The sequence below is a fragment of the Aquarana catesbeiana genome, linkage group LG05, assembly GCF_042186555.1.
Source record: "Aquarana catesbeiana isolate 2022-GZ linkage group LG05, ASM4218655v1, whole genome shotgun sequence".
In the NCBI taxonomy this organism is placed as follows: Eukaryota; Metazoa; Chordata; class Amphibia; order Anura; family Ranidae; genus Aquarana; species Aquarana catesbeiana.
In genome coordinates, this window is record NC_133328.1 from 314,747,899 (window position 1) to 314,892,077 (window position 144,179).

General features: G+C 41.1%; 1 protein-coding gene across 3 annotated transcripts; it reads right to left on the reverse strand.

The window, feature by feature from the left end:
- Window positions 1-2,426: 2,426 nt before the first annotated feature.
- Window positions 2,427-118,293, reverse strand: BASP1 (brain abundant membrane attached signal protein 1). Of its 3 annotated transcripts, XM_073630848.1 has the most exons (3): window positions 117,910-118,118; window positions 55,262-55,298; window positions 2,427-4,021 (listed from the first exon to the last, which is right to left on the reverse strand). In XM_073630848.1, the coding sequence occupies exon 3, from the start codon at window positions 4,009-4,011 to the stop codon at window positions 3,307-3,309; it is 705 nt and encodes a 234-aa protein (XP_073486949.1). In that variant the 5' UTR covers window positions 4,012-4,021; window positions 55,262-55,298; window positions 117,910-118,118; the 3' UTR covers window positions 2,427-3,306. The 3 variants fall into 3 exon arrangements, with proteins under 3 accessions (XP_073486949.1, XP_073486950.1, XP_073486948.1); XM_073630849.1 differs by lacking the exons at window positions 55,262-55,298; window positions 117,910-118,118 and adding an exon at window positions 118,269-118,293; XM_073630847.1 differs by lacking the exon at window positions 55,262-55,298 and having other exon boundaries at window positions 117,910-118,114.
- Window positions 118,294-144,179: the final 25,886 nt, after the last annotated feature.

A 144,179-nucleotide genomic window follows, 5' to 3' on the forward strand; every position in this document is an offset into this window, starting at 1 on the left:
CCATCCCCAAATTGTTCCCCTAAAATGTTTTGGTATGCTGACGCCTTAAGAGTTCCCTTCACTGGAACTAAGGGGCAAAGCTCAACCCCTGAAAAAACAACCCCACACCATTATCCCCCCCACCACCAACTTATTTGGAGCAGTGCACAAAGCACAAAGAGTCCTGGCCTCAACCCGATAGAACACCTTTGGGATGAATTGGAGTGGAGACTGCGAACCAGGCCTTCTCGGCCATCAGTGCCTGACCTCACAAATACGCTTCTGGAAGAATGGTCAAACATTCCCATAGACACACCCCTAAACCTTGTGGGCAGCTTTCCCAGAAGAGTTTTAAGTTGATATAGCAGCAAAGATTGGGCCAACTTAATATTGAACCCTACAGACTAAGACTGGGATGCCATTAAAGTTCGTGTGTGTGTGTAAAGGCAGGTGTCACAATATTTTTGACAATATAGTGTGTGTGTGTGTGTGTGTGTGTGTGTGTGTGTGCACACTTCCAAATACTTTGAATTAGATTAGTTGATATGGCCATTAATAAAACATTTTTTAAAAAGTTAACAGCTTTCAGATGACAGATACTATATGGTATCATTTAAACGTAAAACATGTTTGTGCCATGATTAGTGTGCTTCAGCACATTCTAATTTACATATTTAGCAAGTCAATGATTTTAAATGTTACTTTAAACTGCAAAATTAGGTAATCCTCTGCTACACTGAAATCCCAAGCATTGTTTTCAGTCATGCCCAGTTCTTCACTGCTGGGCTATATCCGCCGCACACCTCCTTCTCTACAACAGAAGGATAAATATTGTGTGCAGTTCAGGAGAGGTATACTCAGGAAAGGCTAACACCACTTTAGATTTAATTGCAGCAGAGGCACAGTTGCCAGCTCAAATGACAAATTAGGATCTCATTTGATTTCGAGCAAGATCAAGGGGATTTTTTTCTGTACTTGTAGCCCATTAAAAAAAAAGAGGCAAAACATGAGGAAATGTGAATGTATTGCAGAGAAGTACTAAATAGGTTTTTTTAATTTCGCCCAGACATGCACCTTAACCACCCTACGTGCAGCTGTTATTAATTAAATAATAAAAATAATTAAATGGCTGGATATCGTCCTTACGAGGGCATGTGGACATACTTGTGAGTTATTTTCTATTAGTGTTTTTGTTCTTAGTATGCATGCACACAAAGTTGCGGCTCCTACTGTTAGGGAGAGGAGAGCATCAGCTAAAAAAGGTACAGAAGCCCATTGGAGCGACTCTGTGCCACGTGACCTCTGTGATGAACAATCACAGCAATCAACAATGCAAACAGTGAAGTACTGTTTACATTGGTGAACCATCCCCTTCCCCTCACAAATGAGATGGGGAGAACCTATAATTTAACAAATGAATCCATTCATTAAATCCTTCAGGCGGGGGGGTTAAAGGGTCACTAACCACCAGTGTTGAGGTATTTTTATGGGGTGGATTTAAATTCGACCCCAGGAAAATCCCAAAGTGTTTACTAGTCCTAAACAGGTCAAATGGGAACATTTACATGTTGCTGCTAGCTATTTTAATAAAGGAAGAATATTATATTACATCTCGGTGTCTGTAATTCTTGTTGTTGATAGAATTGGTTGCTTCAGTGGAAACGAGACGAGCCAGCACCTGAGAGGAGATTGTGGAGTGTGGAGCCTGATCTCACCTAAAAAAGGCATGTGAAATATATGACCACCACTATCTTAAAAAAAAAAAAAAAAAAAAAAAAGGAAAAACATTTATTTGGGTTAAGTGTTAAAGGACAGAATAGCTTTCAGTCGAACTATCACAGCACTGAAAGCTGAAAATGGCCAGGACATAAAGGGTATGTAACATGCTAGTCCTTCTTAAAGTAACACTAATATCCATTTGTTTGGGTTATGTTAGTCTTTGATTTTTTTTTTTTTTTTTAAATGAAATAGATTTTTGCTTGGGAGGGGATATGATTTAATTTTACAAATACCATACTGGGGACCCCACAATAGGGGTAAAACTTTTCGCAGAAGAGAGTTTAACAAGACACATGGCCACTCACTAAAATTAGAAGAAAAGAGGTTTAACCGTAAAGTATGTAGAGGGTTCTTTACTGCAAGAGCGGCCAAGATATGGAATTCCCTTCCACAGGCGGTGGTCTCACTGATTTCCCTTCCACAAGGGGGGGGGGACTGATAGTTTCAAAAAACTATTAGATGAGTACCTGAATGACCGCAACATACAGGGATATACAATGTAACACTGACATATAATCACACACATAGGTTGGACTTGATGGACTTGTGTCTTTTTGCAACCTCATCTACTATGCAACTATATTGTACCAAATGAAACCCACCAATATGGTTATGCATGCTCTGGTAAAAATTGAAATAAAGGATGATAAACAAACAACAACTAAGAATGTGTTTCTTAATTATTTAACTTTTATTACTGTTGCACCATTTATACAATTACATATAATTTTCAATGCATCCATTTTACATCTTCCGTATTTTTTTTTCCTTTTGTTTCGGTTTTGCTTTTTTTTTTTGTTATTTTTAAATAGTTACTTGCTTTCCAATGAGTTTTGTGTTGGTGTCTGTGACATAGAATGGAAGAAAAACTGGAACTGCAAATCAACGCAGACTTTTTTTTTTTTTTAATTATTATTATTTCCACTGACCAATAAACAGAACTACAGGTGCACCCAACCACAGACATGCATTATTTCATCATGAGAAATCTAGGTAGACTAAGTAGGATGAGGATGTTGTTACTCCCAAAATATCTGGAGAGGAATAAGACAGCTAAAGTGGGATTTTGTTGGAAAAGTTTGGCCTTTATTCACTGCATTAAAAAAAAAAGTAGACTGCAAATGAAAAAGAAAAAAAAATAAATCTCTGAAAAAGATTTGATTGCCTTGGCACAAGCCCTATGGGCAAATTCAGAGAAAATCTCTCCTGCAATCTCATTGCAGGAGGGAAAACAAATATCACTGTACGTTGACCTTCCATTTTAAAGCTGCTGCTCAGATTTACAAAAAAAAAAAAATGCTCACATACATCTATATAGCTAAACTTTTTTTTTTCTTTAATTTACTTGACAGATTTGGTGGAATGTTTATTTTGTACATTTTGTCCCCCACAAAAATACTATTTGGATTTTTATATTGTTTCTGGGCATTACATGTATTTAATTCAAATCTAAATCAAGTTTGTTAGTATAGCTGAAAAAATAATCAAAAACAAAGAAAAACATAACTGAAGGTTGTTTTAAGTGGTATTTCAAACAGGCTGTCCATCTTACTCTTGAACTGCTACGGTTTGATCAGAATTAGCTGCTGGGGTTTCAGTAGCTTTAACTTCTTCAGCTTGTCCTGCAGGTTCAGAGGCCTTAGTAGAAGAACTAGGTGCTTCAGGTTCTGGAGACTTCACGGAAGATGGAGCAGGCTCAGCGTCTGCAGCTGGAGCAGACTCAGTTTTGGGCTCTGGAGCGGAGGGAGCCTCAGTCTTTTTGGCTTCCCCATCCTCCTTGCTCTTCTCCTCTACTTTACTTGGTGCTGGTGCTTCTGAAGGCTGGGAAACCTTAGCCTCAGTGGTAGGTTCAGAGACTTTAGAGGCTTCACTACTGGCAGGTGCAGCAGAAATTGCAGCTGCTGGTTCCTCTTGCTTAGATGCAGGGGGTTCCGCACTCTGAGGTTCTGCCTTGGCTTCAGAAGGAGCCTCTGTCTTCTCAGAGTCTGTTTTTTGTACAGCCTCCTTGTTATCTGCCTCTTTGTCGCCTTCCTTGACCTCGGTCTTGTTCTCTGCCACTTGGGAATCCTTATCATTCTTCTCATCCTTATTTTCCTTTGCATCTGCATTTTCTACAACAGGCTGAGATTCCTCATTAGCTTTAGTTGCCCCCTCTTCTTCCGTATTTGCTTCATCAGCCTTTTTGTCCTTGTCTTTTGATTTGTCATCATTTACATTGTATCCCTTCTTCTTCTTGCTCAGCTTTCCTCCCATGTTTAAAGCCCTGGAATAGAAAAACAATGTGTCACTGGTCCATCCAAAAGACTTTATTTCACAGACTGATAAAGTTATGAAATCATGTTATTAAAGTTTAGGTATGATCACATACTCTGCAATACCTTTAGGAACATTACACATGTTGCCAATACTGCAACAGAACTTTAAAACATCCATTTGAAATAATGTTGCAATAAACAAATCCTGGACATGCTATAGGTGAATCAAAGATTAGCAACTTCCCAGTCATCAGTCCATACTATCCTGTGAATAATTAAAGAGGCGGATTTAATGGACTCTCTGCCTGTTCACCCATACTAATTTCTAAGGTGAATTAAAGTGTTGCTCGGCACCCCTTCCGAGTTATGAGATTAGTAGATATTTACTGCCTGGGCTGCAAAAGAATTTGTATCAAAAGTCTATAATTACAGTCTTTTTTTTCAGGTTTTAGCCCTAAAACATTTTTTTTATTAATTTTTTTTCACGTTACACAAAAAAAAAAAAAAAAAAAAAAAAAAAAAGGAAGAAGAAGAAGAAGGAACATTGGTACCAATTACATCTCATTACCCCACCCAACGTCGTGTATACAGGCAAAAGAGAAAGCAAACTATTTTAAAATGTCTATGGCTATGAAAGCAAAGCCAAAGAGCAACACACAAAATGTATGTATGAAAGCAAAGTCAGAGAGCAACCTACCAAATCCAAAATTCTGATAAACTTTTAAATGCTGAAATATGGTTAACTGCTATCATTATTTGCACTCAGACATAATAAAGGTCTACTATACTGTCCGCTATAGCATCCAGGAGCTATCTACTGCAAATTCATTTTTCACATCCCATCTTTTATGTCACCTAAAATAAAAACTGCAAACTAAAATATATCATACAGTAGCTATAGAGGGATGCATCAAAAGTCATCTAACTAAATATGTAAAAGTGTCCTCATTCTGCCACACAAAAACACTAAAGCAATCTTCTATAAAATCTTGAGCTGAGTAACTGTCACATGAAATAAGCAACAAAGCACAATTTTTTAATGTCAAGTGACAGGTAGGTTCAAGCATTATAAACTGGATTTCACTACTTTAAGGGTTACTCTTGCATAACAGCCAAATCTAACTAAATTAAAGAATATGTACATACTTCACCATCAGTACATCTTACATTTCTTTCACTTTTAACAGTATCAGCTCCCAGTAGAGCTTAAAATTATTTTAAAAAGTTATGGTTTCCAAACCAGAAAGCATAGTAGGCAAGCTTTGAACAACGTGCTCTTTAGCATTTGTCTTGTAGATGGTAAATGCACCATGAACACCTTGCTTTTATGTAATGTTTTTGACAAATTTTGAAGGGGTTTAGACTGTTTTAAAGGACATAAATTTAATCTTCTAAATGCAAACTCACTTCTGACAACTTACATGAATATGCATCTCAAACAAATCGATAAAAAAAAAAAAAAAAAAAAAAAGTGTGCATTTTTTTTCAAAAGCCAATTTCTCTTTGCACAAGACTAGTTATACTATTGCATTGTAAACTCAAGTGAAAACCAAATCCTAAAGATTTTAAAGGAACAAAGACTGTAGGTTATGGGTAGAAAACGGACCCCATGGTTCAGTTTTGTATAAAAATTCTGCCCATCCAAACCTGTAATGGATCTCAGCCACAGTTGTATCCTCTAGTACAGGTGGTCCCCTACTTACAAACATCCGACTTACAAACAACTCCTACTTACAAACGGAGGGAGACAACAGGAAGTGAGAGGAGATCTAGCCCTAGGAAGGGAAATTCACTCCTGTAAGAGTTAATATGGGAAAAAGGTGTCTGCACTCATGCTTTATCACCAGTCCATGTTTTCCTAACAACCCAAAATTTTCAAAATCCAATTGTCATGGGGACAGAAAGCGAGGTGAAATCTTCTGAACAGGGGCACAGACAGCAAAACAAATGTTACAGGGGTGATAACCATTCCCTATGCTATCCAAAAGCTTAAAAATAGAATTTTTGGCTGGAGCTACACTTAGAAAATGTACCTGTTCCGACTTACAGATTCAACTTAAGAAAAAACCTACAGTCCCTTTCTTGTTTGTAACCCGAGGACTGCCTGTAGTGGATTGTCTGGATAATTGTGTCACACAATGCATTTAAAACTCTTGGCCTGTTTTGTCAAATCACATTAGAATTACTCTTAAAAGCAAGCCCGAGTATTGCCAAAAGCAGAACAAACCAACTGGTTCACCTAAATGGCAGCTCCACCAGCATTATGTGCCTACCTTTCCATGGTTTACACACTGGCTCACTCAGCCCCCAGGTGTGTAGAAAAATACCTGGTACAGCTAGCTATGGGGAGCATGCAACTTATTCCCAATCACGATGGTGCAGTCACAGCATGAAGCTTACACAGGCTTTTTCCTTTGGTCCCAACAGCCAGAGGGATCGGGGAGCAAAGGAAAGGTACGTGTGTACAACTAGTATGGCCACAGCTAAAAGTAAATGAAAAAAATAAACAAATAATCTTCTAGCTTAAAAGTGTAATGCTAAGTGCAACTAAATAACACAGAAATTAGTTACAAACCCAATACACTACAAGCATGAATCAGTTTAAAAACAAAAAAAATAAATAAAAACATGCTAAAATGTGAAAAAAAATACTCTGTCTAAAACTACAAAAGTAAGTAGATAAAATAAAAAAATGTGAATGAAAAAATATCCACATCAGTTCTTCTAATAATCAAATGTTACTCAGCAGGAAAAAAAAAAAAATATATCGGTCTAACAGCTATAATACAAGTTTATTAATACTTTTGCACACAGAAGACACGGTTCAGCTGCATGCACACAGCCTCTGTCTGCATGAACGACTCATAAAGAGACACGGGGCCAAGAGATAAGAGACTGAGTGCTCTTTTAGGCTACTTTCACACTGGGACGCCCCGGCGTTCAGCACTAAAGCCATGCTCGTTTTTGCTGTGCTTTTGCTGCTAGTGGGGTGCTTTTCACCCAAAATAAAGGGTAAAAAGTCCTGTTTTGCGGCGCTTTCAAATTGCTTTTAAAGGCGCTTTGGAAGTGCTGCCCATTCACTGCAATGGGCAGGGCATTTTGGGAGCACTAAATACAGAGATCCCACACGCCCCAAAGATGCTGCTTGCAGGACTTTTCAGAACGTCCCGCAAGCGCACCGTCCCAGTGTGAAAAGATATACTGGAATGAATGGGAGGCGATTTTCAGAGGACATTTCTAGCGATGAAGCGCCTGAAAACCGACTCAGTGCGAAAGTACTCGTATCGGCAAGTCTCAGACACCATGCACAACTATATAAAAGCAATAAAAAACAGCAGGCATTCTGACACATTTTATCATCTTGATATTTTTTAAGGGACGATCCCTACAAGCACTGTGCCAGTGTTATGAGCAAACTTGGATTCTGGCTCTTAGACCAGTGTTTCTCAACTCCAGTCCTCAAGGCACCCCAACAGGTCATGTTTTCAGGCCTTCCATTATTTTGCACAGGTGATTTGATCAGTTTCACTGCCTTAATAATTACCCCAGCCGTTTCATCTGAGGGAAATCCTGAAAACATGACCTGTTGGGGTGCCTTAAGGACTGGAGTTAAGAAACGCCGTCTTAGACCATGTGTGCTCAACCTGTGGCCCCCCAGCTGTTGCAGAACTACAAATCCCATTAAGCATTGCAAAGCTGACCACTACAAGCATGACTCCCAAAGGAAGAGGCGTGATGGGACTTGTAGTTCCACGACAGCTGGTAGGCCACAGGTTGAGCACCCATATCTGAGCCTAGGTTCACACTGACAGCAGGATTGAAATCGTGCAAGTTCAGCTGAACTTGCACAATTTCTTACCCGCATGTCATTCCGATTTTGGGAGCAATTTCAGAGACATCTGTGTGGGTTCCTGCACAGATGTCTATACAAATTGCACCCTGAAGTCGCCAAAAGTAGTACAGAAATGACTTTTGGGAATTGGTGCAGCGCCGCAAAGTTGGCGTTGCACAGATTTGCACAGTGCCATTGCCGGCAGAAGCCGCCGTTTTGCATCAATGTGAACCTACGGTCAGACCTATGTTTTGGTCCAATAGTGGAGGTGATTTACCTTTTACGTTTCATCTTTCTCTGAGCAACTTTTGTAGTTTACTAAGAAGTAGCGATGTTGTGGAAGTTCTCAATCAAATTTTTTCGGACACTAATTTTACACATTGTTTTTTGTATCTCTTCACATTCAAGGAAGTGTTTTTAGACACTTCTTTGGACTTTGGTTTATGCACAGGGTGTGATTTCTGTATTGGAGAGCACTAACTGTGTTACTGAAACCCTCCTACTGTTAGCTGCAATGTCTAGGAGGGGAGTTATGCGAGACACAAATGGAGGATTTCCCTCAGTCAGGAAAGATGAAGGACGATTGTGACACTTTCTAACTTTCTATTAGATGATTTTTTTAAAGGGCGAGCTCACCTTAACAAAAAAAAAAAAACAACAACTATCTATGCAAGTAAACAGTGTTTGAAGATACAAACAAACTATACAGCTCTGACTAAAGGTAAATAATGCCCTTAGCTTTAGGCCATTTACATACCTCTTGAAGCCTGACTGGAATATGCCCGGGACACTGCTAATCGAGGCCCACTCATTACTGCTCACCTTCACCAGAACGGGAGTGAGCTTTTTCTCCAATTCAAACCCCCTTACTTGCGCTCTCTCGCCCTCGATTTCATAGCTCTGAGCTCAGCTTTTGAGAGATCAATCCTGTAATGGTGGTGGTAAGCAGTAATGAGTAGGCCTCACTTAGCAACATCCTGGGAGCGTTCCAATAGGGCTTCATGAGGTATGTAAACGGCCTACACTTATAGCAAGGGCATTATTTACCTTTAGTAAAAGCTGCACAGTTTGTTTTTATTTACAGACAGCTTATCTGCGTAGGCAGTTTTTGGTAAAGGTGAACTAACCCTTTAATTGAAGAGCATCAATAAATATTCCTAGCACTGTACCAATTAAAAAAAGAACCTGTTGCTTTGCTCTTTGTGTACAGGCAAAGCAGGGATCCAGTCAGATATTCCAACAAGGTTATGTTATTGAAAGCAAGAAATGCTCCCTCACTTTTTTCGATTATGGGACCGTTTTGCAGTGTAAGGTTCTGTTTACATGGGCATTAGAAACAGGCATTTGGGGGGTGTTTTTGCTGCTCCCCAAACTCTTAGCAAAAGCAGCAACAAATCGATAATATGGAGAGCAGACAGAGCTGTTCACATTTGAAAAACAATTAGGCTGGGTTCACACCTCTGACGGATGCAGCTTGCAGCAGGGGTCCAGTGCCTCCCTGCTCTCCATTTCAGGGATGAATCTTTGCCTGAATTCGGCCCTGAAACGGAGCCAAAGACGCACAGCGTTTATGTGCAAGCCGCTCCGCAGCCACAACGGAGATATAGATCCAGTCACATTCTCCTGTCATGCGAATTGGATGCAAGGAAACCGGCATCCAATTTGCATTGGTGTGTGAACCCAGCCTGAGTGTTTGCGTTGCTTCGAGGGCTTTCACACTGGAGTGGTGCGCTAGCAGGACGGGAAAAAAAGTCCTGCTAGCAGCATCTTTGGAGCGGTGAAGGAGCGGAGTGTATACCTCTCCTTCACCGCTCCTGCCCATTGAAATCAATGGAACAGCACGGCTATACCGCCGGCAAAGCGCCTCCGCAGAGGCACTTTGCGGTGGTTTTAACCCTTTCTCGGCCGCTAGCAGGGGGGTGAAACTGTCCCGCTAGCGGCCGCATACCGACGGTAAAGCGCCGCTTACAATAGCGGTGCTTTACCGCCGACGCCGCCCCCGCCCCAGTGTGAAAGGGCCCTTCGTGAGGTGGAAAAAAAAAAAATCCTTCCCCATATAATTATATATATTATATACATATACACACACACACACACACACACACACACACTGTATCCATATATCACTTGGAGGGTCAGAAAATGCATCATGCATTATGATAGAAGTGTGTTGGTTCGTGTCAGCGTTAGAATTTTTTGCAAGTGTAAACTTAGCCTAAAAACGCAGTCACAGCTCATATGGGGTGGCCAGCCATTCCCAGGTTCTATGGACAGGCCCTGCTTTCAAAATGCTGTCCTGTATCAAAGTGTCCCCAGAAGCTGTGTGGTAATCATACCTAGTCCAGAATGCTGTATAGTGAGCAGTGATCAGCGCTGCCTGAGTACACAGCTGTGTCTGCTGTGGAGTTTCCACGGCAACCACTTCTGGCTCCAAAGGAACTTTACTCCCCTGGAACTGTTCTAATCTTGGTTTCCTGTATGGGAAGGAAATGATTTACTGCTGGACCAATGTGAAACTGGAGAGTAAATAGAATAGGGGTTTACATAGCTAGTGCTGGCAGGGGGTACCAGGTGGAAAACTGTCCTGTTGCACACTAAGAATGGGAAAAAGGATGCTCAATTCATTTGGGCCCACTTTTCATGGGCTTGCGGCTGCTTTCCTATTGCTTAAAACGGCAACAGCATTTTGCCTAGGGTTGCCACCTGTCTAGGGATTCATGCGGACAGGCCGGGTTTTGAATCGTGTGTCCGGGTTTCAGACTGCCTGAAACCTAGACACAATATTCATAATGAACTGTGGCTTCCCAAGTAACCGAGCACCACAACCGCCAAGTGCATAGGGGTGCGCACAAGCCCCATCCCCATACACCGAGAGGAGAGAGCGCTTGACCTGCTGCTCCTCTTCCCACCCTACCTCTGTCTGGCCACCCACACTCCAATCCCTTGCATTCTGTGCCTCAGGAAAGGGATGTGTGGGCAGGAAATTTGAAGCTCAGCAACTGGACTGGCAGATACCCGAGCCTCCATCCTCGGGTGAGTGGGCTCACCATCCAATGTCTGTGACTGAAGTCTCCCCCTTCCCTTCATTCTCTCTCATGCCTCTAAGCGAGTGAGTACACTAAGGTAAGAGAGACTCAGATGTAAGGGGTGCCCTGTGGATTCTGATGTAAGGGGGCTTTGGGAACTCTAATTTAAGGGGGGATGCTGGAAACTCTAATGTAAGTGGGGGGATTGATAAGCAGAAACCCCCTTACATCACAGCGTTCCCCCCTTTAAAAAAAAAAAAAAAAAAAACAATTCCGTGCACCGCTAAGGTGTTTGGGTTTGGCTTGAAGAAAAGGAGGTAACCCCGATTTTGCCTCAGCATAAATGTATTTTATATTGCCCCTTTAAGTATGCTTTCCAAATGCTTAAAGTGATTGTAAACACTTACAGACCACTTTTTGCTACAGGTAAGCCTATAATAAGGCTTACTTGTAGATACCCCGGATATCTCATAAACCTGCACGGTTTAGGAGGTATCCCCTGTATTTGCATGTGCCGACGTCATCGGCACAGGCAAACTGAAGCAATGGCACGTGCGTGCCGTTTGCTTCAGTGAGTACGCAGTTACCGGTGGCTCCCATGCGTGAGTGATGTCAATGTGGCTCCGTCCACAGCGCCGGAGCCGCGATACCTGGAAGTAACCCCCGGGAATGATGTCGCCGGCCGGTGCTGTATACAGGCACCGCAGCGAGGGCTTCAATCTCAGGTGAGTATTACATAATGAGCTAGTATGCTATGCATACTAGCTCATTATGCCTTTGTCTTGCAGGTGTTAGTTTTTGTTTTGTTTTTTTAAAGTGGGTTTACAACCACTTTAAGGCAGCAACAGCTTCTGCCTCAGTTGTACTATATTTATATTGCCCTTTTAAAAAAGCTGCTAGTTTTTTCAAGGACTTTCCGGAATCTTGGAATTATAAAATGTATTTTTATTTTATTTATTTAAGGTACTTATATAGCGCCGTCAATTTACGCAGCGCTTTACATATACATTATACATTCACATCAGTCCCTACACCCTCAAGGAGCTTACAATCTAAGGTCCCTAACTCACATTCATACATACTAGGGACAATTTAGACAGGATCCAATTAACCTACCAGCATGTCTTTGGAGTTTGGGAGGAAACCGGAGTACCCGGAGGAAACCCACGTGGGCCCAGGGAGAACATGCAAACTCCAGGCAGGTAGTGTCGTGGTTGGGATTCGAACCAGCGACCCTTCTTACTGCTAGGCGAGAGTGCTACCCACTACACCACTGTGCTGCCCAATAAATTAATTTTGTTAATTATTTAAACCAATAAAGTGCCGCGGCCATGTTTACGCCATTCTTTTGGTGTGTTTGTTTTTTGTTTGGAATATTGCAGCCTGCAATCCCATGTGCTTCTCTAGTTCCATTATATCCAAATGACATAATTTTCAGAAACGGAAAGAAGTTGGAAAGAGATGTTGTCATCAGTGAGCCTTCTGTGCATAACGGTTTTGAATTTGATGTCCTCCAAAAATTTTCTTGGTTTCTTTTCATTTCTTCTGGTGGGTGGCATTTCTCCAGAGGCTGTGGCTCCCAGATAATGGGAAAGCACCATCTTTATACTACTAGGTTAGTTTGAAGAAGACAGTAACATCACTGCTGTAATTGGCATAATAGAACATAGGTACTCTCCAGGGAAGATTGTACTATACAAAACTATTATTAGAACAAATAAATAAAGCTGTCATTTCACAATTGTGAAGTTTTTTGTTCTTTCCAAATGAGCAAAGTTCTTCACTCCAGAAGATAAACAAGAGTAAATACAATCCACGCTTCGGATTGAAAATCCTGGTAGGCAACGTCAAAATTTACTTAGCAGAGGACTTTTTTTTAACCACTTGACTCCCAGGCCACTTCCGACACTTCTCATATACTGTAATGTAAAAAATTTGCATTTTTTTTTTACTAGCTAATTACTTAGGACCCCAAACATTATATATTTTCTGAAAGCAAAAGGCTCTGGAGTGAAAAGAAAAAAGAGTTGATTGCCTCAACTTATGTCACATAATATTTGCACAGCAGCATTTCAAGCACAATAAAAAAAAATAAATAAATAAAATAATATATATATTTATATATATATATATATTTATATATATATATATATTATTTTTTTTTTACACTGTATCTTTACATTTTTTGAACATCTTTAGTGCCAAGGGATAAACAACATTCTTTGTAATAGCAGAGCAGTAACAGGTATTAGACTTCAGATCTTTCCTCTACCCTGAAAGCAGCTGAATAGATCGATCAGATGCTTGTAAACAACAAACTGAAATCGGAAGTGACAAAGTCCTTGTTGCATCCAGTGTCATAGACCATAAAGTTGATTGGGGAATGGAAGTGCCGCCCGGACTGCCAGGTTCAGTCCTAGGCTCCCAGGCCAGCTGCTTAAATCACTTTTACACTATAGAGCATTGCCAGCCCTTAAAATAAATACAGTTATGATACCAGGGTCATAACTGCAGCTATGACCCTGGTAGAAACACAGAAACCTGAGGCTGCATGGGTACGTCCATTGGGGGGGAGTAGTTAATGCGCTACGATTGTAACCAATACAAGACATTGCCTAATACAAAATAGCCATGTAACCCGGATTTCCTCTCCTGTTTTTGCCAGTTGTATTTATGAGGCAACAATAGTACATAGGAAGAATACACTATGCTCTTTAACTCATCAAAAACGCTGTTAAAAGTTAAATATGCTGTGCAAAATATAGGCAATAGGATAACAAAAGCACTGGGCTTGAATAGATGATCAATATAGCAATAAGAAAAAACTTTTTTTTTTTTTTTTTTTTTTTTTTTAAAGGAACAAAAAGGCCATTTTAACACATTCAAAAGTAATTCCTTCAAGTGATTTCTTAATAAGAGTCACTAGGAGATAAGCAAAGCTGATTTTTTTTTAGAATACCTATTGTTATTATGCACATAAAATGCACAATTTGTGTTGCTTTAAAACTGCCCTTGATATTTCTCTTTCAAATTGTATTTTCCTTGCTGTACTACTCCCTTCTATACAAGGCACTTGCACACCACTGTTTGGGTTTTTAAAGAATATGTGGGGGGGTTGGGGGGGAATGTCTGAATGGACACACAGAGCAACGGCTCTGCTCAGGTGCCCCCATAGCAAGCTGCTTTATTAAAGTAATGCAGTCAGGCTCCTATACTCGGGTCCCTAGTTGGCGCTCCAGGCCCCTCCCTTCTGCCAATTGCCCCCACAGCAAGCAGCTTGCTATGGGGGCACCTGAGCAGAGCCATTGCTCTGTGTGTCCATTCAGACACAGAACTGCGGCTTGGCCCTGCCTCTTCTCATTGGCTCACTGACTTTGATTGACAGCAGCAGGAGCCAAAAGGCACCATGCTGCTGTCTCAGCCAATGAGGAGAGAGAGTACTGGACAGCTGAGACTCTTGTGCAACATGGCTGGATTGAGATGGGGCTCAGGTAAGTATTAGGGGGGCTGCTGCAGACTGAAGGTTTTTTATCTTAATGCATATGCATCAAGATAAAAAAACCTTCTGACTTTAGAACCACTTTAAAGCGGGGTTCCACCCAAATTTTAAACAATATCTGTATATGTATTCTCTTCCTTGCCTAGATGCTGACATGCCATTTAAAAAAATTTAAATCGCCGTAATTACCTTTTATTTTTCTATTCTTCTTTGCACTTCCTGGTTCTCCTCCCATGGGAGTAGGCGTGTCTCTAGCCTCTTGCAGACTCCACACAGTCTCCTGGGAGCTAGTCTCAGGCTTCCAAGGATGCCACTGAGCATGTGCGGGAACGAGCAGTGAATGCTGGGAGCACAGCATTCACCGCATCCAGGAAATAAATGCATGTGGGCTTCAAATGCCCACAATGAAGATGGAAACCGCCTGCAGTGAATAATATAAGTTATTCTTTCCGACGAAATCTGACACAGGCGGACATATTACACACAATATGTGAGTATGTAATGCTGAGAAGAAAAGTTTGTGAATGAACTAAAAAAAAAAAAAAAAAAAAAAAAAAAAAACGATAGATAGGTGGACCCCCGCTTTAAGTCAATCACAACACCACAAAACATTTCCATACTTACCAACATGTTCTCCCTAGTCCAAGACACTGACTACCCTGTAAACAGACCACACTTTACAGGCAGCCACTCCAAAATCATGCCCCCTTTCTGGACAGTCTTGCATAGATCAGGCCCACTTTGTGGGTGGCCCCACCCCTAATTATGCAGGAACCACTCACTCTCTGCAGCAATCTCCTTGGTTAATATTCTTTGGGTTACTGCACAGGCCCAGTAACTCAGATCAGGGTGATGCTATGATCTTGGGACACTACATCACTGAGATAAGAGAGTCTATAAGCGGGATAGTCCCAACAAATCCAGGATTTTTTATTTATTTTTTGCCTCATTGGAATGCAGGTTTAAGTTATATCTAAATCCACATAACCAGAAAATAAATATCAACCAGATGTTTCATACAAACACAAAGCATACAGCAATGAAAATCTCGTATTGCGAACCTGACATAAGCAAAGCACTGGTTTCTTTTGACTGTACTTTGAACATCATTTATACAGTGTATTATGAAATTTTACAGATAAGAATAGAATGGGTAGGCCACTTTTAGAATTCTTTTTAATTTAAATTATACCAAGTTGTGAAATTGTTTATTGTAAAAATAGCCATATCAGATATATAGCCAGAAGCATTCTTCCTTTTTTCAGTGCCCTTGATAAAGAAATAAGAGAACAGAAAAAGCGAAGAGACTACAGGACCTTTAAAAAAAAAAAAAAAATGTTTTATTGATTGGTCCCCACAGAAAGTAAAACGTTAGAGCTGGAATTTAGATAAAAATGCAGTTGAAATAGATACATGGCAAAGGTTTTCTTGCCAAATGGTTTTTTGTTTTGTGCAGCTAGTTTTATTATCTAGGCACCCCTGCCAGATAGCTCAGCCGTGTCCCAGCAGCAGCACAGCTTAGTTTTCAACACTAGGTCAAAGCACACTCCAGCTTGCCGATTGAGAAATATAGCGGGTACTGCAAACTTATGAGGTCATTGCTTTGCTCTATTCTCTTGTCACCTATGTTTATGCAGCAGTCTTGTAGTCCACTTGCACTGGAACTACATTTCCCAAGCAAGCCGTAATGGTTGTTAAAGGAGGCTGATAGTAAGAGGCTTTTGGTAAATACACCATTTGAGTTTCATATTCCAGATTTTCTAAGAAATATAAAACCGCATACTTTTTTTTTTTTTTTTTTTTTACACCTGCCAAGTGGCCCTGGTCACAATAAATGCTGCTCTTGCATTACTTTTAAATGCTCATATGTATAGTAAATATTTTGCAACTGATGAGCGAGCCCCAGAAATTGATCCCAAGTATGGTTCACCCAATGCCCTACTCAGGTAAATAAAATGATCATTTCAAACAGTGAGGAGACCTCACATTTTAAACCTGAAAACACTTGTGCCACAAAATGCGTACAATAAGCCCTGGTTCACATTAATGTGACTGAAATCGTGCCACTTCACTTGAAGTAGCACGATTTCAAAGTAGCAGGTCAGCGCAAATTTAGGTGCTACTTGAAAGACATCTGTGCGGCTTCATGCACAGATGTCTATTGAAGTTGCAGCCAAAATCGCTAAAAGTAGTACAGTAACTACGTTTGCAAATCGGTGCAACGCCGCAAAGCCGGCGTTGGAACCTATTGGAGCGGAGTATCTCCCCACTCTTTTAAACAGACCGATGCCTTTATTTAGGGTATGGTGTGCATGTCCACCACTTGCTGACCAGCCCATTTTCTGACATTCTTTGTAGAAAAGTAAAAATCTGTATTTTTTTTGCTAGAAAATTCCTTAGATTTCTTCTTTAGCAAAGGCCCTAGAGAATAAAATGGCGGTCGTTGCGATTTTTGTATGTCACACGTTTTTTGCGCAACGGTTTTTCAAACACGATTTTTTGGGAAAAAACAATTCCATGGAAAAAAAACAAAAAGAAAACAAAAAAACAAAAAAAAAAACAGAATATACAGTGCCTGGAAAAAGTATTGATACCATTTGAAATTTTGTCATGTTACAACCAAAAACGTAAATGTATTTTTATTGGGATTTTATGTGATAGACAACACAAAGTGGCACATAATTGTGAAGTGGAAGGAAAATGATAAATGGTTTTCCAAATTTTTGACAATTATCTGAAAAGTGTTGTGTGCATTTGTATTCAGCCCCCTTTACTTTGATACCCCTAACTAAAATCTAGTGGAACCAATTGCCTTCAGAAGTTACCCAATTAGTAAATAGAGTCCACCTTAGGGCAGGGAAAAAAATCGATTTAAATCTTGAATCGAGTTGAGAGGTCAAATCGATTCAAAATTTAAGCAAATCGATTTTTTTAGATTTTTTTTTTTCACCGCGCCGGTCCCGAGGCGCCGCGGGCATGAGTTTTTAGGCGAGGCCGCGGCTTCGGCCTAGTCCGCGGCTACAGCCGGACGCCGCGGACTCGCCTAAAAACTCATGCCCGCAGCGCCTCCGGACCGGCGCGGACACCGCGCCGGGCCTGAAGAGCTGCGGGCAAGGAGTTTTTAGGTGAGGCCGCGGCTTCGGCCTAGTCCGCTAGGCCGGACGCCGCGGACTAGGCCGAAGCCGCGGCCTCGCCTAAAAGCTCATGCCCGCAGCGCCTCGGGACCGGCGCGGTTTCCAAAAAAAAAAAACTCGATTCGAATCGTGAATCGAGTTTTTTTTTAAAGAGAATCGAAGATTTTTTTTTTTTTAAGAAAATCTCCCAGCCCTAGTCCACTTGTGTGTAATTTAATCTCAGTATAGATACAGCTATTCTGTGCAGTCCTCAGAGGTTTGTTAGAGAACCTTAGTGAACAAATAACATCATAGGTGGCCAATGAACACACCAGATAGGTCAGGGATAAAGTTGTGGAGAAGTTTAAAAGCAGGGTTAGGTTATAAAAAAAATATCCCAAGCTTTGGACATCTCATGGAGCACTGTTCAATTCATCATCCGAAAATGGAAAGAGTGGCACAACTGCAAACCTACCAAGACATGACCATCCACCTAAACTGACAGGCCAGGCAAAGAGAACATTAATCAGAGAAACAGCCTAGAGGCCCATGTTAACTCTGGAGGAGCTGCAGAGATCCACAGCTCAGGTGGGAGAATCTGTCCACAGGACAAATATTAGTCGTACACTCCACAAATCTGGCCTTTATGGAAGAGTGGCAAGAGGAAAGCTATTGTTGAAGGAAAGCCAAAAAGGAAGGTGCTCTGGCCAGATGAGACCAAACACTGCATTTCACCCTTCAGTAGGGACGGGGAAGATGATCAGAGTTGATGGGAAGATGGATGAAGCCAAATACAGGGCAGTCATAGTGGACAACCTGTTAGAGTCTGCAAAGGACCTGAGACTGGGGCAGAGGTTCATCTTCCAGCAGGTAAAAAGACTTGCAGCTGTAATTGCAGTGAAATGTGGTTCTATAAAAGTATTAAGGGGGCTGCATACAAAATCACGCCACACTTTTCACACATTTATTTGTAAAAACATTGGAGAATCATTTATCATTTTCCTTCCACTTCACAATTATGTGCCACTGTGTTGGTCTATCACATAAAATCCCAATAAAATACATTTAGGTTTTTGGTTGCAACATGACAAAATGTGGAAAATTACAAGGGGTATAAATACTTTTTCAAGGCACTGTATACCCCAATTTTTATTGTCAATGTCAAAGATTATGTTACGCTGAGTAAATAGATAGCCAACATGTTATGCTTTAAAATTGTGCATGCTCATGGAATGGCAGGCTTATGGGCTACGATACTTAATCTCCATAGGCGACCCTTTAAACATTTCTACAGGTTACCATTTTAGAGTTAGAGGCAGCCTAGTGCTAGAATTTTATGCTCTCGCTCTGACATACATGCCGACATTCTTTGCAATAAAAAAAGCATTACAGGTCCTCTTTATGGAGAGATCTGGGGTCAAAAGACCCAAAATCTCTCCTCTACCCTTAAAAGCAAAACATTAAATAAAAAAAGGATGTGTGTACATGGGACCCGAATCAAAAGTGGCGCCATAACGTCAACAGTCCTCCTAGGCCATAGGTATGAGTGGGGGCCATCTTTACTTCGCCCATCTCTGTGCGCTGCTTGGACCCCTTTTTTTTTTACAAATTTTTTATTTATTTAATCAAAGGGAAGGATCCACAGACCCTTGATACAATACAGAGATATGTTCAACATGAACCGAACAATGAAGGATATAACAATCTTAATCCATGGATTAATATGTAGTACTGTAAATACATTGTCTGGTTTGGATAGCCTAGTAGTCTTCCCTTATCATTTTCTTGAATAAAAATAAAAATAAAGCAAACCTGTCTTTGTGTAAAACACAAAGCAGGGTCAGAAAGAACAGACAGAAAGGAAATTAGAAAGTTGAAATATAGAATAGGAGAAGAAGCAAGAAAGGCTAGGGGAGGGGGAAGTGGGGGGGGGGGGGGGGAGGTAGGAATGGAGGATAATATGACGTCCCGAGATTATGTCTATGTTTCATAGCGAGAAATATAAATGTGACTTATTCAATCCCAAGGGGCCTCTGTAGTTGTCCTAGGAGTCTAATTTCTTATTTCTTGAACCTAGTCTCCCTCTGTGTCTGGGGTATAAAAAAAAGATCTTGCCCTCGTCCGAGTAGACAAACTTGTTCCATAGCGACCATGTTTTTGAGTATTTCTCCTGTTGGTTGCGAGCTGACAGGATAAGATCTTCAAATTTATTGATTTCCTGAACCTTTCTGAGCCACATTCTAAGTGTCGGAGGTTGTGAGGATTTCCACTTAAGCGGAATGCAAGATTTGGCGGCATCAAGAAAATGACGGATAATTCATTTTTTATAATTTTTTGCCGACACTTCTGACACATGAAGGAGATAAAAGGCAGGATCATCTGGTATCTGCCGGTCTGTAAATTTCTGCATAATGTTTTTGACTCCCAACCAAAATTGTTTTATATCGGGGCAGTCCCAAAACACATGTAGTAGTGTACCTCTTTCCTCCTGGCATCTCCAGCATCTATCCGAGGACATCGGGAATACTCTGCTTAATTTCTCAGGGGTTCTGTACCACCTGGTCAGGATTTTGTAATTAGTTTCTTGTGTTTTCGTACATATGGAAGATTTGTATGTAAATTGAATAATACGTTGCTTCTGTTGTGAGCTGAAGGTATAGTTTAAGTCTCGTTCCCAATCTGCGAAATGTTTTAGTGAATAGGTGTCAGGAGGAGTGATCAGAATGTTGTACATGCACGACAGTGTATGTGGCAGAGTCCCTTCTGTTGAACAGATTTCTTCCAATGTTGTACGGGGTTGATCAAAATTTTGTGGTGGAGGGAGGGATCTGAAAAAATGAGTGATTTGGAAGGCGTTTAAAAATTTTAGTTGAAATGTACCCGAGGGGTGCGTGAGTTCTTGCAAGCTGGGCCATTTTTTTTGTTTTAGGAAATGGGAAGCCTGAGTATAGCCTGACATCATTAATTGTTTGAATTGATCCTCCTGGTATCCCGGAGTAAAAGCTGGGTTCCCTAAAATCGGGAAGAGTGGAGAGTTTGGGGATGAAATAGATCCCTTTTTAAACAGGAGGGAACATACTTTCATCGTGTGTCCAATGACAGGGTGGGATTTTAAATCTTTAGATAGGGTGTCATAACACCAAGAAGCTCTATTCAGAGGAATTGAGCTCTGACTCTGTTCAATCTGAGTCCATAATTTGAGGGGGCTGTGTCTGTTCCAGTCTACCAGTCTGCCGAGATGAACTGCCTGGTAGTATTTGCGTACATCTGGCACTGCTAGACCTCCATACTGCTTTGGTTAAGTAAGTTGTGACCTTTTCAAGCGGGGGAATTTGTTGGCCCATATAAATTCAAAGAACAGTTGTTTTATATGTCGGAAGTAGGTGGCTGGGACTTGTATGGGTAGGGCCTGTAGAAGATATATGAATTTTGGCAGAATGCTCATTTTTATTATGTTGCAGCGGCCAAACCAGGAATGTAAACCTGACGACCATTTTTTTAATAGGGCACGTACTCTAGAGAGAAGGGGTGGGAAATTTAGTTCAAATGTTTTTGATATGTGTGTTGGGATGGCAGTACCTAAATACGTCAAAGCCTTGTCATTCCATTTCAATTTAAAATTTGTCTGGACTTGTGTCTTGAGAGCCTGTGAGAGATTAATGCCCATCGCCTCTGATTTTTGAAGATTAATTTTGAGGTTGGAAATGGCACCATATATTTTGATTTCTCTAAAGAGGTTTGGGATGGATATCACTGGGTTGGTAAGGGAGAATAACATGTCGTCCGCGTATGCCGAGATTTTATGTTGAGAATTCCCAACTGTTATACCACTAATGTCTGGGTTTCTGCGCACGGTACAGAGAAAGGGCTCCAGTGACAGGGCGAAGAGGAGGGGGGAAAGCGGGCACCCCTGTCTTGTCCCATTTGAAATGTGAAAGGGATCTGATAGGACACCATTCGCTCGGACCTGGGCTGAGGGCTTACAGTATATTGATGAGATCCGTTGAATCATTTGATCTCCAAATCCGGCGTACTGGAGTACTGCAAACATAAATTTCCAATTCACCCTGTCAAAGGCTTTCTCCGCGTCCGTGCCCAGGAATACACATGGGGTTTGGGATTTATTTATTATAATGTAATAAATTGAGCACCTTCGTGGTGTTGTCCCTAGCTTCTCTACTGGGAACAAATCCTACTTGATCTAGGTGGATCAAATGTGGTAAGTGTTGTTGGATTCTGTTTGCAAGGATTTTTGTGAACAGCTTGAGATCGGTATTGAGCAATGATATTGGTCTATAGTTCCCGCAAGAGGAAGGGTCTTTCCCTTCCTTTGGGATCACTGCAATGTGGGCTTGCAGCGACCCCATAGCAAAGGGAGATGTGTGGCCTACCGCATTAAATAATTTCACCATATATGGGCTTAGCGATGCTAAAAAAGTTTTATAGTATACTATGGTAAGTCCATCTGGGCCCGGGGCTTTTCCTGGTTTGGCTGAAGCTATCGCCCCTTGTATTTCTTCACTTGTAATCGGGTCTTCTAACGCTTCCCTAGCTGATTCGGATAATTTGGGCATCTGAGAGGAAGTCAGGTAGTCTTGCATGACTTCTTGCTTTGGGGGAGCCCCAGGTATATTATATAAAGATAAGTAAAATTTTTGGAATTCACGAGCAATGTCATGGGGTTTGGAAATTTTAGTTCCTTGCGGAGAAGATATGTGAGGTATGTAAGTCATCAGTCTTTGGTCTCTTAGGGATCTTGCTAATAATTTGCCGCACTTATTACCCGATTCATATGACATCTTCCTACATATCTGTATCGATGCTTTGGCTTTAAATTGTAACAGGTCGTTAATTTGCGATCTGCAAGTAAGTAATTCTGTCTCTATGGGCGTAGATGGAAATTGTTTATGAGTCCTTTCCAATCGTCTGAGGACTTCTATCAGTGTGTCAAGTTGTTGGGTACGTTGTTTTTTAATTCTTGAGCCATGTTTGATAAGTATTCCCCTCATGACTGCTTTATGAGCTTCCCATACAATACCGGGGGAGCAGTCTATTGTGTCATTTGTATGGAAATAGTGCTGAAGCTCTCTGGTTATCTCTGCTATTACTTCGGGATCGTGTAAAAGGCTTTCGTTCAGCCTCCAATATCTTGTTTTGGAAGTAAGAGAGTCAGTTAGAGCATAGGAGAGGAAGATTGGCGCGTGGTCTGACCATGTGATAGAACCTATTGTGGAAGTCCTGACAGAGTGAAGCTGTGAGTGTGGTATAAGAAAGTAGTCGATTCGAGAGTACACCTTGTGTGGAGTTGAGTAGAATGTGTAGTCTCTTTCTGTAGGGTTCAGAATACGCCAGACGTCTACAATTTGCGCTTTATGTAGGGCCTGAACGATGCGTTTACGGGAGCCAGGAGGAACTGTCGAAAGTTTCGAGGACGAGTCTTCCGCAGGAATCATGGGAATGTTTAAATCACCCCCTAATATCATCTGGCCTTCAGAGAAGTTCAGTAAAGTTTCGATAGTCTTCTCAATAAAGACATCTTGGTTAGAGTTAGGGGTATATAGGTTAGCCAGGGTCACTTTGATCTCCCCAATTTTGCCTTTTAAGAATAGGAAACGACCTGCTGGGTCTGCTTGGACCACTTTTATCTAAAAGACTGGCACCTGAGGGAAAAATTATACTGGTGTTATGGCATCTTGCTGCAGCCATAATCCTGGTATTTAACGTCAAAGTTATGACGTATTTTCCCAGTTAAGCAGTCGTCAAGTGGAAAGAGACCCGGTCACCAAAACTGCAGGTAAAAACAGAAAAATCAAGTATCTGAAATGCTTTTTACTTCCCAATGATTTTTATGCACTCCCAAAATGTCTCTGAATCGATTAGAAAATATGTGACTACTCACGGAGAGTCAAATACCTAGTACAGCTCCCTCCCTCCTATGTGATGCCCAAGGGAATAGTTAGATCCCTCTTCATTTAGGTCTCACATGCTCTCTCCCTCCCAGACACTGCAGTTCACAGTGGGAGGGTTTCAGCAACAGCAGAAGTGCTGCCAAATCCAAAATGCAGAGGGCAGGCTAGGTGTGGCCAGATGCTGATTGACAATCTACAAGCTTGTGAACATTGACAATAGTCATACCACCTGCAATATTTTCTCATTCCAATGTAGTACAGGCATGAAGATCCTCCATGAAAGTAGCAACTGCTATGAATTCAGGAGCAGTGCAGTATTGCTGCCACACCATTACAGGAAGCTGAATTGGATGGACTTCACCGGAGGCTCAACAGGTTTTTGTGGGACTTTGGGGGGCCAGGAGAAAACTGCACACAAATAATTTATGCACTTTAATTTAAGACCAATGTTCTGCTTTAGTTGTTCATTCTTTTTGAAGTCATTTTGAATTGTATCCAATATGTTTTTCTGTAAAAAATAAATTGGGATTCAATGGCTGTGTTTCCGGAAAATTGAATGAGGTGCAGGTTATTACATTTCACAGCAGACAGAGTCATTCATATTATTGACATGATCAGGTGATCATCAGACTGGGAGCCCTTTCCATGCGATTCTGACCTTATGACCACCAATGCTAGTTAATTAGTAACTACCTTTGAATCAACTACATTGTACGATTTAGAAAATCTGAAATGCACGTAGTCAAGTTTTAAATGATTACTCCAATAATCAGAGGCACTGTGAGACATGTGATTCATGTGATGGATTAGGCCGGGGAAGTTCAGCAAAGCACACAACTACTAGTTGGCATTATGAACACACAATCAGCATTTGTACAGGCAGCTGGCTACAAACGTAGAGAAGCTTGGATTGTTGCAGAACCACTGAAAAGATCATAATCCTCCGTGACACATGATTGAATAATCTGCTCTGGTAGAGGAATTACAATTAAAAACCAGAATAGTTTTGTCGTAGCCTTACTTTGAACAGTCAGGTTTATCAAGAAAAAAAATAAATAAATAAATAGTTAGATTTTTATTAGTAATAATATTCATACTTTGCATTTTCCCTTAATCAGATTTATTCAGTAAAACAATGCAGAGGGCAAGTAACCTATACCAGCCACAATCCTTTTATTGATCTAACCACTGTAAATGGAAGTAGCTGCTATTGGCATACTTTGTACCGCTTAAAAATTTAAATGTGCACAAATTGCATTTTTGACTAAAAATAAATATAGCACAGCTATTCCATTGGTTATACACATGCTATCAAAAATGACCCCACTCATAACACCGTTTAGGCAATTCTAATCACAGGCCTATTTTAAGTGCATCTAAACCTTAAAGCGGAGCTCCAACCAAAAGAGGAAGCTCCACCTATTTGCTCCCCCCCCCTCCATTGCCACATTTGGCACCTTTTGGGGGGAGCGGGTACCTGGTTTTGACAGGTACCCGCTCCCACTTCTGGCTGACTTTGCTGTGGAAAACTCATCTGGAGGTTTGGCCCCCTCTTCCTTCCCCTGCCGCCGGGCCCTTCACAGAGCGCAGCGTGCTTCGTGCATGCGCAGTGGGGAACCGGTTTTCCTTACCCGAGATGGCGGTGGCAGCACCCGAGAGCTCATTGAAAAATCAGCTCAAATCCAGACACTGCTGAATTTGTGGACAAGTAGGTGTCCTAATATTTTTTTTTTTCTGAAGGAGCCTAGAGCTCCTCTAACAATAAACTTCTTAGTTTATACATTTTTGGACTGGTAAAGTGGTTCTAAAGTCAGAAGGTTCTGTATGCAGCAGCCCCCCTCATACTTACCTGAGCCACATCTCAATCTGCTCTCCGGGACTCTCCCTCCTCATTGGCTCCCACTGCTGTCAAAGTCAGTGAGCCAATTAGGAGAGAGAGAGAGAGAGAGAGAGAGAGAGAGAGAGAGAGAGAGAGAGAGAGAGAGAGAGAGAGAGAGAGAGAGAGAGAGAGAGAGAGAGAGAGAGAGAGAGAGAGAGAGAGAGAGAGAGAGAGAGAGGGGGCAAGGCCGAGCTGCGGCTCAGTGAATGGACACACACAGCAGCAGCTCAGCTCGGGTGCCCCCATAGCAAGCTGCTTGCTGTGGGGGCAGGGGGGAGGAGCCAGGAGCACCAGCAAGGGATCTGAGAATAGGTGGATCTGGGGTGCTCTGTGCAAAACCGCTGCACAGAGCAGGCACGAATAACATGTTTGTTATGTTTAAACAAAAAAAAAAAAAAAAAAAACACAAACAAGACTTTAGTATCACTTTAAGTATATTACTAAAAAAAGCTTGCGTTATATCCCTTTCATAAAATACCTGTTGATTCTGTCAAAAAGCCAGTGCTGTCTTGTGTAGTTCTATCTTGAGCACTGCTATTAGCTCTGCAGAATTAATCTCTGTGGACTACAGAATACCTTGCCCCATGTAATGGGAATTTGGGCAAAGAGGAAAGGGCAAGGTGCTCTGTAGTGCTGTCCTAGGGTGACAATGCAGCTACTCCATATTTACAGTAGGGTGAGTGTTAGTGTGTGAGACAGGATGTGATTTACTGGCAGAATCATTATGTGCAAATAGAAAAAACAAAAAGAACACATATCTAAGGACTTGCAAGCTGCAATATATTTTATATATGTTTGCTACTGGGTTAATGCACTTTAAATCCCAAATCCATGCAGTACTTTTTTATATTTGTTTTTTTAATCTAGAACTCTCACATTAACACTGTCATTGTCCCACCTGCTTTAGGGAGGTTGGAGACATTTTGAAAAATTACTTTCGCTAAACAGATGGCATTTGCTGACACCTTGGCTGTTCACTACCTGCCACTAATGTAAAATGTGTCAGGTCTAAAAGGTGAAAAGAAAACAAAAAAAAAAAAAAAAAAAAAAAAAACCCACACCATAGGCTTGATATGTGATGGATTTTTTTTTTTGCCACAACTGTTGACAGGGAAGATTGATTGTGGCAATATACAGACCACCTCTAGGAGGGTCTACGAATTTGTACATTTACTACTATAATCATATTGTAGTACAACAAGCATGCAAAAATGTTACATAAAAAAAGGTCATCAATACCTCAAAATATGTGCACACTTAAAATTCTCTGAAAGTGAGCCACAAGCAGAAGAAAGACTAAACCACCTAATAAAACTACATATCAAACATTTAAGCTATCTTTAAACAGTATATACTAAAATATATATTTAAAAAATGGGAACTTTACCTACACAGCCACTCCAAAAACCTTGATAGGGTAAATATTAGTTCAGCATGTTTGTCCATTCCCTGAAATGAAGTTGTTTTGCAGTTTCTGATTAAACTGCAGATACTAGCCTTATGCCAATCTATTGCATTTTCTTCCTCAAGCATATTAACCTTAACAATATGAGCCATTGTTTTAGGCCATGGCAGGAATGGGATTGAAGGAGCTTACAACAGCTAAACTAAAAAAAAAAAAAAAAAAAAGGAGGAAAAAAAAAAAAAAATATAAAAATCCCTATAATGAATAATTAAATCTGGGTAAAGCAGTTGAAGGGATATAAACATTTGAACAAACTGTATTCAGTCATTGGTACAAAATAAATAAATAATAAAAAAATGAGATGGAGGCATTGTTTTGAAAGTTGAAACTTGCATATATCATCCTAAATTTTAAATCTTTGCACTTTTTTGTAGTTGCTCATTATGTGCATTTGTCAATATTTAACCGCTTAAGGACCGGCCCACATGTACTGCAGCAAGGCGACCCTTAAGTGCAAAATCACGTACTTGTACGTGATCATCTTCTTCGGCTCTGGGGCGCGCGCCACGGGAGCCCCGCTCCCACTGTGATTGGACACAGCAGGAGTCAATCAGCAGGTCCAGGGGGAACCCGGCGATCGTTCATAGAAAGGCAGAACGGCGGTCTGCTAGAGAGGAAAATGGAGATCTTGTGTTTCTTCTAAGCAGAAACACGGATCTTGGTTTTTCTTTAGTCAAAGCACTCCCCCTACAGTTAGAAAGCATCCCCTAGGGAACACATTTAACCCTTTGGGTTGCTCCTGTTAACACCTTCCCTGCCAGTGTCATTTATACAGTGACAGTGCATTTTTTTTATCACTGGTCTCCAAAAAGTGTCACTTTGTGTCAGATTTGTCTTGCGCAATGTCACAGTCCCGCTAAAAATTGCTGATCACAGCCATTACTAGTTAAAAAAAAAAAAAAAAAAAAAAAAAAAAAGTCCTTAAATCTATCCCATAGTTAGTAGAAGCAATAACCTTTGCGCAAATCAATATACACTTATTGGGATTTTTTTTACCAAAAATATGTAGCAGAATGCATATTGGCCTAAATCTATGAAGAAATTTGATTATTATTTTTTTTTTTTTTTAATCGGATATATGTTTTATAGCAGTAAGTAAAAAAAAAAAATTTTTATTTTTTTTAAAAAACGGTCAGTTTTTTTTTGTTTATAGTGCAAAAAATAAAAATCGCAGAGATGATCAAATACCACCAAAAGAAAGCTCTATTTGTGCGAAAAAAAAGGACATCAATATTATTTTGATACAGTGTCGCACGACCGCGCAATTGTCAGTTAAAGCAACACAGTGCTGTATCGCAAAAAATGGCTTGGTCAGGAAGGGGGTAAAACCTTCCGGAGCTGAAGTGGTTAAAAGGCAGAAATGATTTAAGACTGCTTTGGATACTAAAACCCTGTGTGTACCATTGGTGACCGAACTATAGGGGGCACATTTAAGAATGTCAACAATCAGCATGGTTGCTATGTGCAACACAACTTATTCATCTTTAGGCCCGGTTCACAAACATGCAAATTGGATGCGTTTTAAACTGCATCCAATTCGCATAACATGTGAATCTGACAGGTGCGGTTTTAAAAAGGGTCCTGTGCGATTTTGGGTCAGGTTCAGGTGCGATTTCAGGTAAAAATTTGCACCTGAACCAGTGAGCAGAACCGTACCGGACTCCTGCACTGAAACCATGGCGTCATATGTGTGAACCCAGCCTTATAATTTTGTCTTTACTTTCAGGTAGGGCTTATTACCAGAGAGATCTGTAATGTTTAAATAAAAGGTGAGAGTACCAGAGAGAGTTGAAAGATACACGAGAGAACCATGTTTTACAACAGAGCTGAGTGGTGCCTGAGAGTTATGCAAACTCTCAACAGACACATATGTAAACTATGTATACTACGTACTATATACTATGTATACTACAAGAGATGTATTTCCCAGAGAAAGATAGATACATTTAAGAATCTATAATTCACCTCACATATGGAATAGTGAAATGGGATTACTGCTGCTCCATGCAGTAATGTCTGTATCAATATACAATAAGCAAAGAATCTCCCTTTTTTAACTGCAAGACCCTTAGAGTGCACTGTACAGGGTAGGAACATTAGCAGTAACCACTGATGGGATGGAACTGGGGAGGGAGCTCGTCCAGGGTCTTGGCCTGTAAGTTAGTAGAGGACATTACCTACCATATTCTGAGTTGTTGGCGTTAACAAGGTTTGATAACCTCCCATGGCTTCCAATACCACCTCTATGCTGACAACACCCAGATCTATCTCTCGACTCCTCAACTCACCCCTCAATCTCCTCACATATCATAAACTTACTGAGCGTCATATCAATATGGATGTCACACCACTTCCTCAAACTCAATCTTTCTAAAATGGAGCATGTTATATTTTCTCCCCCCCATCCCCTCTCCACTAGTTGAGATCAACAGTACAACCATTGGCCCCACCACACATGGTAGGGTGCTAGGTGTAATCCTAGACTCTGACCTCTCCTTCAGTCCCCACATCCAATCACTGGCTAAATCTTGCCGCCTTAACCTCCAAAACCTTTCCAGAATTCATCCCTTCCTAACTAATGACACCACAAAACAACTTATTTACTTCTTGGTTATTTCCCGCATTGACTACTGCAACTCCCACCTCACTGGCCTACCTTTAAACCAGGCTACCCCCCCTTCAGTCTATTATGAACACTGCTGCTAGACTAATACACCTTACTAACTAATCCGTGACTGCTGCCGCTCTGTCAATCTCTTCACTGGCTTCCCCTCCCCCATCATATAACATTCAACAATCATTTCCCCCAGCTATATCACCAACCTCATCAGCAGATATTGCCCAAGTTGTCCTATCCGCTCCTCCCAGGACCTCCTGCTCTCTAGCTCCCTTGTTACCTCCTCCAATGCTCGCCTGCAGGACTTCTCCAGAGCCTCTCCCATCCTCTGAAACTCCCTGCCCCTGTATGTCCAGTCAGCTCCTACCCTGTTCGCCTTTAGGCCATCCTTGAAAACTCACTTATTTTAGGGAAGCCCCGCCTCCACTTAAGAACTATACACTAGTCACCTCCACCAGATCATCCCATGAAGCTATACCTTTGGTACCACCTCCCTCTCCTTTTAGACTGTAAGCTCCAAGAGCAGGGGCCCTCCTACTCCTTCTGCATTGAACTGTATTGTAATTGTACTGTCCCCCTTTATATTGTAAATCCTGTATAATAATAGTTCAACAGTGATGAATTACAGGCTTGGTTTTAGTGTTAGTTTTCAAAGTACTTTCTGTATCCCTATAGAGCCCCTTAGGCAGAAGTTATGGCTCATATACAGCCTGATTCTTGGATCTAAGTAGAGACTATGCCCCACCCTCTCCCGGCACAAAGCCCTGTAAGATGTCATTAAGTTTTTTAATGTCAGAGACTTTAAGGTCTATTAAAACTGGGCTAAAGCCCATTCAATCTTTTGTTGGTCAGCGATTGTTTGGGCCTTTAGGTCTGTAGTCTGTTCTTTCACAGTGGATGCTAAGGGGACAGCACCAATTGTCCTTTGAATGAAACAGTGTCAGTGTTGTCATCCCATAGAAGGAAGTAGACGGGGCAGATTATATGACAGGATCAACAGGTAAATTCAACTATACAAAAGCAGTTACACAGACCTACACAGTTTTTATTTTCCCCCACACAAACTTTACAGGAATGTCAGTAATAAGAAATTTGTTCCTAAGCAGTCATGTCTGCACGCAGTCACTAAGGATGGTACCCTTCCAGCTGGATTTCTTCCCAATCTATAGTGTTATATAATAAAACGTGTACGTACACTTAAAAGCTAACATTGTAGGAAAAAATCATACAAAATGATATTTATAGGCGATAATATACAAAGGATAAAAAACTAAAATGATGTGGTTGCATAAGTGTGCACACCCTTTTATAACTGGGGCTGTAGCTGTGTTTAGAACTAAGCAATCACATTCAAACTCATGTTAAATAGGAGTCAGTACACAGCTGCCATCATTTAAAGTGCCTCTGATTAACCCCAAATAAAAGTTCAGCTGTTCTAGTAGGTCTTTCCTGACATTTTTTTAGGCTGCTTTCACACTGGGGCATCGGCGGTTTACCGTCGTTTTTGCGGAGGCTAGTGGGGCGCTTTTAACCCCCGCTAGAGGTCGAAAAAGGGTTAAAACGACCTGCAATGCGCAGCTGCGGTTCGGAGGCACTGTGGTTAACATCCTGCCAACGCATCACCTTAGGGTGAAAGCACTCGGGCTTTCACACAGACTGCAGGGGAGCAGTTTTTCAGGCACTTTACAGGTGCTATTTTTAGCCCAAAAGCCCTTGAAAACGCCTCAGTGTGAAAGGGGTCTTAGTCACATCCTACAGCAAAAGCCATGGTCTGCAGAGAGCTTCCAAAGCATTAGAGGGATCTCAGTGTTTAAAGGTATTAGAAGGGTACAAAAGAATTTCCAAGGCATAGATATACAATGGAACACAGGGAAGACAGTCATCAAGTGGAGAAAATTTGGCACAACAGTAACATTACCAAGAACTGGATGTCCCTTCAAAATTGATGAAAATACAAGAAGAAAACTGGTCAGGGAAGCTGCCAAGAGGCCCACAGCAACATTAAAGGAGCTGTAGAAATATCTGGCAAGTACTGGCTGTGTGGTACATGTGACAACAGTCTGCCGTATTCTTCATATGTCTGGGCTATGGGGTAGGAGTGACAAGACGGAAGACTTTTATTACCAAGAAAAACATCCAAGCCCGGCTAAATTTTGCAAAAAACACATCTTAGGTTTCCCAAAGGCATGTGGAAAAATGTGGCTTGATAAAAACCAAGGTTAAACTATTTGGGCATAATTCCAAAAGATATGTTTGGTGCAAAAAAAACACTGCACATCACCAAAAGAACACCATACCCACTGTGAAGCCTGACAGTGGCAACATCATGCTGTGGGGCTCTTTGTCTTCAGCTGGAACAGGGGCCTTAGTCAAGGTAGAGGGACTTATAAACAGTTCCAAATATCAGTCAATATATTGGCACAAAACCTTCATACTTCTGCTAGAAAGCTGAACATGAAGAGGAACTTAATCTTTCAGCATAACAACGACCCAAAGAATACATCCAAAGTAACAAAGGAATGGCTTCAGCGGAAGAAGATTAAAGTTTTGGAATGGCCCAGCCAGAGCCCAGACCTGAATTTGATTGAAAATCTGTGGAGTGATCTGAAGAGGGCTGTGCACAGGAGATGTCCTCGCAATCTGACAGATTTGGAATGTTTTTGCAAAGAAGAGTGGGCAAATATCGCCACATCAAGATGTGCCATGCTGATAGTCTTTTTGGGTATGAGTCTGAGTGCTGTAATAAAATCAAAAGGTGCTTCAACAAAGTATAAGTTTAAGGGTGTGCATAATTATGCAACCATATTATTATTTTTTTTTTTTCTTCCCTACACCTAAAAGGTTTCAGGTTTGTTGCTCAACTGAGTTGTTGATATATATATATATATATATATATCTCCTCTTAGGATTGTAAGCTCTAAAGGAGCAGGGCCCTCTGATTATTATTGTATTAAAGTGTATTTGTACAGCGCCGCGTAAACTGTTGGCGCTATATATATATATTATATATATATATATATATATATATATATATATATATATATATATATATATATATATATATATATATATATATATATATATATATATTTATTATAAATAATTATTCTTAAATTGACATGACTGGCTCATTTTAAGGATTTCAGTGCTCACCCCTTACACTGCAGCATTATCACTTGCTGAGCCGTTTCTGGATGCCATGCAATTGAATGTCATGCCTGCTAATAAAATGAGAAAGCAAGGAGTCAAACTCCGGAGCACTCGCAAAAAGTCTCACCAGCTCACGTTCCAGCCAGTGCAGCTAGAGGAGTGGTCATGTGACTGAACATATTTTCATTTAAATGTTTATGAAAAAAACAAAACAAATAAAAAAAAAAAAAAAAACGGTTTTGATTTTGTGTCATTTATTATATGCATATATTTTAACGTTTATTTACTGATTTGATATAACAGGGATATATTCTTTAATAAGTGAAGTAGAAGGACTAATTTTGCAACTAGACATGTGAGAATATGATAGGTAGTTGAGAATAGAACACTGAAACCTATTATACAAATCTCGTCACTTATTCTTCCAAGTGATAAAAGAAACAAACCGGTAAATTCACTCACCAATGCTTAAACAAAATAATTTTACATTGGACTGACCCTGTTGAAATGACCAAATATTTATTTATGGTAGGATAAATTAAATGTGACATTTATGCACAATCAGAATTGTTAGCAGGCTGATAAGAAATGCAATCAAAACAAATCCTAGCCAGCAATTACAGGTAAAACATTTTTCTTTTTTCTTTCTAGAGTAATCTGTAGCAGGATGTGAATTTATGCAAGTATAGTTTTTATAATTTAAAGCTTTGCAAAAATCTAATAACACAGGAGTGCAAAACATTTTCTGTTGTAAATTGCTACTAAAAACAATGAGCAATTCATATATTCTTGCAGTTTTGGCAAACTAACCTTGTTGGCTAGGCTTCTACTGGACAAGCAAATTTAATTAGTACTTTGAACATATGAAAAGGCTATGGCACAGCCTCCTGTATTTAGCATCTCAGAGATTCAGAAGCACACAGGTGAAGAGTTCACAAGCCAAGTTCAATGGCCAGAAGGTTATCAGCGAAGACAGAAAATAGTGCATGTCAGCTACTATATAAAGACTAGACAAGATAGTATGCATGAACATGCCAGCATTTGTTGCCCTGAAACATGGCTGCAAGGGGCCCTTCAGCTGACCCATATATTACTACCCAACAAGCAGCATAGGAGTTATTTGTACTTGGGCAGCAAAAGCAAGGCAAATGCAACATGCATTCTGGCACCTACTCCGGTATCTCTACAATCTGCACTGCAATAGATAAATGCTCATTTGTCTAGGGGATAAGGAACATAGTGAAATACTTCAACACCTCCCTTATTCTTAACTCCTGCAGACTTCTTCTCCATATGTCCCTTGTAATCATTCCTCTTCTTTTGAACTGGTCCAGCACTGTACATGAGGATGCCTGCCCATAGGAGCATTGAGAGCAGAGCACTTGCTGCTGGGAGATCGATGAATAGGTGTTATGCTTACTTTATCTTTCCAAGACAAAATGAGAATGTACCCTTGCAGGGGGGGTGGCCGGCGGCGAGTGGGGCTGTTAGGTGATCTTTAAAAAAAGAAGAGTTCAGCTTTAAAAAAATGTATGCATCCCTTCTCTGTACCAAGCAAGATACTTGCTACGCAGCTTGCCTACTGAGAAAAGAGTGAACTCGCCATTGGTTTAATTGGAGAGTACCTGCAGGGCCCAACCAGGAAGATTTCAGCAAGTGGTTACCCATACAATCAATTTAAATCAAAAAGTTATTAGAAGTTCACGGAACAAACACTGCACAATAATGAAAAACTATAACGTTATTAAGGACATCCTTCCTAGACTATATGAATACTCATTGCGGATACAAAAAACTACTGAAATTGCTTAGTAAACCATTTAAAAGATGAATTTAAAAATTATGTACGAATGACGTGTTAATTCCCTATTGGTTTCTTTTTTTGTCAAGTCTAATGATGCCCATAAATGAAAAAAACTGTCTTTGGACAGTTCGTTCATTTTTTTCCCCCAGTTAATGGGCACAAATCAAAAAACGGTTGTGATGTTTTAGAGTTAAAAAAATGCAGGAAAAAATGGTTTGGAAAAAGTCTGCAGAACAGACGATAAATTGAAAGGTTAATGTGTTTCTCGCCCGTTACAAATTGTACTTTTGGTACTGCGCATATGTGACCCAGAAGCAAAAAAACATGAAACTGATTCATTCAGGTCTAATGAACGATTAAAAATTTCGGTCATTACATGATAGCAATATGGTTTGCTCTCATGACCATGTGTTCGTTTTTCGAAAATGCATTTAAACGATTTTTCAACTGGTGTATGGCTTGCATACAGTAAGTAAGGGGGTCACAGACCTCAAAAATCAGATATCACATCAGGCAACTGCACATGTTTATGCTTATGAATTGGTTGGCTGAAGGTTCGTGCAAACACTACTGGCACCAGCTAAGCAAAATGATGATCAGATAGGGTTTTCTAACCTATAGGACGTTGCTACTACCAACTACACAAATAGCACATAACTTAGAATATGAGGTTTTCAAAAACTATTGTGACTGATTACTAAAATCAAATTATTTACAAAATCAACAAATACTAGAAGGATCTTAATCAGAAACCGTAAGAAACGAAAGAATATCTATTCAGCGAAAAACTCTAATAAAGATAAATACATGAGAATATATCTACATAGTTAGGTCTGAAAAATCCAAGCCCATAAAATGTTTACATTCAAGTACTGTAGCCAAGTGTAAAAGTGCTATTCAAAGTGGGTAATGCATAAGGCCAAATATCCAATAAGGTGATTATTTAATATCTAAATACAACCAAAAAATATAACTAAATTCACTCATTCTAAATATATTTGTGGAAAGTCTAAAATTATACCAAAAGTAAGCAGAATAATAATCTGAAATAAGAGAACTATCAGGTTTGAAAATGAAAAAAGCGGATTTTGTTTGAGGACTATGGTGAACAAGATTTTTTCCTATAGTATTCTTTCTACATCAGCTTCATGCTGCTGCCTTACTGGGATCTTCACTTTACAATGGTTTACGAGTGCTTGATGGCAAATACAACACTTGGGGGGTTATTTACAAAAGGCAAATCCACTTTGCACTACAAGTGCAAACTACAAGTGCAAAGTGCACTTGAAATTGCACTGAAAGTGCACTTGGAAGTGCAGTCGCTGTAAATCTGAGGGGTAGATCTCAAATGAGGGGAAGCCCTGCTGATATTATCATCCAATCATGTGCAAGCTAAAATGCTGTTTTTTTATGTTCCTTGCAAGTCCCCCTCGGATCTACCACGACTGCACTTCCAAGTGCACTTTCAGTGCAATTTCAAGTGCACTTTGCAATGGTAGTGCAAAGTGGATTTGCCTTTCATAAATAACCCCCTTGGCATAAATCTCTCCCTCTCTTTATAGACAGCATCTGCAACAAGTGTAATGTCAGCAATTTGAACCCTGCCCTCCAGGCTCAATATATAGCAAAATGGTTTGCAGCATATATGTTATGTATTCAAACCTCCAACACAAAATGCCAGTAAGGTTATGATATGATTTTTTGAGCTGGGTACACATGGCTAGTTTTTTCAGCAAGTTGAATGAAAAAAAAAAAAAAATAAATAAAAAGCCCTGCATGAACGCAATGGGGGTTATTTACTAAAGGAAAATACACTTTGCACTGCAAGTGCACTTGGAAGTGCAGTCGCTGTAGATCTGAGGGGGACATGCAAGGAAAATAAAAAACAGCATTTTAGCTTGTACATGATTGGATGATAAAATCAGCAGAGCTTCCACTCATTTCACATCTACCACTCAGATTTACAGCGACTGCACTTCCAAGTGCACTTTCAGTTCACTTTCAAGTGCACTTGCAGTGCAAAGTGAATTTGCATTTCGTAAATAACCCCCAATGTGTGAAATTCTAAAAGTAGTCAGTTTTGGGTATGTGTGCACCAGGCTTCAGATTATTAAAATATATTTTTCATACAGGGTCTAGCAAGAAAAGGAAGCACTTGCCTTAAAATTAGAGATGAGCAAACTGGGCAAATTTTAGTTTTTAGGAGATTCCAGCAGAAGGTCTGCAAACCACCAACGCCAAGCCCTATCAAAGTCAGAGGTTTTTATTTCTGGCCTTTTTCAAGGCTAGTTTGCAGGCTATTTTTAAACCAAAAGAAAAGAATCAAAAAAAAAAAAAAAAAAAAAAGAAGAGATAAAAAAAAGAAGAAGGAAGAAGAGGGAATGGCTAGCTGGGCACTAAATAAATGTTTTCAACCCACCCCCGCTCTGCAATCTTAAAAGCCAATTTTTTTTTTTTTTTTTTAACCTTGTATTTTCTTTTTTGGTCCAACCCACCCCCTTTTCCTACATTCTTGCTGAGACAAGAATGACATTTACTTTGCCCCAACAGCTTCCCAAGATATCAATGTCGGGTATCTCAGGAGGAATTGGTTTCAGAGAGTTGCTGGAGGAAGGCAGACATTGTGCCAACACTACTGTGGAACAGCTGCTAGAACCCAGGGGAGACATAAATGAAAGAAGACAACTGTGTGTGCCATCCCAGTATGAGGCAATGGAATGCCAGATCAGAGCAAGACAACCAAGGGTTTCCCTGGACGTTTGCCTATGCTATTTGAGCACAACCCAGTTGACAAGGTAAGTAGGTATCAAAAGCAGAATTAAACCCACAAGGTTTTCCCGCTATACAATGGGGTTGCCCACCACTATACCCTTTGCAAATGACAAAATCCCCAGCATTTCTAGAATGAGTGAAAGTGAAATCCTTGACTATAAAATGATCATGAGTGCTTTCGGTCAATTATCTTGTTCAGAATCTCTAGCTGGTTTGTGTATATTTCAGCAGCAAGGATTAGGATAGGCAAACTGGTCAGACTATGGTCAATCTGTTCAGCGGTTCATCATATCACAAACAGGCTGGGCTTAGGCCGAACTCCTAGCTCATTCCTTCTTCAAATAGCTCTTTAGTTGAAATATTTGTATTAAAATAGAATTTGAAACTGTTGTTTATGATACTGACCAAAGAAAGCTGATAGGAGGTAAATTAGACAGCCTAGATTACAATGTACATGTAGTGCTACCCCCCGCAGGACCTGCTTAAGTAAGTTTGCTGCGTACTCTGCCTCTCAACCCCAATAACAGTCTCAGCCCCTCTGGAGAGCAATAACTGAAATTAAGACCATTATAGTTCAATACTATATTCAGGCTGCTTTTAGGGGATTCCAAAACGTGAGAATGTCCCCAAAAGCAGAGGCACACTTAAATGGCAAATAAATCACAATATGACACTTTATAATGGGATTGGTTACCTATATTCAAATTTGGCTCTATGCGTTCAGGCAGGAGGAGAGCAGAAGACTCACCCTCTGTGTCAGATCCCTCTCTTCTGTCTGCTGACACCACAGGCCCAACTACAAACACTGTATTCAAATCAATATTCAATGGCTTAGCTTCCTAGATAAACTGTCCTGCACACCTCCTGCATATACAGAGCCCTGAGTATGTGTGTGCGGGCCTGTATGGCACCAGTAACTTCAGTCCCTTTGAAGAAAGATGAGGCTTTGTATCTTCAGCTAGCCATTCTCGTTGGTGCACTTAAACTCCTGAATAGCAGGGCCAAACACCACAACTGGTCCAGATTATCAAAGAATACAGGATCTTCCTCAGCAAGGTGAAAGGACAATAGTGTCTTTATACAGTGTCTCTGTATCTGAACGGCTTTGTGTCCTGCGGCAGGTTACAGGTATCAGCAAGGTGAATAGGAGCGATGATGTCTGTATACAGTTTCCATACAACTCTGTGTGCAGTGTCCTTGCTTCCTACAAATGGGCAAAAGCCCTCTCATGCAATCCTGCAGTCAAGGCCCAAACGAACGTCCTGGAACAGGCAGGATATTCTAGTGACCCGACTGGTCACCTCACACTGGAACGCTTCACACCATTGGTGCAAGTGCGTATGGATATGCACCTGGGATCCCCTCTCTCAGGCTGGATGTCACGACCAGCTGTGGATGCCTGAAATCATGCGGTGGACTTATCTGGGAGGCAGCACCTCTCCCCTGAGTCTAATCTCTTCCTCTGCCTTGTGTAGTCTGAGAAATCTCCACAGATAAGCAAGATGGAGTCTCTAGTTCCGTTGCCCCCAGAGCAGACTGGCCATTGTAGTTCTGTATCCATAGAAAGCTATGGGGTCATTTTAGATGAGGACTACACATCCCAGAATCCTTTGTAGATGCTGCGTGTTAAAGTCCTTCTGATTTGCTCCTGTGATTGTCTTTCCTCCTCCTTCCAATAGGGACACAGGGGAGGGTGCAGTGCGAGTAGCTTGTGTGTGTGTCAGTGAAGAGAAAAAAAAAGGGGAGGGGGGAATTCCACCTGCAGAAACTGACAGGCACTTTCTCCCTCACAGAAGAATCTCAGCCAGCTTGGCAAGGCCGCAGGATATTGCGGGGCACCCGCTACACACAAAAATTACTTCTGGCCATGTACCATGGGAAATACAAATAACCGTATGCAAAAAAAATAATGGCTTCTGAGCAATGCCAATTTGCATGTCAGGCCTGTAAAGGAATATTCCAATGTTTAAAGTGAATATATATATCCTTTGCTTAAAGAGAAACTGTCACCTTGATGACACACAGCAAGATCTTTGTCACTGGACCAAAGAGTGAAAGATCCAAAATTTTGAATAATATATGTCTAAGAGATGATTTCTCTTCCTTTTGACAGATCAACTCCTTCCGGTCATGTCTCCAAACAACAAATAAGCAAAAATTTCCACAAAAGGAACACGGCAGAAAAAAACCCTCAAAAAAACAAAAAAAAACGACAGGAGTAAAAAGTTTTAACGAGTCTCTACTCTATGCAAACTAAACAAAAAAGTTTTGACTTTAAATATACCTAAGCCACAGCACCAAACTGTAGACAGTAATGTTCTGGCCTAATGTACTGTTGTTAGAAGTGTCAGGCATGGTAACTGTGCCGTGACAATATTCTCCAATTTAAAATACAAACAGTGCTTAAAAAGGAAATTATGCTGACTTTTTGCATATTTTATGTTTTTATGACCAGGACTAGAATTTTTATTGTTTTTTTTTTTTTTTTTTTTTTTTTAGGTTGACAATTCTTGCCTTCTATCTGGCCAGCAGTTGGAGCTCTAGGCTTCTTTTCACAGTATCGCTATCAGCTGTTCTGACAGAGGCCCATTTACTTTAATGCATGATCATGGTAGTGTCTGATCTCTTATCAAACAGCTTAGCCCCTAAGTGTTACTCAAAGCAGTCTTTACTCACGGTGTTGTGTTTTTAGCTTTTTGCCATGTAAAGGTTTTTGTGTCAATCAGATATTTAGCCATCACATAACGGTTTAAAAGCATATAAACAAAATAAAAGTATTAAAACCATTATCATTTGCCTTTAAGCCCCATTCACATCCCTATTGTGGATTTTCGTGCAGTTAAATGCATATGCTGCATAAAAAATGCACAATATGGCTTTGTTTTCAACTTTGCATTTTCTATTTGCAGCCCCAATGCCATTTTTAAAAAGCAAAAACACCTCACTCTAAAGGCTGGGTTCAAACTATTGCAAATTGCTTGCGGTATCAAAACACATCCAGTTCGCAATAGCAGGAGATTTTGACCGGCTCTCTATGGAGCTGGTTCACATATCTCCACTGTGGCTCCGATGCGAATTTGCACAGGGGTCTCATGCCTCTTTTGGTCCCTTTCAGGTCTGAATTCAGCCAAAAATGTGAAATCATACCTGAAAGCGGTGAACGGGGACGCACCGGACCCCTGATGTGAGCCGCATGTGAAGATAGTGTGAACCCAGCCTAAAAAGCTGGTACACACTAATGCATTTCTAAATACATGCATGTTGTACATGTTTTTTTTCAATAACTTAGTAGTAAATTCAGTGGCGGCAGGTGCTCAAAATTGGGGGGGGGGGTTGGGGGGCACAAAATTAAAAAAAAAAAATCATCATCAATTGCTGCCACTGTGCCCATCAATGCTGCCAGTGTCCCTCCCGGGATTCCCCGCTCACACCCATCCTCCCCATGGATGGACTGCGGGACACCCCGCTCACAGCCACGCCCCCACCCCCCCATGCGGATAGAACACAGGACACTCCACTCACACCCCCCCTGCGGATGGATCGCGGGACACCCCGCTCACAGCCATGCCCCCACCCCCGATGAGGATAGAACGCAGGACACTCCACTCACACCCCCCCCGTGGATGGATCGTGGGACACCCCGCTCACACGCCCCCCCTTGAGGATAGATCGCGGGATGCCCCGCTCATATCCCCCCCCACGGACGGATTGCGGGACACTGTACTCATAAACCCCCCGCAGATGGATCGCGGGACACCCCGTGGAGGACGACCAGTGCTTACCGGGTGTTCTCTTCTCCGGCGTCTCCTCTCCAGTCAGCTTCCTATGCTCTGTCCCACTTCCGTCAAAGCGCTGAGCATCCCATAGGGACACCTGGTGCTTTGGCCAATCAGGAAACAGGTCTCACTGACCTGCCTCCAGATTGGCGGGGAGGAAATGCGGTGTGAAATTAGCGAATAGTCATTCGCTATGGTCAAACAATTGGGTGGAATCAGGGCGCACGCTCTTCCCCCTGAGCCCATCCTTTTTTGAAGCCTATTAGAGCCTCTGGCTCTAATAAGGTGCTTCAGAAATATACACCCCCTCCTGCCCCCGCCATAGGAGTCCATGCGTCCGGAGTCCTGAAAGGGGCTTGGCACATGGATAGGGAGGCGGCGCCCGTGCGCCCACAATGCACGGGCCGCCACTGAGTAAATTTATAAAGACCTAGGGCTCCGTAATCAGGATGAATTTATGCAAATGTTTTTTGTTTTTTTTCTTATGTTCTCAGAAGTAGGCATTCTGCAAATATGAACATAAGAGGATGCCATACAATCTGCACACAGGTCTCAAAAAGCCTTAAGCTGGCCATACATTGTATAATTTTCTTTCCTTCAATCACTGTGTGAAGAAAAGAAAATCGCTTCATTTCATCAACACAGTCAGCTGCTCTATTGTATTCTAACAGTAGGAGATTTCCCCATGGCCAGAATATGATGATCACTGCTGCTAGCTATAGCCAGCCACATTGATCTTACGAAAAAACGCAGCAGGCTGGTTATATTGAAGTTGATCGATAGATTGACTTCACTACAACCAGACTGCCCATAGATGGATCGAAATTTTGATCAGTCTATGGCCAGCTTTAAAATGACAAAAGGAAACCAATATTGTTCAAAAATGTTACTGCATACAAACTGCAAAAAACGCATCTTGACTACAACGTATGGTGGAGGGTTAATCTGCTGCCTTAGAACAAGTTGTTTTAGAACATTTAAATTACCAATTGTCAGAAGTCTGATCTACAACTTGAAAAAAAGGTGGCTTATTCAACATCACAATGATATAAAAGTACATAAGAGAATCAAAAAAGCAGCGGAACAGAAATAAGCCTGTCTTTTAGAATGGCCAAGTCAAGATTCTGATTGCAAGCCCACTGAAATGCTGTAGTTTGATCTAAAGCAGACCATTTATGCAAGATACCCCAAAAAGACACACCAACTAAAGAAGTTTTATATACAAGAATAGTTCAAAATGTCTTAACAGCTGCACAGCTCAAGTGTTGGTTAGTGGTTCTGACAATTAAAGTGTTACTAAAACCAGGACCCTGCAATCGCTATATTTGGTTTTCCACAGTACAGAGAACATGGACATGCAATTATTTTAGTAAATATAAACTGCTAAATACCTTTCTCATCCGCAGTATATATAGAGGTCTTGTGACTTCTATCAGTGTCTGGTTAAAGCTTGTAGGAGGTGTTTTCATTCACCCCTTATTGTCCTATAAGGCTGCAGGACCCCTGACCCTCTGTCTGGACAGTGCTGATTGGCCCTATGCTGATCACATGCACTCTCCCAAGAAAAAAAAAAGAAAAAAAATTATATATATATATATATATATATATATATATATATATATATATATATATATATATATATATATATATATATATATATATATATATAATTATCATCTCTAGCAATACAAATCAAACTGAGTGTGTGCAGCTTGTCCCCTAGCCTCTGTACTATCCGGCGATGGATTGGGAACAGTGGAAGAAGAAGAGGTTCTGAGTAGACGGACTCAAACAGCCTTTTTTACACAATGCAGAGGATTAACCCCTAACCCCCGGTTCACACAGGGGCGACTTGTCAGGCGACTTAGCCGCCTGACAAGTCGTGTCCTGTTCTGTACTACGGAACCGTTCTAATAGGAGTGATGCAAGTCGCTCCGACTTAGAAAAAGGTTCCTGTACTATTTTGGGGCGACTTCAGGCGACTTGCATTGACTTCTATACAGAAGTCGTTTTGCAAGTCGCCGCTGAAGTCGTGTGCAGGTCGCCTCGGTGAGTCGACCTGCAAATCGTGTTGCCCCATGTGAACCAGCAGTTAGGTTTCACAGCGAGTATAACAAGCATGCTTTACTGCACATACAGACTGTTTTTTACTGTTGAGCGAGGTTAAGCATCAAATATAAGCTTTTGTAAAAATAATTAAAATTACCCCATATGTTAAAAAAAAAAAAAAAAAAAACACCACGTCTTTATCTAAGATATAGCAGTGTAATATATTGCTGTAAAAAAAAAAAAAAAAAAAAAAAAAAAAAAACCAAAGATGAAAAGCAGATCTCAATTTAGGAGCTATTTATGCAGCAATCCAAAAATAGGGTCTACAAACGTTATTACACTTATTTGCAATGTTTTCCTCTCACTAATCCAGTATTGACTATATCATTAAAATCTTTTATGTGCTTTATTATGTGTTTGTTTTATCATGCTTTGTGTATAGTTATTCTAGGGAAACCAGTGCACAACAGAAACCACTAAGGCATTGTCTGTTTTCACTTGTTACCTGTGGGAAGCACATAAAGCAACTTGTTATATTTGCAGACATCATTACAGTGTAAACACACCACCAACAAAAAAGCAAAAGGATTTTTAGAGTTTTAAAATGTTGTTATAGAATAACCCCCATAATTGGTACAGCCTTTTGGATCACTAGGATCAGATGCTGACGGCTTGATAAAAAAAAATAAACTAAAATTAAAAACAATGTTGTTTAAAGTGTATGTTACCCCAAATAATTTTCTCTCTATGCGTAGTCACATACATGTTCTGTATTTTATAACTCATCGTCTATTATTTTCATGTACTTATTCCATCAGAAGTATCAGGCTAATCCTGTCAGTCATCTTTCCTCCTTGTTCTAAACATACCACACAAAGCACAGAAGCCAAACTGTTAGCATGGTCAGGTTGAATCCTATGGCTGGCCTTTCTGAGATGCAGGACACTGTGCAGACACACAGCATGACTGTATTGGGTAGTTTGTTTTGCAACCACACTCTCCAACCAATCAAAGCCTGCCTCTGGAATACACCCCCTCCCAATCACAGCCTGTCTCAAACACTCCCGCTGCTCAAGCACAGCCTACATCTTGCCTTAGGCTCAGACTATGGAATAAGTACAGCCTACATCTCACCTTAGGCTGATCATACTATGGAATAAGCACAGCCGCCATCTCGCCTTAGGCTGATCATACTATGGAATAAGCACAGCCGCCATCTCGCCTTAGGCTGATCATACTATGGAATAAGCACAGCCGCCATCTCGCCTTAGGCTGATCATACTATGGAATAAGCACCACCTACATCTCGCCTTAGGCTGATCATACTATGGAATAAGCACCACCTACATCTCGCCTTAGGCTGATCATACTATGGAATAAGCACAGCCGCCATCTCGCCTTAGGCTGATCATACTATGGAATAAGCACAGCCGCCATCTCGCCTTAGGCTGATCATACTATGGAATAAGCACCACCTACATCTCGCCTTAGGCTGATCATACTATGGAATAAGCTCCGCCTACATCTCACCTTAGGCTGATCATACTATGGAATAAGCACTGCATACATCTTGCCTTAGCATTTACTTTTAACTAGCACGTTCAAGCACTATATGAATTTTCATAGTGAGGAACAGAGTTCCAGTAAGCCTTCGATTTGGGCACTGGTGTAGCAGCACGGAGTGCGCTCTTTTCACGTGGAGCTTTTTTTTTTTTTTTTTTTTTTTTTTTTTTTTTATCTTTAATGAATAGTGGACTTTTTTTTTGCTTGCACTGACATTCTATTATAGAAAACACACTTTGGACTATTATCAGTCCAGTCAGTTTTTATTTTAGAAATGCTGCACTTTAGTTTAGGATTATTTTCAATAAATGAACCGGAAAAAAAAAAAAAAAAAATAATCACATCTCTCTTACTTGACAACATGACAAGAGAATTCCTTCATAGAGGAAATCTACCACAGGGCCGTCCAACCTGTGTCCCACGGGCCGCATGAGGCCCAAAACGGTTATTAACCACTTCAGCCCCGGAAGGTTTTACACCCTTCCTGACCAGAGCACTTTTTACAATCTGGCACTGCGTCGCTTTAACTAATTGCACGGTCATGCAATGCTATACCCAAACGAAATTTGCATCCCCCCCTCCCCCACAAATAGAGCTTTCTTTTGGTGCTATTTGATCACTTCTGAGGTTTTTATTTTTTGCGCTATGCCCAAAAAAAAAAAAAAAAAAAAAAAGCAACAAATTTGAAAAAAAAAAATTAAAAAAATACTTTTTTACTTTTTGCTATGCTAAATATCCCCCAAATATAAAAAAATATATATTCTTCTACATATTTTTGGTTAAAAAAATAAATAAATAAATAAATCGCAATAAGCGTATATTGATTGGGTTGCACAAAAGTTATAGCGTCTACAAACTATGGGAAAGATTTATGGCATTTTTATAAAAAATCTATTTTTTTTTTTAACTAGTAATGGCGGTGATAAGCGATTTTTAGCAATATTGCGCCATTACGGTGGACAGATCGGACACTTGACACACTTTTGGGAACATTGACGTTTATAAAGTGATCAGTGCTATAAAAATGCACCGATTACTGTGTAAATGACACTGGTAGGGAAGGGGTAGGAAGCTATCAAGGGGTTAAATGTGTTCTAATTGTATGGGGATAGGACTGAGTAGTAGGAGACATTTCGCTGTTCCTACATAATAAGAACAAACATGTCTCCTCTCCTCTGATAGCACAGGGATTTGTGTATTTACACACAAATATACCTGTGCTGGTGCTCGTGTACGCGACCGCCGGCTACACGCATCAGGTCCCCCACCGTGCAGTGGGCGCATGCCCTATAGCGGCTCTTAAAAGAGCCCTGTACCTGTATGGGGTTTCGCGCAGGGGAGCCATTCTGCCCCAGTACATGTACGCGAGCCAGTCGGGAGCCGGTTAATGAGGCCCAACATAAAATTTTAAATTTTTTTGGAAGTTTTTGTAAAAACGCATTTACACTCAGCAAACACATGCAGCTGAAGAAAAACTTGACAGTATCTCTTTGCTGGACTTTTAGAAGTTTTATCTTCCCAAAGAAAAATATCCTACTCTTCACAATCATGCCTTAGATTAGAACCAAATTATCTAATGGGCATTTGAGACTATATTGAGAATTGCTTCTACATCCATCGAACCAGATATTGATGCGTTAGTTTATCAAAAATTGCACTAGTTTGGCTGCCCTCTTATTTTTATACTAAAAAACATTACAAAAAAAAAAAAAATGAAGTTTCATTACTCAGATAGGTACTGTATATTATCTACATCGGTAATAGCTAACTTGTGATCTGCCCAACTTTTTCTGCTCATCAGCTATCCTTATTGTTAGTGTATTTTATGCATGGCCTAAGACAGTTCCTCTTCTTCCAATGTTGCCCAAGAAGGTCAAAAGGTTGGACACCCCTGATTTACCAGATTCTCTGTATCCTAGTCACATAAATTTGCTGGCTGCCTTATGTCAGAAGTCCAAGATAAAATTACATGAAATATGATGTTCCCCACAAAGAAGCCTTCAGTGGGTTTGTTTGGGAATTCCTCTCCGGCATCACCAACAGGGGTTCTCCACTGGATGCTCGCACGGCAAGGACTGGTGTACTATTAATATCCAGCTGAAAATGCACTGAGCAAGCAGGCTGTGCTCCCTTTACGCATCTAAATTGTAACTTTCATGGCATGCCAGAATGCGCATTGAAAGGTTTTCACATTAAAAAAAATAAAATCAAGTTAAAAAAAAAAATTGTATTAAGCATTTCAGGGTAGAGAAATATGAGGCTTTCATTGCCGATATCCATTTCTAGCCTTGCAGTCACATTTCCCTCCAGTTACTGAATACCTGACACTTGGTAGATAAAAAAAAAAAATCCAACTCCCCTCCAATAGTTTTTATTAAAGCTTTTTTGCATTTATAAAACAAAAACAAAGAAAAGGAAGGAAATACGTTCACATGCAGTTTCAATATACATGTAAGCTTCCAACCATGTGACAGCTATGTCTTAGTGAGTCAGACAAGTACAGTATACAAACCAAAGAGATGGCATGTGTGGTCTCAAATTAGCATTATTCATATACTACCACTACATATTAATACCACAGACTTCGTATAGCAGGGGTCTTCAAACTATGGCCCCTCCAGTTGTTCAGGAACTACAATTCCCATCATGCCTAGTCATGTCTGTGAATGTCAGAGTTTTACAATGCCTCATGGGATGTGTAGTTCCTTAACAGCTGGAGGGCCGTAGTTTGAGGATCCCTGTCGTATAGTATCAAGACATGTTGAAGCACCAGTTCTACTAAAAATATACACAAAACACAACACTATCTGCATTCACACCAGCATTACTATTTTGAATTCTTTCGATCACCGCTTAGAACAGTGATGGCGAACCTTGGTACCCCAGACCACATTTCCCATGATGCTCACCTACACTGCAGAGTGCAAGAGCATCATGCGAAATGTAGTTCCAAAACACCTGGGGTGCCAAGGATCGCCATCACTGGCTTAGTACAATATGCATTGCTATAGAGACTGATTTATCAATTTGCACAGACCAGGTATTACCCAACAAGTACCCACAACTTTGTACACGGGGGACTTCATGCTCTATATTGAATTTAATAACGTATTAGTAATCTGAAAAAGAGACCAGCGAAAAGGGAGCTAGGCCTGATACTGCTAGCCATGTCTCCCAAAGTTTATCAAATTTGTTAGGTGTACCCCTATTGCGGTAGACCCACCACTCCTCAAGTGTGGGGGGCCTGGGAGACAGCCAATTTAAGGCAATCACCTTTCGTGTTACATTCAGTAATCTCCTAAGTGGTGTTAAGACCTCAGGTGGATAAATCTCATCTAGGTTGCTTAATCGGTTCCTGCCCGGCCTATAGCAGGACGACACCGGCGGGAACCGCTCGTTGATCCGGGTGAACATTATAGGATATCATCCCAGATCGCGGGGCCACGCGGTCTGTCACCGGCTGCGTTCACCAGACACAGCCCATGACTGATCACTGTACCGGCCCGCTCTAGGTACTACGTGACCACTAACTAAATCACAGCAGGTCACGTGACAGTTGTACACAATGGATGGCTTCCTTTCAAGCCGTCCATTGCATACACTTGTGTTGCTAGCTGTGATTGGGCAGTGTGATCACATGGTACAGACTGGGCCAATAACAGCTCATCTGTACCATGTGATTAGTTCTGGCTAATTACAGCTAATCACAACAAAAATAGATCACAACAAAACAGACAGTAAAATCCTTGCATATAGCAATGAAATGAATTGCTCTATTTAAATAATGTGTCAAGAAAATAATATAAAATACTGATCACTTCCCCAGAGTAGTAAAATGTGACTATGATAACATTATATTGCTCTGGTCAAAGTGTGTTAAACACACACACACACACACACAATATTAAAAAAAAAACACCCCACAAAAACACAAAACATTACAGTGCCTTGAAAAAAATATTCATACCCCTTGAAATTTTCCAGATTTTCTAACGTTACAACCAAAGACTTAAATGTATTTCATTGGGATTTTATGTGATAGACCAACACAAAGTGTCACAATTGTAAAGCGGAAGGAAAATGATAAATGGTTTTCAACATTTTTTACAAATATCTAAAAAGTGTGGCGTACATTTGTATTCAGTCCCCTTTACTCTGATACCCCCCCAACTAAAATCTAGTGGAACCAATTGCCTTCAGAAGTCACCTAATTAGTAAATAGAGTCCACCTGTGTGTAATTTAAGCTCAGTATAAATACAGCTGTTCTGTGAAGCCCTCAGAGGTTTGTTAGAGAACCTTAATGAAGACACGGCATCATGAAGGCCAAGGAACACACCAGACAGGTCAGGGATAAAGTAGTGGAGAAGTTTAAATTAGGGTTATGTTATAAAATAATATCCCAATCTTTAAAACATTTCACTGAGCACTGTTCAATCCATCGTCCGAAAAAAAAAAAAAAAAAAAAAGTAGTATGGCACAACTGCAAACCTATCAAGACATGGCCGTCCATCTAAACTGACAAGCTGGGCAAGGAGAGCATTAATCAGAGAAGCAGTTAAGAGGTTCATGGTAACTTTGGAGGAGCTGCAGAGATCCACAGCTCAGGTGGGAGAATCTGTCCACAGGACAACTATTAGTCGTGCACTCCACAAATCTGGCCTTTATGGAAGAGTGGCAAGAAGAAAGCAATTGTTAAAAGAAAGTTATAAGAAGTCCCGTTTGCAGTTTGCAAGAACTATGTGGGGGACACAGCAAAACGTGGAAGAAGGTGTTCTGGTCAAATGAGACCAAAATGGAACTTTTTGGCCTAAAAACAAAACGCTATGTGTGGCGGAAAACTAACACTGCACATCATCCTAAACACATCATCTCCACCGTGAAACATGGTGGTGGCAGCATAATGTTGTGGAGATGCTTTTTTTCAGCAGGGACAGGGAAGATGGTCAGAGTTAATGGGAAGATGGATGGAGTCAAATACAGGGCAATCTTAGAAGAAAACCTGTTAGAGTCTGCAAAAGACTTGCGACTGGGGCGGAGGTTTACCTTCCAGCAGGACAATGACTCTAAACATATAACCAGAGCTACAATAGAATGGTTTAGATCAAAGCCTATTCATGTGTTAGAATGGCCCAGTCAAAGTCCAGACCTAAATCCAATTGAGAATCTGTGGAACGACTTAAAAATTGCTGTTCACAGAAGCTCTCCATCCATTCTGACAGAGCTTGAGCTATTTTGCAAAGAAGAATGGGCAAAAATGTCACTCTCTAGATGTGAAAAGCTGGTAGAGACATCCTCAAAAAGACTTGCAGCTGTAATTGCAGTAAAAGGTGGTTCTACAAAGTATTGACTGGGCTAAATAAAAATACATGCCACACTTTTCACATATTTGTAAAAACAATTTGAAAACCATTTATCATTTTCCTTCCACTTCACAATTATGTGCCACTTTGTGCTGGCCTATCACATAAAATAAATTTACGTTTTTGGTTGTAATATGACAAAATGTGGAAAATGTCAAGGGGTATGAATACTTTTTCAAGGCACTGTACATTTTTTTTTTTCCTTGTGCAGTCACCAGTTAGTGTCCCTGATCACCACTACACCAGTTATATGACGACGCTGTACTGCACTGGTGACAGTAGATTAAGAAATGTTTTTTCCTACCATTCTCCCAATTGCAAACTGAATATGCACTACCTGCATCTGAACATTTTACTTATCTTCGTATACAGCACTGCCTCAAAACTGTCCCCCTTCCTCTGTACAACATCCATCCCAAGTCTTGGGACTACCTCACTAACCCTGACACAAAACTCAAGGGTATCTCCTATTTTTACAACTCCCTCCACCAAAAACATACCTTCACCAAACTAAAACCACATCGGAAATGGGAACTTGATCTGAACCACGAATTCACAGACAATCAATGGCAACAAGCCTTTAAGTCAATCTATAAAGCCACAAAATGCGCGGCCCTGGCGCAGAAAATCTCTCTGCGTTGGTATATGACCCCAGCCAGAATCACATCCATTAATCCTCAAATTCCCAACACTTGCTGGAGATGTAACTCATCCCCAAGTGATCTACTCCATATTTTCTGGACATGCCCTCATCTACAAACATACTGGGATAGTATTTTCCATTTAGTCTCGAACATCACTCACATCAAAACTCCCCCCTCACCAGCACTTGCGATCCTGAACCTAACTATTGAAGAAATTCCCCACCCTTTTAGACTGGTAACCACCCACGTCCTGATGGCAGCTAGACTTAATATAACTAGACACTGGAAGTCCTTCACACCTTTAACTCTAACCCAAGTCGTCGACTTGGTATCATTACATTACAGCTATGAGAATTCATCTGCTACTAGCACGAAACATTATACAAAAGTATACACCAGCTGGCAACCATGGACCACATGGACTAGACACTGCGCATCTCACATCTAAATATACTGCAATACAGCCCCTTTCTCTTGGCCGAGCAATACCAAGAATAGCACAGTATTACATGCATATGTTTCATTTGGTAACCTTTCAAACTAAACTCCCATTTCGTAGTATTACAAGATAAGATGGTCCACTTCGCTCCTGTGGCTCTAGAGATCCCACATGGGGTGTCACACTAGTGAAGTGGACCAGCCACAACTCTAGAAATATTAGAAATTTTATAGACACTGGTTTATTACTTACTTATTGCAATAGATTCCTGTTTACGGATAAAAGTTGTACTCTAAATCATAATAGATTTATCTTTCTTGAATTGTTTACTCAAACGTCGTTGCACGACGTACAATGTTCAATTGTACACTGTATTTCTTTTGAAAATGAATTAAAAAAAAAAAAAATATTGATTAAAAAGAAATGTTTTTTCCTCATTCAAAAACACGTCAAGCCTCTTACTAAATACTTTGAACTGTCTACTTTCCAAAAAGGGATCGCTTGGCGAATTTCTGTACAAGAAATGAAATGGCTGTCAGTACATCAAGAGTAATAATATACACATATACCATAGTTTGTGGACTCTAACTTTCCTACAGACTAAATAATATACACTGATTTTGGTTGTTTTCACCAAAGAAAAATAGCAGAATACATTTTGGTCTAAATTCATGAAGATTATTTAGTGGCAAAATTTTATAACAAAAAATGTTTAATTTTCGGTCTTTTTTCATTTATTTAGCAAAAAAATTGAAAACCCAGTGGTGATTAAATACCACTAAAAGAAAGCTTAATTTGTGTGAACAAAATGATAAAAATTCAGTTTGGGTACAGTGTCGCATGACCGTGCAATTGTCATTCAAAGTATGATAGCACCGAAAACTGAAAATTGGCCTTGGCAGGAAGGGGGTAAAAGTAACCCAGTATTAAAGTGGTTAATAAGCATATCTTGGGATCTAGGTCAATAAGAGTATGATAAGTGCAACTGATTGTGTCCACCAAAGCACAGCAGTATCTAACCAGTTTGGGGAACTTCCACAACATATGAAGTAAATCCACAGGAAATTGTGGACCACTCGGGCACTCTGGGGTATCCCACCTGCCCCTACCTAAATAGTTTAAGCTGGCTCCTATCTGCCCTATGTATTATGAACAACTGAGACAGGCGTTGTGTGGATGATAAAGATACGGAAGGTACCCTGTCTAAAATGATTTGCCATACATCAGCTGAAATGCACTTTTTTTAATTGCATATTTGTTCAAGGATAGAGACTTAGCACAACAGGCAGACAAGTAACATCCAAAAGGAAGTCTGCAATGGCAGTTCATCACAGGGTCACTCTAAAAGACTATGGGTCTTTTAAATGTAAATGCTAATCAAACACACACACACACACACCCACACACCTTCACCTGTACTTCCTACTCAAAGCTTGATTCCCTAGGCCTTGACTAACAATTACTCATTAGCGTTTTACTTATTTACAGCTGAAAAAGCTTGCTATATGTGCAGGGGAATATGTACCGCCTTGCAAAAAGAGCATTTATAGTTTGGGATTAGAACATCTAATTAACTAATAGTGAAAACATCAGTTGCACATTATGTGGGTTATTGTCAACGGCAAACATGCGCAGGTGACACTATAAATCACCAAAAGTGGTCCTCAAAGCACATTTCCCTTGTGCAAAACTGCAGCCCATCTGGCAAGACATGCCTGGTTGAGGAGCTCTCAATCCCTGCAACTTTTCAGAAAACCATTTGGAACTCATTAAATGACTTGAACTGTGTCTGAAAATGGCTGCATCCAACCTATTTGGCAGCTAGCAAATTCAAATATGCCAAACTAGTTCATCTTTTCTTGTGACAGACAAATATCGCCTCAGTGAGTTTCCACAATGCATTATCCGTAGGATCTGGCACAGTAACAATATGTAGACATTGAAAGGCTATATTTAACCTTTTGTGTACTCCAATACAAACGGCATTCTGGAAACCAAAGCGTCCCTTTCCCCACAGAAGTAACTTTCATTTCGCAGAACAAAGACTCAGCACGTCTTCCACAAGAGCATGTTGGTATTGAACCTTCAGGGGCTTTATAGAGCGGGTAAAAGAAGTATTGAACATGTCACTATTTTTCTAGGTAAATAGATTTCTAAAAGGTGCGACTGATATGATATTTTTCAACACATGTCGGTAACAACCCATGCAATCCATACATACAAAGAAACCAAAACAAGTTCAGAAATGAAGTTGTGTACTAAAATGGAGTGACACAGAGAAAAAGTATAGAACACATGAAGAAAGGGAGGTGCAAAAAACATGGAAAGCCAAGACGCCAACTGAAATCTAACAATTAGCAAGCGATCCTGCCCCTTGTCAGTGCAAATTAATATTAGCTGGTTCAGTCTCAACTAATGGCCTATAAAAAGGTTTCTCATTACCAAGGTGTCACTTGAGAAACATCTCATGATGTGTAAAAGCAAAGAGCTCTCTCAAGACCATTGCAACCTTTTTGTTGCAAAATATACTGAGGGCATTGGTTAAAGAAGGATTTCTAAACTTCTAAGTGTTCCAGTGAGCACTGTTGGGGCCATAATCCGGAAGTGGAAGGAACATAATTTCACCATAAACCGGCCACGACCAGGTGCTCTTCAGGAGATTTTTGACACAGGAATGAACAGAATTAGAAGAGTTGTTCAAGAGCCACCTTTGGAGAGCTTAAGAAAGATCTGAAGTTAGTAGGTACAATTGTTTCAAGGAAAACAATAAGTAATGCACGCTCAGCACACAAGACTCCATTGCTGAAGAAAAAGCACAACATTTAGACAAGCCTGTGAAATACTGGGAGAATATACTAGTCTGGTCAGATGAGACCAAAATTGAACTCTTTGGATGCCATAATACACACCATATTTAGAGGTCAAATGGCACTGCACATCACCCCAAAAAACACCATACCAACAGTGAACTTTGGAGGTGGGAACATCATGGTGTGGGGCCGTTTTTCAGTAAATGGTACTGTCAAATTTCATGTCATTGAAGGAAGGATGTATGGGAAAAAATGGACCAAGACATTCTTGATAAAAAACTGCTGACATCTACCAGGACGATGAAGATGAAACAAGGGTGGCCATGTCAGGAAGACAATGATCCCAAACACAAAGCCAAGGAAACTCTCAATTGGTTTCAAAGAAAGAAAAAGCTGCTAGAATGGCCCAACCAATTACCTGACTTGAATCCAACAGAAAATCTATGGAAAGAACTAAAGATCAGACTTCATAGAAGAGGCCCACGGAACCTTCAGGATTTGACTGTTTGTGTGGAAGAATGGGCCAAAATCACACCTGAGCAATGCATGTGACTAGTTTCTCCATAAAGGAGGCCTCTTAAAGTGGTCATTATCAACAAAGTATATTGTACAAAAGTATTAAATAAACTTCAGTTAATGTGTTCAATACTTTTTTTCCCTGTGTCATTCCTCTTTTTTTTTTTTTTACACAACTTCATTTGTGAACTTGTTTGTATTGGTTTCTTTGTACGTGTGGATTCCATGGGTTGTTACCGACATGTGGTGAAATTTTCATATCAATAGCACCTTTAGAAATAAATTTACCTAGAAAAATGGTGATGTGTTCAATACTTATTTTACCCACTATATATGTGACATGTACAGACATGAACAACCACTGATTGAAGCGCTGATAGGTGTCAAAACAGCATTATGGTTTGATAAAGGATATCGGTTACCTAAGAGCTTGTGAACACTAAAATCAATACATATGTATTTTAAACTTATTTGGATAGTGTGGTCAGGGGCTAGAATTTCTATCTTGTTATTATTGCTGGTTGTGTCCCCATAAGGAAGATTCATACTCTGACTGTTCGGAGAGTGAAAGCGAGGATAGATCAAACATTTTGAGTTGTCACCAGAACAATATAGGGAAAAATCTTCCCACGGGAATACTTGTTCCAATGAAAAACAGTCTAAAAATGAGTTATTTCCCCTCACATTGTGAAAATACGCTCTCACTTCCTATTGAAAAAAAAAAAATAGTTACATGGCAGCCACAACTGAGTTCATCAATATACGTGTCCAAACACTGTGCATAACCAACATGAAGCGCATTCACTACATCAGTTTGTGATCACTGATAACAGTCATGATTAGACATCCCCCAACCCCTTATACTCACCTTATTTGTGCTCCCTCGAAGCGCCTTTCTCCCACCAGTGATATTCAGTACTGTATTGGGAAGCATGTGTCCCACTCCCCTGTGATAGTGCCTGGGCGTAGCAGCCAATCACTTTGCCCCAGCATTGTCAAATGACGTAGTGCAGTCAACACTTACCACCCCCGGTCACCGACACAGCCAATCTCAGAGTCGGCTGCAGAGAACAGGGAGATATAAGATTACAGATAACGTGAGTACATGAATGTCTTCACGTGCATAAGCAAGATGACAGTGGTCTCTTTGAGGCATAACTAAAATAAAAAATATATACTGTGTACATTTAGTTCCCATAAATACCTGAAAAATCATTCCAGAAATCCCCATTCTCAATCATTACCTTTATGAACAGAATACCTTCATCTACAATTCATTCTGCTCTCCCAACATCTTCCTTTGTAGCCACCCATTCAAATGCACCATGAGCAGAGAGTAAGTGATGATCAGTGATGAGCCTGAGTGAAAGCACACATTGTGGGCAATCTTGTAGACAAGCATATTCCTCACTACTAGCCACTGAATGGTGCAGACTTCAGCCGTGCTAATCAGTTGCTTGATCACTGTCCCAGAAGCATGTCTGAGAATGTTATCAAGCAACTGAAGGGCAGACTGCACAGCTTAAGACTACATGATCTGGTGGCCAGCACCCTCCTGGGACATGTACATCTAAAAGAATGCCTGGGGAAGTGTTCTTTTACAATCAGCAGAAAGTTGATGTATCCAGTCGCCCCCCCCCCCCCCCCCCCGTTGATCGTTATTAGGAACCGGAAATGGTTAAAAACAGTATCTAAATTTGACCTGGTATGGAGTCTGTTGCAGTCCCTGTATAGCACGGCTGGAATATGAAAGGAAGAAGCAGTATAAGGAGCCAAATTGGTTTATGTGCTGAAAAGAAGCATTCTGAGAAAGAGAAAAGTGACAGAGATGAGCTCATCATTGTTCTGCTTCTCCTTTCACTGTCCAGTCGAAAGAAAGGGATGGTCCAGGGCGACTTGGGTTAAGAGGGAGTGGGATGAATAATGCTGGCCATCAGACTAAATAACAGCCAGCGGCAGGGGAAAATAAATAAAAGTATTGGGGGGGGGAGATCTCCAGACAGAAAGTGAATATTGCAGCAAAAACTGGTTTTGTTGTTTTAACTTTATAGCAGACTAGTCATTATGTTTTTATTTGTAGCAGGGATTCTGCTTTAAGATACAGAGGCTACTTTTGCAGACCTCCTCCTGAAAATGCCAGTTGCCTGGATAGTACGCTCACCTTCTGGTTGCAACGGTTACAGATAATCTGACCCATTAAATGTATGCATATCAGGAACATCGTAAGGACGTAATGTCAAAGACCTTATCAACATACATGTTCAGGGTCAGTGACTCAAAAGGGTGTGGATGAGAGCCAGACAACTAGCATTGGTAGAACAAGTCAAAAATAGCAACCTCTATGTATCTCACTATCCCTGCTGGATTTCTAAATGATTTTAGAAATCAAAACTGAAGCATATGACACCCACAACTTAAAGGATAAAAGTTTTAAAGGATTAAAGGTTTATTTTACCTGATTGCATTCTCTACAAAAAAAAAATAAAAAAATAAAAATAAAAACACCTTTACATGTCCACTCCAGAAGTCTACATTTTTATAACTACACCGTAGGTCTAGTACAATATATTTATGTATTTAATACCATGTTTCTGGAATTTAAGTCTGCTCGAATTATCCAGCAGATGATAGAGGGGTTAAAAGAATTCCATTGACCATCACTGAAGTAAGCTTGTTCATTGTAACCCAATTCCCATGAAGTTTAATCTCTAGGTGTGTCTAAGCAAACTGCATATAAACACTCTTTATCCCCACCTAGATTTGATAGCATTCTGAAACCTAAATACACAGGTGGGCAGTAACAAATTAAAATTATCATTGCAAATAGTTACCCTGGCATATTAAAAAATGCACTGGGCAATGCAAACAGAGACAAGCCACCCTCGTCTCCTTCCAGTTCCTACTGGCAGATTGAAACAGCATTTGCTGCGCAAACAGGATTTGAAGCATATCAGCCTTTCAAGTATCTTGCTGTGAATTTCCACAAATGATGCCAAAGAAAGGTACAAGCCAAGGGCTATATGATACATGCACAATTACATTTGTGTACTAGGCAGAGCTTTTGTAGAATCTTTTTGCGAACAAGGGAAAAGAAGGTAAAATAATAAATAAAATATTCAATTGACTTTAGACCTAAAACAATGTTTGTACCACAAAAAGGATAAAAAACAAAAAAAAAATTATCTTCCGAAGGACAGGATATTTAAATCATGTTAATGGTCATTCCGCTTGTTATACTAGCCAGAATACTTACAGTAGATGGGATTGGGAATTGACACCCCATTCTTTCACAAATCGGGCCACCTGAGTTTCTACAGGGAACAACGAAATAGGCCATCTGTTCACCACAGAGTAAAACACACAACCTGCCGGTTGTGTTTCCAAGCAGACTTAAAGTGTTGTACCCCAAAAAAATTAAAAAAAAATAATATGTGATCCTGTTCCCTTAAAGCATGTATAACAGCACAGTGCTTGTGCTGTGTATTTTGGCCCCTTGTTTAACCTAAAATACCTGTCTGATCCTGTTTGGTTGTGCCCACCCCCCTGAAACTGACCACTGATCAACATAACTGCTGAGCCCCGACACCGTGGTCAGTTTATGTGCCTCTGTCAGCTGCAGCTCTCCTGTCCTACTCTGTCCTCCTCCCCCACCCCCTCCCCTGTCAGCGCCACTCTGTTCCCTGCCCCTTCCCTTCCTGCTGCCATAATCTGTATCATAAACATACCATCCCCTCTGTTAGCCAACATTATGTGTCCTAGTGTTTGTGCTGAAAAAAATGCTGATTTTTACCTTATATCAGAGAGTCTCCCAGCGCTCACGTGACTGCTCGGCTCTCTCCTCCTCATTTCCCAGCTGACATCAGGAGTTCTCAGCCCCGCCCGCTATAGCTGTAAGCTGGGTAGAGGAGAGAGCCGAGCAGCCACATGAGAGCTGGAGATGCTGTGATATAAAGGTATAAAGTGACATTTTTTTCTTTCAGCACAGACACTAGGGCCAATTTTTGATCTATCTATGGCCAGTTTAGGATTGGGCAGGAAAGACCGATTCACCACATATGTGTTCCAGTCATTGATATGGCATGCTTCTGATCATTAATGAACTTATGTGTAGACAGCTATAAAAACGGATTTTCTTCTAGTTGAGGCTCCATTGTCAGACCACACTGTCTTCCTCCTCTATTACATCCAGAACAATTCTTAGCCTAGTTTTTGCCAAGCAGCGTTGTCACCTTTTCTTCCCTGTGGAGTCTTCTTAACTATGAAATTACTTGCAGGTTATTTTTACAGTTTTATCTCCAGCGCGGACATACATGTTGCAGTCTGATTGTACAAGCTCTTTCAGCTTTACCAACCATAGTGCAAGGTTCTCCATAGCACAAATGTTGGATTTTTTTCCGTTTTAGATAGTAAAAACAAATAATCTGTGTGGCACTTACTTGGGTATCTGTTGGATTTTTTTCCCCCTGTTCCCTAGGATTCCAAAGCCACGGGAGGCTGTTCCTTAAAGTAAACCTGTTCTCGTCTTACTCAGGGCAACAAGTTTGCGTCAACCCTTTCACTGCCTCCCATTTTTAACATCAGGTGCCTATACCAATATTTTGCCATTTTTCACTTTTTTTGGCGTTTCACAGTTTATTTTTACAGCTTTAAGGCTGGGTTAACGGTGGCACTATGCGGGAACCACACTGATTCCTAAGCAGGTTCTCGCATCGCATCTGACTCGCAGGCAGTTCACACTGCTCTCTGCGGACCACTGCGGGTGTCAATTTAAAGTTAATGACACCCCCAAATTGGTTCACCGAACTCAGTGCGAACTGTGAAATCGGATGGAAACGGATCACATGGGTCTGATCACCCATGCGATCCGATTCCAGTGCGTACAAAAAAAAAAAAAAAAAAGGGGTCCTACACCATTTTGGTCTGAATACGATGCGATTTCAGCCATACAAACTTTGTACGGCTGAATTCACACTGCACAGACATTCGCTGCAAATCACATGCAATGGCCGGGATTGCACCAGTGTGAACCCAACCTGAAAGTTAACACAGAACCTGTAGACCTTAAAGAAGGTGCTATTTTGTACACCCCATGACAGTTTGCAAATGTTTATCAAATATAATTTCAATAGAAGTACACGAAAATCATTTTGAATGGCCTTCCAACACATCTCGCCAGCACATCTCAACACATGTGCATTTTGACATACAACACCCAGATAGGAGCGGTGTCCTGTTGTGTTTTTTTGCAGTGCAGAACAATCATGGTTTGTGTATGGTTGTGTGTGGTTTGCTGGCACCCTATTCAAAATAGGCTGCCTTAACAATTCACATTAGTGCACAAACATTAAAGCAAATTATAGATACACTGCCACTTTATAGATACACTGCCACTTTGGCCATTCAGTGCCTATGAAAAGGCATCTCTGACCCAACAATACTCACATTTCCAGCAATCTTCCAGTGCGCTTTCCTTCTCCACAGACACTACTAAAATACTCAAGGCCAATTTTTGTGGGAACCTAGAGGCAATGGTGACATCACCCCATGGTCACGTGCTAGGCCTGAGCAGCAGTGCTGGGACAAGGTCACCTAGAGCCCAGGGTGAATTTATCAAACTGTGACCCCCCGCTCCCCATATTACCTTTTTTAGCACAAATACTCCCTCCTAGCACAAATCCTCTTCCCCCATTCCCTCACAACACAAATCCCCCAAAATCACCACTCCTAGCACCCCCTCATAGACCAATTTTTATCCCCTGCTGCCTCCCAAATTCCCCCTCCCAACACAAATAAACCCCCCCCCCCCCCCCCCCCAAAAAAAAAAAAAAAAAAAATCTCCTTGTGGCGCCCCCTCCACCTCACATTATACCACAGTCCCCAGTGCAGTGAAATGATCCCCCATTTCTAGCTACAAGTACCCAGGGCTTCGAAGTTAAAGGCAGTGAATTGCTAGATAAGTACAGTACTATTCACTAGCTCTGAACTAAACATCACTGTTGAACTCATGCACACTGGACATTTTTTTCAGCTGCTCTTAGGATCGTTTGGCGTTTTTTTTTTGCTCCTGCGGGGTTTGGGCAGAAAAACGCTTGACGCGCCTTAATGCATGGTAACACTAGGCACATTTATAAATTATTATTCTAGCCAATGAAATGATTTAACGCCCAAGCGCTTGATACGGCTACACGTGTTACACACATTTACAAGCGTCAGGCTTTTTTCGCCCAAAATGCTGCTGCCAGGAGGAAAAAGGAGTCTGGAAGAATTAGCAAAAATGTCCAGTGTGCACGAGGCTTAAAACTGCCTTGCTGTCTCAGGCTTCAATAATCTTTGAAACACTCCTTTCCAGAAGGAGAAGGTAACACTGGCAGTGTACACGTTTTACACACTACGGGTATACATTCATACAAAAAAAAAAAAAAAAAAAAAGCCACAGACAATAAAACATACAGAGCCAATGGTTTACCTCATGTCACTGAAGTTTTGGAAGCCAACAGTCCGATTTTCCCAGGACAATCCCGATTTTGGGACCCTCGTCCCGATCGGAGGCTGTCCCGAATCGGGATTTGCCCAGGGAAAATTGGGAATGTTTGCAATTTACATTTTTTGGAAGCTGGCTTCAGTAAAATGGTGGCCGGTCCCGCCGCCAGATCGCTCCCCCTTGTGTTCAGTGGAGAGAGGAAGGGGGCTCTATCCGTGCAGCCAATGAATCAGCTTCTCCTCTCGCACGGATCGCCCCCTCCCCTCTCCACTGAACACACGGCGCCAGTGGGCGCTGTATGTGCTCACTGCTGGGGCAGGGGGGCGTTATGGGAGGGGAGGGTCTGCACTGATGGAGGGGGGTCTATACTAACTCTGCCGGGGGCACCTGATGCAAGGAGGGACTCTGCCGGGGGGCACCTGATGCAAGGAGGGACTCTGCCGGGGGGCACCTGATGCAAGGAGGGACTCTGCCGGGGGGCAGGCGACACGCTTGGGGATCCCACTGATTCGGCATTATGGTGAGTTGAATGATTTAATTTTATATTACAATGTAATAATAGAAATAATGCACTTCAATCATCCTGACACCATAACAATCATGGTGCCGGGATGATTGAAGCGCTAACACCAGGTGTTTGGAGTATCTTTATCTGCTGATTGTTGAACTTTCTAGAATACACATATTTCTATTGTTGTGTAGGATCTGGGGCTGCTGTCCCTTCATTCCTCTCTCCCCCTTTCCCTCTCCATCCCTTATTCATCTCAGACTCTAACCACACACCCTTTGAGCCACGCCCATTTAAGCAACGCCCACTATTTCATGTAAACCATGCCCATTTTTCGCCACGGCGCGCAAATTTTTATTGCAAGCCACGCCTACAAACCCATGCCCCGCCCCCTATTATACGGCTCCGCCTACAACCAAAAAAGTGTCCACTTTTTTTTTGCAATGTTGGCAACTATGGAAGAGTGCAGACAGGGAAACTTGAGGTCAAAGCTATGTTTACAGACCGTAAATTCAACGTCGGTTTTGATACTGATGCAACAGGAAGTGCTTGTAATCGCTTTACTGTATGTGTTTGTATACATTTTGTAGAGGTTTTCAATGTATTTAAATAACCAATAGAAAAAAAAAATAAAACACACACCACTAGAATATACACTTTTTAAATGTAATTAACCACTTTGCCGACCACCGCATGCCATTTTACATTGGCAGAATGGCACAGGCAGGCAAAAAGGCGTCCCCTTGAATCTACCGATTAGCAGGCGCACGCCCGTGGGTCCCGCAAACTCCATGTTCGCTGGCGGCCCATGACTGCGACAAAGAGAGGCAGAACGGGGAGATGGCATTTCCATGTTCTGCCTAGCAACATGACAGGGATCTACTGCTCCCTGTCATCGGGAGCAGTGACCCGTCATGTTGTAGTGAGCCATCCCCCCTAAAGTTAGAACACAACCAGGGAACACACTTAACCCCTTGATCGCCCCCCTAGAGTTTAACCCCTGTCCCTGCCAGTGTCATTTATACAATAATTGGTGGCCATTTGTAGCTCTGATCGCTGTATAAAATGTCAATGGTCCCAAAATAGTGTCAAAAGTATCTCATCTGACCGCCATAATGTCACAGTCCCGATAAAAATTGCAGATCGCCACCATTACTAGTAAAAAAAATATATATATATATATATATATATATATATATATATATATATATATATATATATATATATTAATATTATTAATAAAAATGCCATAAATCTATCCTCTATTTTGTACACGTTATAGCTTTTGAGCAAACCAATCAATATACACGTATTGCGATTTTTTTTTTACCAAATATATGTAGAAGAATACATATCGGCCTAAACTGGAAGACATTTATTTTTTTATATATTTTTGGGGGGTATTTATTATAGCAAAAAGTTAAAAAAATTAGCTTTTTTTTTCCAAAATTTTCGGTCTTTTTTTGTTTTTAGCGCAAAAAATAAAAACCGCAGAGGTGATCAAATACCACCAAAAGAAAGCTCTATTTGTGGGGAAAAAAAGGACGTCAATTTTGTTTGGGTACAACGTTGCACGACCGCAAAATTGTCAGCTAAAACGACACAGTGCCGAATCGCAAAAACCGCTCTGGTCAGGCAGGGGGTAAATCCTTCCGGGGTGAAGTGGTTAAAGACCAAAAGAGAAAAATCAAGCACCACAATTTTTTTTTTTTTAAAGCGGGGTTCCACCCAAATTTTGAACAATATCTGTATGTATTCTCTTCCTTGCCTAGATGCTGACATGCCATTTAAAAATTTTTTTCTATTCTTCTTTGCACTTCCTGGTTCTCCTCCCGTGGGAGTATGCGTGTTTCTAACCTCTCCCAGACTCCTGGGAGCTAGTCTCAGGCTTCCCAGGATGCCACTGAGCATGTGCGGGAAAGAGTGGTGAATGCTGGGAGCACAGCATTCACCACATCCAGGAAATAAATGCTTGTGGGCTTCAAATGCCCACAATGAAGATGGAAACCGCCTGCAGTGAATAATATAAGTTATTCTTTCCGACGAAATCTGACACAGGCGGACATATTACACACAATATGTGAGTATGTAATGCTGAGAAGATAAGTTTGTGAATGAACTAAAAAAAAAAAAAACGATAGATAGGTGGACCCCCGCTTTAATACAACTAGAAGAGTTAGAGTGACGCTTTCAGCTACTTGGCTTGTACACCATATTTCGCTCATGACAGGATTATTTGAAGCACACAGGACTATGACCCACTGGCAGTGTAATAGATCATACTGAAGTGCTTAGTGACTAACATAGCAGCATAGGATCATAGCATGCACTCCAGAATTTTACAATGGAGGCGCCAAGTCTTTGGCAGATGTCAGTAAGAGACTACCTTCTTGAACACATAATATCATTTGCAAAGTTTAGCTCAGGAGAAATAAATGTTTAGCTATGTTGTATGGTTTGACACTAGTAAAAGGAAGTATAAAATTATATATTTTTTAATACTTCCTACTTTATGGAAAGAGCTTTGTACGAGGCCCATTTTCATACTGGCATGATAATACCCACAATGCAGGAAATTAGGTCTGCACAGAAATAGACTGCAAATATGTAGCTGAAGAAACTATCTGGCCTTCACTCAGTCCTCACTCCCACCCAATCCAGCACCTGTGCTTGGAATGCCAATTACAAGCCATGTCTGATTTCGCCACATCAGTGCCTAACTGCACTAGTGCATTTGCGGCTGAAAAAAAAGAAATCATTCCAATATTATTGCCAGCCTTCCTAGAAGAGTTATAAGAGCAGCAGAGACACGACCAATTTCATATTAATTGGAACTGGTTTTCACAGATGAATGTGGACAGGCAGGTGGACAGTTTCTACATCAACGTTTTTTTGCTATGAACTAGAGCTGCTTACCATCAGCAGGGAATCAGATAAGACCTGCCCTGAAAATTTTAATCTAGTCATTGATTAGAAAATAAATACTGTAACTCGTAAGTATAATTAGTATAAGCACATTGATACAATGTCACAACCAATTTATGGGAGGATGGTTACACAATGTTAACAATGTTCTTTAGTTGGTAAAAGCACGCATTACTGGTTTAAACCATTCCCTAGAACTTCTTCTCCCTAAATCCCCTTGAGCCCCCGTTCACACCTATGCGAATTAGATGCGGTTTACACCGCATCCAATTCGCAGGACATTTTAAAATACATTCATTTGAATGCATCTGGTTCACATTTGTGCGTTGCATTCGCATTGCGCATTGCCCAAAAAACGTGTGCGCTTTCTGGGCATTGCGGTGCGAATTAAAAGCACATATCTTCTATGGGAACACATCTGATTCACAGATGCATTCAGTTCTGAACACAAATGCTCTCCTTATCCTCACTACACCTCCCACCTCTCCCTGCTCACTGATCCAAGGTACAACGGAGAGGAACCGCTGAACAGCTGTTTTTTCTCATCGCAGAGGAAACGGAGCTGGAATTCGCACCGCACATGTGTGAACCCAGATTGAGTGTCAGCGTTTTGTTTTTGTTTATTTGTATCTTAGCTCTGCGCATTATACCATTTAGCATTTGTAGAATAGCTTAATATATTATACTTTATTGCAGGGAGCAGGCAGCCAGCAATAGATCACTATAGCAGTGATCTATTGCTGTAAGTAGAGGCTGGACAGCTCTGCTAAAGCCTCAGGTACTGACAAGAAGTGATCGAATGTATTTTATTTATCGTTTCACTCCTGGTGTAAACAACACAAAATGACTGGGTTTAAAACTGTGGAAGAAGCAGAAGCCCAGGAGCTCAATGTTTTAACTCTTGCCATAATTGCTGGATCCTGGCTGTCACAGGCAGCCATTCCAGAACCAGAAGCCACCGGGACCAGAAAGATCTATGGAGTCTGGGTGCCAAACATAAGCCAAAATTAAATTGATCTTTAACTAGTTTTGAACATGGAAGAGTTAAAACTGGCCAACTTATTTTGCTGCCTGTATCATGCTGTGGAGATTTACCTTTGCGTCCTGTCCTGAAGATGCAATAAAAAATTAATTCTTCCCAAAGGTGGATAGAGTTTCTATATTAGACTTGTAGTGGGAACAAGTTGCCTCATTGTCTCTCATTCTTTAAATGTTTGGATTCCCCTCACTTTGTCAGCGTGGCATTGGTTACCAGGACAAAAGGGGATGAATCTCCCCAGCAGGATAGCAATAAAAACCTGATATTGTCAAACCCTTGCCTTCTCTAAAACTAAAAGAAAAGTAGTGTTACCTTTAACACAAAAAACACACAATTAGCGTATAGAAACAATGGTTAAGAAATTACTGAATTTAAATAAGAGAAATAAAATTGACACAAATTGTATTCTAAATCATTTGCGTAAAAATATATCCCTACCCACGGAAATGGCCAAGCAATGTCAACTTAATTTTCCCTTTCACTGGAAAACAGATGCCAGAACAAACTGGGCATCCAACTTCCTGCTGTTTTAACAGAACTTTACAATAGAAACTTTCAGCAGGAACTACATAATAATATATGCCAAGATCTCCAAAAATGGGATAAACCGACCATCTCCTAGTTTGGAAGAGCGTCCATTCTTAAAATGACGATCCTGCCCCAGATGCTATATAAAATGCAAGCAATACCTATTCGCTTACCACCCTCCTTCTTTAAACTTTAGAAGTCCATATGTAGAACCTTCCTTTGGTGTAAGAAACCCCCATGGATACGCTGGGTAGAAATTGGTGCTTCCCAAAGCGAGTGGAGGAATTGATCTTCCTGATCTGCAACGCTATTACCAGGCGGTCCATTTAGCACGAATCGTCGATTGGCATCTACATAACCGATATAAAGACTGGGTATCTCTAGAATACCTGGTGACGAATGCAGATCTGTCATACCCCTTGTCTCTCTAAAAGACACGTCTCGCAACAAGCCTTAACCCACCCCCTGGTAGGAGCCACCTTACACGAATTTGATAGGGCATGCACGGTACATGCAGTCTCAGCTAAACTTTGCCCCATTACCCCAGTCAGAGGTAACCCCTCCTTTTTGAAAGCTGAATGGCCACACGAGAAAGTGTTAGCCAAAAATTTCTTTCAAAGAGGCCGCTTGTTACGACAAACTGACCTCGCTAGGCTCACTAATACGGGCACATTCCCATTCTGGTCCTACCTCCAGCTTAAACATTATTTAGCTGACCCGACAACAAAGTTTTACAAAACTCCCCACAACCACGGAATAGCTCTGCACTCGTTCGTTCCCCCAATCCCATGTCATCTCCATGCTCTATCCGTCGTTATTTGAAGAACCCTCCACACTCCTGCGCTCGGAACGCTCCTACTGGGAATCTGCCCTGGTATCTGAGATAGACAAAGAGAGCTGGGACCGCATTCACCTGCACATTCACAAAGGGTCCCTGAATGTGTCTGTTCAGGAGAATGGATATAAAACTGAAAACCCGATGGTATAGAACACCGGAACTGATACACAAATTCTCCCCCTCTCTCTCTGACCTCTGCTGGCGGTGTGGTACAGAGACGGGCACATTCCTCCATATTTGGTAGGACTGTCCGTCGCTCCAACCATTCTGGCGTAGAGTACACGATCTGACAAAACAAGTGTCAATACTCCCACCGGACTTCAGCCCTGCGCAATATCTCTTACATCTAACTAAACTTCCTAAAAAACATTACTATAAGTAGGTTGCCATGCACATGATTAACGCTGCAAGGACCTTGGATAACATCTCCAAATTCACGACCACCTGGGAAACCTGGATATCTTTTAAAAGTTCTCAATCATATCAAGATCTTAAGACAGCTTCGAATTAACTCCTAACAGGGGTGATCCCACCCTTGCTATTGAAGCCAAATCTAAATTCAAACCCAGTTGTGACATACTCAAGGGTAATGAGCACTACAAACTGGAGAGGGTAGCTGGTGTAGACCCTACCACCTCTCCTCGTCCGCACTTCTCCCCCCCCCCCCCCTCCTCCATTCCTCTTTTTTTTATTCTCTCCCTCTCTCCTTTTCCCACTTGTTTTCACTTCCTCTTCCTTATATCGGTCTTTAAATATACACACTCCTAAACATCGTAGCCATATCTGGCTATCTGTTTAAAACCTAGAGATATTTTGTCTTGTTCCTGCCTGTGTCTTTTTGGCTATTTTTGTTATCCTGTGTGTATTACTGATACAGGCTCACTGAGCCATAAAATGTACATGCCAAGTTTGTATTTTCTCAATAAAATGTTTATGCAAAAAAAAAAAAAACACAAATTGGCTAACAAGATGCTTTTAGGTTGTATAGAAAAAAAGTTTGTGAACCCTCCAAACCACCTGAATTTCTGTATAAATGGCTTATAAAATGTAGTATGATCTTCAGCTACGTCGAAATAATAGACCAACACTTTTTTCTGCAACTGATAAACAAACAATTGTTCGCTTTCAAATCTTTACCAAAGGCATTGTTCAAACATTCACAGTCAAGGCTAGAATTTGTACCTTTGTGATTAATAAAAATGTCTTTACCAATGTGCCAAAGTGTGCCTGCTCATTAACCAAGATAAAATATAGAAAAACAAATTCCTAGTGGTAAAATGTACAATACCATGGGGTTGATTTACTAAAGGCAAATCCACTCTGCACTACTACAAGTGCACTGCAAAGTACACTTGAAAGTGTACTTGTAAGTGCATTCGCTGTAGATCTGAGGGGAAGCTCTGCTGATTTTATCATCCAATCATGTGCAAGATAAAATGCTGTTTTTTATTTTCCTTGCATGTCCCCCTCAGATCTACAGCAATTGCACTTCCAAGTGCACTTGCAGTGCTCTTGTAGTGCAAAGTGGATTTGCCTTTTTGGTAAACAACCCCCAATGTGTGCAGTTCAGTAGTCTGAAGAATGTAATGTACCATAGCTAAGTGTAGCCATTTATAGTACAGGTTGTGGCAATCAGTGGACCATGCTTTTCAGTGCAGTGATGGTAGTCAGTTGATATCAGTGTGGTAGTCAAAAGACAAGCGCATGTTGTTGGAGTCAGAGGACAAGCACACATCATTGCAGTGGACAACTGCACATCAGTACGCAGGTGGTAGTCAGTAGACAAATGATATTGGTGCTTACTTCTCTTGAAACGAGATCAAAGCAGGCCATACACGTAACAAATTCCTTTCCTCCTGCAACCACGAGTATTGTATTCCCCCGGCGGGGGGGGGGGGTGACAGTGATTACCGCTAGCGGCTACCCCAACAATCATATTTACTAGATCAACTGAACCAGCCGAGATTTAAACAGTCTATGGCTGGCCTAACTTTCTAAATTATGATTTAGAAGAATTGGCAATTTACTAGAAGCAAAAAACATAAGAACTATTGGTAATTCTAAAGAATTCCCATTTTTTCTTGCATTTGTATCTAAGGCTTCTTAATTCTAACCAGCTCAACAATTTACAGCTTAGTCACTTGATCAGCAGTTGAAAAGCACACCTTGCACCTGAGAGTCATACGTTCTGTTCTTGGAAAAAAAAATACGCTCTCCAAATAGATAAAATGTAAAATGATAACAAATACACACATAATTATATCAAACCCATGACTCAACGGCTTGCTTTGTTTTTTTCAAAACAGATCAGAATGCATAAGCTACCCATATATGGGAGTAAAGCTACAAACAGACATGAGAGGATTGTCCCCTAATCCAGCCGATTTACACTAGGATCATTAAATGATAGCATGTCTATGTGGCATCATGCCAGCCAAACTCAATAGATGGTCTGGGATGGATTTTCTTGTCCAATCGCAATTGATGCTCCAAGATAAGACCTTTGGGCATATGCGTGCATGCGTTTTAGTACCAAGTGGGGTTGATTTACTAAAGGCAAATAAACTGTGCACTTTGCAACTGCACTCATTTTCCTCCAGAGCTTAGTGAATGTGGTGCCAGCTCTGCTGACTTCCATCACGCAATTACGTGCAAGCAAAAATTCAATTTTTTTATTTTTAAATTTTCCTTGCACCTTATTCGGTATTCTTTAGAAAATTAAGCTTTACCACATTCACCAAGCTCTGGGGAAATTGAGTGCAACTACACTTGCAAAGTGCAGTCTATTTGCCTTTAGTAAATCAACCCCACTGTTTTTGCACACACACACATAAATTAATAACCTTCATTAAAAAAAAATGATACGGCGTATGTACAGTATATATAGCTTAAAACATCAATATAAAAATATATGTAAGAAAAATGTCAGACTTACACAACGAATTAACAGCAAGTTTCCATGCATCGCATGCCTCCCTTTTTTTTTTTTTTTTTTATTATTATTATTTTTATTTTATTTTTTTTGCTTTTTAGATTTAAGCAAACTTTATTTTAAGTGTACAAAACATACACTTCATTCATGGTTATGTAAAGCAGCACTAGGCATTGCACTACTGTACAGTGCCATGCGATACTGTACAGTGTGTTGCGATAAAATGCAGCATGTCTGCATTTTAGTGCAGCCCCAGGCTGCATTACAGTGTGCTTGGGACACATAGGAAGCAGTTGTTTGCTGTGCGTCCTTGCGGTGACAGATGTTTTACAATACAGTAAAAAAGGGAGGACAGACCATATTGGCCCCATAAAGAATGAGGAAGGACATCTGGTTACAAAGGGTGGGGAGATGGCGAAGGTATTGAATTTATTCTTCTCCTCAGTCTTCACGAGGGAATCGGGGGCTTCCGTAACCAAAACTTCAGTATTTATCCTCATGACACATCACAGGAAACACTTCCATGGTTGATAGAGGACAGAATTAAAATTAGACTTGGGAAACTTAACATTAATAAATCACCGGGACCAGATGGCCTGCATCCGAGGGTACTTGGGGAACTCGGTCAAGTAATTGCCAGACCATTGTTCCTAATTTTTACTGACAGTCTACTGACTGGAATGGTACCAGGTGATTGGAGAAAAGCCAATGTAGCACCAATATTTAAAGAGGGCCCAAAATACATCCCTGGGAATTACAGACCAGTTAGCCTAACATCAATAGTATGCAAGCTCTTGGAGGGGATGATAAGGGACTATATATAAGATTTTAGTAACGAGAATTGTATCATTAGCATTTATCAGCATGGATTCATGAAGAATCGTTCTTGCCAAACCAATCTATTAACCTTCTATGAGGAGGTGAGTTGCCATCTAGATAAAGGAAGACCCGTAGATGTGGTGTTTCTGTATTTTGCAAAAGCATTTACACAGTTCCCCATAAATGTTTACTGCACAAAATAAGGTGCGTTAGCATGGACCATAGGGTGAGTACATGGATTGAAAACTGGCTACAAGGGCGAGTTCAGAGGGTGGTGATAAATGGGGAGTACTCGAAATGGTCAGAGGTGTGTAATGGGGTCCCCCAGGGTTCTGTGCTGGGACCAATCCTATTTATTTTTTTTCATAAACGACCTGGGAGGATGGGGTAAACAGTTCAATCTCTGCATTTGCGGACGATACTAAGCTAAGCAGGGCAATAACTTCTCCGCAGGATGTGGAAACCTTGAAAAAAGATCTGAACAAATTAATGGGGTGGGCAACTACATGGCAAATGAGGTTCAATGTAGAAAATGTAAAATAATGCATTTGGGTGGAAAAATATGAATGCAATCTACTCACAAGGGGGAGAACCTCTGGGGGAATCTAGGATGGAAAAAAAGGACCTGGGGGTCCTAGTAGATGATAGGCTCAGCAATGGCATGCGATGCCAAGCTGCTGCTAACAAAGCAAACAGAATATTGGCAAGCATTAAAAAGGGATCAACTCCAGAGATAAAACGATAATCCTCCCGCTCTACAAGACTCTGGACCTAGAGTATACTGTCCAGTTCTGGGCACCAGTCCTCAGAAAATCCTCACCAAATCCTCACCAGTCCTAAGGATGTACTGGAAATGGAGCGAGTACAAAGAAGGGCAACTAAGCAAATAAAGGGTCTGGAGGATATTAGTTATGAGGAAAGGTTGCGAGCACTGAACTTATTCTCTCTGGAGAAGAGACGCTTGAGAGGGGATAGGATTTCAATTTATAAATGCCACACACGTGGCCACTCATTAAAATTAGAAGAAAAGAGGTTTAACCTTAAACTATGTAGAGGGTTCTTTACTGTAACAGCGGCAAGGATGTGGAATTCCCTTCCACAGGCGGTCGTCTCAGCGGGGAGCTTCGATAGTTTAAAAAAAACTATTAGATAAGCACCTGAACGACCGCAACATACAGGGATATACAATGTAATACTGACATATAATCACACACATAGGTTGTACTTGTGTCTTTTTTCAACCCCACCTACTATGCAACTATGTAACTATGCAGTAATGCATTAATGTGTGAATTAGCCCTAAAAAGGAACTGAAAAAACCCTAAGGTAAACCAAAAAAGTGTTTCGTTTTGCTGTGTTTTTATTGCCAGTAAATACTCAATTCTCAGTTCCAGTCCCTAAATCTGCACCTTGAATATCCCTGCTTTAGTGCATTTACCAAAACTACTTAGCATGTTGATCATGCTGGTACTAGTCTTACCCAGCAAAGTTTATAGATAACTCAACACATGTAGAGATCAAAATGGAGGCTTTATATATCAGTGCACACTGGCAGGACATATTTGTCTATGAAATGTTTTAAGGCTTTTTTTTTTTGTTGTTGTTGGTTGTTTTAGCAGTGACACTGCCTAGTAATAGGCCCATGTTTACCAGCAAATTGAAACTGGCCAATGTTGAGGTGTCCCTGGCCTCGTTGATGCAAAACTGTACTACTGTTGGCCAATTTCTGTCAAACTCTCATTAAGGATTTTTATACTCACCATAAAATATTTTTCTCAGAGTTCATCGATGGACACAGCTTGATAATTAAGCAATCTATGGTTAGAAATGGACACTAGGCACATGAAAGCCTGTCTCATGGGTGGGAGACTGGTTCTTGAGAAGCCACAGCACATTGGCTAAAAGATGAAAAAGGTAGGTGTACCACACTCTCCAAGGCACTTCTCCCATTCCCACGAGATGTCATCACAAGAGGGAAAGGTAACAAGAATATTAAAATGGCAGTTTGGGTAGAAAAAAGCCCAACTTTAATATAGTTTCACATAAGAAAAATACAGCCAGTGATAGTATTAAATGTGAGGGTTTCCCAATATGCCCACTTGTTAATTATATTTAGGCCTCATGTAAGCAAGACTTGTTTTTTTCCTCCCCTGTATGCCTTTGCTCTAGGGAAGGAAAAAAGCCTAAAAAACAAAAAAAAAAAAAAAAAAACCATGCCTAAAGTAGCGATTTGCAAACACATTTTGGCATGTCAAACACCTGTAAAAAGAGTCTTTATGTCCTGTGTGCATGTGGCTTAAAGTGGAACTAAACTCTCAATCAACATTAAAAAGGAGAAGTCCAGCCAAAGCTCGTTTGGCTGGACTTCTCCTATGGAGCACAGGAGTGCAGTTTGTTTTGCGCTCCTGTGATCCGTTTTCAGTAGACAGCGGGCTGAAGTCTGCTCTCTGCTGACCTCACAGAAGTCAGTCCAGGCACAGCTTCATTGCGGCAATATAGTCTGCATTCGCCAGGTGCCTGGACTGACACCAAGCTCAGCCTCTCAGCGAGCCACCGAGAGCCTGTGCCAGCCGCTCCCTCCACAGCCCAATGCTCCAGTGAGAGAGGAGGGAGCAGAGCAGAGAGCCGTGACAGAGCGATCAGCGGCGTTCTATTGCTCGGTTCTCAGTGCATAGGCGGCAGGGGAAAGATGCAGCATCCAACCGATGCTGCATCCACCGAGGTAAGTAGGATTCTGAAGAAAAAAAAAAAAAAAAAAAAAAAAAAAAAAACACACACACCTTTACTTCTATTTTAATTATGTTTAATCCTTATGCTGCTAGCATTAGTAAAATGAATAGGTAGGTATATTATATTTACTGGTTTTAAACTTTTTTTTTTTTTGCATTTCTTCAGTTGCTTCCTAATTTCTGGTTCAGGCCAAAATGAAAATGAAACATCCTAAGAGTCTTCCTGAACATTTTTTTTATCCTTGCCTGTGGACAAGGGGCGCTCTCAGCTATGCACATGCTCCTACCTGCCATGCTGAGGGCAGATGGATTCCAGGAAGTGATTTCTCAGAAAACTAAAGCACGGAGACATGGATGAATGTGTGAGTGCTTTGAATATTAATAATTAAATGGAGTTTTCAGTTTATGGTGTTCAGATATAGCCAAGTTCCACTTTTGTATAAATTAAGCCCAGTAGAAGAAAATGGTGTTTTAACTCTTTTGCAATGACCAGTAGCTAAAGTGGTTTAAGCAGCAACGTCACTTATGGCCTTCGTATCAAGCAGAAGAATGCTCATCCCAAAAGTTAACTATTTGCAACAGTGAGGTTTCAGAGACCAGGAAAGAAAAACTGCCTCAGCCCTGGACCCGATAAGGCTTGGTTCACACTATTGCGAATTGGATGTGGGTTTCCCCAATTCGCATAGCAGATGACTGTGACCAGCTCTCTATGGAGCCGGGTTCACACATGTTTGCAGCAGCTCCGGTGTGAATTGCACAGGAGTCCTGTTCCTCTTTTGGTCTGTTTCAGGTCCAAATTCAGGCTGAAATCGGACCTGAAACTGTGAATGCAGACGCACTGGACCCCTTCTGTGAGCCGTAGTTGTGAACCCAGCCCGACTCTAGAAAAGGATAACCAGACATACTGGCCTGACTGAAAAGTGCAGTCCTGTGATCTGGTAGTTACTGCCAACAGCAGGACCATTGAGGAAAGACACCAGTACACAAAAAGAACTAGAAAAACCTGTGCTCATTAGCTGACTGGAGAGACTTTCAGCATTTTAGCAGCACCTGTTCATGGAGAAAAATCTCTCTCTCTCTCTCTCTCTCTCTCTCTCTCTCTCTCATGTTGAGCCTAGGTTCACACTGATGCGGTGTGGGGAAACTGCATGCGATTTGAACAGGAATCACATTGCATTCTGGTTCAAAATCACATGCAATTCTTTGCAGCGTGATTTGAGCCCATTCATTTTGTATGGCTCAAAACACAACACACCTGCACAAAAAGGAGGCACTTTTTGTTTTGCCACACTGGAATCGGATCGCATGGGTGTTTACTCATGCGATCCAAATCAGCCAGCCAATCACCTTGCATTTTGCAAATCATTTTTGGGGATTGACACCGCAGCGGTTCACATGAATAGAGTGCGATTGTGATGTGGTGCAGGAAACACTGCAAATCCCACACCACATCAGTGTGAACCTAGGCTCACTCTCCTGAAGACACTAAGCACAACTTAACATGTGGTAGGCAGGCTATAGCTGAAGAATCAGACCTCTAGTGTTTGTGTGCCTAGTGTATTTCTCCTGAAGGCAGCAGTATAACCATTGGTTGCCTAATCATTATCTAGCCATGTCTCACAATGATAAACAAATTTTTTTATTTATTTATATATATATATATATTTTTTTTTAGGTAATTTTAGCAGCGACTCAAGGTTTTTTTCATCAAAACAGGAGTAAGCCCGCTTTGTGCATTGATACCTGACTTTGACAGGTATCCTGTTCCCACTTCCAGGAGTCCGGGCCGTAGCCCGTGACATCTCCGCGGGGCTACCTCCTCCTCTCCCTGTCGCCAGGCCAGTAGGAGAGAGGAGCGGGGGCCTCGCGCATGCGCAATAGGGTTCCCGACGAGAAGCCCTAAGGCTACACTGCCAGGTACCCTTACCCGCAATGGCGGTGGCAGCACCCGACAGCACAGGACTCCAGGACAGGTAAGTGTCCTATAATTAAAAGCCAGCAGCTGCAGTATGTGTAGCTGCTGGCTTTTAATTTATTTTTTTGGGGCGGAACACCGCTTTAATGCCAAACGGTTCTGCTGCTGGGCAATGGTCTACGGAGTCCACAGAAGACACAGTAGTGTAAAATTAGTCAGCAGCAATTTTAAATAAAGGTAAACCAGGCTACCCACTGTAATAGAAAATCCTCAGTTACAAGCTGGTGGCGATACAAGCGGTATTGGCAGTTTTCTGCTGCCCACAACAGATAGGTGTGCACTTTGACCCCTGCACTCTACAGTACATACCACTGACCCCTCAACTACAAATTTACTACTGGCCCCCCCCCCCCCCTTTTTTTTTTAATATTTAAAAAGTACTTTACTATGCTTAAGGCCTAAGGTTAAATGTTTGCACTATAGGCGCATCTTTCAGGGGAAAAAAAAAGGTTTGTGTTGAAGCAGATCTCTGCCAAACACTAAATAGGTTTGTGATGCTATATAAATTAGGTCTGCAGAGTAGTTAAGGATTTATTATAGTTTAAAATGTGCAAACTTACTGGTTTGTTTTCTCACTGATAATACACAAGGGACATTCCTATAGCAGTTACTTGGCAGTCCAGCAATGTGAATGGCTCCCTTGAGTATTTAACAATCTTTGTGGTAAGCAATTATTTTTGTGGCATATATACATAGCAAAAGAAATTAAAATGTGTTGTTAAAGTGATGATGCTTCTAAAAGTAACAATATACCTCATTATAAAGATCTAAACGTTGCTGAATTTATTGCAGCGTGTCCTCTTAAAGAAGAGGTATTTACAATAAACCCAGTTCTCTCATAGGCTGGCCTTAGATGAATTTTATTCTACGGACATAGATTATTTTTCTTACATCACTAGCAATAATTGAGAAACATTAATAATATTTTGGCACAATAAAAGTCTTTTTGCATTCCGAAATATTCACAGAATGATATGAATCTGCTTTTGTGCTGCAAATGCCTAAAAGGAAAAAAAAAAAAAAAAAAAAAACACCAAACACACCACACACAAACACACCACACACACACACTAAACAAAACCATATTAAAAAAAAAAAAAAAAAAAAAAAAAAAAGTAAAAAAATCGGTGATAAATTCACTGGGTTATGCATGCTTGCATACACTATATTGTCAAAAGTATCGGGACACCTGCCTTTACACACACGAACTTTAATGGCGCCTTAGTCTGTAGGGTTCAATATTGAGTTGGCCCACCCCTTGCAGCCTTAACTTCAACTATTCTGGGAAGGCTGTCCACAAGGTTTAGGAGTGTGTCTATGGGAATGTTTGACCATTCTTCCAGAAGTGTATTTGTGAGGTCAGGCACTGATGTTGGACGAGAAGGCATGGGTTGCAGTCTCCACTCCAATTCATTCCAAAGGTATTTTATCAGGTGGAGGTCAGGACTCTGTGCAGGACAGTCAAGTACCTCCACCCCAAACTCACTCATCCATCTCTTTATGGACCTTGCTTTGTACATTGGTGCACGGTCATGTTGGAATAGGAAGGGACCATCTCCAAACTGTTCCCACAATGATGGGAGCATGAAATTGTCCAAAATGTCTTGGTATGCTGACGCTTTAAGAGTTCCCTTCACTGGACATAAGGGACCAAGCCCAACCCCTGAAAAACAACCCCACACCGTAATCCCCCCCCCCCCCCCCCTTCACCAAATGATCTGGACCAGTGCACAAAGCAATAAAATGGTTATAACTCCCCTTTCAAGGTTTTTTTGTTTTTTTTTCCCCCATTTGTGTCCCAGTGGGGAGGTTTCCCTTCATTTCCTGTACCATAGCTAAAACAGGAAGGGAGAGGAAATCCCTCCAAAAAGTCAGAATCCCAGGGCATCATCAGGATCACCAGAACTAGAGTCCCCATTGGGGAAATTCCCCTATATTACTGTTCTGGCATCAATTCAAAGTTTGGGATTTTTTCACTTTGAATGATAATGGTAGACAGGACAAAGAGGTGACTCTCCCTAACAGGGTCACAGACAGTATTTAAACTGCTCTCCACGCTGTTCAAAGTAAAAAATATCCCAACATGAACAAGGAGGTTGTTTATAGTTACAATTGATCCAAGATATGCCTATGAATTTTGAATATAAGGCTTTAGTACAATAGTACACAAAGATATTGGTTCTAGTGTAGTAAATCTAGTCATCTCAAACCACCAGCAAAAGTGAGGGAAGAGATTTGGTTATGTAGCACCAAAATAAACTTCAAACCTGGGCAATTTATAACAGCCAGGCTGAATGTTTGCATCTTCACAGCAACACCAAGCTGCATGCATTGTGTATGCTAGGGGTCTTTCAAATAGAGCCGTTAAGAGAAAAAAAAAAACCAACAGGGACTCTGCATAAAAAAAAAAAAAAACAAACAAACACACACACACACACACACACACACACACACTCTCTCTCTCTCTCTTACAATAAAGTTGATGCACGGACACTTCAAGGGTTGTTATGAGGGCACACAATTGACTTAAGTTTAGAAGAAAAACAAGTATGAGAAAGACATATGTTCTACTTTGATTCAATTCCATACCTGGGAGCAATGCAAGAAGGCCTTGTGTACGTTTCATGTTGCTCTAGTCACAGATTATACAGGCCTGCAAACTGCCCCACTTAGGCCTTGTGAAAAGTGCTCAAAAGTGGTCAATCATCAGTGTTGTCTGATGAGGGGAAGGAAAGTATGGGACATGCCGCTCTATGCATCTCCTTTACTACCAGCACACAGACAGAGTGGGTAGGGGTGTTACAATCCTCCCTTACAATATCCAAAAAAAAAAAAGTTTTGCCTATAGCTCTACTTTAATGTCAGCTCTATACTGTATGTGCCCAGTAACAGATATTACAACAGCTTCCCTTTGAGAACTCTGTGATACATTTCTTTTACAGTAACAAGCAAGATTTCAACACTATCCGTAATGAATTGGAGGAAGAAACATTTCATCATAAACTTTACAATATCAAAATGTGTAAGAAAGGTCAAACTAATCTTTGTACTCCTAAAACAGCTAAGGGCGGCCTACCATTGATTTCACACAAGAGGAAGAATCTCACGCCACATGCTGTCCTGAAAACTGCTAGGTAAAAGTTATGCCTACTTTATAAACTATGGACTTTATTGACTATATGATAAGTCCCTCATGCCACGATGTAGGAATGACACAGAAATAAGCTGACTCTGGCTATATTTAGCAGCTTAAACTATATCTAGGCACCATTTATCATATCTAGACACTCCCTCAAGTGAGCATATGTGCACAGTCATGTGAAATTATGTACTTGCGACGATCAGACCACAACAGCAATGTTACATAAATCCAGGGCTGCTCATCTGTCCCTAATCACATGTAACCACTCAAATGTGTGGTTACGCATGTACAATCGTGGCATCTAAAAACCTGTCATTAATTTGTATGGACTTCCTGGCCATGGCTGATCGCACGCACCTGAGATCCCCACCACAAAGAAACACTGATTCTTGGTCATGTGTGGCCTTATGAATGAGACCTAAATATCCTGGGGACTGAACAGATTCTAGGATGGGCAGATATCACCTGACAAAACAGTGCTGAAAAAACCCTACATTACCCATGTACTTTGTTGCTATTGAAGAACAAATAGTTTAAAGCTTTCTATTTGGAATCACAGCGGTTTGAAGGCACAAAATGCCTGGTAGGCCTCATGCACACTAGGCTCTTCTGAACGTTTTTCTCCTGACAGGAGGAAAACAGCATTAAAAACACGCCTAAAGCCACATTTTTGAACCGCGTTCAGAGTGTTTGGGTATATAACACTTTCACATATATTATTACCATAAAATATCATATTTAACCCAGCCATAACAGCTCGAGTTAATACAAAACAGGTTTAATATATACAGAACTGTCCCTTTTCATGAGAGAAGGATGAAACCACATAAGGAACGCGACAATGGGTGGAAGGGTGGGACGCTCCTTTGTTGATCCAAACGCCAACTGGAGCTCTTACGCACTTTTAAATTCCTTTTATAAGGGCTAGCTCGTGCCACATTAACATGCGCTAACCCAATAAAAAAAATTAATAAAAAAAATTCCACTAACTTTAAAGCGGAGTTCCCACTGTTAATTTTTTTTTTTTTTTTTTTAGGATTAATATGTTTTCATTCTAACGATTTAGAGCACTCACTTTTCTGTGCTTAATCTGCGCTCGATTGCCGATTTCAAAGAGGAATATATCTTATATTCCTCTTTGCTGGCAATTTCCATAGTGCTTGTGGGCACGTGAAGCCCACAAGCACCATCTACCGGGCTCTGGTGCAGCGGAGTTACCAGAATGCACCGCCGTTCTCACGCATGCGCCGTACACGTCTGACGCTGCCATCACAACGGGCGTCGTCGTCAGAAGTGCCCGTCCCCGTTGTGATGGCAACTAAGCCTTCGGCGCTCCCCACTGACTCCTGGGAAATGACAAACATCTCCCAGGAGCACTAGCGAGCATGGGCGCCAAGGGAAATGACGTCAGGCGCCAGGGAGAGGAAGAGGCAGAGGCAGATTACGAGGGACCCCCTAGCAACTTTCATGAAAAGGTGAGAAAAAAAAAAAATTTCCAGATGTTATTAAATTTTTTTTAATGCAGCTGAATAATGCAAAAATAATGTTAGGAGTGGAACTCCACTTTAAAAACGGTTATCTCACTAACTGCTAACTTTAACACCCGTTTGACAGCTGCAGTGTGCATGAGGCCAAAAAGAATGGCCTTAGAGAGCTAAAGAATGTGGCCCGAACAGCATGGACATGTGGCTGCCCCCCAGACAGCTGTCCTATTTTTTTTTTTTAATAATAAACGAAAAGGAGTCATGGGCACTTTAAGAAAAAGGTGTAGTATATCAGGCAGGAAAATAGGGTCATGTGATGTTGGAGACTAGTAGGGAATGTCACATGACCACACTGGAATGTTCCAGAAGGACACATGACGAGTGGGAACATTCTAGAAGCGGGAACGTGTCTATATAAAGGGGTCCCCCCACGGGAATTTCCTCACAGCTGGTCAGAGTACAGCAACAAGCTCCCCACCCATTGTCTCAGGCACATGATGTGGTTTTGTCACCCTTTAAAATAAAAGGGGGGACTTGTTTTATTGATATGCGGTATTGCTTGAGTCCTGAAGACTGAGTTGTTTACATTTATTATTTACAAGTGAGAATTTTATGTATTAATAAAATGACTGAATTGATTTAAGTTATTTACAGTTTACACCAATAAACGTTCCGTGGCCATTTATATTCCAAATTACGTCGTTGAGTGTCTTTATTCATTAGAAGGTAAAATGCGTCCACATAAATATGTGACAGTTCGGTATTCGGTATTGGTAGGACATATAACACACCTGGATAATGCCACCTAATAAACAAAATGAAAAAAGACAAAGGCAGAAGACCAATGTCAAATGCAAACTGAATTACCAAAAGCAACCAGTGCAAATCCATTGTTTTTCTTGGCATATTGCTGAATTTGCTATCATGAGGGATTTATGGGAGCTGCAATTCCAGGCCTCCTTTTGAAAATGGTAGATGCTAGTCTGAATTCAATAGGTTTTTAGTCATAGTCCCAGAACTAGAATGCTGTAAATGAATGTCAGAAAAGGGTCCAAACTACCTACCTATCTCTATAAGTACCTTTGGACAGCTGCATTTTTAAACCCTTTAAGAGTTCTAAAAGCTAGGAGGCGGAGGCAGGCATTCGGGTCATGTGACCGCTGTGATCAGTCGTCCCAGCAGTCACATGATCGGAAAAGCTCCCAAATGGCAAGTATCTAATGGGAGCTTACCAATTCCAATCCCCCCCTGGCTACTGTGCTGGGAGTGCACAGGGAGCGCGCACTCAGCACTGTAAGTGGGTCACACAAGGTTTTACACAGCATTAAGGCCCAATCGTCCAGAGGGTAATCTGGGGAGGGATTGTGTTAGATGGACTAGCAGATTTAGATACACTAGATCACAAGTGTCAAACTAGCGGCCCTCCAGCAGAACTACAAGTCCCACGAGGCACTGCAAGGCTGACAGTTACAAGCATGACTCCCACAGGTAGGGGTATGATGGGATATGTAGTTCTGGAACAGCTGAAGGGCCGCCAGTTTGACACCCCTGCACTAGATAGAAGCCAAACTCCAGCTAATGCATTTTAAGCAGTTACGGCAACAGATTTGTTATTTTTGGGATAAATGTTTTACATAAATAAATAAAAGTTGGACACTTTAAGCACACCTGTCAATATTAAAATGGTTTATCTCAACCCTCTAAATGCTACAGTTAGAAAAACAGACTTACTGGCAGGACCACCAGATGAAAATAAAAGGAAATAAAGCCTAAAAAAGAAAACTAAAGGATCCATCACATCTAAGAATTGGTATGTTTGCTTTGGGTTTAATACCACTTTAAAGCATCAGAATGACAGCCAAAATCTGAGTTTGTAGTTTCAATCAAGCAAACTTAGTTTCAAACATAATTGCAGTTTTACACTTTCCAGATTATACTTGTATTTAAAATTTGTATGTAAATGACTTTTGTGAAATCATTTAAACATACATCACTCAGCTCTCAGGTACTGTAGAGTTAAAAAGCCACCAGTTACAGTTAAAAAGAAAAAAACAAAAAACAAAAACCAAAAACCAAAAACAAAAACTACAGGCTGTTTAATTAGCCAAGTATATTGCCTCATTGTTGCTTAGGCTACCTCTTTGGTGTTTGGGATGAGGCCAGCAGATTGCAAGGTCGCAATGGTTTGTCTTCACTGTCGCTATTTCTGAGAACTGGCTGACCTTTATTCAGGCAAAGTACAACAAATTCAGGTCTTTTGAAAGTGAACAATACACTAGAAAAATGTTTTTAAAAAACAAAACAAAAAACATTTTAAACTGGACACTTTGATTTATTCTTTAAAAATGTGAGTTAAAAGGTTTTTGAAGAAAAAGATTCTTTAAATATTTTATATGTTGGGGTTGATCTATTGCAAATACTGCAGAAGATAAACAACGCTGTGTAGCGAAGACAGATTAACACTGAAAAGTGCATATCTTTTTTTTTTTTTTTTTTTTTCTTTTTTTTTTTTAGATTGCACAATGTGGAATTCAAATTAAAATGTGTGAAGACTACCAACTTTGTACCGTACACATGGTTCTATAAATTAGGTCCTAAATATGATCAATTACATTTTACATACAGTCTATTAAATCTGCTGGCTTCCATCTGGATGATTTGTGCAGCCACGCATAGAACCTTCTGATCACAACAAATTATTTGCCAACATTAGTTGCCTGCCTGGCATTTTACACACTTAGGAAAAGCTTGCAGGTAACAGCTTATGAACATGCTTAAAACTTGGTCATATCAGTAGTGTCGTCATGAATTTTGTTGACTTTTCTTTAAATGAGAGCATGCATAAAATATTACATCTTCTCCTCTGGCACCCAGTTTATGAAGCGGAGAACATTTCTTCTCAGAAGAAGAGAGGAGAAGTTTTTCCTCTGAGAACACTGGAAATCTGTAGGAGGAGGGCTGCCTGTGATCTCCTGAGATACATGTGTGATTACAGAGCAGCTGAGTTTTAAAAGTGAAATCAAAGTTAAAGACTGTGTAATTACATGAAAATAATAGGCACTGGCGCTTTTTTAAAGCGCACATTTTGGCACAGGTTATGTGAACATTCATTTTGGTGTGGTTTGTAACGCATATTTTGGCGCTTCTTTTAGAATGTAGTTTGACTCTTTGTTAATGTGCATTTTGATTTGCTTTTTATGCGTATTTTGGCAAACAGCACATTTGCTAGCCACTTTTGGGGTGCCATTAACAATGAATGGCACCGCAAACATATCATGCATTTTGCATGCGTTTCCAGAATGCACACAAAAACAGGTAAAAAAAAAAATAAGGCAGAATACAGGCTAGCATACGTTTAAAAAAAAAAAAAAAAGCCAAAATGTGTGTTGAAAAAAAAAAAAAAGCAGCAAAAAGTGCATCAAAAACTGTACCAAAATGCACACAAAAAAAAGGCCCAAAAAACCAAATTGAACATTTTTTGGGCATGGAGCGTTGTGCATTTTTTCAATGCGCATTTTGGTACATTGATAATATTAATATATATATATATATATATATATATATATATATATATATATATATATATATATATATATATATATATACACACGCACATACATACATACATACACACACACACAATAACTATATATGTTTGTGTGTATCAATCTTTAAGCTTGCTGTTGCTGATATTAGGAAGAAAGAAGCCTCCTTCCTCACATCACAGCAGCTTCTCACCCATGTTCTCCACCTCTGCGTTGGAGAATCTGGAACGAAGATATTTTACAGAGATGGCCAGTGAGATCTTCAGATCTCGCCTTCATAAACTGGTAATCTGTATAAAAGTGAATGACAGAAGAGTGTGTCCTGTGATGAAAGGTGAACATGTTCTCCACTCCCCATATCGGCTTCATAAACCAGCACACCTGAGAGATCAGCAGTGATGATCAGGATAGCGGCTCTTCTCTGTTTGATAAAAGTACACCTAAATCAAATCAATCAGATTTCCCAGGATAGATTGTCCGCATTAGAAGACTCCTCTGTTCCGCTGGCAACGCACAATTTTGGATTTGCTCTCACTTTTTCTTGGTGAAAAAAATTGGTGATCAATAAAAAAAAAAATTAGAGAACATGAATCACCCTAAAAATGGACACAGACGATAGATAGATAGATAGATAGAGGGGACGGAAAGTATTCAGACCCCCTTAAATTTTTCACTCTTAGTTATATTGCAGGCATTTGCTAAAATCATTTAAGTTAATTTTTCCCTCAATGTACACACAGCACCCCATATTGACAGAAAAACACAGAATTGTTGACTTTTGCAAAATTTATTAAAAAAGAAAAACTGAAATATCACATGGTCCTAAGTATTCAGACCCTTTGCTCAGTATTTAGTAGAAGCACCCTTTTGATCTAATACAGCCATGAGTCTTTTTGGGAAAGATGCAACAAGTTTTTCACACCTGGATTTGGGGATCCTCTGCCATTCCTCCTTGCAGATCCTCTCCAGTTCTGTCAGGTTGGATGGTAAACATTGGGACAGCCATTTTTAGGTCTCACCAAGATGAGATGCTCAATTGAGTTTAAGTCAGGGCTCTGGTTGGGCCATTCAAGAACAGTCACAGAGTTATTTTGAAGCCACTCCATTATTTTAGCTGTGTGCTTAGGGTCATTGTCTTGTTGGAAGGTAAACCTTCGGCCCATTCTGAGGTCCTGAGCACTCTGGAGAAGGTTTTCGTCCAGGATATCCCTGTACTTGGCCGCATTCATCTTTCCCTCGATTGCAACCAGTCGTCCTGTCCCTGCAGCTGAAAAACACCCCCACAACATGATGCTACCACCACCATGCTTCACTGTTGGGACTGTATTGGACAGGTGATGGAGCAGTGCCTGGTTTTCTCCACATATACTGCTTAGAATTAAGGCCAAAAAGTACTATCTTGGACTCATTAGACCAAAGAATCTTATTTTTCACCATCTTGGCGTCCTTCAGGTGTTTTTTTAGCAAACTCCATGCTGGCTTTCATGTGTTTTGCACTGAGGAGAGGCTTCCGTCCGGCCACTCTGCCATAAAGCCCCGACTGGTGGAGGGCTGCAGTGATGGTTGATCTTCTACAACTTTCTCCCGACTGCATCTCTGGAGCTCAGCCACAGTGATCTTTGGGTTCTTCTTTACCTCTCTCACCAAGGCTCTTCTCCCCCGATAGCTCACTTTGGCTGGACGGCCAGCTCTAGGAAAGGTTCTGGTCGTCCCAAACATCTTCAATTTAAGGATTATGGAGGCCACTGTGCTCTTAGAAACCTTAAGTGCAGTAAAATTTTTTTTGTAACCTTGGCCAGACCTGTGCCTTGCCACAATTCTGTCTCTGAGCTCTTCAGGCAGTTCCTTTGACCTCATGATTCTCATTTGCTCTGACATGCACGGTGAGCTGTAAGGTCTTATATAGACAGGTGTGTGGCTTTCTTAATCAAGTCCAATCAGTATAATCAAACACAGCTGGACTCAAATGAAGGCGTAGAACCATCTCAAGAGTGATCAGAAGAAATGGACAACACCTGAGTTAAATATGTAAGGGTCACAGCAAAGGGTCTGAATACTTAGGACCATGTGATATTTCAGTTTTTCTTTTTTAATAAATCTGCAAAAATGTCAATAATTCTGTGTTTTTCTGTCAATATAGGGTGCTGTGTGTACATTAATGAGGAAATAAAATTAACTTACATGATTTTAGCAAATGGCTGCAATATAACAAAGAGTGAAACATTTAAGGGGGTCTGAATACTTTCCGCCCCCAGTGTGTGTATATATATATATATATATATATATATATATATATATATATATATATATATATATATATATATATATATATATATATATATATATATATATATATATATATAATGTTTTGCCAGACATTTGGGCTCAGATTAAAATCCACTTGTGTGATTTACAACTGCTGGCATTGCAGCAAATAGTTTTGCCCTTTTCACTCGTTAGGGTGCACGGTCTGCTTGCATCCTACCCTTTGCCATAATGGTTGTTGGTAACCAAGGGTACCCCCTGTTCTATGACAAAATGTAATCAGGCATTTTGTGGTTGCTGGCAATCACAGAATAAATCACAGATCAGCATTGAAATAATATAATAATCTGAGCTATAGTTGCTGAAGAATAGATAAAGAATAAATAAAGCTTTCAAACAACAATTGTCAGAGTGAATGCAGAAAGAATAAATGTGGAGTGGGAGGTATTGCATAAAACTTTGGAATGTTTTTTCACTCTTTATTGTACATGCTGCACCATGCAGTACTGTCAAAACATACTCAAGAAGAGAATTTAGGCAATTAGAGAGTAACTTACCAAAGAAAAAAATTATCATAATACAATAAATGTATGATAATACAAGTTAAGGACCCCTGTATTAAAATATTGTAATAGGTGAAGGCTCAAGTGATAATGGCAAAAGTAAACCAAGCATGAGGCAGGTACACCCCACTAACAGTCCAGGCAGGTTTGTCCTGCACCTTTAAACCCCTTTCACACTGGGGCTGCCCGTGCGTTAGCAGTTCCTTTTCGCAGCGCTTTACCGCTGTCTAAGCGGCGCTTTTCAGCCACTAGCGGGGAGCTTTTAACCCCCAAAAAGGGGTTAAGAACTGCCGTGTTGTGGCGCTTCGGAAGCACTGCCCATTCATTGCAATGGGCAGGGGCGTTTTGGAGAGCTCCCAAACCGCCCCAGAGATGCTGCTTGCAGGGCTTTTTCTATTGCCCCGCAAGCGCACCGCTCGTTTGTGAAAGCGCCCATTGCAGAGAATGGGAGAGGCTTTTTCTAGCGCTAAAATGCCTGAAAACTGCCTCAGTGTGAAAGGGGTCTAAGGCCTCATGCACACTGAAGCTCAAAGAAGCTGTTCTTACAGGTGTTTGAAATCTTACTTTTCTCTGCCTGTTAACTCCCCTCCATATTAGCCTATGTGCCCATGCACACTATAGACGTTTACAGGAGTTAAGTGGCAGAGGAGTTTACAGACAGAACACCCCCCCCCCCCACGCATCAATTGTACGTTCATAAGAGGAGCATTGGAGCATAAAGAAAACGTGCATTGGCGTGCTTATACGTCCATTACAATGAATTAACGCAAGGGCGCACAAATGCGCATTAACAAGTATGAATGCTCATTACCACACATTCAAAAACCTGGCTCAAGTCCATAACATAAACCAATCATGTGCTTGTCCGAGCTGCTAACACAATTCTTAATTCTTGTCAGTTCCTGATAAGCAGGGTGCCCGCTAATGGGTTCCCCAAAACAAAACAGGCCGCTCTTGTACTTCGTTTTAGTGTTCTGTCAGCAATCAGCCTTTTCACGTAGCAGCAGGCTCTTGCTCTCGCAACAGAGAGCAAAAGAGCCCTGGACATCGGTCACCTGACCTCATATACAGTATATAAATAGGGAGACTAATAGGGCAGGGCTATCAGGCAAGATGTGTGGACCTGGGAATGAAGGCTTGAAGACATGAATGCTTGGAGCGCCTCACTATGTGTATGTGGGAAACCTAGGAGACACATACACGCAAGTTCACAAACTTGTCAACCAGTGACTCATATTTATTAAGAAAAAAAATGTATGTGCAACAAACTTCTGTGAGTCAATAGGAGAATTACACATATAAAATTAGAGACTTGCACACCTTTTTCAAGAATAGGTTGCAAAATGTTACATTAGAGTTCTCACAGTCCCCACAGCCACCGGCCTCAGGGCCCCATACACCCTTATAGTCGAGGAACCGATTTAGCTTAACACTGCTATAGTTCAAGCCAGGCTTGCCCGGTTTCATGGAATATTTTTTGGAATCGCCATTAATTCTCTCAGTTATAGTGCTGGTTATTATTGTGCCTTTTTTTGTGTGCGTGTTATCTTTATAATTTTACTTTATCTCTATCACTTTTATGCTCGTTTCCCTTTCCTCTCCCACCCCCTCATCCAGCCGGGCCCATCCTGGCCCCCATAAAAAAACTTTAACAGTTTGGACCATAGCTCTTGACCAGTAATGAGGCGAGTATACAACCATCTTATAACATGTATACTTGGCAATGGTGATACCAATACGCTCTGATTACCAAGTTCAAGCCTGTAACTTTTTCCCAGTTTGGGCTTTCTATTTTCTGTTCTTTATATGCTCATTGGCTGTAAAAATCAAAATAAATATTACTATAATTAAAAAAAAAAAAAAGTAAAAAAGGTAATTTAGAGTTAACAGAGGTGGCTGACAGTATATTGGAAACAGGGATTTTCCAGCTACTTGTGACTGTTGCACTTAGCAGGTGTCACTGTGCAAAAGGTATCGCGTGGGCATTAATGACCACTCAAACAGGATGCCTATTCATCGAGTGAAGTCAAGATTTAACAATGACTTGCAGCGTCATGACTGAATCCGAGTACAGACAAACTGAAATAGGCTGGATTGAGATTTTAATAAATTCCACTTTTAAAGCTTCTGTTATAAAACAAAATAATCAGAGAAAAAGAAACCTGGTTGGCTGTGAAATTTAAGACTGCAAGAAGATTAAGATCTGCAGTTTGCTTCCTGTTTACAAGTGGAAGGATAAGAACAGCCAAAGCAAGAAGACCACAATTATGCGACGAAAGAGGTAGAATTCCTCTGCAACAAAGTTCTCTGTATCTCCTGTTGTCTCTAACAGCTAGAGATACGCTGCAATTTTATTTCAACCAGGGTGTCTGATAAATTGATTAATGAAAATGCTCTAACAGTTTTCACCACAACATTGCAAGCATACATAGCATCTTGCAATCCAAAATATTTCATTTAGGCCAATTCTATATACAAATCAACAGTTTTTAAATTTGAATCCCAAGTCTATATAGTAGTTTTTTCCCCTCTGTACTCTTGGTAAAAATTTCCCTTCACTTCTTGTCTTACTGACAACATTGTCACAGAGTCAGGAAACTATAGGAAATGGTCAATAGGGCATAAACATATATACAAGAAATAATATACCAAAAAAAACAAACAAAACCCAAATGAAAAAAGAAGCGTGAAGCAATTAAAAATCACTGTCAAATTTTATGAGATATATACACACACACACACACACACACACACACACACACTATGTCACAAAAGCGAGTACACCCCTCACATTTTTGTAAATATTTTATTATATATTTTCATGTGACAATACTGAAGAAATTACACATTGCTACAATGTAAAGTAGTGAGTGTACAACTTGTATAACAGTGTAAATTTGCTGTCCCCTCAGAATAACTCACACAGCCATTCATGTCTAAACTGCTGGCAACAAAAGTGAGTACACCCCTAAGTGAAAATGTCCAAATTGGGCCCAATTAGCCATTTTCCCTCCCTTGTGTCATGTGACTCGTTAGTTTTACAAGGTCTCAGGTGTGAATGGGGAACAGGTGTGTTAAATCTGGTGTCATCACTCTCACTCTCTCATACTGGTCACTGGAAGTTCAACATGGCAAAGAACTCTCCGAGGATCTGGAAAAAAAAAAAAAAAAAAAACAACCTGTTGCTCTACATAAAGATGGCCTAGGCTATAAGAAGATTGCCAAGACCATGAAACTGAGCTGCAGCACGGTGGCCGAGACCATACAACATTTTAACAGAATAGGTTTCACTCTGAACAGGCCACACCATGGTCGACCAAAGAGGCTGAGTGCACATGCTCAGCGTCAAATCCAGAGGTTGTCTTTGGGAAATAGACATATGAGTGCTGCCAGCATTGCTGCAGAGGTTAAAGGGGTGGGGGGTCAGCCTGTCAGTGCTCAGACCATATGCCGCACACTGCATCAAATTGGTCTGCATGGCTGTCACTCCAGAAAGAAGCCTCTTCTAAAGATGATGCACAAGAAAGCCAGCAAACAGTTTGCTGACAACAAGCAGACTAAGGACACAGATTACTGGAACCATGTCCTGTGGTCTGATGAGACCAAGATAAACTTATTTGGTTCAGATGGTGTCATGCGTCTGTAGCAGCAACCAGGTGAAGAGTACAAAGACAAGTGTGTCTTGCCTACAGTCAAGCATGTTGGTGGGAGCGTCATGGTCTGGGGCTGCATAGAGTGCTGCCAGCACTGGGGAGCTACAATTCACTGAGGGAACCATGAATGCCAACATGTACTGTGACATACTGAAGCAGAGCATTATACCCTCCCTTCGGAGACAGGGCCACAGGGCAGTATTCCAACATAACGACCCCAACACACACCTCCAAGAAGACCACTGCCTTGCTAAAGAAGCTGAGGGTAAAGGTGATGGACTGACCAAGCATGTCTCCAGACCTAAACCCTATTGAGCATCTGTGGGGCATACTCAAACGGAAGGTGGAGGAGCGCAAGGTCTCTAACATCCACCAGCTCTGTGATTTCATCATGGAGGAGTGGAAGAGGACTCCAGTGGCAACCTGTGAAGCTCTGGTGAACTCCATCCACAAGAGGGTTAAGGCAGTGCTGGAAAAGAATGGTGGTCACACAAAATATTGATACTTTGGGCCCAATTTGGACAATTTCACTTAGGGATCTACTCACTTTTGTTGCCAGCGGTTTAGACATTAATGGCTGTGTGTTGAGTTAGTTTGAGGGGACAGCAAATATACACTGTTATACAAGCTGTACACTCACTACTTTACATTGTAGCAAAGTATCTTTTCTTCACAGTGTTGTCACATGAAAATATATAATAAAATATTTACAAAAATGTGAGGGGTGTACTTAATTTTGTGAGATAATATTATATATATATATATATATATATATATATATATATATATATACACACACACACATATATACACACACACACACACACACACACACACTACATTAAACCATTTGTAATATTATGCTCCGAGATTTATCTTTATTACAGTTGGTAGCATAAAACGTAATCTAAAGATAATTTGTGATAATTCCGTCCACAGCAGACATGGTCAAGATTGCTTAACGTCAGACTAGAATTCATTGGTCTTGAAGAATGCCAATGTCTGCAAACCTACAGTAATGTTAATCACATGGCCTGGTCATTGGAAAAGAATGCAGGATTCGTTGAAAATGACATGTTCCACAAATGACAAGGTTTGCAGAGAGGTCCTTACTCCTCTCCTACATCTCCCTATTTACCATTCCTGTGGTGAACCAATGATGTGTTCAGCATTTTTAAGAAATCTACAGACACAACTTATCTAAGCGCTAGAGATTGTTATGTGACTGAGTGTGCCGCTGAGAAATGTGTGACCTCTATGCTAAAATATTAAAAAATTTCAGAAAACCATTTCTTCTAGACAGAAAATGTGGACATAAATTCCAAACAAATATTTAAAATCGCAAATGGCTACATTCCTGATGAAACAATTTTATTTATTTAGTCTATAGTATCTGCATTACCTTATTCCACTAGAGAGATCAGTTGCCAGCACAGAAAAAGTAACGTCATCAAAAATAAAATGTGTGTAGTCCCGATTGGGGTCACAGTTTTCCTTATATTTGCTTATGGGTGTCGCTGGCTTATTTAATACCAGTAAGTTATAGCAACATTTATTAGCCCAGAGCAATTACATTCCTATAAAGATAAATCTAGCGAGTTGCTATGAATTACTTAGAAATAGACCTTGCTTTAGCCAATACCAACTCCACCGCAGGTGAGGTTTCAGTTAACTGCAATTGGCAAGCTGGAATTTAAGCTGGCTATACACAGATTTTTTTTTTTAGCCTGAGGACTGAACGAAAAATCTATTAGGATTTCATCATCCATATTATAGAGAGCGATAAACGAATTTCCCTCTGCAGCTACTGTACAATGACAGCCAGCAGGCAGCGGCCATCAGAATACCTGAACAATGGATGCATCAGATTGGATGACAATTTTTTATCCAGCTGCTTTGATTCCTCAGTTGAAAGAGGTCCATTGGGAGGGTGGCGACAAGGCCACCCACAGTGGGTTTTGGCTGATTCATAAGGAACCAACTGAAATTTGCATAGTGTATGGCCAAGCTTTATTCTATCCGTTTTCACCTCCTGCAGACTGAAACAGAGAGCCAGAATTCCTTACTGCAGTCAACCGCTGTGCCCTTTATGAAATAAGTTTCATACCAACACCACAAAACACAGTGTTTGCTCACTGATAGGTGACCCAAAAGACATGGCCAAAAAAGTAATAACCAAAAACAGTCTCCTGGATACGCTGCATAAAGAAAAGAGTAGCAATACAATGCCTTAAACAATTAACATAGACCATTGCAGCTTTGCAAATAGCACACCAGGGAGGTACTGAACACGGCAGCAACAAGAAAAAAAAAAAAAAAAAAAAGGAAAAAGTTCACCAGTGCAGGTGAGACACAAATTATACATTTGAAGAGAGCTGGAGCCCCAAAAATCCTATGGGTTTTGTCCAAAAGATCTGCTCTTGCAAACGATATATAAAAGTTGTCTTTCCCAGGTATAAAATAGTAAACAATCTGGAATCCTCATTACTAGTTAGCCCCACAAGCCAAATAGTCAAAATTTCAACCTGGGCAGCTACACAATCCAGGCAGGACCTCACTTGGAGCAAAGCGAATCACAAGACTAAACGTTTTTTTTGTCACAATCACAAAACACTTGCTAGTATATGCAACCAGGACCTCTGTTAAATTGCTTTAAGTTAGGGTCCTTTGCTGGCTAGAACAATGTTTTTTCAAAGAAATTGGCTGTGTACATTGTGAGAATTGTACCATCTTTCGCTAGTAAAATATGGAGCTTTAAGAAGTCTGATGCAACCAGGCAGTAATAAGACAACTTCTGTCAAAAACATCCCGTAATGCTCAATCCGACTTTTTCCCCAAACATAGATGACCTGGAGTACACTATAGGCGTTTTATCACCTAGGTGGCCTGAATGGGAAAATAAGATGAATTGCTGAAAGGCGCTTTTACACCTTGACTTCATTTGAAGTTATTTAAAAAGTGGACTATGCGGTAAAAAATGCAAAGTCCAATCAATCTATGTTGGCCTCATCACACAATATATTAAAGCCAGAAACAAAAACAAAAAAAAAAAAAAAAAAAAAAAAAAAAAACAAAATGTATTACATCCACATAACTGTTTTTTACTGCAAGTACTAATATATTATACATTATATTACAGCTTCTATATATGCTTTTTTTTTTATCATTTGCGCCACCTTTTGGTGTGGTCTGAGCTGCCCAGCAAAAATACAAGGATCCCCTTTGCTGAACGATACCATTACATAAAATTTACCACATACAATTATCAGAATACAATACTATTCGCAATAGTGGCCTTTGACATACATAAACCCAGGGGGCGTAAAACAATGACCAGTCATGCCAAAGTAGGAAAAAAAATAAAAAGATAAAAAAGGCACATCTCTATAAAACAGTTTGAAAATAGCTTTATGCAGTGCCTAGGGCAGCATGAAATAATACAATTAGGACTGCAGATGCCAAGCCCAATTGACAAACCCAATCATTTACTGATTAGATGGATCGAGCAAATTGAAGGACATTGATGAAAACCATTTAAGCGCAAATTTCCATTCATGAATGTTGGCAACCTTGAGTTCTGTAATTGTAAGTCTTAGCTGAGAGGCAGCTGTCACAAACAATCATTTTTTTTTTTTTTTTTAGTAGCAGTCTTTAGGCAACGCATAAATGTATAATGCAAAATCTCAACTACACAATTTTTAAGTTTCTCAACTACACTAAGTATTTACAAAAGACATATATTTAGCAGCATAATGCAAGTAGAATTCAAGTACTCTAAGGCTACTTTTACACTGGGGCAGTTTTCAGGCGCTTTAGCGCTAGAAATACCCTCTGCAAGGCGCCTGGAAACCGCCTCCCATTCATTGCAGTATGTCTTTTCACACTGGGGCAATGTACTTGCAGGAAGTTATGTAAAGTCCTGCAAGCAGCATCTTTGGGGCGCATTGGGAGCACTGTATTTAGCGCACCCAAAACGCCCTGCCCATTGGAATGAACTAAAAGCACTTTGAAAGTGCTGTAAAAATGGGAGTTTACCCTTTTTTCGGGTAAAAACCGCCTCACTAGCGGCCGAAATGCACTGCTAAAATGCTAGCGCTAACGGCCAGTGCTGCCAGTGTGAAAGGGGTCTTATTGCGGTAATCGGCAAATTTCCACAAACTATGGTACAATACACTGCGGTGACATTCATTTTGATGTTAGGCACACCCTACTATTTTTGATTGGGCTGCCTTAACACAATGCACATTAAACGTGTTAAACCACTGCAAAAGAAGCAAATGGGCCCTGAATGTATTCTGCTTGCTGAGGATTAATACGCCATTGGTCTTTACCCTGGCTTTAAATAAGACATTATATGTTAATTAATAATGTAATTAATGGCTCACTGAAAACTATGAGTAACTGTGCTCCATTGTCCTTTGAATAATGCCAATAAAATCCTATGGGCTTTAGAAGCAAGATGTATACGTTATTAAATCATAGAAAACTAATTAGAAATCAGCTTTAGCTAGCCCGATTATACTTTAACTTATGAATGTCAATACCCAATTGGTTACTGTGAGGTACTGCATCACTGTTCTATCTTAATAAACAAAAAAAGTCATGTGCTTACAGTTCTGCTGCAGCCAGATAACCAAGTGTATCCCTGAACCATGCTAGTCTGGTGCCCCTTTAACCCTTTCGTACTAGAATGGGAAGCCACATTTGAAATTAAAGTAGTATTACACCCTTGGCATTTTTAGCTTAAAGCATCTTACCCCCAAAAAATAAATAAATAAAAAATTGGGATCCTGTTCCTTTAAAGCATGTTATACAGCACAGTGCTTGTGCTGTGTAATTTCCCCCCCAGTATCACCTGCAATACCTGCCTGGTTCTGCCCTCCCTCTGTACACTGACCATGGTTTATCATGGCTGCTGAGCCCTGACACCATGGTCAGTTTACATGCCTCCGTAATCCACAGCTCTCCTGTCTTCTTCTGTCCTCCTCCCCCCTCCCTGCCTATCAGTTCTGTGTCAGGGCCCGCCCCTCCATCCTGCTGATGAAATAACTGTCATAACTTTTTATAATCCTGTTTGTTCCCGAATGCTGTGTGCCCCTGTCTGTGTTTTATTAAAAAAAAAAAAAAAAAAGCTGTGTATACCCAACTTTAGATCGCCGCTCACGTGACTGGCCTACCCTCTCCTCTATCCTCCAGACTGACTCAGTGGGGGATTTTCAACCCCTTCCGATCTAGGTGTCAGATCGGGAGAGAGGAGAGATGGCTGGTCACATGAACACCGAGCGGCACTCTCAAGTCAGATATACACAGCATTTTTTTTATAAAAACACAGACAGGGGCACAGAGCGTTATGGAACAAACCAGTTTATATAAAGTTATGGACAGTGGCTTGACAACCACTTTAACACATTGTGCACAATTAAAATAAAATTTTCCCAGTAAATTATTTAAGTGTTACTAAACCCAGGACCCTGCATTCACTATATCTGGTCTCCCACAGTACACAGGACATGGAAATGCAATTAATTTGGTAAATATACAACTGCTAAATACCTTTTCTCATCAGCAGTATGTCTTGTGACTTAAATCAGTGTCTGGTAGAGCCCTGGTTAAAGCTTGTAGGAGGAGTTCTCATTCTGCTCTGACTATTCTATGAGGCTGCATGACCCCTGACTTTCCGTCTGGCAAGTGGTGATTGGCCCTGTGTTGATCACATGCACTTCTCTAGCAATTCATACCAAACTGAGCATGTGCAGAGTGCCTCCCAGGGCTCTGTTCTATTAGAAGATGGATTGGGGACAGTAAAAGAAAGGGAGGATCAGTGAAGACAGGATCAAACAGCCTTTTTACACAATGCTGAGGATTAACCCCTTAGGTTCCACAGTGAGTATAACAAGCATGCTTTACTGCATATACAGAATGATTTTAGTGGAGGAGCAGGGGAGTGCCTTGCCATCCAAGGGTACAGGGATTGGTGTTTCTATTGATGCATACGGTGTAATAAGACAAGTCTGGTCCCAAGGGTGCCTCCATAAGATGCTGCAAAAGAAGAGGAGTCATCCTGAAACCGGAAACCAGGGGGTGGTGATTATGGCACCAGCTTAAACAGGAACACAGGCAAGGATTAACCACTTGCCTACTGGTCACTTTTACCCATTTTCAGCTATCAGCTCTGTCACGCTTTTTAATGACAATTGCGCAGTAATGCAACACTGTACCAAAACATTTTTAATCAAAAAATAAACACAAACAAAACACACACACACACACACACACACACACACACACCTTTCATAGTTTGTTATAAAATTTTGCTAACAGGTGATTCTCCTTCACTGATGTGCGCTGATGAGGCACTGATTATCAGGGCAGTCCCAACAGTGCTGCCAATCAGGACACGGATAATCAGTGCCCTGATTATCAGTGTACATGTTCCTTTTGCACAAGCTAGGCGCTGGCAGCACGAGGAAATCGTGCCGATAATTTGCTTCTGTTTACATCCGTGAACAGCTGTGATTGGACAAAGCTGATCATGTGGTAAAGAGCCGCTGATTGACTCTTTACCTCAATCTGTGATCAGCAGACTGGCTGATCAGAGCGCGCCACCTGCGCCCCACAGTGGGCACGATCACGGGAGGCCATCATATGACGGTCTCCCAGAACAAGCCAGCCACGCTTTAGCCATCATTCGGCTATAGTGCGGTCGGCAAGTGGTTGAAAAAAAATAAAGAAGCTGCATACTCCATAAGTGATTCAATCGCTGCTGAACATGCTTAAAAACGGAGGGTTTAATATAAATCATACATCATTTTAACCTATTTATATACCAAATTATCTGTTATGCAGCATTACAGTAATTGTGTATGCATTGTGTGCAGCATTAAAGTAAAGGCTCCAATTACGTTGGAATATATTCAGTGACTGAATTTGAACTTTTTCTTAATGTACAAGTTAGACACCTGTATATGTGGTCTAGAGAGAGGGGGGAAGGCAGGAGATAGAAATCTGTGTCCGTAGTGTGTCATTGTCTACGGTTACAAAAATAAAGTCTAATTTTAGACTATTTGTAATATTATAAGCACCTTGAAATAGATTTTTGTTTACAGGTAAAAATTGAAAGATCTGTTTATGTATCCCCTTGCTCCCCTGGGCAGAGATCCCACTGCGTGAAACTCCTGCCAATCATCTGTCTTAAAGGGGAACTGCAGTCTGCTCACATAATTTGTTATAAAAACATCTTTGCCAGACCTGAAGCTTCCCTCCAACCACTTTGCATATTATTTTATATACTGTGATTCTGTACTTGCCAACTATGCTGCTGAAATCTCCCTTCACTTAGTTTGGCTGCAACCATTTTAACTGTGGGCAGCTGAAGCTGCTGCCTGTTCACTTTCTGGATTTGAGAGTGAGGGAGAGAGCTGTGCATGACGTCATAAGCCTAGGCTAATGACCAGAGAAGAAACAGGAAGTGGGCTGTATAAGGTATTTACTTTCATAAAAAAAATGTTTTACGATTGTTAAAACGAGGCCAGAAGATTTAATAGATGGAAAGTTGAAAAAATGGCTGACGTTCCGCTTTAACAACACTGCCCAGCAATGCCAAGGCGTTGACTTCCAAGTAAGCTGGGCAGGTTTCTGTAGTATGACAATTGATGGTTGATTAATTCTGGCTGTGCCCTACTAGATTCATAAGCACATTGAAAAGCTTTTAGGGCAAGTTTGTGTTGTACTGAGTAAAGCTGAGCTGCACTGAGCAAGGATAGAACCTGCAGGTCATTGGAAAAACCTTTGCAGAACATTAGTGCAGGGAATTTGATCAGGGATTCAAATTGTTACTATAAGTGAGAACATTTTGAGAGACATGATCACCAGTGTTATTTTCGTCGACTAAATGAATACTATTTTAGTCAACTAAAAAACAATTGAGATGACTAAAATACAACTAAAATTAAAATGGCATTTTAGTCAAAAGACTAAGACTAAAACAATTTTGAAGTCAAATTTCAATTTAAAACACTGGTCTGTAGTGCAAGTTCATACTTCAATACCTTAAATAACATATGAGATTTTTCACTACAGCAGTATATAATGAGTTTGGAAATTGTAGAGAAATGTTAACCAATGCATTACAATTTAATTACACCCATTAGATTTTAGACGACTAAAATATGTTTTAGTCGACTAAAATGTACTGGACATTTTAGTCGACTAAAAATGTACTGGAGATTTAGTTGACTAAATATGACGAACTAAAACAATTGCAGAAGACTAAAATGGGACTAAAACTAAAATGCCATTTTAGTCCTAAGACTAAAACTAAATCGAAATTTGCTGCCAAAATTAACACTGATGATCACCCAACAAAGGTTGCAGCATATAGTCTTGTTCTTACATTTCTGTTGGCTAGAGAACTTGGCAATTTGGTTTGATGAGGCTCAACCAAAATCCAGGTAAGGGTTAGTATTGGCTGGGTAGTTAAAGTGTATTGTATGGCATAAAAAAAAAAAAAAAATGTTAAACGTATACCTGATGGCAAACATTTTTTTTCATTTTTAGATAGGGTGGAGAGGTATTACAGCACCTGTCAGGGGTAAAGGGGCAGAAAGGCCAGAAACGCGTTGTCTGCGTGTTCCCCAGCCCACACTCAGGCACACATTGTGTGTGATGTGAGCCAGCCAGCTCTGTTTTCTTTTCCCCAGAATGCGGTTTCACTGCTGTCAGTAGCTGCTCACAAGTACCGGCTTCTGCCTGAGAGAGTGGTACTGCTGCTGTATCCTTACCCAAATTTTCTATTATATGGCACATTTTTATGTGATAATCCCACTTTATACCTTTTTGATGCTGGAGTACCCTGTTTTACACACAAGTGGATGTACATATTTTTTTATGATTACAGCACTTAAAATTTTACTGACACCACTCTGCCTATAGGCATACTGTCTGAGGATGGATCTTGTCTCAAGATTGCAGGAACTTTATGTCAAGCAATCCATCATTCCACAGACTGCCATTTTAGACCTTTTTCATGGTTGAAGGAAAATTAAAATTTACTTCCTATGAACCTTTAGCTAGGATTCTTTTATTGCCAGCCTTTAGCACTACATATAGTCTTTGTTTGGTATAGACAATCTACAGTACGAAGCAAGGATCAGGGACAATGCAAATACATGTACTAAACACTGAGTATCACAAACAGCTAGGCAACTATTTTTCTCACTAGGATTTTGGCAATGGATGTGCTCCAGATTTCCATTTTCATTTGTTTCCAAGAGTATACAAATCAAAACAAAGAAAAAAAGAGATAGCAATAATCATTATAATAGTAGCATAATAAAAAGGCACAGCAGATATAGGTCGAAAACCTACTCATAAATAAAAGGGAAGCCAAGCCCATGTTCACATTGAGGGCCGGTTTGAAGTTGTGCAAGTTCAGCTGAGCTTGCACGATTTCAAACCCGCATTTCAGTCCAACTTCGGGAGCAATTTGACAGACATTTGCGCTTGTTAATGCACAGATGTCTATTCAAATCGCCCGAAGTCGCCAAAAGTAGTGCAGGAACTACTTTTGGGAAATCGGTGCGATGCCGCAAAGTCAGTGTCGCACCGATTCAGACGGTGCCATTGCCGACAATAGGATCCGATTTGACATGTCAAATCACATGCCAAATCAGCCCAATGTGAACGTGGGTTATATATTATGGCAGAAGTGACATCCAAAATATAGAGTAGGAAACATTAAAGAGCAAAACTGGTTGAACAGTGCATCAAAATACGAGAAGACAAATGGTTTCTATGCCCCCTTTATGTTCTGAGGTCCACAGGGAGCAGTATAGGAAAAGCTTAATGTTAATAACATAGATAATAATGATATCAATGAGCTCCATATTTCTCTTAGGCAGACCATACATGGTGCAAAATTTGCACGATTCCCCATCAACACAGACAGTGCTGACTGGGGAATCCCTCCTGCTGAGCAACTGTCTGCTCCCTGTGAGGGGTGGGCGGGGGAAACGTCAAAGCCAGGGAGAAGATGGTAAATATTGCTAGTGGCTATAGCAACCACTAGCAATAATCACAAGAGAACCCGGTAGGCTGGTTGAACCCAAGTTGATCTGTCAACTTGATACAATCAGCCTGCCCGTTAACGGTTCAAATCTCAGCAGAAACCGGCCGATATTTGAAACGTGTATGGCCGGCCTTAGTTACCAATTTTCTTTAATGGAAACCGAAGAAGGATGCAAAGCCAAAAGCTTGCCCACAGATGGTACCCAGGCTATTTACATTCATAAATTCCAGCTCCTGACCGCCTTGGTTCTAACCCCCGCGTTCCATCGAAATGATGGACTGCACTGGCTGGAACGGGAGCTGGTGAGACGTTTTGTGAGCGCTCCAGGGTTCAACTCCTTGCTTCTCATTTTAATAGCAGGCATGACATTCAATTGCATGGCAGCCGGAAACTGCACAGCAAGTGATAATGCTGCAGTGTAAGGGGTGAGCACTGAAATCCTTAAAATGGAGCCAGTCATGTCAATTTAAAAATATTTATTTATAAATAAAATAAATATAATATAATATAATATATATAATTTTTTTTAATTTTAGATATACGGTTCATGGGTTGAATAATTACCTGAATTTCCCAGCCAAACTGTCAACTGTGAACTCACATTTTAGAGAGAACCAGTGCTGACTAGGCTTATTCAAAAATATGATTATTCAGTCATCTTATGATAAATGTGCATGCTTTGCTACAATGAACTTACATCTGCCCTCATTTAGCTTCACTTATCCTGTAACAGGACCTCTAAGCCATGAGTGTAAGAGGTGAAAGGTCACCTGATGTCTGAAAGTGACTGCACTACTAACAGCCCAACCTCATGCTGATAAACATGCACAATTACCTAATGTTTTATAATTGGATCACATAAGGAGAGTCCTGTGGTTAAGGAGGAATGTAAACAACTACCCAAAGCACCATGCTTGATACCATTATTGTTACTTAGGACCTGGAAAACAGAGCAATATTTGTAGGAGACACAATTAACGCTAAATAGGCTACAAATTAGGGTTGCACCGATACTAGTATCGGTGCCAATACCGAGTATTTGCACAAGTATCGGTACTCGTGCAAATGCACCGATACCTGAAACCGATACTTTCAGGCTCGGCTCTTTGAGCTGTCAGTGGGTCTCCCCAGTGTAAAAGAAGTCCGGTAATTGGAGCTGTAAAAAAAAAAAAGCAGCCGGCAAGATTTATTAACAACATTGCTCAGCCCTGAAACACTAAAATAAAAAGAAACATTGTTTCTTTTTGTATATTTCTGTTTCTTCATCTGCAGATCAAAGGGACAAAGGGATGAACAAATGTTCCTGTTTAACCCCTTAATAACCCTTAATTTACTCTAATCAGCCTTAATTAACTCCCTATTCTCCATTTTATTATTTTCCTGCTTTTTTCTTTGGTTCGTGTCTATTTTATAAACGATAAACAATTAAAACTTTTTTTTTTGTTTGCTTTGTTAGTGAATATTTGTACAGATATATATTTACACATTTCACATTGAAAAATGGCCAAATTAAAAAAAAAAAAAATCAAACTCATTTTATTTGTAAATAACGTTTCAATGCTGTGTACCATTACTGACAGTGAAGTTAAAACAAAACTGTTGCGGTAGGTATCGGTAATTGGTATCGGCGAGTACTTAAAAAAAGAAAGAAAAGTAGTATTGGTACTTGTACTCATTGTAAGAAAAAAAAATGGCATTGGTGCATCCCTACTACAAATAAAGCTTTCCTATAGAAGCCTTCAGAATTATAAACAGCAACCTACATGAGCCCAAAATGTGACTAGTGATGCTTTGCTGGTTCTTCCCCCATCCTTCATCAATATGCTAATAATTTTCTTTTTAATAAAACCTTTCCATTTTCATAAAATATCTTATTTTAGCCCCAGTGATGTCATTGCTACGTTTCTGTGCTTCTCTATGCAGTGTACACAGATAAAGGATAGTGGGAGGGGTCAGCATGGTACTGTACATATCTCCCTAAAAACCATCACAGCACCCTGCCTCGGTACTCCCCTCAGCCCTGATGCAAGATATGGGCAGGCTCTAGGAGGCATTATGCAAATATCCATATACCCAGATTGGTGCATTTAAGTTTGGAGGAGTGGATGTTCCTAGCCAGGGTGCATTTGCATGCAGATCACCCTAGGTAAGTGCCAACACGTGATGCTGAGCTTCCATGATTCAAAGAGGGGAAATCCAACTAAATAAAGGGTCAGACAAGGGACAGTAAGGCTGGGAAGGAAAAGGCTAAAGAGGTCTTCCGGCCAGAATATGAGGCAGAACCTGCAGCAAGTCAGGGCTTAATGCACACTGTGAGAAGCTTACAGTGTGCTGTGAAATGAGAGTAAGCAATCTCAGTACAGGAGAGGAGTCTCTAACTGTGCAAGACTGAAGGCAAGGATGGAGTTCAGGTTTAAAGTGACACTAAACTCAGACACACCTCATTGCTACTAGTGTAGCTCCGCTCTAGGAGTACTACAACTCCCATAGAGCTGAATGTGTCGTCCATCTTGAGGGACAGCAGTAAAGAGTACGTTAAAACACAAGGGGGGCAGAATAAACGTAGCCACACTGGAACAGGAAGTCTGAGGAAAGCAGAAAAAAAATCTTTTATTAGGAGATTAAACAAAAAAGGAAGAGAAAGATAAAAGGTACATTGTACTTTAAAGGCGTAGTTCACCTTTAGCAAAAATTTCCCTGTGCAGATAAGGGACATCTGTAGATAAAAAGAAGCTTTGCAGCTTTGACCAACACTGAATAATGCTCTTGCTCTAGGTGTAGACCATTTACATACCTCATGAAGCCTGACTGGAAACCTCCCAGGATATTGCTAAGGTAGGTCCAGCTATCACTGTTCACTGTCACCATCAGAGGAAGCAGCTTTTTCTGCGATTCAACCCCCACTACATACCTTTTCTCACCCCTGATGAAGCAGCTCTGAGCTCAGAGTTTAAGTGCTTACTCCTGTGATGGGGCTGGTGAACAGTAAAATAGATAGGCCTCCCTTGGGGTTTTCAAGTTAGGATTTTTGATGTATGTAAATGACCTATAACAAGAGCACTATACAACTTTAGGCAAAGCTAAGGTTTGTTTTGATGTACAGACACCCCATATCTGCATAGGCAGTTTTTTAGAACAGTGAACTAACCCTTTAAATAAACTGCATTTATATTTTATTTTTTAAAAATATGTATTTAGTCTCACTTTAAAACCAGGGGTGTCCAACCTGCAACCCAAATGTCACAAGCGGCCCAACATCACTATGAATGCAGCCCAACACAAAACCGTAAACTCACTTAATACAGATTTTTGGGGGGATTTTTTTGTAAAATACACTCAGGGAACATATGCGCCAAAAAAAAAAAAAAAAAAAAAATATTATTATACTATTATAATCTCTTCACGCCCTTTTGAGTGCTAAAGTATTACAGTTTTGAAGTAGCACATGTGTGTTTTTTCTTCTGAAATGGTTATGAACATTTTAGGTTTTTCTTTAAGACGGGTCTTTAGGGTTGCATTTACACCTTTGTGTTTACTAAAAAAGGTAATAAAAAAAAAAAAAAAAAAAAACCCACACCACACACAAACACAACGCAAATCACAGGCCGACATTGCAGTGTCAATAATGCTAAAACTAAAATCCCTGCATCTAAAGCCACCATTCTAACACTAATCTCTCTATCCCTGAAAAGAAAAAAAAAAAAATCTGTATACATACATTTTCTGCAGGTGATCCGACACGATCTCCAGCGGCGCAAGTTCTGCAGAGGACGCGGCCGATAACGGCTGTGAAATGAATGGGAAGTGACGTCACTCAGAGTCACTATGGAGCTTCCGTTGACAGACATGTCCTCTGCACCCGCCTACACAGCGAAGCCGTGGCTGACAGCTCAGCGTGGGATCAGAGCTTCCTCAAGGCGCCCCAACAGGTCATGTTTTCTGGCTTCCCATTATTTTGAACAGGTGATTTGATCAGTTTCGCTGCCTTAGTAATTACCACAGCCATTTGTGAGGGAAATCCTGAAAACATGACCTGTTGGGGCTCCTTGAGGACTGGAGTTGAGAAACACTGCAATAAACCATTGAAAAACATTAAAAATGCCCTTTTGAAAAGGTAAAAAAAATAAAATAAAAAACTACGGGTTAATGTTGCCAGAAATCTAGTGAGCTTTAACACCGTATTCGCACTCGAGCAGCTCGTTTTCTGGCGTTTTGTTCTGCATTTTTCAAGCATTTCTGAGCTTTGTATAGGCCAATAGTGAAAACCATCATCTGTTATATCATGTGTCGATAGGTTTCTGCTTTCAGCCGCCTAAAAAACACAAGTGTATTTTGTCATTGATTACAAGGCGTTCTCCGATTGGATGAGGTGGAGAGGAGGGTGGTGATGTCATGATCTCCACCTTGTCCAATTAGAGAACACCATGTATTTAATGAAAAAAATTACAAGGAGGAGTTCTGTGATTGGCTGATCACTGTAGTAGCATCAATTACTACAGTGACTATCAGCTTCCCCAGTGGTCCCTCAAGTTTGAAAAATGCATATTTACAGTGGTATGGGGGTATGCTAGTATGCAATTACGATCATACCTTAAATTCTGCCTTCACGCAAACCTTCACGCAAATTATGTGAACATTGACTTCAGTTATCTGATCATGTGAAAAGCAAATCCATGTTTACTTATCTGCACATGACTGGATAATTGAGGTGAATATTCATGCAACTTTTTGTGTGAACAATCCCATCTCTCTTAGTACCTTAGTGTTATTGGCTATGCCCACTTCACCTATGAACAACAGAAACCCCCCCCCCCCCCTCCTTAAATTATGTGTCCTTGCGGTGATCAGCATTTTAAAATGCTGGTCACTGCACAGATTGTGAATCCAGCCTTATGTCGCGTACAGACGAGTGGACTTTTTGACCAGACTGGTCCGACGGACAATTCGATCGTGTGTGGGCTTCATCGGACCTGCAGCGGACTTTTTCGGTCGAAAATCTGACGGACTTTAGATTTGGAACAGGTTTCAAATCTTTACGTCGGAACTCCGCCGGACCCAGATCGAAAAGTCTGCTCATCTGTATGCTAGTCCGACGGACGAAAACCGACGCTAGGGCAGCTATTGGCTACTGGCTATCAACTTCCTTATTTTAGTCCGGTCGTACATCATCACGTACTAATCCGTCGGACTTTGGTGTGATTGTGTGTAGGCAAGTCCGTTTGTTCGGAAAGTCTGTTGGAAGTCCGCCCGTGTGTACGCTGCATTAAGCTCACACCACCGACAAAGAATTATTTTCCTTCCAGTGACACCACAGATGCAGGGGCATCTTTTCCCTTTAGTGATACCACCAACACACAGGCATCTGTTTCCCCTCACACTGATGCAAGAGCATATCCTTCTACGACACTGTTCGCTCCGTATTTTACACTGAATGTGTACTGCCAGATGGGATATGTGCCACTGTTAAATATATATGTTGCATAAATTTTGATGAGGCGTGCTGTACACAACAGTGTTCATTTCGTAGACTAAAATATTTTCAAAATTAAACACTATTTTAGTCGAATTACAACTAAAACATTTCAGATGACTAAAATACGACTAAGGCTTCATTCACACACATACGACTTCAAGCTTGCACCAACTTTGGAATGCAATTTAGATACGGCTTTGGCTAGTGATAATGCAAAACTGTTGCATTGCATAACATTCATGTACGACTTTCATGCAACTTTTCAGGGTTAACATTGAAGTCTATGGCTGAAAGTCAGATCAAAAGTAGTGCATGAACTACCTTGAAGTCACTGCAACTTTAAGTCGCACATATAATAAATGATCATTGGAAAACATGGGGAATGACTGGTCATGCGATTTCGATGTCCAAAGTTGCATGACAAGTCTCACAAGTGTGAATGGATCCTTAAACTAAAATGACTAAAATGAAATAGAAATTTGAATGTTAAAATTACCACTGCTGCACACATCGCTATTACCCCCACCACAGCCCTTACACCCTGTATGACCTTGTCCAGGCACTGGTGACATATATACAGCTCCTTATGTTACTACATACTGTATGTATTTAACTCACAAGGAAACATACACTGATCATAAAACACTATTCAATTTATCAATATTCTTCCTGTCACTGTCTATTAATACATACATTTTAAGGAAGTACTGTACATGCCTGCTATTCTGAACTTTTAGAACGATTATAGTTTGCTCTTCGCATGTTAAAACATTATTAGCACAGGCATATTAATGTGATATGAATTCAGAATGCAGAAAAGGATGTTACGTAATTTTATGTAGCTGTGCAAGATGTGTAGAATAGTACATTGGGAGTAAAGACTTGAGCACAGTATTGGGCAACACGCATTAGATATGCCAGATTGCACCTCTTCAAATAGATGTGGACCCTGTATAGTTTAAAAATACTGACATGGAAAGTAGGTAATTGCAGAAGCACGCCCCAACCGCTCCAACTTGATAACTCTAACCCCCCATTCACACCTGAGTGTAGCGTTTTCAGGCAGAAAGTCACAAGATTTTGTACAGGTCAAAAGGTCACCAATGTAAAAAAAAACAGAAAAACGCCTAAAAAAAAAAAAAAAAAAAAAAAAAAAAAAAAAAGTTCCAGAACTTGTTTAAGCTTCAGGCGTTTTCAGCCAATCAGGCAATAAGTGCTGCATGGTGGATGGGGAAGAGGCAAGTCTTCTTCTCCATGCTTGAGGGTCAAGGCATTTGTTAAAGCTGTGGTGAGGCAAGCTGTGGTAATTTTTTTTACAATCAAATGTCCATGGTACCAGTCACCCAGCATTGTACAAATATTCAAATCTTGACACCTATATACAAGTTAATTTTAGAAAAGCAGATCAGGTTTTAAAAAAAGGACTTTGCTCATCCTACACAGCCCCTTTCTTTCTTTTTGGTACCCGGCTGTGGTCTATGAGCACGTGCATATCCTTAAGTGATCATTTTTATCAAAAAGTTATAAGACTTCTAAAATAGGCAATGATGGCTTTTTGAGGATTATGTTTAATATTAGGTATTGCTCACTTTCGTGTCAAAAATGGAGATTCCTCACAAGCAAGCATTTCATTGTACTTGGTACAAAAAAAAAAAAAAAAAAAAAAAATGTATCTGTGGCCAGCTTTAAACTTGTAACCCCTTTGAAGAGATATTCTTATCAAGATCAGCAAATATAATTTTTTGTTTTTTTTAAATAAAATTAGATTATGCCCATCAGAGACATATACGGTTTTACCAAAGGACAAATAAGCAAGACATAGCTTGGACTGTGCCAGGCTTTTAATTTAATTGGGCAGCTTTCACAAGTAGGATTTGGCCAGCTCACCGACATTCGTTTCACCATATACACTGCTCAATTAATGAACAAGGCAACCAGTTAAGTGGATGAAGAATTATCTGTAACTCGGTCTACAACCCTCTGCATCCACCAAGTCTGTTATGTTAAAATAGAAAAAAAGTGCCACTGCTTGGGTGTATGTTATTAAGAAAAGTATCCTGTCTTATAACCGGTTCCCAACTGGCTCACGCAGATATACTGCGGCAGAATGGCTCTCCTGGGCGGAATCCCGAATGGGTACGTCCTTCCCCTTTTTCGGAAACCAGCGGGAGCACGCCAGATGGACCACGGGGGACACGATGCGCGTGGCCGTAATCGTCGTCAGCTACGCACGGGCGCCAGCACGGGGATTTGTGTGTGTGAGCACACAAATCCCTGTGCTGACAGAGGAGGAGACATGTTTGTTCCTAGTAAGTAGGAACAGCGATATATCTTCTCTCCTATTCAGTCCTATCCCCATACAGTTGGAACACACATTTAACCCCTTGATCGCCCCCCTAGTGTTAACCCCTTCCCTGCCACTGAATATTTACACAGTAATTAGTGCATTTTTATAGCACTGATCACTGTATAATGGCCAATAGTCCCAAAAATGTGTCAAAAAGTGTCCAATCTGTCCGTCTCAATACCGCTAAAAATCCCAGATCACCGCCATTACTAGTAAAAAACAAACAAAAAAAATGCCATAAATCTATTCCCTATTTTGTAGACGCTATAACTTTTGCGCAAACCAATCAATATACGCTTACTGCGAATTTGTTTTTACCACAAATATGTAGAAAAATTTATATCTGCCTAAACTGACGAAGAAATTCGTTTTTTTAAATAAATTTAGGGGATATTTATTATAGCACAAAAATATTGTTTTGTTTGTTTTCAAAATTGTAGCTATTTTTGTTTATAGTGCAAAAAATAAACCGCAGAGGTCAAATACCACCAAAAGAAAGATCAATTTGTGAATTTGTGGGGGGGGGGGGGGGGGAGATGCAAATTTCATTTGGGTAGAGAATTGCGTGACCGCGCAATTGTCAGTTAAAGCGACGCAGTGCCAAATTGTAAAAAGTGCTCTGGTCAGGAAAGGGGTAAAATCTTCCGGGGCTGAGGTTGTTAAAATAGTTGTGTGTTAGGGAACCTGACTAAATTTTGTCATACACCGAGCATTTGTCACCCTTAAAAGTACATAATAAAAAATTAAATGGAGGTCTGTCAAGAAGAATTAGGATTTACAAACAGTAGACACTCTAATTGCCAAAGGTAATCAGGAGAGCACATTGTGGTCAGACCTCTAGCTATGCTGGAAACTCAGCGTGCTCGCATTCAATGATCAGACTTGTCCTGATACTCCCCTGCTGCACAGCCATTTACTGGCAAGCTCAGTTTGTTGCTGCTTCTCCTCCCCCAGCTCTTATGCAGCTGAGAACAGATAGAATGTGATCATTTATTTAGAGAGAAAAAAAAAAAAAAGAAGAAGAGAAGGAGAAAAAAATATATATACATTTATAATTTTTTTTTTATATATATGCAAACATGTTTTGCCTTTCATTTCTATTTTAAACTAAATGAGTTGTTTTACAAGGTGATCGTTTATAATCACTTTAACTACTAAATTAGGCAGTTTCATTCATAAACAGGACTTTACTTATATTCAGTCATATAAACAGCTTCATAAATTGGCAGAGCAAACACAATCCCACACCAGAGTGCCCAAACACTTCAGATTCCATGTTGGAAAGCAACACTTCCCCTTTCAGATGCTCATGTACCCATGAAACCTATTAGTTACTGTGGAGTGACCATACAGCACAGGTTTCACGGTAAGGTGTAATACAAATTGGCACAGAAAAGAAATGCATACTTTTCCTGATTTGAATAGTATACATAGTGGTAGTTCCTTTATGTAACCAGAACCATAGATTAAATTACAGTTTATGTCATATGGCTTAAACATACCACACTACTGCCCACCCACACATAATAAATTATATATACACACACAAAAAGTGAGTACACCCCTCACATTTTTGTAAATAAGTTATTCTATCTTTTCATGTGACAACACTGAAGAAATGGCACTTTTCTACAAAGTAGTGAGTGTACAGCTTGTATAACAGTCTAAATTTGCTGTTCCCTGTGTGTTGAGTTATTTTGAGAGGACAGCAAATTTACACTGTTATACAAGCTGTACACTCACTACTTTACATTGTAGCAAAGTGCAATTTATCCAGTGTTGTCACATGAAAAGATAGAATAAAATATTTACAAAAATGTGAGGGGTGTACTCATATTTGTGAGATACTGAATATATCAATCCAATTGGACACTGGTTTCCAGCATGTCATATTCATGTGGCAAATTAGAGCAATAGCATAGATGCAATCACCATGACACTCGGTTGCTCAGAATGAGCACATGTTTTGGGGCCTGGCAGGACTCCTGTATTCGGGCAACTCACTACTGTCTAATGAAGTCCTGATAGGCTCTGAGAAAATGCCCTACTGCATGTGATTATTAAATGTGCTTACTCAGACAGCGATCAAGTGTGCTGGTGACTACATGTATGCTAATGATTCCCAAGTCAGTGTCATACTCTCACTAAGCACCACTTTGCTATGCCATTAGGTTGCACCTGGATATGCACATTTACTGCACATCAACACACAAATACATTTGTAAATACAAGGGTAGTGTTCAGATGTCGGCTGTATGGAAAGAAGCCACACCTTGGAAGCAAGGCCATTTCTAATAATTTACAGTTATTTGAGTTGTTTGTGCATATTGTGTCTCCTTGTCAGTGTTCATTTTGGCAGCAAATTTTGATTTAGTTTTAGTCTTAGGACTAAAATGGCATTTTAGTCTTCTGCAATAGTTTTGGTGACTAAACTGTCCTACAGTTTAGTTGACTAAAATCTCCAGTACATTTCAGTCGACTAAAACTCATTTTAGTCATCTAAAATCTAATGGGTTAATTAAATTAATGCATTAGTTAACATTTCTCTACAATTTCCAAACTCATTATACACTGCTGGAGGGAAACATCTCATATATTATTTAAAAGGTATTGAGGCATGAACATGCACTACAGACCAGTGTTAATTTTGAAGTCAAATTTCAATTTAGTTTTAGTCTTTTGACTAAAATGCCATTTTAGTTTTAGTCCCATTTTAGTTTTAGTCGTATTTTAGTCGACTAAAATAGTATTCATTTAGGTCGACTAAAAGGTTTTAGTCGACAAAATTAACACTGCTCCTTGTGTTTGAGCACCCTGGGCAGGCGCCCCTGCTACCTTTCCTACACCTATTGTGATTCTCTCGGAAATAATGAAAACATGTGGGTAAAAGTATTATACCAGTGGCTTTGCATGCACATCACAAGGCTAAAAATTGTATACTGAAAGTAAATAGGCATAATGATCACAAGATATTTTGCATACAACCCGCCATGTGTCATGTAATATTTTCATGAATTTTATATTAACGCTATGCGCAACAAGAAATATTATTTAAACACAAAAAGATGCGTTCTGCCTACACATTTTCATATTGGAATTTGATTTGCTAATGAATATACTACCAGGAGGGCATGAATTCCATTAATTAAATGTTAACAGTGCATTTTAGCATTGATATATGCAAGCAATACATGATGATGATTTCTGTTAACAGCTTGTAATATTGCGATTTGTGGTGTTTCATTGATATATATTGTATTCTATTACACTAGAAGCTCAAGTTTCAATATATGAGTGGAGCCAGGACAAAATCACACTCGAGGCCCCCAATACTGCATGCAGAAGAAAAGTATTACATTTTCTAAAAAGAATTAAGAAGCCAAAAATAAGACAAGATTCATACGTGCAAACTGCAGTAAGAGGATTCTTATACTTTAGCAGGGACATTTCAAAGCTGTTGCTGGACCCAGAATTATTAATATAACAGAGAGACAGAGATCCCTACCACTAGCTATAGCAGCTGGTCTTTATTCAGTTCTGTAGCTATTGGCATTGTGGAGAAATGCAACTTCAAAGTTAATTGATTTCTTTCTTTTGCTGCATAATCTTGGCAGCCTGTGAGCTCTCTAATGTAAACACAGTGGAGATTTATATGCCATTACAAAACTGACTGAAACTGAACTTTAATCCTTAGGCCCATTACACACAAGGCAGACTCTGTTGAAGACTGCCTTCTCAGCTCTAACGATGAGAGCAGGCGGATGGCTGGTCCGTATCTGCTTATGCAGAGCAGACATGGACACAGTCTGCTCTCCTCTATGGGTGGTCAGATGTAAACAGACCGCATTTTTTTTTTTTTTTTTATGCCCAGTGTTCATGGACTCTTCAAAATAAAAAGAACACTTACTTTACAGTACATGCAGCTGGGAAAGTCAGGGTACATACAGAACACACCAGACGACTAACTGCTTCCAGTTTGTCCAGAACCATCTGCCCTGGATGCAAATTGTGTCCATGGCTAGTCAGGGGCCCTCATCTAGCCACGCATATTACTACTTACATTTGAACAGTATAGACGCTAGCCATTGATCTGTACAGTGTACAAATCAGGCTGTGGGTTTTCACAAACAATGTTCTGAAGTTTCTCCACCATAGATTCTTCGTGTCGGAGAAGCTAATTGCCCATGTGAATAAACCCTTAGGCAGCTTTTCTTTATACAGTTTTCACACATCCCCACCCACAACCATTTGTAAAAGACAGTAAGCACATAAAATGTTACTTTACACATTGTTGCAGTACTCTATAATAGGTTAGGATCAGTAAAAGAAAAACGTTCTAGATAACCAAGGTGATCCTAGTAGATGGATGCTTCTTTGATAGAGCCAAAGGTATACCTGCAAACTCCAGTGCTAGAAACCTGGTCCTGCCACTGTGCATGCCTACAAACCATTTATTTCCTGAACTACACATATAGTTCAGTACTTTGAAAAAAGCTAGGTAAGCATATAGGTAAAACATGTTTTCATACACCCATTTACAAAATGTTTTGCAGCACACTGCATCATATTTGTTGTCCCCATCTTCATGGATTTTCATATACTTAGAGTAGACCTGAACTCAAATGTGAAGCTCTGCTATGTGCATGTGTATCTACGTATTCCTGTGCCTACAGCCTTATACATGTATGCCGCAGTGTGAGATCCAGGGCACTGCTGACTGATTGGTAGTTTCAGCAGATTTGGTGATGGCCAAAATAGCCACTTCCACTAGGGAGGGGGTTCTGACATAAGGAAACCCTCCTAACTCTTTGGCAAATTACATACACCAATGATTTTGGACATCTATACTTGGATAGGATAAATCCGTTAGCCTATATTGTTTCTAGAGTGTCAAACAAAAATGGCGCTGATGTTTACTTTCAGATGGGCTGCACTATATGCACACTGTATTGTGAATTTGGAATTGTATTCACCATGAGTCTTAATATTTGTTATACAAAACATTCTGCCTTTCATTTTTCATAATATCTTAAGCTATGCAACATGTATAACTTTTTGGTCTTGAATACAGCTATGGTGTTTACAGCTGATTGGAATGCTGGGTAAACTAGGTTGATGAGTGTCCCATTGTGGTTTTTTTGTAAATTTAAAACAAAAACCATTAAACAAAATACTCCATAAAGCATTTAAAGCTGTGCTACAGTAGGTTATTGCAATACGCAATTTACACTTACGGTGCTTTAGTGCCCATCTCTAGGTGTCCTGCAGTAAAAACATGAATGCAGATTGCGGTGCTACAATTAGTGGCATTTCTATATGTTGTTTGAACTCAAATGGTCAACCCCCACAAGTCCATGGGGCTGACTTTTTCAAGCCACACAAAGAAAAGAAGAAGAATATGCAAGCTGATAACTGAATGTGGATAACAATACATGGAGTAGCACTACTGTTGGAAGGCCAAGTTTTTACAGTGGAATATCCAGAGAAGTAAACCATGGAGATGTGTAAATTGCTTACCTACCATAGAAGATTACAGTAACACTTCCTGGAGTTATTCACCATGTACATGCCATTACCTTTATGTTTGTAAACTGCTAGGTGCAGCATCAGCTTCTTCCAAAGCACCCGAGAGCTTGAAAGCCCAAAGATCTCTATTATGCAACTTTCAATCACAGCTGAGAAGCTAAGCTCTGGGCCCACTCCAGAGTTCTCCATCATTGGTCAGGAAGGCCAACTATCACAGTTATGGGAGAATGTGAACACAAAATATGAACGCTAGAAAACTCTTCCAAACACTAGTTGGCATTTCCATACAAAAGCCTCCCAATTGTATTGCACTCCCGATGCTCTCTGGAAGAAGTGTTCACCTAGAGAAAAACATTTTTGAATGTATATGCACTAAAAATGCAATGTATTTTCCCTTTAAATGCTTGTTTAAAACATTAGTTTAGTAATGTATTTCAGATCAGTTTATGGGTACTATATCCATCTTTGAATGTACACACCTTAGAGACCATTCGGCTTCATAGCAAGGACACAAACCATACAGCGCCATTAAGGCCTCTAAAGATCAGCTTAACTTCATGCAGGCATTTATGTGGATAACCTTTGTTTTTCCGCGAAAATTAAAAAAGGTTAAGGATCTCTCCACTCTTCTGGTCGCAAACCAGATTTCTAAGCGATATTGTAGTTAAATAAATGCTCTGCTCTTCTGGTCCCAAGCTCAACTTTTAAAAAACTACCATGGCCCGGAAAGTTTTAAAACGGTGATAGACATTTTAGGGGTGGTGAAAATAATACATGCATTTGGGGTTGAGAAAACAACACACAAGCATCCATAACTCTGTTAGTCACACTAACCCGACATAATGCAGCATGGATGAGCAGAAATGTTTTTCCCTAATAAATACTTTAAGCTAGATTTGCAGAACTGATGGAAATGGAGCCATCTTTAATTCCATATACGTGTAAAGTACAGCAATAAGTGAAAATATTGTCCCGAGCTCCTGTTACAAAAATCAGTGTGTCACAAAAGGGCGATAGTCCTCCACGTTACAGTATATACTACCTAAACAGTATAAATACTGCACTAACATAAAAACATCTTGTTGCCAATGGAAACCTATGTTCATTGCAGATGGTAATCGGAAGCTTACTGGTTGCTATGGGCAACAAGAGATTTGTTTGCAGCACAATTTTCCTACATCAACCCAATTTTTCTACAACCAAGGGCTACTATAGAAAAGAGAGAACCTACCTCAGTTATACAGAACATGGTCAATGTAGTGTATGGATACTGTATCTAACAATTTAGCCATTTTCATTTTCAGTAACGCATATGATCAGTTTGAGAGATGAATAGTTTAACAGATTCCAAACATATTTAGACTATCCTAAGGAAAGATAGAGCTGTTCCATAATGCCCTGTGTGGCCAGCCAAGAAAAGTAGCCATTCTTTCACCATATCAAGTATTCAAAATGTGAGGTTTTGCAAGCAATCCCAATACTGAATGTGTTTGAGGCATATTTAACTGCTTCCCGCTCAGCCCTTGTAAGCACCCTAGGGGCCACGCTGCAACACGATATGTCACCCACAGCAGATAACAGATCATTGTATCAGGCCGATGCCAGTACCATGTTATCACTGTGACCAATCACAGTGATCACCTGACAGTTGTCCTCAATGAATAGCTTTCATTCATAGCCACTGTGTACTATTGTGTTGATATCTGTAATTGCTCACGGTGATCACATGGTACCGACAGGGCCAATCGCAGTGCATCTGTACCATATGATCGCTATGGCCAATCACATCTTCACAACAGTACACGATGAATGAATGGATGCCGTTCATAAAAATTGCTTATAACAAGGAATTAAAAAAAAAAAAAACGATCACTCCCCCAGAGTAGTACATTGTCCCTATTGCAACACTGTACTGTACTGCTCTGGTCACAGTATGTAAAAATTGTATCAACAGTTTAGCAAATTTTACTGACTTGCAGCAACTCATCTAATCAATAGTTTGACAGATTTCAAACATATTTAGACTATGGACACTGTGGGCATTCAAAGAATGCATTCAGATTGGATGGGGTGGAGACTAGGAACAGAAGAGGGGAGATGAGCAACCTAGGGTAACAACCCTGCTCCTTCATAGACATAGTACAATGACGGAGCATTGTCACTCTAGGACAGGAAGTGTGTCAGTGGCAGGATCACCAGGTGAAAAATTAATGCAGGCACCACAGCCAAGCAATATATGACATCCAAACCTTCTTGTATTGAGTGGTATTGTTACTTTACCCCTTTATATAGAAGTGTTGTGCAAACTGCTGGTGAAAGATAAATCCTGTCGTTTTTCCTCTTGGGTTTTAAGACACTTTAAAGCATAGTGAGCATACGTTGTGGCAATATTGTATTTTGGTCTATGAATATTTGCTTGGATAAAGGTTTCACTTCAAGATATACAAAACATGTAGTGATGAAGGCAATATTAATGTGTGTATCCTCATCTATTAAGAGCAATCAGAAGAAGAAAAAAAAAAAAGTTTTATTGCAGATTTTTCTTTCCTTTATTAAATACGCCAAACACCATGCGTAGCATGGTTATTTGCATGTCTGTGTTGTATCAGCATTCAAAATAAGTTTAATTTATTTTTGATAACAATTTGTAACAGAAAATACAGAAACAAGATGCCTAAATGCCACCCAATCATTCCTGGTACTACTACTGTTCGGCCATTCCTCCTCTGTACCACAGTGTAGAAACAAAAAAAAAATAATTAATTAAATAAAGAAATAATGATGGCAGCTGATGAAAGCACATAATGATGCCCACGAATACAAACAATCCCATTTTCCCTATTAACAAATGTGAGAGAAGAGAATCCAAAACCTATTTTAGTTGATTCTGCCAGCAGAGTGCTTTTTGTGCACATTCATCATTTTAAGTAAGCATACAATCTTGACAGCGGATGCCATTTTGAAGCTCACTGAAGCTTAGAACTATAATAAACACAAGACAGCACTAGGAGCAAGCACTGCACCACCACAAGGTACATGTAGCCAGGCATTTACAGTATAAACAGCTTTTGGGGTTTTTTTTTCCCCCTCTCCTGTGGAAATCATGGTCAGATTGGGTGTAAAATGACAAAGAACCCCTCTTTAAATATGCCAGGGCACAAAAAAGACATGCAGCAAATCTACAAGGTGGGAAACAAAGTGCAATAAAAGGATCAAACCTATAAAACAAAAATAGATCTATGCCAAAACCAACTATCAACCAATCCAACAATATATCTCAGACCAATAAACCCTTCTCCTTTCATGGCCTCAGAGGTCTCATTTATCCATTTTTAGCAATAAAGAGCAACTGGTTTTATTAGAGCTGGCTGAAACATCTGATCACCAATGCATATACATGGGATGATTTACAGTTTGCTTTCAGGTGTCAACCAGATCTAGGTTCTCCGAAGCCACTGACAGCCATCTTTGTGAGCATGTGCTAACACTGGGGCACGGTTTTTTTGTTTGTTTTAACTTGTCTTAAAAAAAAAAAAGGGATGAATAGGAAAAGGCAGATTCTTTTGCAATGACAGGAGCACCAATCTTTAACAATCCCATCTTCCTAAGTCTATTTCTTAGGGTGCTTAATAAATTGATGACAAGCCAGTGTGTATTGAGTGATCAGGAGCAGTACAAAGAAGCAGCATTTCATTGCACACTTTTTTTTTTTTTTTTTTTGCATTGAGGATTCTGTTAGGGAGAAAGATGCTGAGGACCAGCAAGAGATTCATGCAGAAGCTAAAGCTCTCCACGCCCCATGCCTCTGCGCATGCGTGAGTCAAAGACAAAGGAATTGGTAATTACTGTAAACTCTCATTCATTTCCACTGCGGTGTTCATCATTTAACAAGATACCAAGACATATGGGTCTCATTAACGATCACCCTACATGTCAGTCTATTATAGCCCTCGCAGATGCCAAACAGATCAATAATCACATCCCCCCCATGTCAGACACAGCAGCTCTGCACAGAGACACGTTTTAATGAAAGGCAGATCGGTGGGTGCTGGATAGAGCAGGAGACAATAGTGCAATGGCTGCAGATCTGCTCTGGACAGATGTCACCCAGCTGTTGCATAGGCATAGCCACCGCATCGAGCCAATGCATTCCAACTAGTCTACATAGCATGGGGAGAGCAGGCTATTGTACAATCACAGATCATCATTTATCAAGAAAAAAAAAAAAAAAAAAAAAAAAAAGGGAAAGAAAAATGAGGATTACTGGTGAGAGAACTGATCAGGGGCTGCAATTAACCCCTTCCTGTCCTGCCAACAGCAAGAAACGCCCCAGTGTGCCTAGAAGCACCATCCACATCATCTAAAGTGGGCAAGAATCGCAGCCCTGGACAAAGACCACATAGAAAGAACAGTATTTAGGTCAATCATCCCTCCAATGAAGGCATTCCAGATTAATATGTGCAGATCCTTTAACGAGTGTGCCCAGCTTATTCTACTGAGATCTGGTTAGTGCCCATTACTTTCGCCCAAACCTCCCTTTTTCCTCCTATAGTCTTCTCTTCCACCAATTCTGATCGGAAACTCCTAGAAAGTGCCCCTAGCTCCACTCTCAACACGTGCTGGAGGTGTTCTCCAGCCAGCAGATGAATGACAGGCTAGGAGGGGAAGCTGGGCTCAAGAGCTGACAGTTCCTAGGTAGGGAATCGCAGCTTAGATCTGCAAGGAATATCAGTGATCGGATGTTCTTCTTTTTTTTGTGACACTCCTATTGCCCCTGCTGCAGTGTGTATAGAAATGAATGGCTTGTCATGTGTGAGATCTGCTGCGATCTTACCTTGTAGGATCTCCTGTGTCTGTCCTTGTGTGTGTTGTGTACCCCGGTGTCACAAAGACTGGTGCTCGGCTAGTGCCTGCCCTGGCTAGCCTGGCTTGCCTGTGTCTCCCTCGCTCGGTGGCTGGGACTGTAGTGATTAGAAGCCGTTGTAGCAATGTCTGTGCTGCCTCTGCATTTCTCCCTCTCCCTCCTCCCCTTCTGCTTCTTTTTTTTTTTCCTCTCTCCACCCCCTGGTCCCCCCTTTCCCACTTCTCTCCCACTCCCTCCCTCTCCTCTGTCCATAAGCCACTCTGGGGCTTTTCTTCTTTTTTTTTTTTTTTTTTAATAAACATTAAAGTGTGTGTGCTGCTCATACTTACCCTCAAATTTAGGAGATCGCACTTGTGAACACTGGGGATGGGAAGATGTGTGTCTGTCAGTCATTAACCTGCTAATGAATTGCAAGCTCCTCTACAAGACGTTTTGCTACTGGATTTGCATGGGTATTCCTGCTTTCAACCTTTTGGACAACATTTGCTACTATTTCAGATTAGTTTTTCTGGAAGTATTACAAGCAAGTGTTCTTAGAAGATATCACCATGTTGGTTATTAGGCATGCTTATGGCTTCTTTCTATAGCCAAAGATTGTTAACTGGTGGCTGAAGACATCCCAACTACTGATCATGGGTGTCAGGTGTGCACAAAAGTCAGTTACTGGTAATGAAAGATCAGGTGGGACTGACCCATGGAATAGTAATGTCTGGTATGGACCAGAAAATACTTATGGCTTTCGTCCATAGCTAAAAGACTGTAATGCAAGCAAGTGTCCTTGGAGGATATCACAATGTGGGATATTAACAGGTGGCTGAAGACAACCCAACTACTGATTATGGGTGTCAGGTGTGCACAGAAGTCAGTTACTGGTAATGAAAGATCAGGTGGGATTGACCCATGGAATTAATAATGGTATGGATCATGAAAAAATACTTATGTCTTTCTTCCATAGCTAAAAGACTGTATTGCAAGCAAGTGTTCTTAGAAGATATCACCATGTGGGTTATTAGCTGGTGGCTGAAGACAACCCAACTACTGATCATGGGTGTCAGGTGTGCACAGAAATCAGTTACTGGTAATGAAAGATCAGGTGGGACTGACCCATGGAATAGTAATGTCTGGTATGGACCAAGTAATACTTATGGCTTTCGTCCATAGCTAAAAGACTGTATTACATGCAAGTGCTCTTAAAAGATATCACCACATGGGTTATTAGCTGAAGATAACCCAACTAAGGATCATGGGTGTCAGGTGTACACAGAAGTCAATTACTGGTAATGAAAGATCATGTGGGACTGACCCATGGAATGATACATTCAGACTTGAAACATGTATTAGGAATACATTTGGCTTATTTCCATAGCTAAAAAAATGTTTAACTGGTGGCTGAAGACATTCCAGATAATAACCATGGGTGTCAGGTGTGCATAGAAGCCTGTTACTGGTAACGACCCATGCAATAGCAGATTCTGGCATGGAAACTTTATTAGAAGTACTTACGGTTTCTTTTTATAGCTGCAAGTTTGGTGACTGAAGACAGTCCAGCTACTGACCATGGGTTTCAGGTGTGCAAAGAAGTTGGTTACTGGTTAATGAAAGGCCAAGTGGCAATGTCCAATGGAATGATAAATTCTACCATAAAACATTTATTAGTACTTATGGTTTCTGTCTGTAGTAATAAGGTTCTAACTATGGTGGTTAAAGGACAACCCAAATTATTGATCATGTGTGTTGATTGTGCAGAGAAGTCAGTTAATGGTTAATGAAGGGTCAGGTGGGAATGATGAATGGAATAGTAAATTGTGATATAGAACATGATCAGTGTCATTTCTGTTTCTAACAAACCAGAAACATTCTATCATGCCATTTATGCTTTATTTTGTTATATACCTTATTGACTCCTAAAGGTATCCAATAGATCCTTGTATTAAAGTATTTGGTTTTATTTTAAAATGTCTAGCTCTTTAACAAGGCCGCTAGTTTACTCCCTTCCCCTTCAGATACAATTATTTAGGACAAAGATATTTTAAATGTTATTTTAATTGTTGACGTTCACCTTTTGAGAGATTTCTCGCTTTTGTACTGTGCTAATTTTCAGAACTTTGGCTCCCTCTGCAGAACATCTTGTACTGCGCACTGATGTGTGTGCTGAAGTGCCATAGCTTTTTGACTGTTCTTATCATCACATTTATTTACTAATGTTTTATTTAAAAATCAAGTTCATAAAAAAATAAAAGAATACACATGTATAATATACCCTGACATGTTAATTTGTTTTGCTAATGTTAAAGGCTTTAATTTATGTCACTATTGTTATTGTATTTTTTTTTTTTTTGCTAATACCTAGGGTTTCTTAACGTGGGTTCTGTTGAACCCTAGGGTTCCTCCAGAGGCTGCTGAGGATTCCCTGAGCAATGACAGATGTGTCTCACACCTAAATGTAAGGGGGTAAATACTCTAGGTATGCCACATTATTTTCATTCATTATTTTATTTAAACTTCCTACAACTAAGGCCATCTTACTGCTAGAGCAACCAGCCTTGCAGCCTATCCACATCCTACGGTAAGCTACGGCTGAACAGGATTGAACGATGTACTGAGTAGTAATCTCGTTCCGGACCCTATGTACCCGCCTCTCCTGGGCACAGTAAAACACCAGAAGGGATGCACCTCAGCTAGATGGGCCCCATGTGAAAGTGGCCTTACTGATCAAGCTGTAGATGTAATTATTAGCAGGGGTTTCCCAAGATCTTAAAATTATTTCAAAGTTCCTCTAGGGCAGTGATTCTCAACCTGGGGGTCGAATCCCGGGGCTGTATCCCGCTCACCCAGCTGGGCTGTCCCTGGAGCCTGTGGCCGCCCAGCTGGGCTGTTCCTGGAGCCAACGGCCACCCATTCAGTTCACAGCATGGCTGGGGGGCGGAGACTAGAGTTCAGCTGACTGGTGAGGAATGTGAAGTGGGAGGGGCTGGAGGAGACCCTATCTCCTGATTTCGGCACAGGTGTCACTGTTGCGAGACACCACTAAGCCGGAGACACAGTGAGTAACACTGCCTGTGATTACAGTTGCCATTAAAAGTCCCCACTACAGTTCTCAGATCAGCAGATGACCTTGATCAAGAGATACCTAAGTTGGCTGATCAGAACTCCCCCCAACACTGCCACTCATCCCATCCCCCGCCAGCACTGCCACTCATCCCATTCCCCCCCCCAACAAGGGGTAAGAGAAGGAACAAAAAGAGGGAATACATGGAAAGGAAAAGAGGGGGAACAAAGAAAAAGGTAGAGAAAGAATAAGAGCACAAGAAAGATGGCTAGAGAGAGGGATTGGGGGGGATTAGGATATAGAGGGATAAAAGGGAAAGAAAATAGAAAAAAGAGAGTGGTACATCCTAAAATGTGGAGTGGAAGGGACTTGGGGAGTGCTAAATGTCCGTGGGTTAGTGGCGCAAATTACTTGCCTTGCCTTGGGTGCTGACAAATAATTTTACTGTTAGGAGTCCCCACAACTTGGGAAATTTTGCAATACACAGGCTGCTGTAGACTCTTCCTAGAAGACTGGACCTGTAGTTCATTCATGACACGGCTATGTGGGCATGCAAATGTCAAAGGTGGTGATTGCCACAAAGGAGAAGAACCACATATGCTGTTAGGTGTGTGTGTGTGTGGGGGGGGGGGGGTTGGGCCTTTTTACGTGTGGGACCCTAAATATGGGTGGGTGTAACATGGTCTATAAGGTTTTATATAGACTATATAGACATGGTCTATATCCTAAAAGAGTCTACATTGCACTATATGTGGTATCTTAAATTGTTTGTTTTGATAACAGAAAGGACCACTTTATGGTGTCTACAGCAATACCGTTTAATTTGCCTGATCTAGCTAACTAGGTTTAGATCAGGTACCAGTTGTATAACTCTATACACATACCCCAACCTTGCTTTCTTATGGTGAATTTTACCAGACAATCTCTCATTGTTTTCTCCCAAGAGAGGCCAGTGGTTGGAATAAGCCTCGGTTAACATCTTTGAGCTTTTGTGGGCCGTTTGCACAGGCATGGCAGCACAGCCATTTGAATGGGCTGCCCTGCCTGCGTTTACCGCAGAAATAAGGTGCATGCACCTTTTTAAAAAAAGGAACCCGGCAGGGAAATCGCATGGTGCTTTTGCATCATGCGCTTTCCCAGCAGTTCCCAAACCCGTTAATGCGCTGCATTTTTAGATGCATGGGGGTGGCATTTGAAATGAATGGCAGCCCTGCATGTTTTCAAAAGAGCAGCGCATTTTGACTGCGAGTAGTTACCAGTTCCGCAACTGTGACCATCCGCATAGATGTGAATGGAGCCTTAATGCTGAGATTTGCACCCTATTCAATAGGGAAAACATGTATGTTTGCCAAGTGTGGATAGCTTTATGAACAAAAGGCTCAATTCACATGTATGCGGGTGCTCGTGAGTGCGGGGCTGCCATTCATTCTGAATGGGACCTCCACGTAGCTAAAAATGCAGCACTTTTGCACCATGTGATTTCCCTGCAGCTGCTTTTTTAAAAAGCTGCTCGCACCTTTTTTTTTCTGCAGGAAACGCAGGCACGGCTGCCCATTCACATGAAAAAAGCACAAAGGTGTGAACTGAGCCTTAGATCTCATGGCAGGTAGATTGTACATGCTCATCCAACCAGTCTTTGTAAGTGACCTCAGTAAATAAGCTGTAACCTGTTTCCCACCCCCATTTTTTTTTAAATTACTAAATCAATTTTGTGAGTAAATCTAACCATACACTGGTAAAATTTAGTTTAAAAAAAGTTTGTTTTCAAAATGTTTGTCTAATTTTCTAATTGATTTCTGTGGTCAAATTTAATAATTGCTTATGACTGTAGTAATAAGGAAAATTAAAGGAGAACAATATAAAAATGTACTAATCTCTTATCTGATCGAAATTGATGTGATTCCTGGCAGGAAAACTTAGTTGAACTAAAATTTTCAGAACTTCCATATGAAACTTGTATATTCACTGATGGTAATATCAAATGATCGTCATTTGAGCATTTGCCAAAAGTCTAAAGCCTTGTACACGCAAACGGATTGTTGGCCAACAAAGCATCAGACTTTTGTCCAAAGGGCGTGTGCCAGGAACTTGTCTTGCATACAAATGGTACACAATTGTCGGCCAACAAACACGAATGTAGTGACGTACTACGTGGAATTTCAGCTCTTGAGCGCCACCCTTTGGACACCTTCTTCTAATGTCGTGTTTGGTGAGCATTGATTCCGAGCATGCGTGTTTGTACTTTGGAATTTTGTGTGACGGACTTGTGTACACACAATAGGAAAATCTGACAACAGAACGTTGTCCGCCAAAAATTTACTAGCCTGCAATCCAACATTTGTTGGCGGAAAGTTAGCCAATAATTGTCTGATGGAGCGTACTAACGGTCGGATTTTAGGCAAACAGTCTGTCATCACACAATTCCCGGACGAAAATCCGATCGTGTCTATGAGGCTTTACAGTGGATGTCTCTCACTAGTGCTGGCACCTTCTTCCCAGCTCCTTCTGGTTGCCATCTTGGTTAGCCGGCGCAGGATGGCATAACTCCTTGCACATGCACAGGAGTTCAGTCATTCCAGCACACAGGCACCATGCCAGAATGTATAGTGATCTGTGCATGAACAGCTCGGTGTACATTTTAAAGAAGTCTTATCAGCAGAAAGAGAGGTTTGTTTTTATTGGCATTACAGCCTGCCTGCTTATGATTTTTAAAAGTTCCACTTCAAGTTTGGTTATTTTTAAATCCGCACCAGAGACCGTACTTCCAATAAGTGAAAAATGTCCCTTGTGCTGGTGGCTGCTATGGCTATGTTAGTTGAAATTTGTATTCCTCGCCCCTTCAGCTGTGATCTTCCAGGGCTATGGGGGCTACTATGAGTGGATGGACCTGTCACACCCACCCACCCAAGAAGCCAACTATGCTGGCCCCCCTCCATTCATAGAAGCTGTACTATAGTTTCTATCAATAAAAAGCACTTTATGAATGAAGGAGGGGGGCAGAAAGGGCAGGCATAGCTAGCATTTTGGAAAGGGTCCTGTGACACGTTCAGATGCTCATTAATCTCCAAATAAAAATTTCAATGAACATTGCAGCAATCGGCACAAGGGACATGTTTTATTCACTTTATGTACAGTCCTTAGTGTTGTGTTCAGAGTTGGCTGTCATTGTGTTTAAATAAAAAAAAAATGTTTTCTTGTGCGACTTGGGCTAAGTTCACGCTAAATGCGGTGGGACTGTGTTGGGTAGCTATTCCAGTGCTGTCCCTCCACATAGTCTCCTATGTGTCCGGTTAACACCACTACATTTTGGTGGTATGCTGACATAATGCGCCAGGGCTGCTGTTAAAAATCATGAAGCCCCGAAGAGCCTACCTGACAGGGCCCCCAATTACAAAAATTACAATTTTAAACATTTTTTTCTTTGTTTTTTTTTTTCATAGCTGTTGAGGACTGGGGCAGGGGTTTATATGGAATATCAGGAGTCTAAACAGACCCCTGACTTCTTACCTTTTGGGACAGAGAAAGGAATTTCTTTAAATTAAATTCTTTAATTCCTTTCTCTGTGGCCACAGCTGCACTGAAGGTGAATGAAATGATGAAATGGAGCCTGATTAACTGAAGCATGGTAAACATAGTTCATGCTATGCTCAGTTATCAATAGACACAGGAGCGATCTGTACTGCGTCGCTCACTGTGTCCGATTCAAAAAAAGAAGGGGCCAGTAAATTCTTTACTGTATTTACCGGCCCCTTCTCCCACCCTCCATCCACCTGTGCACCCGTAGCAGCTGGTGAGAGAGTGAAGCCAGACACGCTGTGGGCCCGTGCACATTAAGGGGAATTAAATGTGGGCAGCACAAGGGAGGGGGATTGGTGTGGCTGGACAGGAGGACAATTATAGAACGATGCACTGCGTCTGTGTCTCTCCCTTCAGCAGCTGAAAGCCGGTGGGAGGGAGAGGGGGAAAAACGGTTTTCAGCTGCTGGAGGGAGAGATATACACAGGGCATCGTTCTGTAATTGCCCACCTATCCCCCTGCAGGGCCCACACTGCCACTAGGCAAACTAGGCAGCTGCCTAGGGCGCACTGCCGCCTAGGGGCGCAGCAAACACTTGCCTCAGCTTTTACTCCTCGTCAATGTTCATCTCGAAGTCCCAGGGCAGAGGACCGGTGTAGGACTGTTGCCTACAAAGTCTCTGTGAGATTCTAGCTCATCGCTCTGGCTGGAGAGAGGGGAGGGCTTGCTGGTGTACTGATCGCTGCCGCTCAGGGCCACCGATAGTGGGAGAGACAACGACGCAGGGCATCTTTCTTGTGATTGCTCCCCCCCCGCCGCACCTAGGGTTGCCACATTTTCCAGCCTGCACTGAGAAGTTCTGGGGGTCTCTGTAGTGGGAATTCCCCAGGTACTAAACTAAAGTGCTGCTCTCCCTGGTGTTCATCCAAGCCTCCCCGATGACCTGCACTCCCTCCACTTCCTGGGCAGCAGATGGCTGGGAACTTTGATGGCTAAGCCTCGCTACCGGAGGACATGTGTACATGGACATCACTCTGTTGTTCAGGGCCAGTGTGAGGATGTCCCTGCCAAAGACAGATATGCTGAGGAAGACCTGGCACTGGGGGACTTTTAATGCCAAAGCCCGGGATGTGGTGAGTGGAGGCTGGAGGCCAGCTATGATCTGCACAGTGGACCTGTCAGTGACCTGCCAGCTGTTGTGGACCTAGCACAACCAGTGGGCCCTGACAGCTGCTGCTGGACTTCTAGTCTGCCCCTATACTACCCAAGCCTGTCTATATACTACCCTAGTCTCTATATACTAGATTACTTTTTACTGTTTAAAAAAAAATTTTATTTTTCTTTGTGGGGGGGGGGGGGGGGGGGGTGCAAGTAGCTGGTCTTGCCTAGGGCTCAGAATAGTTTTACACTGGCCCTGTCCACCTGCTGGCTGCCCCCCATCTTAATGAGATGTTTGTGTGACATCTCAATAAAGTTTGTTTTAAAAATCAAAAAGGTAACCATGCAATGTGCTGAGCTCAGCGAATCATTACTGTGTTGATCTCGGCCCCACTGCAAACAGCTGCTGTGTTGCAATGCAGCAGCTTTATGTAAATGAGCCCTTACACCATATAACTTCCTGCTTGAATACTTGTTACAGTATATTACACGGAAGTTGAAAACAAACCAAAAGAAAGTCGGCCCCTTTCACACATGCGGACAGTATGTCCGTATTTCATCCATCCGTTTTCGGATGAAATACGGACATACATGTATCCCTATGGGATAGCGGGTGTCAGCGGATGTACACCTGCTAACACCCGATGTTGTCCGGCTCCGCTCTCGTCCGATTCTGCGGACGGAAGAAAATCTTATTTTTCTATCCGTCTGCAGAGTGGATCGGAGGAACACGGACAGACGGTCCGTGTTCCTCCGATCCCCCATAGGAGAGAGCGGAGATCTGACAGGGCGGATCTGCCTGCTCAGCTGGGGAAAGCGTTTAATAGGATTGTGTGATACATCGTAGTCACAATACTACATAAGTTGTAATTTTTTTGCAACATTTCTATGTTTTGTAAATATATGTTGCCAAAAAATTACAACTTATGTAGTATTGTGACTACGATGTATCACACAATCCTATTAAACTTCATGCACACAAGCATATTAAAATACTCCCATCAATGTTGGATCTAAGTCTAAAAAGGGCTGATTTATTTGCGTTTTACAGGCATATGGCATCTATAAGATTATCAGCATAAACTCATTCTACTGGTCAGAATATTCATTTATTCTAGCCATTGCAAAGAATTTACATTCATACATATGTGTGTATGCATATACATCTGTAAATTTTGCCAGTAATATCTGAATGCAGGTTTGCACTGCTCTAAAATACAAATGTGCGTGGACGCATTGGCTGAAATTAAGCTGCATTAAAAAAAAAAATTAAAGTGGCATTTTTTCTTCCAGAGCATAGGAGGCCTTAAAGTGACACTAAATGATCTTCTCCAAAAATAACCCATGCACATCCACTACCTAATGACCCAGCAATATATTTTTCATGAAATTGTTTTTCTGCTTCCTTGTAATGTTTTCTTTGAGCTTCTGGACCTCACCTTTTCCCTCTCACTTCCATTTGTTTGAAACGAGTAGTTCTGTTCTACACTAGAACTCCTAAAAAATCAAAAGTCACCATTTTTATGGCTTATGTGCAAGTTTTTGGCCATAAAAAGGGTATGGGGGCCTGGGTACTGTATCAATGCAAAAAACTTTCAAAATATTATTTTTAAATGAACAGTGATTTTAATGATGCTTAAAAATTCCTTTAAATATAGTGCCTATGGGGACCCCTTAGTCTGCCTGTAAAGTTGAGCATCTGTATAGTGTATAGAACATGCTGCAGCAAAACTGACGTGTATAAAAAAAAAACAAAAACAAAAAAAAAACATTTAAATTGTTTGTCCCTGCAAGTTTTCTTTATTTTGTAAAGAATGGCTTGGAACAGGTAAGGATACTAGGAGTTTTTTTTTCTAGTAGACTTGTCTTACTTGCCGGCACTTGTTGGCTGGCAGTTGTACTGACTGGTTTATCACTGTCTTTATCTACATACACATTATAGGTCCAGATGATTGATGTTTTTGAGCAGCAGGGTCAGCATGGCAGCCAGTCTTTATCATTTTCAGAAGAAGGGTCCGTCAATTTCCCTAAATTCTGATTTTCTTACCTGCTTGTACCTTTTACTGTGCAGTAACTCAAAGAGTACTGGATCTAGACATAGCCAGGCAAGTAGTATTTGTAGGACGTCCACATCAGCCACCTATGTAATTTCTCACTGCAGATTTTCATTAATGGATATCTACACCTAAGAACAAAAATGTAATCTATTGTAGCTTTCCAGTCATCCCCCAGGGGACCAAGTGAATATTCATAATGGTAAAAGATCACTGGGTGCTGCATGATCTATCTGTAGCTGCCTGTAAATGGACAGCCCTGGCAGATGGATCACACAAGCCACAGTGCTGAGTGATGTTTTACTCATGAATGAACAATCTGCGCAGAACAGGAGAATATCACTATATGGAACAGAGCTACGTGATCCACCTACCAGGACTGTGTATTTACAGGCAGCCATAGACAGATTACACAGCTTGTTTGATTCATGACAAATGGCAGCGCTGTTCTCCAGAGTGGATCCTGCAGCCAGAGGCCAGCACTGTCCCTCACAAATCTGCCTGCTTGCAAGCAGGTCTATTGGACAGCTGGGGTAGGGCCAGTGCTACCACTAGGCAAACTAGGTGGCTACCTAGGGTGCACTGCTGCCCAGGGCGCCCGGCCGCTGGTTCCCCTACTCTCCATCTTTGCGCTTTTTTTTTTTTTTTTTGTGTTTTTGTAAGTTTTTGGTGCTGTATTATAAATACCTCTGTAATAAATGTTATAACCTCTAGTAGGCGCTGCTGGGATAAAGTGTGCACATCTAGGGAGATGCAGGGGATGCCTCTGCTGCATGTTATGCAGGCAGCTACTCTGTAGTATCGTTATAGTGGCGCAGCACTGGATGACATGTCCTGATGGAACAGAAGAAAACAACATCCCTGTGCGCCTCTATGATCAATGCTCTCTACTGCAGCCGCGTGCTTCCTCTAGCGCTGGCTCCTGCCACACTGATGTCGGGCAAAGGGGGTGGATTCAGGGGCGGAGCCGGGGGGGAGCAGCAAAATGAGGTTTCACCTGGGGTGTCAAAAATCCTTGCACCAGCCCTGAGCAGGGGGCAATTTGTCCGACCACACTGCTTGCCAACGACTGGATGGATCCAAGCAGGACCAAGTACTACAATCACATGGTCTCCAGATAAAACGTTTTCCCTTATCGTCTTTCAGGACAGCACTTGAGAGAGTGACTCCTCCCCTTGCAAACAGGAAACACCTCTTCCACCAAACTTTAAAAGGAGGCTCCTTTCCACATTGTCAGTTTTTGTGTTTCCTCCGGAGGGAACACTTCGTGGGGAAGTCAGGGCTCTCAGGTGCTGTCCTGGGAGCTCAGTTTTCCTGTGTTTTTTCACCAAATACTTCTTTTACCTCATGAGAGCTGTTCCTCCCATTCCACAGCTGATGAAGGTGCTGCTGGCTGGGCTCCCTCTCCCTCTTCATCTGGGCTCAGGGTGAGTCTGACTGTCGTGGGCATCGCTCCTGGGCGGCGGCAGGACAGGCGGTGGCCGTTTACTATGCTTTTTTTCTCAGGTCCACCGCCTGTTGCTTACAACAACGCCGCCATCTTGGGGATGGCAGCGGGGCTCCATCCGCTGGAAGTGAGGCATCCGGAAAGGGGGCGGCGCCCACGGAATAGGTGTGCGGCGTCATTTCCGCCGGAAATCACAGAGGGAAAGGAGAGGAATGGGGCTGGTGCTTATTTAGCGGTTCCGGACTGGCGCTATTGGAGTCCGGAACCGGCGTTTTTAGCCACAAACACAGCAAGCGCTCCTCGATGGAATCGATGGCGGCAGCAAGTGGGACAGGCACCAGCAAGGCCCAGGTAAGGGGCAGTTGTATACTGTCCTCCTTTGTACTGTGGTCTCTCTCTCTCTCTCTCTCTCTCTCTCTCTCTCTCTCTCTCTCTCTCTCTCTCTCTCTCTCTCTCTCTCTCTCTCTCTCTCTCTCGCTTGCAGCGACTTGATTGCATCTGTTAAAAAAGAACTTGATGCAACTATCCAATCACTTCGCTAGCAAACCCATCCCTGAGTCAGCCTACTACCTCACAGTCCTCTCAAGGCTCACTTATAGTCCCGGCGGTGGAGACTGAGGCATCTCCTACCCCAGAGGGACATTCCCCCTCTCAATCAGAGGATTCTGATGAGGGGGAGGAAGGAGAAAATTTACCTTCAAAATTTAAATTGTCTTTAGAACAGGTAGATGGCCTGTTAAAAGCAATCTATACCACACTGGGTCTGGAGGAGGAAAGAAAGGAGTTATCTCTGCATGATAAAATGTATGCAGGGCTTAGCGAACACAAAAATCGCAATTTCCCAGTACACTCTGTTATCTCTGAAACTATTAAAGAGTGGACAGAGCCAGAGAGAGAGAGTCTTTTTTTTTTCTCAAAGCCTTAAAAAGGCGTTTTCCTTTTGATGAAGATCCAGCGGCGGTTTGGAACAAAAATCCCAAACTAGATGCCGCATTTTCCCAAGTCTCGAGGTCTACAGATTTGGCATTCGAGGACATGGGGGTGTTGAGAGATCCCATGGATAAAAGGATGGACCAGCCACTAAAGAGGGCTTGGCAATCCATCATGGGAAATCTTAAACCTACTATGGCAACTACAGTGGTATCCAGAAATATGGAGTTCTGGTTAGAGCAACTTAAGGCCCATATCTCAGCAGACTCATCAAAACAAGAAATTTTGGATTCATTTTCAACTCTGTCTGCCGCTGTCGCATTTATATCTGATGCTTCAGCGGAATCAATTAAAATGACAGCTAGATCTGCTGCCCTAGCCAACTCAGCCAGAAGGGCTCTGTGGTTGAAAACTTGGCCGGGGGACGCGGCATCCAAAAACAAGCTGTGTGGGATACCGTTCCTGGGTGACTTGCTTTTTGGACCTGATTTAAATGCGGTTCTAGATAGAACTGCTGATAAAAAGAAGTCTTTTTCCATCGAAAAGAAAAAGCAGCCAGTTAAACGTTTTTTTCGTTCCCAAAGGGTTCAAGAACAAACCAAACCCCAGGAGAAAAGAAAAAATTGGGCATCGCAGAAGAGTAAAGGCGGTGATGCGGACGTGACGTGTGACGTCCGTACAGGGGGAGGTGCCTGACGGCGGCGCCGATGTGAGGGCGGAAGACGGTCGCTCCGAACGGGAGTGAGACGCTGAACAGGGAGAGCGCCTGCAGCGTACCCAGGAGGTTTTTCTGGCTGGGATATATGACCTCCCGTGGGGCCGCCTTTCCACCCGTTCCCCGCAGCCACTACAGCAGCACAAGATAAAGCCGGAGTTTCCGCTCAGCGACCGGGTAATGGAGGATCACCCATAAGGATCGGACGCACAGGAGTCCAGGGAGCCAGAAAGGGAGGGGATTCAGTGCGCCCAACAGTTATGGAGCCGGCATCATCATAAAGAGAGCAGTCACCTTGTAAGTGCTTGATGTCCTGCTGCCTGCCCTGTTCCACCTTCCATCTCCTTCCCCCTCCACCTGTACCAAAATCCTTGGTTCACATAAGTCACAGAGTTTGCAGAGCCACAGAATCGGAGCAGCGCTGTGTGTGAGTGATATAAAACAGAAGGCAAAAGGTATGAAAACTTTTTTTTTCACAATTAAATGCTAAATACTGACGAACTATAAGGCAAAGTGTTCATTATCCTTACCAAGCTCCGGGGAGCTGAGGCATATGATCTTTTGAGATCTGGACTGTTGGGAGATCCGCTGTTATTTGAATAACTGAATTACTGAACAACTGAACAACTGCTGCTTAAGTGTTATTGGTTGATTAATGCTTTTGAGTCTGATTGGAGTCTGGTTTTCTCATATACCTCTTCTCCCTGCCGCTCAAAAGGGGGGGTATAAGAGTTAAAAGGAAAAAGAAAAGAAAAGGAAGGGGAGAGAAGAAGGAGGGAGGAGGACTCTGTGAAGGGGGTAGCCCTGAAGTAATGAAGATGTAATTGTGAAGTTCCATGCATATGGGGACAAAGACAAAATCTGGAAGAATCTCAAGGGGGGGCCCCCCCAATCTGTTTTGAAAGCAAGAACATACAGATATTTGCGGACCTATCGGCTGGAACCTTAGCTCGTAGAAGACAGATGAGACCACTATTAGAACAACTTCGGAAGGCCAACCTGAAGTACAGCTGGGGGTTCCCAACATCCCTGATTGTTGTCAAGGAAGGGAGATCTTTTAAGATGAGATTCCTGGATGAGATGCAGGACTTCTGCGACAGCCTGGGGATTCCGATACCTGAAGACTCAAGAGAATATGAGCTGCTGGGGGGGGTGGTGGGCATGGGGGGGGGGGGGCGACCTTTAACCAGGGTGCGGGCGTACCGCCTTCCTTACCATACTCCGCTGCATGGTTGGGCGGAGAGGGTATCAGGCGCCGTCGTTGGAGCATCACCCCTAAGCATGAAGCGCGCAGTATGGGATCTGGAGTATCTCCTACGTGCGGGCTTGGGGCTGGGTTACAGCCGGGTGGGGGGAGGCGGGGGTATGGGGGGGAGGTGGGTGAGAGTGGGGGGAGGGAGGGGGAGAGAGGGGGGATGAGATCCTGCAGAATTAGTTTAGGGGAGCACTTGGAAGGTGCAAAGGGAGAAAGTCAGGGTAATGTATGACCTCAAGTTTGTATCCTACAATGTAAAAGGTCTAAGTGCGCCCACTAAAAGACACAAAATATTGAAGGAACTCCAACAGTATGGAGCCGATATAGTTTTCCTTCAGGAGACTCACTTAGTTACTAGGATTAGACTCTTCTCTACAGACCTGCCGTGTTGGTATTATAGTGATTCCCCTATCAGGAGGTCGAAGGGGGTCGCAATAGGGTTCTCGAGGGCTTCCAACTTCACCCTGGTAGACAGAATGACGGACCCGGATGGCCGGTATATTTTTTTGAAGGGTAAAATTGGGAATAAAGTGATGACTTTAGCGAACATTTATTGTCCTAATAAAAACCCAACGGTATTTCTGGGACAGGTGCTCACGAGACTGACGAGGTTTAGGGAGGGGGAGGTGGTGTTGGCGGGGGACCTTAACTTCTGCCTCGACCCCAGTCTTGATAGTACGTCCCGGGCCCAGGGGATTAGGAAGGCTCCAAGGAGCGCAATTGGTAAACGGCTATTTGGCTGCCGACTGATGGACGCATGGAGGTTGCAACATGCTAAGGATAGAGATTACACCTTCTTCTCCCCTGTGCACGGGACGTATTCGAGACTGGATTATATCTTTGTGGACCATAGTCTACTGGAATGGGTGGAGGAGACTAGAATAGAAATTATGTCTTTATCGGATCATTCGCCGGTCACGATGAGGTTGAGGCTCCCAAATAGGGAAGAGTTGCCCTTCTCGTGGAAGCTGAATGAGTCCCTGTTAAGGGAACCAGAAATATTGGAAAAGGTACAAGAGGAGGTGGAGTTTTTCTTTAAAAGGTTTCCCCCTCGGTTGTATGGGAAGCGCACAAGGCTTATATTAGAGGGGTCCTCATCTCCATAGGAGCCGGGATAAAGAAAAAGAGAAAGAAAGAAAGGGAGAGGATGATAGAGGAAGTCCATCTATTAGAACAGACCCACAAGAAGTCCAAGGGGCCGAACCAGGAAGTCTTCCGACAACTAGCAGCTAAAAGGGAAGAGTTGAGGGACGTCTTTGAACAGGAATCCAAGCGAGCTCTCAATAGGATAACAAAGGATAACTATCTATGGGCAAATAAGACTAGCAAGCACCTGGCCAACTTAGTGAGGAAAAAAAGAAACAGAAATTTCATTGAAAAAGTACAAAACAATAAAGGGGAATTAATATCGACTAGTAAAGGCATATCGAATGAGTTTAAAAAGTTTTTTGAGACACTATACTCCATTGGACAAGACCGAGTTGGCAACCCAACACAGAGGAGCAGGGTCGAGGAATTTTTGAAGGGGGCAGGAGTTGCGGAGCTCACAGAGGAAGAGAGAACAATCCTTGATAGACCGATAGGTGAAGAGGAAATCTTGGCAGCACTGAAAACTTCCCCAAAGGGCAAGAGTCCAGGGCCTGATGGCTTTACTACTCTGTACCTTGAAAAATTGAAACATATTCTGGTCCCTCAACTTTGCCATTTTTGGAACAAACTGGATGCCAATTGTGAAATGGGTAGAGAGGCCCTTTCAGCCTCGATTACCTTGCTATTAAAAGAAGGGAAAAATGCCCAGCTCTGTTCTAGTTATAGACCCATTTCGCTGCTAAATGCAGACGTAAAACTTTATGCGAAAGTGTTGGCTAACAGATTGAAGGATAAAATGCCAACTCTCGTGCATGCTGACCAGGCCGGTTTTGTGCCCGGGCGACAGAGTAGGGATAATGGGGTACGAGCAGCGCTCCTGTTAGAAGCCAGTAAAACGTGACGGACCCCCAGTTCTATTCCTGTCAGTGGACGCGGAAAAAGCGTTTGACAGGGTAGACTGGGGGTTCATGATAAAAACATTGGAAGTAATGGGGGTGGGCCCGAGGTATATTTCTTGGGTCAAGGCCCTATATAACAATCCTACGGCTTCGGTCAGAGTGAATGGGGTTTTTTCAAAACCCTTTCGCATGACAAATGGGACTAGGCAGGGGTGTCCGCTGTCCCCCTTGTTGTTTGTACTTTCCATGGAGCCTCTGTTAGCCACTATTCGTAATAACCCAGATTGTAGTGGGGTGAAGATAGGATCAGATGAGCACAAACTGGCAGCCTTTGCCGACGATGTAATGTTTTTTATTACAAATCCCAGAATCTCCCTCCCGAACTTGCTACAGACCCTAAGAAGGTATGGGGAAAATTCTAATTTTAAAATAAACTTAAAGAAGTCGGAAATCCTGAACATTAGTGTGGGCAAACAAGAGGAAGCTCATCTTGCTCCAGGTGTTCCCTTTTCCTTGGAAAAAAGAAATTAAGTACTTAGGGATAAAACTATCCAATACTTTAAAAAAACTGTACCTAAAGAATTACATTCCACTTCTGGACGAGATTAGGAAGGAAGTTAGAAGATTGGCAGCGAGGCCTCTGTCATGGTTTGGACGCGTGAACGCGGCTAAAATGATATTGGCCCCAAAAATATTGTTTAAATTTCAGATGCTGCCAATCCCTCTTCCTCAGTACTATCTTAGAGCGTTAAGAAGTCTAATTTCAAGATTTGTCTGGGGTGGCAAAAAACCACGTATTTCATATGCAGTTCTGAGCAGGGGGAAAAAAAAAGGGGGAGTAGCCCTACCCGATTTTAATAAGTATTATTTAGCAGTTATAATGTCACGTGTGATTGAGTGGTCAAAAAAGGATTCAGAAAAAAGATGGGTCAACATAGAACACTATTTGAGCAACACAGATTTAGGACGGAGTATTTGGAATCCTCCAAAGTATAGAGCTCTGGGCACAAACACAGCAGAATTGACACGGAACACGCTCAAACATTGGGATTTGCTACACGTCCAGAATAAATGGACACATAATTCACCTTTAATTTACTTGAAAGATAATTTGTTTTTTGAGCCAGGGATGAGGGAGGTGGGAGGGAATTGGTTGAAAGAAGAAGGCACTCAATTAAAAAATTTTTTGAATAAAGGGAAACTACGCACGTTTGCAGAGTTAAGGGCAGAACCAGGACGGTGGGTGATAGATGGGTGGAGGTATCTCCAGCTTACGCATTTCGTTGAAAAATTACCGAAACCACTCAGAAGTGAGGAGGACTATAGACCATTCGAGCGGCTCTGTGTGAGGGAGCATGCGGGTGGAACTATAGCACAAATTTATAGGATCCTGGGCGAGGTGTCGGAGCTGGAGGCACCCCCTTACATCCAAAAGTGGGAGCGGGAATTAGGGTCACAATGTAGTAAACCCAGGTTGGATAAAATATTGAATTTGGTACACCTTGCTGCACGTGACACGAGGAGAATTGAAACTCACTTTAAGTGTTTAGCAAGATGGTATGCCACCCCAGACAAGTTAAACAAAATTGATAGTACTAAATCGGAGTCATGCTGGAGGGGGTGTAGTAGTGTGGGAACAATGGCCCACATATGGTGGGAGTGTCCCCAAATAAAAATCTTCTGGGAAAATATCATAATATTGGTTAAGGAAATTACAGGGGAAGTCATCGCGGAAGATCCGTGGGAATGTTTGTTCCACGGTACGGCAAAGTCGTTGAAGGGGTACCGCTCCTCAATAGTTCCTATATTGCTGGACGCAGCCAAAAAGCAGATAGCAATGAAATGGCGGGACCCGGCTAGCCCAAATATCCGCGATTGGCTCCTCTGTATCAATGAGGTGTACAATGTGGAAAGTATTGACAGTGAAGGAGGGGTTCCGGTGGAGGGAGAGGTTCGGGTGGGCAAATGGGTAGGATGGCAAAATTACAAAAAGACCTGGAGTTACTTGGAGGAGGTCACAAAAGTAGCATAAAGGGTGTAGAGCTAGATAACAATGTGGGGATCTGAGGTGTAAGAAGTCCCCTTCATAACTTATCTGCAGGATTGGGGGGGGAGGGTGGGGGGATTGGGGGGGAGGGGGGTGGGTTGAATGATAGTAATATGTTTTACTTTGTCTATGAACTATGCAAGTTCGTGTCTTTTGTATTGGTTTTGGATTTGTATGGATAAAATATTAAATAAAGTATTAAAAAAAAAAAAAAAAAAAAAAAGAAGAGTAAAGGCAAAGGAAATGTCCTTTTCCATCCTCCTGCAGCCTCCGGTAAAGCACAATGACTTGTGCGTACCAGTGGGGGGAAGGCTTCAAAGTTTCCTTCCCCTTTGGGCCAGCATGACAGAAAGTCTATATATTTTGGACATGCTGTCCCAAGGTTACAGGATAGAGTTTTCGGATCGCCCGCCAGAAAGATTCTTTGTAACAAACCTACCAAGGGATCTAACAAAGGCTCTGGCCATGAAGAACCTTTTAAAGGATCTGAGGCACCAGAGGGTAGTGATACCAGTATCCCCAGAAAAACAGGGTCAGGGTTTCTATTCACACATCTTTCTGATAAGAAAACCATCCGGAAACTTCCGTCTTATCCTCAACCTAAAACCCCTGAACAAGTCAATCCTATACAAAAAGTTTTGTATGGACTCAATTTTCACGGTCAGAAACATTCTGACAAAAGATTGTTTTATGGCATCAATCGATCTGAGGGATGCTTATCTTCATATTCCTGTAGCACCTCAGTCCCAGAAGTTCCTGAGGTTTGCGGTGAATATGGGCAAAGAGATTATACATCTTCAGTTCAGGGCCCTTCCCTTCGGCCTGTCGTCAGCTCCTCGTATTTTTACGAAGATAATGGCGGAAGCTCTCGCCCCTCTTCGACTCCAGGGGGTTGCGGTAATTCCATATCTGGACGACCTCCTCTTTTTTGCCCCATCCAGGGAAAAGTTGCAGGAGGATTTGAACAAATCCCGCAGTCATTTGGAGTCACTAGGGTGGATAATGAATGTTCAAAAATCAAATTTCATCCCAGCTCAGCAAGTACTGTTTCTGGGTTATTTGATAGATTCAGTGGAGCAAAAGATTTTTCTCCCAGAAGAGAAAAAGATCAAGATCCAAAGGGTAATAACGGCACTACAAACAAATCAACTGATTTCAGTCCGAAAGGTTATGTCGGCTCTGGGGACATTAACCTTTTCAATGCCAGCCATCCAATGGGCAAGGCTGCATTTCAGGACTCTCCAGAGGTTCCTTTTAAGGACATGGAACCACAGGACGGAGAGTTTGGATACAAAAGTAAAGATTCCCACCAGAGTCAAACGTTCACTTTGGTGGTGGAAAAGTCAGGTGGTACTGCAAAGAGGTCTTCTTTGGTCTTTTCCGACCGGGAAAGTGGTCACAACAGACGCCAGTTTGCAGGGATGGGGGGCCCACATGGGTCAGGCCTTAGCGCGGGGAACATGGTCCCAGTTCGAGGCCCAAAAATCCTCAAATTGGAGAGAGCTGAAGGCAGTTGCCCTAGCATTAGCTTTCTTCTCTCAAAACCTCATAGGTTGCCATGTCCAGATTTTGTCGGACAATGCCACGGCCATAGCCTACCTGAACAAACAGGGAGGCACAAGAAGCAGGGCTCTTCACTTACTGTCAGTAGAGATTCTGGAGTGGGCGGAGAACCACTTACTATCTCTATCCGCAGTCCATCTGAAAGGCACATTGAACAAAGTAGCGGATTATCTGAGCTGACAGAAAGTTCAGGAATCAGAGTGGAGTCTGAACAGAAAGGTGTTTGCATTAATCACCAGTGCTTGGGGTCTTCCGCAGGTAGACCTGTTTGCTTCAAAGCAAAACACGCAGCTCCCGAATTTTTTCTCCCTTCAGAGAGACAATTGCTCTCAGGGGATAGATGCTCTGGCACATCCATGGGATTTTCACCTAGGGTATGCTTTTCCTCCATTCCGGTTAATCCCTCTAGTGTTGAGGAAAATACTGAAAGAGAGAGTATCAATAATTTTGATTACTCCATATTGGCCAAAGAGAGCTTGGTTTTCCAAGATTCTGCAGTTGGCAATCAAACCATGTTGGCATCTCCCGCTCAGTCAGGATCTGTTGATTCAGGGGCCAGTGCTTCATCCAGAGGTAGGCAGGTTAAAGCTCACTGCCTGGTATCTGAGGAGCAGTTAATGAGAAGCAAAGGCTTTTCAGAACGTTTAACTACTACGTTGCTTTCCAGTAGGAAAAAAGTAACCAGGGATATTTACGCCAAAGTGTGGAAAGTCTATGTTTCTTTCTGTCATTCAGAACATAGGGGGGTTAAAGACCTAGTTTCAGTGCTGGAATTTTTGCAAAAAGGTGCAGACAAAAAACTGGTGGTCAGCACTCTTAAGGTGCAGGTGGCCGCCTTGGGAGTTTATCTGGAGAGATCCTTATCTTCAGAAACTCTGATCATGAGATTTTTCAAAGCACTTTCCAGGTCTAGACCGGTCCCGGTGAGGCATTTCCCAAATTGGGATCTCTCGGTGGTTCTACAAGCTCTGGCAAAAGAACCATTTGAGCCTTTACAGGCCATATCCCTGAAGAATTTAACTTTGAAGACTATTTTTCTGGTTGCAATTACTTCAGCAAGAAGGATTAGTGAACTGCACGCCCTATCAGTAAAAGAGCCTTTTTTGTCAGTTTTTCCTGATAGAGTTGTCCTTAAAGTAGATCCGGGGTTTTTGCCAAAAGTGGCAAGCTTTAGTAACAGGTCTCAGGAGATTACTCTACCAACCTTTTCTGCTAACCCTTTGGGTGCAAAGGAAGAGCAGTTTCACAATTTAGACGTAAGACGTATCCTATTACATTATTTGGAAGTAACAGGAGGGTTTAGAGTTTCAGATTAATTATTTGTTCTTTTTTCTGGAAACAAGAAAGGCCAACAAGCATCAAAAGCATCATTGGCTAGATGGCTTAAGACAGCTATTTCTGTAGCCTATTCTCAAATAGGTTTATCTTCCCCGCTGGGAATTAGGGCTCATTCAACGAGAGCCCAGGCCACTACATAGGCAGAAAGAGCTGGTGCCACCCCAGATCAGATTTGTAAGGCGGCTACGTGGTCAAGCTACTTAACGTTTGTCCGTCATTACAGATTGGATCTCCTATCAGCAGGGGATCAGGCTTTTGGCAGAATGGTTCTGCAGGCTGTGGTCCCTCCCTAGGGGGGTAAGTCTCTATTATCCTCTCAAGTGCTGTCCTGAAAGACGATAAGGGAAAATTCAAGTTAGACTTACCGGTAACTTGTTTTCCTTGAGTCTTTCAGGACAGCAGCATTCCGCCCTATTATTTTTATATATATATATATATATACTGTGACTAATCATATCTCGATTATGTGTTCCAGTTTGGGGCCGGAGGTTCTCTACTACTACTGACAATGTGTGGAAAGGAGCCTCCTTTTAAAGTTTGGTGGAAGAGGTGTTTCTTGTTTGCAAGGGGAGGAGTCACTCTCTCAAGTGCTGTCCTGAAAGATTCAAGGAAAACAAGTTACCGGTAAGTCTAACTTGAATTTTCTTGCTCATATCTCTGTGTCCTTTCAGTTTGAAAGGTGGAGGAAGCATGAATGAACTACAGGGGCACTCATCAGTGCCATCACACTTGAGAATTACAAGGCTCCTGCTGCAGTGGAAGATGGGACTTGTAGTTTAATAATAAATAGATCAATGTGAATGAATGATGGAGCCCTGCACAGCTGCAACCACTGTGACAGTGACTGCGAGCAAGAGAAACCCTACCCGCTGTCACAGGGGGTGAGGGAGAGTGTTGCATAGTTACATGTTATACTCTAAATACATGTTATACCCTAAAGACATTTATCTATATGAAGGTGGTGTGTCTCTTGACACCCTGCTCCCAGAAAATGGCCCTCAATCTTCTGACTTGAATGACTAGGACATTTAGTTAGCTTATGGGAATTTCTTCATGGGGGCCGGTACCAAAGAGGTGAGTGCTGCAGTAGAGATGCTTGTGCTTCTCTGTTTTTAAAGTAGTTCTAAACCCTGAACAATTTTAGGTAAAAAATGTTGTGGCATCGGTTTCATTCCCTCGCGCCCCCCCTTATGCTTACCTAAGCCCTCAATTCGAACCAGCGCCATGCACGTCTGCAGCTCATCTCTCCCCTCACTTCCAGGTCTCACTGGCTTTGCTGGGGCACTGGGAGCCATTGGATCCCACTGCTGTCAATCAAAGCCAGTGACAAGGGAGCTGTCCGTATCAGTGGACGCAGCAGCGGGCATTGAAGTGAGCATTCACAAATGTCCCCATGGGAAGCAGCTTCCTATGCTGGCATTGAATGGGGAGGAGGAGCCAGGTGCGCTGGTAGGGAACCAGAGAAAAGGAGGTTGGGGGTCACTTTGTGCAATTCCATTACACAGAGCAAGTAAGTATAGAGATTTTTTTTAATTTAATTTTTTTTCTCTTATGTTCGCCCCTGTTTGAGGACTTTTTTTTGCCTACCAAGTATTTGTTCAAGATCAGTTAATCAGAAAATATTGAAGCAAAAGGACAAGCATATTTATACCTCCTATATAGAAGTTACAGGATAAGAATATTCTACCTCTCATATTTCTCTTCATAAAGGTTTCATTTAATATAATTTTAAGTAATTTGGTTTCCTACTGTAACAATAAGCAGGTTGGGGAAATGCAGTTCTTCTAACGCATGGCTGTCGTGTGTCAGTTGAAGAAACCCTCTTGCCAGACTATTTCAACAAAAATCCACTTATAAGACTATTTGTGCATTTTATCATATTTTAGGTATGTTTTTTTACCTGTAAAAGCCTCCACCATGTAGACATCCAAAAGCCCTGAGCTGGGCACCACCATCTTAGATTTGATGTCAGCAGAACCAGACTGAGAGCTGTCATTTAAAGATGCACCCTATAGTATTACCCCAATGTTTCTCCTCCAGCAGCTACATATAGGCGCACGCAGTCTGGCTAGGGATCAAGCCTGCAGGTATGCCACCATAGGAAGCAGCTTCCTGTGATGGTACACCAAGAAGAGGAGGAGATGAGCACCAGTCGGGAATCCAAGAAAAAAAAGTTCTGGGCCACTCTGTGCAAAATCATTGCATAGAGCAGGTGCGCATAACATATTTGTTATTTTAAATGAAAAAAATATATATTTTTAAAGTGCTTTAAATATTAAATGCAAGCAGTGTACGTAAATGAATTTTACTTGATAGCCTCTTATAGTCTTTGCACAGAGGGATCTAGAGCATAGAAGGGAAGAAGCAGTACCAGGAGCCAAAATGACCAGGGCTCAGAGAAAGTGGGTTGAATGATGTTGGCTATCAAACTGAGGACATCTAATGGCAGAAAAAAGGTACTGCAGAAAATCTCTGGAATGAAGCCAAAGATTGCAGCAAAAGTTGTTTTACTTATTATATCTAAAAGATTCATTATGAGTTGTTGTTTTTGGTGACTTCTGTTGAGACGACGACTGTTAACAGCTAAGGATGTCAAAAAGAAATAAATTGGATTTGCACCTGGCTTAGTATACTGCAGAAGTGTTCATAGCTGTACTTGGCCCCTTTCCCTGTTCCTCCTACAAGCATTGTACTTGTTCATGACTAGTTTGCAAAACATCTACTTCAAAAAAATTGCTCATTATTTTGATTATTATTCTAGTATATGTAAATATTTTGTTGCTCTTGTATATTTTGTTTCTTTTAACTCGGTTATTAATAACCCCAGCAACATTCTGGACATTCTTTTAAACCAAATCTTGCACAACTTCCTGTTTTGTTATGAAAAATAACAGACTTGCAAGTTCAGTAATGTCGAAAGTCCAAGCTGCAAGTTAGCTGCAAAAGTTCACTTTTTTATGTGTTGTTTTTAGCCAGAGAATACCCAGTTGCTTTATAAGCTTTTCGGTATTTTTGTCAGGTCCATTATGACTCTCCTGCTCCTATACAATCATATGAATAATATGACAGAAATATTCATTTTCTGCTTGAGAGAAAATTTTCGGGAAGCAAAATACTTGTGTAATATGTCTTTACTGGAAAGTGCTGTTCTCTGACTCCCAGGTTGTATACTACTACAGTACAATGATGTCACAGTGAAGCTGAAAGCATTCAGTTTCACTAGCCTGGACAAACTATGTATAAGTATTAGAATAGCAGCTTCTATCTGAGTTTTCTCACTAAGATATTTTGTTGGTGGAAGGTTTTTAGAGAGTTTAAAACCAAAAATGTAATTTAATGCTGCATACCAGTTCTTGAGCCTTGTACACACAATGAGAATATCGGATGAATGATCGATGATCGTCATGTGTTTTTTTTTTTTTTTTTTTGCATGCTAGTCCCATATTGAAAATGGAGAGGTTACTAAACTTACGAAAATTCTCCTGCGACAGAATTCAATTTTGGAAGTAAATTACTGAAAAAGAGCAGGGTGGGACTTTTACGGTACCAATGACTATAAGAAGAATTCTAAAAAAATTATTGACTTTATTCACAAAGTTTACAAATGTTACTATACATAAATAATAACTAAATGCATCAATGGTTATCTGCATCATATACAGTCATGGCCAAAAATTTTGGCACCCCTGAATTTTTGTCAGATAAATCACTACTTCACCCATAAAATTGTTGCAATTACAAAGTTTAGGTAATCTCATGTTTATTTCTTTTTGTTTGTATTGGTATTCCACAAAAAAGTGGAGAAACAAAAAGCCAAATCTGACACATTCCACACAAAACTCCAAAAATGGACTGAACACAATTATTGGCACCTTCTAAAATTTTTAAGAGCTAGTTTACATTTGCTTCAAAACAAGGCTTCGGACAGGCTTTGTTAAAGCTCTCTGAACGCCAGTCAAAGCCCCTGTCACTAAATAAAATGGTTAACCTACAGTCCTGTTTACACCTTGCTTTTGCTTGGTGCTTCGGTGGGGCTTCAAGCGAGCTTTGCCATAGACTTCTGTGGAGGCTTTGAAGTACCACTAAAGCTACATGGGGTATAATTTTCGAAGCCAAAGCAAAGCAAAGACAAAAAAAGGTATAAACAGGACTGTGAGCTAACCATTTTATTTAGTGACACAAGCTTTGACTAGCGTTCAGAGAGCTTTAACAAAGTATGTCCAAAGCCTTGTTTTGAAGCAAGTGTAAACTAGCTGTTAATGCGTGTTGAAGCCAAAAGCAAGTGTAAATGAGCCCTTAGAAATAATTGAATTCCAAGTTTGTGATAATTCCTGTAATTTGGAATTAAACATCTCCTTTATCAATTAACAGGTACCAACAATATAGAAATCACACTGGCAACCAGTTAAAATGGTGAAAATTGACTCAAACTTTTTGTTGTGTGTATCTGTGTGCCATGGAAAAGAGAGAGCAACAAAGAATTGTCTGAGGATTTTGAGAACAAAAATTGTAGAAAAGCATGGACAATCTCAAGGTTACAAGTCCATCTCCAGAGATTCTAATGTTCCTGTGCCCACTGTGCGCAACATTATCAAGAAGTTTACAGTCCATGGCACTGTAGCTAATCTCCCTGGACATGGACAACAAAGAAAAATTGATCAAAGATTGCAACAAAGGATTGTTAGAATGATGGATAAAGAACCTCAATCAACTTCCAGACAAATTCAAGCTGACCTTCAGGCATAGGGTACAACTGTGTCAGCTTGCACTATACATTGCCATGTGAATGAAAAGGGACGCTATGGTAGGAGACCAAGAAGGACAGCACTGCTGACACAGTACCACAAAAAAGTAAGAAACTCATTGATGGTTACAGGAAGCAATTGATTTCAGTTATTTTTTTTTGACAAGGGGTGTTCTACCAAATATATAAATTGAGGGTGCCACTAATTTTGTCTAGTCCACTTTTGGAGTTTTGCGTGGAATGTGTCAGATTTGCATTTTTGTCTCTCCACCTTTTTGTGTCATATCAATACAAACAAACAAAATAAATAAACATGAGAATACCAAAACATTTGTAATTGCAACATTTTTCTGGGCGAAGTGGCGCATTATCTGACAGAAATGCATGCGTGCCAATATTTTTTTTGCCTGAATGTATGTGTTCCATCCAAGTTTGG

Excerpts from the sequence above, each read along its gene's own strand:
- BASP1 (XM_073630849.1), bottom strand. The coding sequence starts at position 4,011 with ATGGGAGGAAAGCTGAGCAAGAAGAAGAAGGGATACAATGTAAATGAT.